At 42.5% G+C, this 109,877-nt stretch overlaps 5 protein-coding genes across 13 annotated transcripts; 2 read left to right on the top strand and 3 right to left on the bottom strand.

The window, feature by feature from the left end:
- Positions 1-2,386: 2,386 nt before the first annotated feature.
- LOC147258564 (C-Jun-amino-terminal kinase-interacting protein 1-like) lies at positions 2,387-19,703 on the bottom strand. Of its 3 annotated transcripts, none has more exons than XM_086208489.1 (12): positions 19,413-19,703; positions 13,428-13,503; positions 10,624-11,232; positions 8,977-9,558; positions 8,111-8,368; positions 7,651-7,726; positions 7,408-7,574; positions 7,214-7,317; positions 5,138-5,248; positions 4,855-4,925; positions 4,674-4,772; positions 2,387-4,004 (listed from the first exon to the last, which is right to left on the bottom strand). In XM_086208489.1, exons 1-12 carry the CDS (start codon positions 19,482-19,484, stop codon positions 3,932-3,934), a joined length of 2,298 nt encoding a protein of 765 aa, XP_086064615.1. In that variant the 5' UTR covers positions 19,485-19,703; the 3' UTR covers positions 2,387-3,931. The 3 variants fall into 3 exon arrangements, with proteins under 3 accessions (XP_086064615.1, XP_086064617.1, XP_086064616.1); XM_086208491.1 differs by having other exon boundaries at positions 9,334-9,558; positions 19,413-19,701; XM_086208490.1 differs by having other exon boundaries at positions 10,669-11,232; positions 19,413-19,699.
- A 565-nt stretch (positions 19,704-20,268) lies between these two features.
- LOC147258563 (uncharacterized) lies at positions 20,269-21,238 on the bottom strand. Its single transcript, XM_086208492.1, has 4 exons — positions 21,219-21,238; positions 21,094-21,152; positions 20,386-20,987; positions 20,269-20,318 (listed from the first exon to the last, which is right to left on the bottom strand). Exons 1-3 carry the CDS (start codon positions 21,221-21,223, stop codon positions 20,398-20,400), a joined length of 654 nt encoding a protein of 217 aa, XP_086064618.1. The 5' UTR covers positions 21,224-21,238; the 3' UTR covers positions 20,269-20,318; positions 20,386-20,397.
- Positions 21,239-30,292: 9,054 nt separating this feature from the next.
- Positions 30,293-90,228, top strand: hydin (HYDIN axonemal central pair apparatus protein). Of its 7 annotated transcripts, none has more exons than XM_086208486.1 (91): positions 30,293-30,401; positions 34,339-34,415; positions 35,270-35,386; positions 35,790-35,924; positions 36,733-36,932; positions 38,780-38,904; positions 41,319-41,520; positions 42,168-42,249; positions 43,027-43,126; positions 43,725-43,843; positions 44,301-44,524; positions 44,601-44,668; positions 44,848-45,089; positions 45,212-45,312; positions 46,703-46,838; positions 47,892-48,056; positions 48,177-48,329; positions 49,246-49,484; positions 49,595-49,862; positions 49,980-50,123; positions 50,320-50,463; positions 51,483-51,575; positions 52,142-52,362; positions 53,853-54,033; positions 55,400-55,609; positions 56,448-56,663; positions 56,751-56,925; positions 57,209-57,288; positions 57,663-57,775; positions 58,152-58,288; positions 58,676-58,803; positions 58,940-59,053; positions 59,357-59,437; positions 59,592-59,741; positions 59,895-60,134; positions 60,517-60,646; positions 60,733-60,861; positions 61,641-61,793; positions 61,926-62,099; positions 62,336-62,511; positions 62,700-62,774; positions 62,906-63,089; positions 64,218-64,347; positions 64,577-64,721; positions 65,118-65,199; positions 65,280-65,386; positions 65,562-65,717; positions 66,738-66,923; positions 67,016-67,162; positions 67,708-67,910; positions 68,066-68,248; positions 68,951-69,070; positions 69,153-69,312; positions 69,400-69,572; positions 69,681-69,879; positions 69,975-70,068; positions 70,154-70,247; positions 70,331-70,499; positions 70,896-70,978; positions 71,195-71,350; positions 71,916-72,012; positions 72,499-72,703; positions 73,514-73,746; positions 73,836-73,984; positions 74,123-74,318; positions 74,439-74,547; positions 76,136-76,375; positions 77,033-77,175; positions 77,354-77,581; positions 77,687-77,847; positions 78,012-78,106; positions 78,195-78,393; positions 78,900-79,100; positions 79,190-79,316; positions 79,729-79,894; positions 80,288-80,435; positions 80,534-80,741; positions 80,871-81,092; positions 81,484-81,653; positions 81,784-81,982; positions 82,125-82,277; positions 82,372-82,542; positions 82,773-82,882; positions 83,494-83,716; positions 84,193-84,402; positions 84,543-84,706; positions 84,931-85,081; positions 85,168-85,398; positions 85,488-85,712; positions 87,722-88,003; positions 88,889-90,228. In XM_086208486.1, the coding sequence occupies exons 2-91, from the start codon at positions 34,383-34,385 to the stop codon at positions 89,096-89,098; spliced, it is 14,370 nt and encodes a 4,789-aa protein (XP_086064612.1). In that variant the 5' UTR covers positions 30,293-30,401; positions 34,339-34,382; the 3' UTR covers positions 89,099-90,228. The 7 variants fall into 7 exon arrangements, with proteins under 7 accessions (XP_086064612.1, XP_086064609.1, XP_086064610.1 ...); XM_086208483.1 differs by having other exon boundaries at positions 35,267-35,386; XM_086208484.1 differs by lacking the exon at positions 30,293-30,401 and adding an exon at positions 34,183-34,245.
- Positions 89,824-95,477, bottom strand: klhl36 (kelch-like family member 36). The gene is made up of 9 exons (XM_086208488.1): positions 95,033-95,477; positions 94,859-94,942; positions 94,222-94,416; positions 93,985-94,107; positions 93,276-93,497; positions 92,886-93,191; positions 92,531-92,758; positions 92,290-92,447; positions 89,824-92,102 (listed from the first exon to the last, which is right to left on the bottom strand). Exons 2-9 carry the CDS (start codon positions 94,916-94,918, stop codon positions 91,529-91,531), a joined length of 1,866 nt encoding a protein of 621 aa, XP_086064614.1. The 5' UTR covers positions 94,919-94,942; positions 95,033-95,477; the 3' UTR covers positions 89,824-91,528.
- Positions 95,478-97,779: 2,302 nt separating this feature from the next.
- On the top strand, positions 97,780-109,676 carry cotl1 (coactosin-like F-actin binding protein 1). The gene is made up of 4 exons (XM_086208480.1): positions 97,780-98,223; positions 99,006-99,088; positions 104,125-104,282; positions 106,799-109,676. The coding sequence occupies exons 1-4, from the start codon at positions 98,147-98,149 to the stop codon at positions 106,907-106,909; spliced, it is 429 nt and encodes a 142-aa protein (XP_086064606.1). The 5' UTR covers positions 97,780-98,146; the 3' UTR covers positions 106,910-109,676.
- Positions 109,677-109,877: the final 201 nt, after the last annotated feature.

The raw sequence follows: 109,877 nt of genomic DNA, 5'->3' as shown, positions 1-109,877 counted from the left end.
AAACAATTCCTTCATTTAATCATTTGTGAAAAAGTCAGTGAATCTTGTGTTTTATAGATAAAAGGACATATTCTGTGTGCAGTTGTAAAGGTGATTTATTGACAAGAATAACCATCATCATCATCACCTCGTTTGTGTCTTCATTTTACATCAACGTCATGCGGCAGGTTTGGTCGAACTGACAGCAGAGAGTAATAACTCCTATACAAACATACATACAGTATCTATACAGGATGAATCTATACTGATAAATTATGTACAGTAGATCCCAATGGTGTTAAAATCACAGAAGTGGAATAGATAGAAAGGACACTTTCTGGTGGATCACAGCCTCCAGTGGTACATCTGGGATGGCTGCCATGGAAACGAACAGGTAATGGAATGGGAGGACTTTTTTTTTGTAATCTTTTATTTTCAGTGTTTTTCTGTCCCTCCTGATTTGGGTTGATTTGCATTCACATCTGTGGTGGGTTTTCTTCTGTTAAAATATATCTTGAACTTTACTTGAACTTGAAACTTGTAAGCCTTCAGAGTTAATACTTTTTTCTTTTTTTTTTTGCTTTTCACAAAACAGAATTTTACACACGCACTGGCTGAATGCAAGGAATTATATTTTTAAGTCAAAAAAAAAGGCGGCACAATGATGCTGTAGTTAGCAATGTGTGGATGGATGGATGGATGGTCCAAAATTTTTTTTTTTTAATTCCAGGAGTCAGATAGATAGTACATAAACACCAAATGGTACATACACACCTCATTGTCTCTCCATCTTTCACCAACTGTTGCATCCCTCATTCATAATTTGCAACTTCTTTCAGAAAAACTACAGTCATGGAGAAGCGCATTTTCACCACACTGAGATGGTGTATTTGGTGGTCTAGAATCACAAAAAACAAAAACTACAGAACTACAAAGAGGTCATTTTTCCTTAATATTGTCACACCTTACGTACTGTATTGTATTTAACCATATCAGAGTTGTCTTGTCTAAAAATGTATGTAGGCAGTCGGTCACTGTCAGTCTCCTGGTTTGAAGACCCGTTCATTTGTAGGAGGGTAGAGACATCAGGATCCTGGTCCTGGTTTAACCTCTATAAAGGGATCAATACCACTGTTACTGGGCAGAAGCTACATTTTTGCATAGATATTCAGTACAACTAAACATTTTCTTGGCCGAAATGTATTTAGCAATTTTTTTTCAGAGATTATGAGCTAATAAATTCTATATGCAAGAATTCCACCGCACTCTAATAACAATGTTGTTCTATAATGAAGTCAAGGAATTAAATTTGTGGATACGTATTTGAGCAATGCTCATCTAAATGTTGCAACAGAATCAGTACAGGTTTATGTCCTCCCATTCCACAGGTGTGATGCGGACCCCATGTCCAACCCTTATTACTTCCATGGTGGCCATCTTCAGTGTATCGTCATCTCCAGCTACAAGAATACTCATCTGAATGACACCAGCTAAAGATACTGAGCCCCTCATTGCTCCTGATGGCCCTGTGATGGACTGGTGACCCGTCCAGGGTGAACCCCGCCTCTCACCCAGTGTCAGCTGGGATAGGCTCCAGCCCCCCCGCGACCCTTAATGGATAAGCGGTATAGAAAATGGATGGATGGATGGATGAGACCAGCTATTGAATCTATTAAGATTCTGTGATTAGAGACAGTAAATACAGACAACAATCATCATCACTACACCAGAACAGAATAGGCACTGTTTTAGAACACAAAACTTTTTCATTTATTTTACCTGCTCAAATCTGATAATCTCCTGGAAACTGCTCATGCTGATGTTTTCTCATTGCCAGGAAAACCAAAAGGTCAAATCCTTGATTAAGCTGCATTTATAGATTTAGGCCACTGGGGGGCAGAAGAAGCTGAAAACAAGCTAGTGAATCTCTTCAAAAGCTTGCCAACAATGAGAGGTGAAAAGTATTTCCATGTTCAGTGTTGAGAAAGTGTCATGACTTGACCTCGATCCCAGATTTGAGCAGGCAAACAGAGTGAGCTGAGAGTGATGTGGACGTGACTGCACAGTGACCCGCCGTCCCAGCAGGCTTGCTCTCACACACACAATAGTAAATTGCACAGCGTCATCTGGGCCTTGTTGCTGTTACACAGAGTTCAACATCTTTGTAAGCAGGTTTGTTGGAAGAAAATGGAAAATGAAGCAGCAAAATGATAAAATTAGGCACCTCAACAGAAACTCCTCAACGTTAGATTGTCAGGTCTTGGGTTATAAATAAGAAATTTATCCTTTTAAATATATATATATATCTTTATCTATATCTATATCTTCTTTTTGGAAACATCAATCTATTCTCATATGTGCAAAAACACAAGCAGGTCCATTTGTGTGTCCCTTCAAAACATTAAACTAGTGGGGGGTTACTGGTAACACGACGCCCTTCATTTCTGTGGATGAAGCTAATATAATGACAGATATTTCTTCCGATTTTTTTTTTTTCAATCAGGCTTTAGCACAGCTGCCTCTCAACAAGTTGACCTGCCAATGCTTTGTGTTTCAAGTGTGTGTTTCATACAAAGGGTGAACTAACGCTGAATTTGGGCTCAAAACGTGGTTGGATGCAAACGTCATGCACTTTGTCTGCACTTCCTGAGCTCTTGACACTCAGTGGCGAGTGTCAAAGTGTCTGTATGTGACAAATCAAATGTCATTTCAGACAAACAGATAAATTAAAAAAGTGCTCTCACCGGTTTTCTACCATGTCATCGTTTAGACAAGTCAAAAAGATCCAACAAAGCTCCATGTTTTCATATCTTTACAGCCTTACCTATTAATTTATTTTTCTCCATTATCACATTTTCTGCATTTGTATACAATATATACATTTATAACAGTACAAACCGGGTATGCATGTCCATTTTTTTAGAGCGTACATCATCCAAAATATGAGTCGCGTACAGATCAGAACTGAGCGATGATGATGATGATGATGATGTCAATGATGTGTATGTTCTTTCAAATAGAGCATGTTATTTCCACTCAAGTGCATGATGCTTGTTTCCACTCATAGGACATCAGAACACTAAAACGTCTTAAAAGAAAAGAGATTACAACAATGATTCTGTTTTCTTTGAAGTAATCCAAACCCCCAAGCACATTCTGCCTACAATGTTGTGTACGATAAAGCAGTAAATCATCTCTTTGGACATGTTCATCAGTTTTGGGGTTTTTTGGTTTTGTTTTTTGTTTTTTTTTGGCTCTATTGATTATAGTGTTGATTTGTTCAAGACTGAAACATCTCTGAAAGATACAGAATTGATTGACATGACCTTTGTACAGACACCCCCCCCCCCCACACACACACTAACTTTAGTGATCCTTTCACATTTCATCAGCTAAAATAACTTAAAACCACATTTCTGCCACACTAATGACATTTCCCTCAGCTGTGATTTGTGTGTGATGCTAGTTAGCGCCTGTTAGCCGTTGGCTTTATAACATTACTGTCTATTCAGTGTCATCCTGTTAGAGCTAGCGTTTAGCTCAAAGCTCTCTGTGGCGAGTTACAGGGACCGCAGTCACAAATGTGACTAAACGCTGGCTTCAGGTTCCCATTCGGATGATAAACCCCCTGTCACTAAATTAACTTGAGCCGACTAGGTTTTTACATCCTGTTTATGTAGTGACACGTACAGAAGTAATTTTAGCCCCTCAGACATTTGTGTTCCGGTAAGGTTACATAACAACCTTTTTCATGGATCATGTCACAGGGCCCCCGACCATCTGTAAAGGTATTTATATGTGACATGGCCAAAGGAAGGAAAAAGCCTGATGCATCATGGGATGCAGCTATGAAAACAAATCTGCCATGCAAATCTTCTGACAAAGATAACACTCCCGTTTGTGGTGTAAGACTTGGCTTACAGACATAGTGACTATTTAGTATGTTGAAGGTTTATTCAATGAAAATGTCTTCAGTGGGACACGAGTAGCCAATATGTTCTTTGTAATACTGCTGGAAGGCTTTCCTGGAGAGGCAAGAGAAGACAGTTGTTTAGAGGAGTGTTAAATATATTTGAGCATCATCTACACAGTTCTCTGGTATGTTCGTGACCCTTAGACGTTAGTGTAATTAGAGGGGAATTGTTTGAAGCCTCTCTTCAGTCCAAAATAAAATGTCCTCATTTGAGGTTTTAATGAGAAGTTTTTGGATCTTTTCTATGTTGAGCTGTGCATCATTCAGGACTCGCGCAAACCGCGATGCATATGCATCTGAAATGATAACTTACTGATGAAAACAATCGTTGCTGTTTGTTTTATTTTTGTTCTGAAAGCTAGACTTTAGCACCACATTCGCTTTTGTGCCAGACTTCCAAACACTAATGTCCACCCGTGCACAGCAGAGGACATACTGAACTAGCCCAGATTGTACTGAAAACACATCAGCTACAGAAATAAATTTATGCTAAGAGGCTCCAGTAGAGTGAAAAAAGTGGCCAAGACCATAAGGGTAAAATCTGCAGAAAATAAATCATGTACTGGATATTAATTCACTAAATCATTTCAGTCAACTGCCCTTTATAACCAACAGTGTCTTTTAGTCAACAAGAAACTCTATTTTTTATTACAATTAGCATCAAGTAATTCTTTGTTTTTCAGCATGTCAGAAAACTTGAAAGCAAAATGGAGAGTCTTACCCTACTGACGTGGCCAGAGGATGTAGCGTTGTCTCTGCCATCATCACATGGCAGGCGAAGCGCTGTTGGTCCGGGTGTTTTGTGATGAAACCAAAATACCTGGAGTACAATTATCAGCGTTACTCAGACAACATAGAAATGTGGAGCCACTAAAGAGCCTGTGAGAAAAGGCACAACTTACTTGCTGTGTTTTGGATGACAGCCACAGAATGAGATGTTCTTCAAATGGAAGAAATGGAAACACTGTTCGCCCTGAGAGAAGGACAGAGACAGACAAGTGTGTGTGTGTTTGTGTGTGCATGCGTGTGTGTGTGTGTGTGTGTGTGTGTGTGTGTGTGTGTGTGTGTGTGTGTGTGTGTGTGTGTATGTGTGTGTGTGTGTGTGGCTGCTCAGAGTGGACCCTGGGATATCTGCAGAGTGCTGCACAGCTGCCTACAGGGAGGATGAAGAGGCAATGTACGTACCCTGTGAGCAGAGTGACACTGGTCCTGGACACTGATCTTCACACCCCTCACGCTGACCTCCAGCACACAGGTTGAAGGAGGCTGTCCTGCTTGCCGCCTGTTATATGCAACCTGTTGACACACAAGTTCAGTCGAACATCAGTGAACCTGCTCAAAATAATATTTAATCTTCCCTCTTTGCTGCCAATAATAATATCAAAGTTCTGTCTGAGGCTCTTGTGTGGCTGCATGTATTTGTGTGAGATGTGTATCTGTATGGAGCTGCTCTGAACTGGAACCCACAAGTGTGTTTCTTATATTCGTGCTGAACGTCAGAGCTGCTTAATCATGACGATGCTTCATGATGTGTCAACGCCATAAGGTCTGGCGTATTGCTGACTCATCCACCCACCATGTCCCTGAATGAATTTATTCCTTTACTCCTCTTATTTCAGTGGCCACTAGAGAGCATTTGTCTCATCGTGAGCAGATCCTTTTTTCTGGGGAGGGTTGTCTCAGATTTACAGAGCAGATGAAAAATAGATCTTTATTTTTTTGATCTTAAAACTATGAATGAATGCTGAAAAGCTGTGCAATGCCCAGTGCTTTGCAAAAAAAAAAAAAAAAAATCCTGATTAACCAAAATAAATCATCTTTATTATCACTAACCAACCCACTTAAGCTGTTATCTGTAATTTTGCAGGTTCAATAACAGTAATGCACTGATCACATTAACCTCACCTTAACAGTATTAATGACAAGATTTACATGATTGATCACAGTAAGTAAGGAGCAAAATGCTACATTCTGAAGAAAAACCACTGACTAAATGGCAAAACTTCTGACTAACTCAGTTTAAACCTATTCCAGGGGTGGGCAAGACTACCTTCCAAAGGTCCATACTATATTACATCAGTTAAGCTAAGGGCCACACATTAGACAACTGAATTTGCTTGTTCTGTTTGTTGAGCTTGCGTAACAGCATTAGCAACTTCTTGTTGCTGGAGCTGTGTTTTGCCCTTGTGTGGCCAAGTCAGTATTCTTCAAAACAGCTCAAAGCCAAAAGTATGTGTTTGTAATTATGTGTACAATCTAAACCATAGATTATTGTGGATGTTTTTACTCTTTCAGTTGTCCTTTACTCATATCATCAATACATTTCTCCAGCAAAAGCAACCAAACTCAATCTCCCCTCACAGAGAGAAAAGTCACGTTAGCCACAAGCAACAATGTCAAACCTACTGAAAGGAGAGAAAGCGTCTCTTTACAAGTCTGAAGATAAAGTAGCAGGCTCTGTTCTGTATTGTTCGTAATACGGATTTAGACTGGGGGGGGGGGGGGCACGGGGATTACAGCTGAGTCAGGTACAGCTCTCCACGTACACTCTAAACATGTGACATTTCACCCAAATCACCTAGTGGGTTTGTTTATTTTGATTTAGTGATTTTTTTTTCTCGCTCAAAGGAAATAACACCCAATTCAACCAATATAAAATGATCGATGTACTTTCCAGGCTCCAAACAGATGTCAGCCAAGTCTTACAACACCCTTTCCAGTTGTTTCTTCCCCCAAAGTTTCTACATGGCCTCTCTAGAAGTAGACAGAGAAACGTAACGATAGAGAATTTTAATCCTCACACAATGTAGAGCACCGTTAAGATGGCTGATTGGAAGGATATCAGGAGGGAACATATGCTAGATCTCCTTCTCAGGTGGACTACAATGATTTAAAGCTGCATCACTGATTGGGTTTGACTACTTGGGGGGGGGGGGGGGGGGTTAGACACAGGCCTGTTTCTGGGTTCATGAGGAAAGTTAAATATTTTCTTTCCTTTTAGCCACACCAACATCTAAGAAAATATCTCGTACTTAGCTGCTAAATGTGCCACTACGTTCATGAGGTTAGTGAATTACTAAATTTTGATAATATTCTGTGGGTTTGTGATTTTTTTTAAGACTGATACTGCAAGTATTGATTAAACATCCCTTTCATTTAGAGTGTTAATAATAGTATTGATTATATCACATATATTTGATTATAAAGCCATTTTTAAAATGATATTACTGATGATTGTGTTGTGTTGTTCAGTGTCTGTACCTTCTGCATTGCAGCACACAGCACATCATTGCCTTTGTGGATGGGGACCTGGACTGAACCCAGGAATCGCACCAAGAACTGCTCAATCCAACCATCTTGTTGGACTGAGAGAAGGATCAAGAACAAAGAACAATCTTAAACTCACCGTTGTTGAGTTTGTTGATAATGTGTTAATTCACATATTTGAAATGCACCTTTACTAGTTTCTTTGGCTACCCTGACAGCGTAGAAGGCAGGGAATATGCCCGTGGCTCCGGTCCTCATGTTGTAACCCTGACACCACAGATCCTCAGATTGATTCAGGATTAACACCGGATCGTCTGCCTCGAGGTTCAGCTCATCAGCATGACGAGGAACAAACCTAAAAACAGAGGAAAAACAAATTTCAGTCAACTGCCAAGATTAGCAAGATTGTGCACGTTCACAAATGTGCTAACCTGTACACAGCTCTGTGGCTCTGTTGTCGCTCCACTCCATCCAGAACACAGGAGAACACACCAAACGATCCTGCACCTGAAGGATAAGGGTCGATATGCTCAATAGCTGAAAGTTTCCCGCATAATCACCACAGAATCTAGTTGCTAACACTTGTGAACAAAGTGAACAAAACTGGTCATGATTATTAGGTCAATTTAATTCATGGACTGCTATCGAGAGGTAACTGAGGTGACCCCTTTTCTCAGGTCCTTTTCTCGGCTCTTACCGTTTCTTTGCCTTTTGCTTTGTTGTTTTAAATTAATATTTCAAGACATATATTACAAAAAAGAAATATTAACCTTCACATATATTATTAAATTAAACATGTTGTAGACATTTATATATTTATTTCATTTATACATTTATGTGGGAGGTGTAAAATGCTGCACTGTAGCATCTGGCTGGTGCTGCATCACTAACCAGTGGTACTGTAATGGCTGCTGTCCTTGGCAAACAGATTGAGGAACTTCTTGCTCCTGGGAACTGCGGCTCTTCCTCCATTAGAATCCTCCTCCTCTGAGGTCGCGGCAGGCGTGACCTTAGACTGCTTGCATACCCTCCCCACCACTTCCCTCCTCCTCTTCACCTCTTCCTCCCTTCGCCTCCTCAGATCTTCTTCCCGCCTCTTCTTCTTTTCCTCTTCATCCTTTCTTCTCTTTTCCTCCTCTTTCTTCCTCTCTTAGAGCACAAAACAACAAAACATTAGACTACTAGAGGAGATAAACAGATGTGTGAAAGGCTCAGTGACTCTCATCTGCTGAGGCTATACCTATACTCTCATTCAACACAGACACAATACTCTTGTTACCTGTTTAGTGGTGTTCCACAAGGCTCTGTACTGGATCCTTAACTCTTTTTTGTGCAAAATTAATAACAGAAGATATTAATATATGTTCTAAACAGCTGCGCCTTAGACACTACAGCTGCCTCAATAAGAAAAGTGAATTGCTTTAAAATCGTTACCTTTGCCTCTTCTATCAGACATAGCAGACCCACTAAAAAGAGTAGATATTTTCCAGTGTAGATATTAGAGTAGAGTAGATATTATTTTACATTTTGCACTTTTTTCCCAGTACATTATCAAGACCTCTCATCGTCTTTGTCTTCTTATACTGTATTAACCAGCATTTTATCTTTAATGTTATGATCTGCATTTTCTTATCATTTGCTGTAATGTGCCTGCTCTCAAAGGGATAAACCTTTTAGTGAACTTACCCATACACATCCCTCCAAGGACCACCCTAGGGATTCTAGTGGCATTTTTTAAAAACTGACTCTCTCATTACCTTGCCTCTTTGTTTCCTCTCTCCTCTTCCTCTCCTCCTCATACTCTGGGTCTTCCTCCTCATTGGCTGACTGATAGACCGTCTCTGCATCACTGTCATCATTGTGCCCAGTGTAGCTGTGTAAGCAGTCCTTGAGGCTGACCAGCTCCAACTGAGCGTGTTCATCGACCACCAGAGTGTATTTAACAGAGTCATAATTTAACCCTGCTGAAGCTTCACTCTTTGGCACAGTCTGAGCAGATGCAGGAGCTCCCTGAGTCACAGAGTTGGTGCTATCCACCTCAGTGTTATTTTCACATTTTCCTCCCCCTGGGTCCACCTCTGACTTGGTACAGTCCATCTCTGTTTTGTCATTACCTTCAAGGCAGTGGCTTGGACCATTCTGGACATTCACGCAGGGAGACGTAACCCCCTCCCCCTCTTCTTCGGTGATGTCAGGGTTGGTTCGAGATAAAGAGGGATGCAGGGGACCTGGTGGGGGGCCCTCTGTGTCCGAGCTCAGGGACATTCTGTTTGACCCCCCCTCGCTGCTGGACCGGGAAAGGACAGGTGGATTTTCCTGGGTCCTGTCATGATTTTGACCTAAAAAAAAAAAAAAAATTCAAACCAATGAATTTGATTAATCACAATTTGTTTGATATATGCTGCAAATATCATTCAGCTGATTAAAACCTTAGATCACTGGGGAAATAAAATTATTTTGTAGAAGAAAAACAAGATTATATGTTTGACATAAAGAAGACAGTGGTGATACTGAACAGAAGACAGTGAGAAATTCACTTGTTTTTGTGAAAGCAGATGTGACACTGATATTTTGATCACTACCAAACTGTGTCTGTTTACACTGACATCTTGTTATAAAACTGCAACAGGCCACACTCACAATAGTGAAAAATGCTTAAGTAAATCATAATAGCCCCAAGAGTGCAAAGCTTCCTAAATATAAACAATGGATCTAATGACTAACTGTGATGCGAAAAGTGTCCCCAATAAAGGCAAACTCTACTGTATATAACATTATCTTATATTTTGTTTGAGGTTTCTGCTCCATAAGTCCTGTTTGTCAATCTCTGTTACCAACAACAAATAGCAAAAGACATTCTATACTCATTAAATTGATAAACACTTAATGAATGTTCAAGTTACTCTGGATCAGACAAGCCAAGTAGAAGGGGATGATACTTTGCCTCAGCTCTGCTCCCAAGATGTGAGACACACTCAGTTCCTACTGCTTTAAATTTAAGTGACATATTAGCAGAATGTGTCATCGCCACACCATTTAGCAGCACATACATTTCTATTTCATCTCTTATCTGACAACTTTTCAATGTTAGCCATTGGTACACTGATTTGCAAAGCAATTTGGATATCTTACGAAATATAGCTTATTATGTTGTTGTATTTTCACGCTAAAAAAATACATTTAGAGAACTGGGTTGTTTTGTCAGGGTTTGTTTGCAGGTAAATTTTTATCTGATTTACAGATAATTTTGTTTCCAAGGGCCTTGCAACCACTTGAAATGTTGATTTAACTCAAAAAATGGTATAAATTCATATTTCTTTAGTTGGTTAAATGGCAAATGGCAAATTTATGGTTCAATTTAAAATGATAATGTCAAAAAACTTGTATTAGATGTCTTGCTTCACCAGAGTAGATACTGAAGCTTCTGGGCATAGAACCCCTTTGGTCACCTTGGTCTTGGTTCTTGTCCTGGGTTCTTGTTGCTACAGGTGTGCGTGGGACCACCATAGCTGTCAGAATAACTTCCTGGTTAGCAGGTGCGTTGTTCAGTTTGACTCTCCCTCCTTTGTTATCACCTTTCACACAAACTTTTCCTTTCCCATCCGTCCCGCAGCTTTTCAGTCCATTTGCGTCTCTTGGCCTTTGATGTCCGGTCCTTTCTTTCTCCTTACCCTTGGACTCCTCACACAGTCTTCCTCCTCTTCTGTCCTCCTTCCCTGCTGTCACTCCATCCTTCCCTCTGATATCCCCTGAGCTTCTCTCTCTCATCACTGTCACTCCTCTTCCTCCTCCTCGCCCTCTTCCTGCTCCCACTCCTCCTACTCTACGTTGATTCCTAGGTGCACTGGAGGACTGTGTCACCCCGGATGGTGGTCTTTCCCGGGGACGAGCTGCAGCTTGAGTGCTGGCTCTGTTAGCTCCATTGGCTGATGGTGGCTTAGGGGCCGGGCGGCGGGTGCAAAGACGGACTTTGTCCTCTACTTTTGGTTGGGTATCTGATGGTGTTAGATCCCCTTAACACACAAACACACACAAAAGTAGATTATGTATTAGTAAATCAGACATAGACAGACGGATTATTAAAGTATGCAGAGAGATTGACTGAGGAAAATGAACAGAGGACAAATCCAGATGTCTGCCGTCACAATTTAACTGTAAATAGAGGATTTCCAAGTGTGAGGTGGGCCTCCACAGTGGTACTACAGAATGTTTCAGGAGGGCTCAGTGAATAGAGGTGAAAGAATATCAATAATTATCAAAGGACATCATTTAGAGTAGGTTTTGGGGCAATTTGCTGTTTTTCTTACTTTCTAAAAGTCAGAATCTAACTGTTTTCATGTATTTGATGTACTCTGAGGTTATGCAAAATACCAATATTAGGCTAGCCTGGCCAAATAATTGACAGTCCATGGAGTTAAGTAACGTTAATGATCAAAAAGCCATCTAGAAACAAAACAATACATGATGTGTGTGTGTGTGTGTGTGTGTGGGGGGGGGGGGTATTCATCCAGGATTAGTTTTAGAGAGGCCCACAATCTCAGACTTTGAAAGCCCCTACTGTAAAGAGTTTGAACCACACCTCTGTAGTCCCAACATGTCCATAATGTGGCGTGCTCTTACTTGCGTGCTGGAGAAGGAGTCCCATTAAAAATTCATATATTTTCTAAAAGCTGGACATCACTATCCTACAGGGCCAAATATCCTGACTTTGAGTCTGTCATATACAGTAGCTTAAGATCCACACACAATGGATCCTGTATTTCCAATAATTATGGTCCGAGCTGAATTATTCTCCCAGATTCAACTGGAAGAGCAGTGCACAACAATGGTTTGCTTCTCCTATTCAGACAGACCTTGACCAGAGGTCACTGGGCCACTCCCATCAGTCAAATAAAACATATCACTTGGCTATTGTGCTGTGTTTAATTCACCTAGTCTCCATCTACAGGCAGCTTAAATCTTTCAAGCCTGCAATGAGTACAGAGAAAAGTGCATTTAGAGATCAACAGTCCTGCTCACTGCACCAACCGAAATGTCCTCAGTCAGTGTAGTACCTGAAGTAGATGAGGAGGCCTACACAATGGATCATCTTACATCAGCCTCCATGAGGGAAAATGTATCCAAGCCATCACTCAGTTCAAGTACAACAGCAAAACACCTCACTGAGCCCATACGTTAGTCCAACATAACCATTTATTCTGGTTTCAACTTCCCCAGCAGATTTTTTTTTTTGTCAAAAATCTGTAAAGGCAAAATTTAATTCACATTATTGTAAACATCCATCCATCCATTTTCTACCACTTATCCTGTTAAGGGTTACGGGGGGGCTGGAGTCTATCTCAGCAGCCTTCAGGTAAGAGGCGAGGTTCACCCTGGACAGGTCACCAGTCCATCACAGGACCAACACATAGAGACAGACAACCATTCACACTCACAGTCACACCTACAGTCAATTTAGAGTATCAATCAGCCTCGTCCCCTCTTGATGTCTTTGGACTGTGGGAGGAAGCTGAAGTACCAGAGAGAACCCACACAGGAACAGGGAGAACATGCAGACTCCACACAGAAAGACCCAGTGCCCCGGCTGGGACTCGAACCCTACACCTTCTTGCTGTGAGGTAACAGTGCTGACCACTGTACCACTCTGCTGCCCTTATTATAAACATGAGAAACATACTGTATTAATTAAATATGATGTTCGTGTTAATTAGATAAATTAGAGAATGAAAATGGCATTTTTACATTTTGCATCATCATGCTTATCAGCTAAGATGAAGCTACAAGCTGCTACCAAGAAGCTATTGGCTACTACCAGCTGACAGGAAGCTGCTAGCCACTAAGAAGAAGCTACTGGCCACTCACAAGAAGCTACTAGCCTCTAACAAGAAGCTACTAACTACTACCAGGTAACAAGACACCACTGTAGCTGCTAACAAGAAGCTATTGGCTACTACCAGCTTACAAGGCGCTAGCATCTAACAGGAAGCGCTAGCAGCTAAAAAGATGTTAGCTAACACCCTGTTCGTCAAGAAATGCTTCCAACTGCATTGTTTTTTAATGTCAACATGAATAATGTCTGTCAGCATTTAACACTGAAGTGAAGCCATTAATTTTAGGTCATAATTCACATGACCTTTCCCTTTATTTATGGGTGACCACTCATTAATTTGTATCTGAAACATTCCGTTTCATGTTTTTAGTGCCATACCTGTAATGTGTGGGGAGGAAGAGCGGGAGTCTTTCCAGCTGTCCTTCTTGCCAAGAGAGTTGTTGTTGATGGAGTCCTGGATGGGAACACAGAGCAATAGTATGAGAACAACATTTCATTCAGTTATAACACACTGACCAGTCCCTCCTGGATTCCATAGAATTTTGGAATTCTTGTGGTCCAAAAAGCTTGAAATGAGTCTTATAAATGCAACTTCATTTGCAAGATTTCTTTTGATTTTTTTTTGCAGAAAAATAGGCAGAATTTGTGATTTACTACTTAAATTGTGATTTGTTGAATTCTGTGGAGTTTGGCTGGTTTTGAATTAATCTATTTGTTCCAAGAATCGCAATTTGCGTTTGTGTGTCACCAGGTGGTGGGGAATAAACCTTGACTCCTTTGAGGTCTTTACTTGCTCCTGACTGATTCTGGACAAACAACCATTCACACCTACGGTCAATTTAGAGTATCAATCAGCCTCGTTCCCTCTTGATGTCTTTGGACGGTGGGAGGAAGCTGGAGAACCAGAGAGAACCCACACAGGAACAGGGAGAACATGCAGACTCACACAGAAAGATCCTGTGCCCGAGCCAGGGCTGGAACCCAGAACCCTGCTGTGAGACGACAGTGCTGACCACTGCACCACCGTGCCGCCCTCCTGCACCACTGTGCACATGATAATTTTTTGGGTGGTAGACCGACAAAATCATTGTTGTCTAATGTTAGTACGGCACAGAACATTATTATTATTATCATACAGAGCAGAACACATTCAGAGCTAAGATCTGCTTCTCACTGATATTCTTCAAACAAGTCTCTTTCTGTTATTGCAGGGTAATTGTGGTTACACCAGAATATTTGTAAAGCCCTGTTTTTGTAAGCAAAGAACCACCATAGAGATAAAAATCATACAAGCTACTGCCGCTGGACACTTCATGTTCAATTCTCAATAACCAACATTCAATTTTCTGAGCTTCAATCACTATAAAAAAAAAACCAAAACAAAACAAACACTGTAGCTCATATTTAAACTCCACAATTCAGAACCTGGATATCGGGGATACGCACTGACTCAGTTACCTTCTAGCATGCACCTCTCACATCCCTCTCTGATGGCATCTTTACCCTCCATCAGTGCCACGTGTGCCATTCACAGGAATGGTCTGTCTGTATTGAGACAAGAATAGCTGAGGTACCGTCAGAGAGCAGTCAAAGGTGTCTGAGGTCCAACGTTCTCCTCTTAAAATGATGACAGGAAAATCTTTTTGTCAACTATTCAATCCCAAAATTCAAATGGCAGCCGCAATTTAAGTGACTGAATTCTTTAAGTTGGCTAATTATTGAACCACTTCCTTAGTAAAGCACCCAGTTTCTGCTGGTTATTTTAAAGTTAGTGGCGGAATGATACTGGATTAGACTGAGAAGTGTAGTTACCCTGAATAAGTGTGCTGATATCAAAAAAGCATTTTAAAAGACAACTTCTAGAAACATGATGCAGGTTCTGAAATCAAGTCTACCAGGACATCTACAAATGGAACTAGTGGAGCAAAGCCCTGGTGGCAATAGTGCAGTGAGAGTATGAACTCACCATGGGTGTGTCACTATCATTCCCCTTAAACAAAATCTGGGTGATAAATCCATCTGGGACCCATTTTGTCACCTACCACCAGCCCTGTCCAGACACCAGACTCCTCCCACTGAAGAAAGATGAGTTTCAGACAGACATAACAGATCAATGAATCTGAATCTTGTTCTCCACAGCAGTAAACAGTGTGGAGGCAGCCTGTCACCCTGCAGCTGCTGGGTGCTGCTTTATTTATTTTTCATTAAATCACTGGCCCATCCCATCAGTTGTAGCCCCAGCCCCTTCCTCAAACCTGCTTCAAAAACTGTCAGGCACACTGGAGGGATGTGTCAGAAGGCATCACAGCACACTTTATTCAATTCACGGTCTCATTATTGCCACATCCACATTTGCTTACGTAAGCACCATTGTTCAAATGAGTCGGCACTATCTGCTTCACCACGAGGCTGAAGGAGATCATCTTGCTCAGGTATATTCATTTGAAACAAACAGAAACGAATGGATGCCTGTAATGTAGCTACATAGCCAATTGGAAAGACATTTATTCATGTGACACATGATGGAGACAACAAAAAATGGGTGGATCGAGAATAAATACATTCAAGACGACCTATATTGACAGGTGCCCTCTAGTGGCTGTACTTATTATGATTGCAGGAAAGTGGGAAATCAGAGGATGTCGATAAGGCAGTGTGTGTGAAGGTAGCAGGTTTGGGATGGTGGATGAGTCACACGGCTGCTGTCTGATCCAGACATGAGTCAGGACATTTTTATTGAACTAAATTAAACAAAAGAGCTTATGTGAATGGAAAACACAGTCTTGCCTTAAACTTAACCTGAACTTGCATCAGACAACCACAGCCAATTACTTTCATGGTAGTTTGGGCTAAGGACTGGTTGCATTTGTGCTGCTGATAATTAGCAATTGCCATAAATAGTATAATTAATGCAGTAGCTCCTAAAGTGGGAACACAGGCCATCTACATCTGAGGGGTTGGAACATAACTAATAAAGACAAACATAGTGGTATGTGGAATGTGCTGATGTTAGGATTTACTTCCTTTTCAGTCAGATATTGTAGTATTAGTGATTCAATTTTGTAGAGGAGGTATTTTGCCATAACCAAAGACATATTTATTCGGTCAACATCATTTTCAGTCGTCACAGAAACAATAACAGTTACTCAGAGCCATGGTTATAAACAGTCATATTTAGTTCTAGCTAATTAAGTGGTATCAATGCTGCAGCTATCAAAACTGTATCAATTCATTTTTCTGGTTCTGGCACAGGAAAATTTCTGGGACACTTAATGGAATGAATGCACAATCAACAATTTCTTAACTGCTAAAAATCCAACAAATAACGTGCATGTGAAATTTTATACACACGACAGACAGCGCTCATTGCTCAAATGTTACAGCTGTATGTAATGTGTTTTGTTCATCAACGAGTTAAGTGGAGTAACTGATGGAGCAAAAGATGCAGTTTAAGGAAACACAGCGCTTTCTTTGGAAGTACATCTCTTTCCCATTCTCCTCAGAGTCAGACAAGAACATAGATTCTCTTCTCTCCTCTGTGCTGCATTAGGAAGACCCAGCTCACTGCTAGTTAGCATAGCACAATGAATGGTAGTGAAGGGGAAGTGTTAGCATACCTCAATCAACAGTGGTAGTCATATATAGTCAGTCATATGTGATATTCGCTATGAAATAAGTTAAAATTAGTTACCGAACGTTAGAATCAGGTACATAGCTGAAACTTCTTTTCAGACAAGATGGAATGACTGCTGCTACTAATCACGGCCAGATTTATCCGAACCAGAGTACTGAGGAAGATTTTGGAAATGCAGGCAAGACGGAGGTATGCTAACCTGCCCGTGCACTACCAGCTGTCAGCTGGTCTCTGTAATTCTCAGTTCCCGAATGCACACACAGGGAAGAGAAGCGTTGCTATCTTCTACTCTGGGTCTGAGGAGGATGGCAAATAAGCAATTTTCCTGAAAAGTTAAAGCTAGTATTTTCCTTTGAAATAACTAGATATGGTTAGTTGCCTTGAGAACATTGTCACATTGATAATGAACTTGTAAAAAAAGGTTTTGCATTCTTGAATCTTCCCTTCAGTCTGTACTGATCAGATGATACAATAGTTAAACAAAACAAAATCACACAGGGTGCCAAAATGTTTTGGGAAAACTATCTAAAGACCTCTGCTGTGTGAAAGTGCAGCCAGAAATGCTGATGAGCAACAGGGGAGAGAACAGGATCTTTCTACTACAAGGACTGTAGATTTGAAAGATGGCTGATATGACTCATGCAGCAGGTTTCCACAAAACAAGCAGCAAGGTGCCTCATGGAGGAACGATTACAGCAAGAAAATCCTCTTTCAGTGTTCATAGTGGTAATTGACTTGAAAAATTGTGAACCCCTCAGCTTAACATGACTGGGGAAAGCGCTGCAGCTCTTTTAGTTTCGGTGACAGAGGCGTTGAGCTGTCTACACCATCAACTTTAATCCGTTTAAACTTCCTTTGATAATCGAAGAATTAAAAAAGCGTGGGGACTGTGGCAAGATAACAACAACAGAAACAGCAGCACACACAAACAGTTTTAATGTCACCACCCTGATGCACCTGGTAATTTTAAGACTCACAATTAGCTGATTAATTCACAGCTGAGAGCCAATATCTGCTCAGCCGCACGCACACACACACACACACACACACACACACACACACACACGTTGGTGCCCTCAGTCTCACTAAGAGTCAGGCTTACAGTCATTAATGTTAAGTGGTAGTGCATGTGATCTGGCTAATGCAGGGCCTGTGGTGAGTCCAGCTGGCGAGCAGGACAGGTTAGTGAGGTCACAGTTTACTGCAGCCAATCACACAGCTTATCACTTTAGAGGAAATTACTGTGTGCCTACATAAGCTATGTTTAAACCAATCGTATCGAGTCACTCGATTACACCAGAGCGAGAAAGGCTAAGCAACAGCATGTGGTGAATACTGGCAGTTGTCGACCGCGCTACCATAGTACGGTCAGCAGCAGCCCTCCTCAGAACACTGCTCGTGACATGAAAGACATCCCCGTGTATGTCTGCCTGTTAGCAGCTGTCAGCACATCATCCCACTGGTGCCTGTCAGGCTACAGTCAATTATCAGCTGCCGAATGATCGACAGTCAGAGACTTAAATTGTGTCTCACATTACATTACTGCTTTACAGGTGACCTGTGAGGAGCAGCCAGACTATTAAAATGTATGTCTTCACCTTCACTGTCCATCTATCTATGAAATACATGTACATAAAGAGACAGACAATTGATGCATATATAGATAAAGATTTAACTACAGATGTATATAAAGATAGAAATGCATGATATATAATAGAAAATGAGAGGAGGGAGATAGATAGATATATAGATAGATAGATGATAGATAGATAGATAGATAGATGATAGATAGATAGATAGATAGATAGATAGACAGACAGACAGAGATGCATCTATGGATGTGTATATAGATATAGATATATCTACATACATACATACATACATACAGATGCATCTATAGTTGGATGTATAGGCAGAAATGTGTTTTGGATGGATAGATATGCTAGTCAGTTAAGTGATGTGGATGCTGATGCTAAATGGGACCCCAGGTCCGGGTGAGATGACTCTGCTCTGACACAGTAAACAGGATGCAGCTCATTTAAAGGGACCACTGCTGCTGCTGGCTCCAGCCAGGCAGTTCTCATTACTGAGCACTAAGGAAGCAGCCAGGCCTGGCTCTTCCTCATCATCTGGCATTTCTATGTATTTGAATGGAAATGTGCAGCTTTTGACTTACATGATATTTTCTGTTTTATTTTGCACCTAAAGCATCTTGGTTGCATAAAAAAATACATTTGAAGACAAAGGGGAAAATGTAGTAACATACTCCATCCCAACAACACCCAGCGTGTCCTGACAAAGTGTCCTTGAGCAAGACACTGAAACCTCACAGCTGTTTGCCCACTGGAAAAAACGGGTCTAAATACAGAAGACAGATATCTAACTGTTCATGAATATTAGCACAAAAACACATTCTTAATTATGTAGGATTACAGTATACTGTAGAGACACAAGTGAAGTGTTTTATATAGCTGACCCACATACATATGCACACAAACACACACATATGGCTCACGGCATACACAAGCACGAATACACAGCTAGCTAATGCTGTCTCATGCTGAAGACAGACAGACTCACACACAGTAACCCATTTATTCAGCTAGATGCCACTGCTGCCTCACTCTACATACAGGACCCACCCTTACACACACACACACCCCACACACATACACAGTAACCTATTTCCTCAGCTCACTGGAAAAACTGGACCCTCCAGTCCTCCCTACCTGGGTGCCGGCTTGTGGTGGCTGTGGGAACAGAGCCAGGGTGGTGGGTCTCTTTGGTCGATACTTGTCCATGACAGCACAGGTTGATGCCCCTCTGAGAGGTGACAACTTCCTCCCTCCCTCCCTCCTCTCCTCCAGTAAACCAGCGTAAGCACTCCTCTGCTCCGGCAAGGCCTCCCCCACCCTCCTCTACCTCCCTCTCTTCCCCTTCTTCCTCCTCAGTCTCTTCAGCATCGATCAGCTGCAAGCTTGGATTCTGAACACGCCCATTACACTCCGTTCTTCCATGATCATTGGTCAGCTACTGTGTCACATCATCAGCATCATCTTACTGGCAGAGCACAGCAGAGGGATGAAGGGAGAGGTGGGAGGGTGGTGTTGGAGAGATGGGGTGAATGAGGATTGACAGTGAGAAGAAGCCAGGGAGGAGGGAAGAGGCAGAGGGGGGGAGGAGAGGAAGTCAAGGCTGGCCAATTAGAGCAGAGCATGAGATCATCAGCTCCTCTGCCTGTGGCATATTAAGAGTAAGGCTAATAAACACCAGTGTGCCTTTGTTGTAAGTGTTTCTGTAGTCAAAATGGGTTTATAGATTCCTAGACAAGGCAGTAGCCAGTCTAGTCAATAAGACGACATTTGACCACCTGGAATAGTGAAGCAACCTGGTCTGTTATCAATGTTGAACTCACACCTCAGGTTAGGCAGGAACATGTTTTAGCCTGTCATCAGGTATGTTGAAGCATTCATTGCTGCTCTAACAACTTGAGCCCACCCCCATTAGCTACATTTTTAGATCAGGATGGCCTTTGTGGAAAGTGAAATGCCCATTCCATTGGAAAATTACACTTCAGGACACGAGTCATGTTCTTAATTTTATTTCTCATCAGAAGCAGCTGTCTTGAATCAGACCTGTAAAACATGAGTCAGATTATTATAATTATGAAAAACTTCCGGCTTATTACAATGAATGTCTTACCACAGAGGTCTTTCAGTAGCGGCCTTTAGGGGGTGTTTTAGCAGGAGATGCAGCCTCTTCAGTGCTAATAGAGACTGGCACCACTTCAGGGTCCGGGACGTAGCGGGTTTGGCTAAACCTCTGCCTTGCACGCTGGTAGCTTGAGTGAGAGCTGAACAAGTAGATCGGGTCCAAGTCAGACACATCACTTAACACTGGCCTGTCCTCACCTTCAGGGACAGACCCTGAGGAGCCACCTCCTACAGAGCCACTAGCTGAGCTAGCATAGCCACCACCACTGGCAGAGCCACCATGTCCTCCCCCAAAACCACCATAGCCTCCAGCTTGTGCAGCATAGCCACCACCATAGCCTCCAGCACCACTGGCAGAGCCACCATTTCCTCCCCCAAAACCACCATAGCCTCCAGCTTGTGCAGCATAGCCACCACCATAGCCTCCTGCACCACTGGCATAGCCACCATGGCCTCCCCCAAAACCACCATAGCCTCCAGCTGGGGTGGCACTGGCATAGCCACCATGGCCTCTGTGACCCCCAGCCACATTGAACCCGCCAGAAGATGGCTGTCGCCAGAAGCTTGCTGCAGCAGGGTCAGAGCCATATTCTGGAAAGAAAACCCAGTTAGAGACCAGCATTCATTTTAGGTGTTGGCAGAGTGAACAGCTTCTGGGTTGATGATTTCACTTGTTATTGAATGTCACAGTGCTTACTTTTCCCAGCTGGGACACAGCTGATGCTTCCAAGCAGGAGACAAGAAATCCACAGCAACCTAACAACACATTTGTTTAGTTGCACAGACTTCATTCAACTGGTAAGAGTATGTAGTATTTCTTACATCATCCTGGCAGGCTCAAGCATCTCAATCCAGGGAGTATCAGTAGATGTGTTCACCAGGAGCTCCACTGTAGTGTCTTCACACACTCAGAGCTGCTTTTAACTGCTTCTCACTGCTGCTGGAGTTGATTGATCAGTGGTAACAGCTGCTGCTCCTCTGGATTAATTGAGGTCCTCATTAAGGAAACAACATTGTGCTTCTGTTTCTTCCTCTGACTCCTAAAACAAGTAAATATTGCCCCCTGATGGTAAGATTTCTCATTACTCCAACATCGTGAAATTACAATGCACATCAAAGCCTCCTTTTATTGATGAAATTTCAGATGATCAACAAAATTCTTAACAATCTGTTACTGGTCATTGATTAATCGTGCCCATCCCTAGCTTAGATGAAGTTTAGCAATCCTCAACCCCAGAAATATGTGTGCACTTCTCTGGAGAGAACTTACTGCTGCACTATTGTCAGGTTGAAGCCTCCTCCCTGATTTAAGGGGCCAGCATGATAACCTATGCTTCCTTCTCAGTCTTCCAGGTCTGCATCATGAGCATGTCCCCCTTCACTTGTCTTCATTTAGACAAGTGAGGATGAGGAAAATGTCTCTGTCAATGACTTGCATCCATTCATTCTGCTCGGTGGTTCATCTACATCCATATTAGGTGTTTACCTCCATCCTGACATGGTGAGATATCAAGCCGTTCTTCATCAGAAAATGAAACCAAGCATTTCTCATGAAAATTAACAGAGTACAGAGTTCAGTACTTTCATGAGAAACTTGAAAAAGCAATGGACTCTGGAATCTAGCCATTTCTTCATCAGCACAATTACTGAACTTGGAGGGTGTCCAAAGATACTCAGGTCAGATATTGGAACTGAAAATATCCAAGTTAAATGGCTGCAACACTTTCTGAAAATAGCGATTTCCAAACCCAGAAAAGTTTTACAATTTGTTTTTTGTTTACATTGATTTACTTTGTCAATGTACTGACATGTATTCTTAATGACACATACATTATGCAGCAGATTTTTATTTTTCATGTATAAGCAGGTTTTTTTTTTTTCCCCCCAGAAGGCAAATACTAACAGTGTACCTGCTACTTCAATTGACAAGTCATCTTAGTTATAACCAGGGGTGAAAGTGAGCCGGAACGGGCCGGAACGCGATTCCAGTAAAATATTCACGGCCAGAACGGAGTTCTGTTAGAAAAAAGGAGAAGGGAACTGTCAAAATCCCATATTGAATAAGGAAAACGACGTCTGAAGGCGGTTTCGCACTGAACGCGGCAGACGCTGCGCGCTGCGCGGGGTGGGGCGCAAGCACGCGCAGCGCTCCGGAGTTGCTGGGCTTGGTTTGCGCTCATGTGACGTCACAGCGCTCTCACATACACAATGAATGGACTTCCCCCGCGTAACCGGCGCCTTGCGCGTTCAGTGTGGAACCGCCTTGACACGGAGTCGTGCCCATGAGCGCATCGCCACATGCGAGGCGTTTCTGGTTGGCTGACAGACGGACACGTGGGTCACGTTACCAGCATTGTTAGTTTTGATTGGTTAAAACCACACGTGTTCCGCTTTCACGGAACGAAAAAAAGAGAGAAAACGAAACAGGGGGCAAAATCAAATTAGTGATTGTTCTTGAAATTGTCACTCACTGTAAAGTGTAAACTGATATTTTGCTAAATAAATCATTGAGTGATATTGATGATGTTTTTTTCTTGTATGCATGTCTGCCTGTTCCCTGTTGTTCCCAAAGGCCATGCGCACAGTTCCAGCAAGACTTTTAAGCAACCTTTTAAGCCACTTTCACCCCTGGTTCTATCTTGATGTTGAACAAAAATCCATAATGTTTTATTTCATTGTCCCAGCACGGTCAGGCTTCTTCTCTTCTTGTTTCTCTTGCTTGCATCCCCATGTAAGAGGAGGTAGTTCTTTTCTTCTCTGAACATTTTTTTCTCTCTAAAACAATTAAAAAAAACTCCCCCAAAAAGAAATCTGTTTTTCTGCAGAAATTAGTACCTCATCAAAAAGATAACTAAGTTGTAAATTCAGGAAAAACAAGGCCGTTTTTTTTATCCCCAAGGAGTACACTTCCCTCGGTCTTCACTTAAGAGATTTACAGCATTTTTAACTGTATTTAAACCAGCTGATACAAATGTTACTGAATGCATCTGATGCAGGCGGTGGTGCATATCAGTCCTAGCTTGTATCTCTCAGTTCACACCCTACAGTTCTTGTGCTCATGATCTTTTTCTGCTGCAGTGCCAGTGTTTTGCTCAGCCTCCTCACCGCTGCTGTGTGGCTGCAGGTGCATCTGTTTACGTGCAGGAGACGTTCCAGTCCACAGAGAAGCACCTGGCTGACACCAGCAGAAAAAAAACCCCACCCTACATCCTGGAGCGTTTGACAGGAGCAAGACTTATTATCAAAAAGTAAATGTCAGTAATTATTTTACCACCTCAGTGGCTTAATAACATGCTACAATTATTATTATCACTTGTAAAAAAAAAAAAAAAAAAAAAGGGGGGAGAAAGAAAAAGGAATTAAAAACTCTTGCACATTGCAATGTGTAAAGGGAAGCACATGCTAGAGGTTGGTCCACCACCGTGACTGATATGCAGTGACAGTGACAGCACGACTGCTCTCTGCAGATACTCTTCACCTGATAACCTTCATCGTTATGATAAAACCCCGGGGGTCCACCATCACATTTGAGTCTCAACATAAAATGAAACTGAACTGCGAGAACGCAGACAGAAATATGTCAACAAATGACACTTCACCAAGAACAATAAGGAAATTGTTCTAGGAAAACTTACATAGGTTCACTTAAATGAAGCTCTGACTCACAAACAGCCAATCCCATTCCTTAATAATGGAGTGCATGAAAACTGATCCACAAAGATTTGAATCACAGTCTACATGGGACACCAACACCAATGATAGAAACAGCATTAACTGGAGCTTTAAAACGGACAGATCAAAGTGCCAGCATGGCAGCTTTTGTCTTTTCCAAGTTGAACCGTCACTGAAATTCAGTCATCAGAAGCGATCAAGAAAGCGATGTCACAAATGTTATAGTGACAGATTTTTTAGTTGTATGTCCAAGATTCTATTCCACCCTTTTACCGACACCCAACTGTGCGATTTTACCTGAGTGATGCTGTGACCCAGTTGTTGGAACATAAAGAGGAATACACTCAGTTCGGAGTGATCCGCTACTTTGCTGAATAGTAGGTTGAACAAAGCCAGGGTTCGGTGTTTGGTCTGGAAAGGCTTTCTCATTTGATATTGATTAAAAAAACTCTTTTAAAATTCAGGCGGCACGGTGGTGCAGTGGTTAGCAGTGTCGCTTCACGGCAAGAAGGTTGCGGGTTCAAGTCCCAGCTCAGGCACTGGATCTTTCTGTGTGAGTCTGCATGTTCTCCCTGTTCCTGCGTGGGTTCTCTCTGGTACTCCAGCTTCCTCCCACAGTCCAAAGACATCAAGAGGGGACGAGGCTGATTGATACTCTAAATTGACCGTAGGTGTGACTGTGAGTGTGAATGGTTGTTTGTGGTTGTTCGTCCAGAATCAGTCAGGAGCAAGTAAAGACCTCCAAGGAGTCAAGGTTTATTCCCCACCACCAGGTGACACACAAAGGAGGAGAACCTCAACGAGTTGCTGCTGTCTGACCCAAACCTAGGTGCATCTCTCCTGTTGAGGTCTCTATTGAGGTCCATGTCACTCAGACACACTGTGCTGTAAGTCATGCCTCCTAGATAGCTCCCCTCCCACCATGAGGAACATTTATAGAGTATTGGCCAGCCAATATGACCCTGCATGGGTTCCTCACCCCATATACTACGAGGGCCAAAGTGCTTGTTCAGCAGCCAGTCAGTTGCATGTGTGTAACTCTTTATAACATTCACAATATCATAAAAAGACCCACATGCAAGCAGAAAAATTTAAAATCAGTGTCGCCATATTTATTGAACAGGTGATTCTTGATTGTCAGAATTCAAATATTTATGAAACTAAAATTTTAAAGCAAAGCATTGGTAAACAATGTCCCTGTCATCATTTAGCGGGTGATTCTGATCCACCATCTGTACTACTATTATTGGCGAATGAGGGCTTTTTCTCTTCCTCCTGTTGATTGAGGGAACCTCCATTGTTTGTGAGATGGGATTCTGGATAGAAAGAGAACAGTCAAAATGTCAGAGGCAAAGGCTTTTCTAAAACGTTCTGTTCTTCAGTGCAGTGAGCGCAGCTGACTGCTGTAGCTTGCTATTGGCCATAATGCCAGTCAGTCTGTGTACCCCTCTCCACCACAGGTTTTAGTGGATACAGTCTATTGCTCAGAACTGAGCCAGCTTGTCATCCCTGTTGGTCAAGCTGCCCCCCCAGCGCACTACCGCACAGAAAAGAACACTAGCCACCACAGGGTTATAAAACACGGCGAGCATTTCCACACACTCATCAAAAGACCTCAGTGTCCACAAGAAAAACAGACGGCTCCGCCCCTTCCTGTAGAGGGCATCTGTATTAGTGGCCTAGTCCAGCCTATCATGGAAGTGGGCTCCCAGGTATTTATATATGTACCACTTCAATATCCCCACAAAGTATGGAGACTGCTCGGTGGGGTGTCCTATTCCTCCGAAAATGAAAAAAAAACAAGTTTTCCTCTGCACCGGGACAATACCTGTCTTCAGGCTCTCGTTGAATATCCACTGAAGGGGCTGCACAAGCTGGGCTGTACAGTCCCTCAGGAGCCTTGGACATAGTCCATGTGGGCCTGCCGCCTTCCCCGTATGCAGTCTCCTTTGCTCCACCTGGAGGGGCCGTTGGGGAGGGGCTATCGACAGTAGACAGCAGAGCAGGAACAGCAGAAGCAGCTGATATTATTGGGCCGGGGGTGGATAGCTGGGTAGAGTAGGCATTGCCCCCTCCATCAAACCTACTGAAAAATTGGTTGAAATTGTTGGCTCTGTCCACATCACCATGAACAGCCTGGCTATTATTCTTGGCATTGCCAGTTATATATTATATATATAGTTATATATTCCTCATTCCCTTCCACACCTCTCTGATATTATTCTTTTTCATCTTACTCTTCACCTTCCTCTTGTAGTCCATCTTGGCCTGTCTGATTCCCCCCTCAACTCCTGCTGTATCTCAATCATCCTCTCCTTGCCCCCTGAATGCCCTCTTTTTCTGGTAAAGGAGTTGTTTGATGTCATTATTAACCCAAGGTTTATTGTTCGGGAAACAATGCACCATTTTTACAGGCATCACAGTGTCCCTTCAGAAATGTATGTATTCGGTGAGAATGTCCAACCTCCCATTCATGTCCATATCCGCATTATTGTCCCTTGGCTCTAACACAGTGATTCTCAAACTATTGGGCGCGCCTCCCCCCTAGGGGGGCTTGGTGACATGTCGGGGGGAGTGCGTGACCGCTCTGTGTGTGATTTTTTTTTTCTTTGGCAGCTGAAAAGGTAGCAGGCAGAACTACGTTTTGACATGAGACCAGCCAGACTCATTTGTGGGTGGTGCAACACACAAACGTAGTTGCTTAATAACCTGACATACAGAGAGAGAGAGGAAGACAGAGAGAGACGGTTTACAAATGGACAAATATGTAATAGGGAAGAAAAGAAAATTCTGGCCACTAAACCACTACTTCGACAAGTAACGTCCCATAACATTGGAACTACATAATGTGTCTTTTACAGTATGTTACATTGGCGTCGCCACCATTATAAGTGGGTGGGTCCAGACCCACCCACTTTTAGGGTCCAATAATACTCGACCCACCCACTTTTATCATAATTTGGGGAAATTTTCTGGTCAAAATTCAAGTTTTTTTCCTTTGTTCCATTTCGATTTGTGGGTGCCAAACGCAGGAAAAATATAGCCTTAGTGAAAGACAGCCATTGAAGGGGAAGAGAATCATGTCTGGGACATGTAGTAGTTTACACCATTTAATTTGATATTTCCTCTCTTGTTATAGCTCTGTAAAACCACCTTTAAAATGCACTAGAATGCAGGAAATTGCATAGTGGTAGTAGCAACTCTATACAGAAGAGTAAAAGGACATCCAGTCCACTCAAAGACACACAACCACTTCTTTAAAGAAAAAGAGCACATTTGTTCAGACGTCCTATTCCTTTTTTTAAAAAAATTACCTGTCCTGTTCAGCAGCTGGGGCAAGCAGTATCAATGTTCCTGGTGCCTTGTTGTACTGAAGCAGTTTTACTCTGCATAGGAGGAATCTGATAAACTCCTCCTATCGCCATTTGTGTTTAACTTTATAAGAAATGGTATTGGTTCATTGATAAAGCTAGGGAAGACGGGGGAGACACACACACACACACACACACACACACACACACACACAGAAAAACAACAACAATAGCAAAAAGAAAAACAAACAAAAAACAGTAACAATAACAACAGAAGAAAAAAAACATTGGTTGCAGAATTTCCAGTGCAAATTTACCATGTGGTTTAATATAATTTTAAAATAAATGTCTGAGTGTGTGATTATGGATCAATGTGCTCCGCATGTGTGTATGTGTGTGTGTGTGTGTGTGTGTGTGTATGTGTATGCTACGGTTTGTCTTGGATGATGTAGGGAGCTGACTGTAGCTGATGTGGGGGACAAGAACAACACGCCCCCAGTCCAGGATAGCAGGCAGGTCAGGACCAGGCCACCAGGGCACCCAGAAACCCCCCGAACACAGGGAGCCACAAGGAGCCACAGGGAGCCACAGGGAGCCAAAGTGTTGTTTTTGGCAGGCAATTTAGATTTAGTTTTCGTCTTCTGGACTAAATGCTTCTTAGTTTTAGTCACATTTTAGTCATTTCTATCCTTGATAGTTTTAATCTAATTTTAGTTGATGAAAACCCAAAGGTTTTAGTCAAATATCAAAGATACCTATAAAATAAAAGATATATGCGTATGTACTTAATAGGCCAATACAGGTGTTAGAATGAAGCACACTGAAACTGATCTAACTTTCAAAGGTGAGTTTTTCCACTTTTTCTTTCTCTACCTTTTACTTTTATTATTTTGTTGCAGATGCAGACAACACACTGGCACACAATATGAGTATTGTATCACAATAAAATATGATTAAACAAAAAATAAAAGCACACTTGACTTCCATATGAATGTCCTACATATTGGCTTTAGCTGCTATTATTGGTTAAAGCATCCATGTGTGTTGCTTAGATAGGGAACAGCAACAGGTCTGAAGACTACCGTGTTTCCCAGTCCCACAAACATGGGTCAAAGCATTTCACTTGCCACCCGTTCACAAATGGACAGGGGTTTTATTCAAAACATGCTAAATTAATAGAAGGGCTGGTTGAAACGAGCCAACATTAGCAGGGCCCCTGGCAGCCCCATTTATTCTAGCTTTAGCATGTAGCACTAGGAAGCGGTCTCTGCACCACGGGGGAGGAGGAACCACCACCACCACCACCATCACCACAAAACTTTAGGCTTCATACAAACAAGAAAAAGCATCACAGGGCTGGCCTAACATGGACTAAAGCTATGCTTTAATCATCCCTCTTTTTACGACCACCCGACACCGCTGCTGCTGCCGTGGTGTGTGTCCCGTCCGCTGCAGACAGGCCCAGACGTGTCTCTGTGTGTGCATGTGTGTGTGTGTGCGTGCGAGAGAGAGGCTTTTAGTGCGTGTGTACTGATGATGGGGGCGTGACCATTCGGACCAACAGCTACAGCTGGCTCCGTTCTGATGTTTGAGCTTGTGATTGACGTTGCACGCATGTTATACTTGGCGGGAAAAAAAACGCATGTTTTGAAACTTTGATCGTCCACCCACTCACAATTTAGTCTCGTCTTGTTCTTGTCAGATGAAAATGTATACGATTTCGTCACATTTTGGTCTTTACAGGGCTATGGTGACGTTTATCTTAGTCTCCTTATCGTCATGGAAAAAAGGGGTCTGACGTGGTCATTTTCGTTCAGCATGACGAAAACAACACTGATTGGCAGGTATCTGCTTAATGGGAGAAATCTTTAATTTGCCTGTTGCCATGTTTAATTTATTTTATTGTTTTCTCCCAGATATCTTTTAGTTGGAGTCTTGGAAATTGTTTGAATTTTGTTGTTTGAGCCTTGTGCAATTGCAATATGTAATATGTTAAAAATAAAAGCATATGTTGGATACAAATAACTGTTCAATTTCTTTATTCAATAGGCATAGGCTATTAAAAGTTTGTGGTCTATATAAACTGTAAGTATTAAAACAGAAAGATATGCTTTAATTTACTGTAGCTCTTATGTACCCTTTGATATTTCATAAAATATATATACATACACTTATCGCAGGTCATATCGTCGTCGCAATATTGAACAGTGTAATCGCACATCACATGTTTTCCTGATATCCCCGGCCCGACTTTGAACCTTCCATCCACATAAACAGTTAGCAGGTTGCACTTAGCTTAGCTTCCGGGCCGCTAGCCTTAGCAGCAAAACATAGGATCCGCCATTCTTCCGTCATGTTACACATCATATCCTGTTTTTTCTTCATTACACATCCTAATGCAAAACAATACACAACTCAACGATTTATAACAAAACACTAACCAGCTAATTTCGGGTCGCTAACTCACCTGGATATATTCGATGGAAACGCCCATTAGGGTTTCTCTTGAAGTTCACTTCGTCAGCTGATTCTGCCGCTTCCTCTGTGTGCCGCGTGAGACAGGCAGCTAACGTCCGTGCGCGAGGTGCGTTCACCGGCGGTATGAATCTTTAACGTTACAACGACACCAACGTTTGCGTGTATGGTGTTTAAGGATCGTAGGAAATTAAAGTGATAATAAAAAATAACCCAGGTTACAAATGTCTTTGTCGCTATATTTAGCAAGCCTTCAGACCCCTCTAGTGACTCTTCTTCAAACAAATCAAGTAGCTACATGTCTAGTAACTTTTTTTGGTGTTATGGGAGCCTTTAAGAGACTGGAACATGAAAGCACATATTGCCCCTCTATTCTCAATGAGCAGTGGATGTTCACCCCTCTGCGTCCAGAGTCAGTGACAAATATATCAACTTTTTCAGGTCTTGTGAGAACATCACTCCGTTCCAGCAAGGTGAGCAGCGGGGTCCATCAGAGTGTCCCTGGCCAACCCCCGCCCCGCTACCCCCCAACAGATAAAGTTCATTTGTAAGTCTAAACATATTTTTATTATTATTATTTTTTCACACATTTGTCTCCAATGATGAGAATCCTTTATCTGTCACATAAAGTCCATTATATATGAAATCAATATTATGCAAATTAATTGATGATGTCATCTAGCGACGTCTGGCTACTTTTCAGACAGCCAATAGCTGCTTTCTGGAATTGGAAAGAATTGTTCCCACTGCGTGAATACATTTTAGCCAAAGGTTTTTCAAAAACTTTGCATTGAATGTTCATAGCAAAATTAGCATCCAATGAACAGTGGGTAATAGAATAAATACTTGTGGTTTTATTGGAATAACTTTCAGCTTGCATGCAAAAAGAGAATCACAGTCAATTTAAATCCAGCAGACAGTTTTTATTTCAAATAAATCAGACAATTGCACAAATGAATATGAAAGGAAGAAATGGTTTAAAAAACATTCTACACTCTAAAGCATGTTAAAGTTTATTTTAAGGTTTTAAGGTGGTGGTAAGGAGGACACCCTGATCCTCCCTGTCGTCACTGCCATGATTTTCTTCTTTGGGTGCTGTGGTTCTTCTGATGAAGGGCAGCATGATGTTTGCTGTATTAGGCTCCATGAAATATCTTCTTTGGGATGCCACAATATCCTCCTCAGGACTCCATCTTCCCTGGCATTGGTGACACAAGGGTTTCTTCTTGTGCCTCATTACTTCAAGTAGAGAACCCTATCATCCTTCTACCGAATGGTGCAGCTATGTATTCCACAGAGGACGCTGTGACCCAGTAGTAGAAGTATTCAGGTTCAGGGGTTGTCCTCTGGATCTAATTCTGCCTGGTACCGCAGTTCTAGCCACGCCTGGCAAAATAATTATTTTGCAGTGAAACTTCGTTCCTCGGAGCAGGAATTGGCCTCCAGACACGGTCCTCCCTGGCACTCTAATTGCTGCAGTGCTGCCCAAATGGATTGTTGAGACTGTAATCGGTCCTTGGGGCAGGGGATGGCTCCCATATCATGTCCATCACTTCATTACTTGCACCTTTGTAACCACAAAAACCTCCTACCAAGCTTGGTAAAATAGTTGTCTTCATGAGCAACACTGGTGCTTGGGGCAGGGGTTGGCCTCCAGACCCTGTTCTCCCTGGCACCGCGGTTGATGGTGTGCCGATGTATCTCACAGAGGACGCTGTGATCCTTCCTTACATCAGCACCACAATTCTTCACATAAGGAACAGCACGATCAGTCCTGGACAACATACGGCAAACTGTCCTGTGGTAGCAAATTTCCAGTTCAGGAGTTGGCCTCCAGATCCTGTTCTCCCTGGCACCGCGGTTGATGGTGTGCCGATGTGACTGATGTGACAAACTGTGACCTTTACAGGAGATAACAAAGTGTCTTTGTTCTGAAACTATGTTGGGAACTCATTAAACTAGAAAAATATACATTTCCGTGTGCAAATTAGTGAGGGGCATGGGTGCATGTAGGGGTGTTTTGACACCAATACAGAATCCAAACGTTAGTCATGTGATGAGATGGCTACTCTGGTTATGAAGTTAACTGACAAAATGTGAATTGAAAGAATAACACAAATGTGTTTTTGAACCAAGTACACTTCATCAGTTGAGTTTGATCCAACATTTGAAGTTAGATTTCTGTGGGCTGCATTATGGTTGAGGAAAGCAGGCCGATATTGTAACGGTTACAGGGAAACTCATTTGCCTCTTCTGCTGCCAGTTCAACCCACCTTAGCAGAAGACACACTCATTCACATCAGGGGAGAGCAGCTTAGACTTTGTTTTGAACATAGCATTGTGGATGCATAGGAACGTGGATCAAATATCCTTTGTCAGAAGTGGGATTCAAACCCACACCTCCAGGAGAGACTGCTACCTGAATGCAGCGCCTTAGACCGCTCAGCTATCCTGACAGAAACTGAAAAATGTAGACTGCAATATGAACTGAATTAATTCATTGGTAAAGTAGAATCGTTCGCAAAGGCACTACTGGCTCCTGAGTTGTTGTATTTATTGTTCACATTAAATACACAGTCTGTGTACATGGCAGTAAAACATGAATTTCATTTTTCTGAAGGACAAGTAACGTACCATAACATTGGAACTACATAATGTCTCTTTTACAGTATGTTACATTGGCGTCGCCACCATTATAAGTGGGTGGGTCCAGACCCACCCACTTTTAGGGTCCAATAATATTGGACCCACCCACTTTTACCTTAATTTGGGGAAATTTTCCGGTCAAAATTCAATACATTAATGTATGTAGTAGATTGTTGACGTGCTTGATTTTTGAGAACCGATTATCAGCCTGTACCATTTATTTTGTAAGATAATTTCATCTGGACAACCCCCCCCCCCCCAGCTCCACTTGGTTTGCTCTGTGCGTGTGCATGCGAGAGATTGAGCAAGGTTTCGTTGCTGAAGTGCAGCAACAGTGTATCGCTGCAGTGAACCAGAGCAGAGACGATCAGTGGACAGGTGTGCGAGCGCTGTAAAGCCAACATATTTTCTATGCGATCATCCCCCACCCATAAAGGTAACGTTAAGGACTGTACTACGCTCGTAGGCTCCAATCCTGACATGTAGCATACCAAAATGATGGAGAGAGACTCAGCTACAAGCACATACAAAGCACTGCCAACCAAACGAAACACGGCTCACAACCCAAGCAAGTATGGCGGCATGTAACAAAAACACGAAAACGGCGTTTCTGCGTCTGCACATTTCACCACCTCATGCTACCCGATGCTAACCAAACAAATGACATATCATATGAAAGCATGATCCAACTGTAGGGGGAGAATCAGGTGAAGACAAGAGAGAGATAGGAGAGAGCATGGGAAAGAGAGATGGAGAGAGGGCACGAGAGGGAGAGAGGAGTTTGTCACCCAGCCTTGAGACACATTGATTTCTGAGAAATGTCAGTATTATGAGGAATTAGTAGTTTACCAAACACACCATTTAATTTGATATTTCCTCTCTTGTTATCGCTCTATAAAACCACTTTTAAAATGCACTAGAATGCAGGAAATTGCATAGTTTTTATTACACCCCCCCCCCAGTGGACCCACCCACTTTAATTTTCCTTGCAACGCCCCTGCCCCAGTGACCCCTAACAGGATAAGCAGAAGATGGATGGATGATATTTGATCCAAAAATTGTATTGTGTTGTAGTTGTGTTTTTCACAGCTGCGTCATTTCTTTGTTTTTCTAGAATGAAGAAAGATCCAGCAATGTTACAGAGAGTAAAAGTCGAGAAATATAAAATAAACTATGATCACGTATATGTGAAGATGCTGTTAAATTAAAAAAAAAAACAACCTATTTTCAAATTCATGACGTTTCCATTCCTTATTCTGTTGACGCTGCTCAAGATCCACTACGAGTATGACAATTTCTTGCAGGATTTTAGGGGAGTTTTATTTTTGGCCGACTGATTTTCTTCCCTTTTCAAATTTGCTCTCATGTATATGAAATATTGGTAAATTTACTAATGAAAAGATTTATAACATGGTATTATTTCTGTTCGGATCTGCTGGCATAAAAATCAAGCAGCACATCACTATACAGCAAAGGAAGTGAGCAGAAATGTCGATTCCGAAGTCATTCCAGGAACGAAGGTCCGTGTTCACATGGCGATTACAAAAGCTTTGTTCTTTCACTTTGGACTCTTGACTTGTGATTTTATTTTAATACGAAACTCGTTTACGCAAGGGGTTTTCGCAACAATTTTTAGACTGTCCCTAGATGCAGTGAACCTCGAACCAATCAGAAAGCACTTTCCTGGGCGCGTTGTCATAGCAACAAACCACAACGAGTCACCGACAAGCACTGGTTTATTAACGGTAAGTTAATTATATTCTTTAAAAAGCAGGGAGGCGTAACTTTTATCTGAAATTAACCATCATAGGCGCTGGCTTGTCTCTGCTCTTCTGTAGGAAAATTCGTCTGGGACTGAGAGCAGGTCGCGTGCGTCAAAGAGATGAACACCAAACCGGACAGCGGAGCTGGGCAGGTGAGGATCAGGAAGATGTCTGTGCCACCGATTTATGTCCGTTAATTCCGCTCGGTGGTTGATAAACATCTATATGAGGCATTCACCTCCTGACATGGTGAGGTATGTTGCCAGTCTTCATCAGAAAATGAAACCAAATATTTCTCAAAAAAAGAAAAGAAAAGAAAATTAACTGGACAGAGTTAAGTACTATCATGAAACGCCTGGAAAAGTAATGGAAATTGAAAATAGCAATTTCTCAGAGAAGTTTTAGAACATTTTTGGTTAATATGTGTAAAACAGTTTTTTTCTCCCCCAAAGGTAAATACGAACACTGTACCAGCTGCTAGCTTGTAGCTTCAAGTTGATGTGAGTGTTTAGCTCGGCCTCCTCACTGCTGCTGTGTTGCTGCAGGTGGACCTGTCTGTTTACACTCGTCTGTTCAGCCCAAAGTTTGCTGAACCCCTTTTTTATTTTCAAAAAAAGAATCAAATTACGATTATTTCGACCGCTATTGACCGAATTTCACAATTTCCAGCACAAATTCTCTCTCACCGTGTCGTTCTTCCCATTGTAATTGACACTGGTCTGTTGAATATTACAGGCTTGCTGGAATATCTCTGCAGCACCATAATTGGAATGATATTTTAACACCAAGTTTACCTTTATTATAATTCTCAGCTTTTCCTCAAGGTTCATCATTTTCATGAGTGACTGACTGATTCATTTCATAATGCACATGTACATTTTACACACACAGTAAGCTAAAAAAAAGATGAGTTGTATGTGGGTTTTTTTTTTTTACTTTGATGCACAGTTATTTCTTTGTGTATGTGTGTGTGTGTGTGTGTGTGTGTGTGTTTTGTTGTCAGAAGACCTTCGTGGATGCGGATCAGGCTCTTTTCCAGCCCCAGCCTTCAGAGCTGGTCTTCCACAACTTTACTCCTGGGGAGACCTACAAGTTACAGCTCACCCTCTACAATACTGACAAGGTGTGTGACTGACTACCTGTAATTTGTGGTGCGTACCTGTAATTTGTGGTGCACGGGGGCTCTGGGAGATCACTCTTTTTTAACGATTTTCACTGTACCCCCCAGTAAAGCGACAATAAATGTTGATTCTGATTCTGATTCTGACTGAGGCCAAACAGTTCGTTGTTGAACTGAAGAAGAGAAAGAAGTGTTTACACTAACCGTGTGTTTAATGAGTGTAGCATGATTTGAAAAGATCATGAGGGATTGGAAGCAATGTTCTGTTGTAGTCTGTAGATACAACCAAGTCATTATAAATAAATCACAATGAGCACGTGTCTCTGTCTCTTTGAGTGCATTTTAATAATTACAATAATAATAATAAGTGCAATTTATGAACTTCAGTGCTATTTTTTTTTTCAAGGTTCCACAGCAAGTGAAAATGGAGCCGCAGGAGTCACAGTATTTCAGTGTTGTCTGTTCCAAGAATGCGAGGGACCGTGTTGCACCGGGGCTGTCTGCTACCTTCCATGTCATCTTCTCTCCACAGGTGGCCAAGGTAGTTAGTCAGATCTATAAACACTACTACTGAAAAAATACAGGCAACAAAGTTGAAATTTTCAATTAATTCAGGTCATCAATTTTATTTGTGTAGCACCAAATCACAAGAGTTATCTCATGACACTTCAGAAGTTGAGTAGGTGTAAACTTATACTCTTTTAATTAATTTACACCCAACAATTCGCCATGAGAAAAAATCCTGCAACAGCGATGATGAAAACCTTCCTTTTAACAGGCAGGAACATCGAGCAGTTCCAGGCTCAGTGGGAACAGCCATCTGCTCGGACCAGGTGGAGGTGGAGAGAAATGGAAATCAGGGGCAAAGATCAATAAGGGAAAGAGCAAGAGGAGGGAGAGAAAGATGGGAAGGACAGAGGACAGAGAGAGTTAAAACACACAACAAACAAACAATAACAACAACAGTAAACTAGCTACCAATAAGAACATCTACCAGATACTTTAGTAATCAACTTCAGTGTCAAATGAGCATGAAAGTGCCTGTACTGATACTAATACAAACGCAATGCTGATGTCAATGTTTGGATTGTACAGTACTGAGAATACCTGTATGAATACTAGGTGGTGATGCTGGAGGCCAAGACGGTGCCATCTAGGGTTCCTATCTCATCAGATAATGTGTGTCTAAGATGTTTTGGACCCAACACGAAAACTTTAGTCCCATCAGAATTTAATAGGAAATTGCAGATCATCTATATTTTTACGTCCTTTAGACAGGCCTGAAGTTCTGTTACTTCATGGATTATTTGTGTGATGCACTTTTTTTTTTTTTTTTTTTTTCTGTCAAGGACTACCAACACAGACTGGTTTTTGTGACAGAGAGGGAAAAGTTTGAGGTACCAATCCGTGCCATTGGGCCGAGGGGCATTCTAGACATTCGTGGTGAGCTTCATTTACCCATCTGCCCAGTGAAAGCCTCGACAGAGAAGACTACGCTTGTCCGCAACATAGGAAACAGTAAAGCCATGTTCACCCTACACACACACAGGTGAGAGTCCACACAATGAGTGTGTGTCTGCCAAATTTGGGTGATCATATGTATTACAATTTATTCTCCAGCTACAGTTATTTGACACATTAATACTCACACCATAAATTCAATTCAACAGCATAGAACCTCTTTAAGTGATATCTTATGGACACATTTATTGAACATTTTCTGTAATCTCTATTGATTTTTGATCATTCAAAATACCCATCTGGAATGTTTTTACGGAACCACTGAAATGTCAGAAATGTCTGAAATATTTCAGAATAAATTTTGCTTCTCCTCAAAATATTTTTAGATTTTTCCTTGTAATATTTTTTGCACTCCCTTAAATCCATAGGTGAAGGCTGATCGATATTATGACATAGTACGAATAGTACTAAGTATTATGTGTCAGTTACACTTTCACTTGGGCCACAGAGCAGAAAAATATTTTTTTCTTTCTGTCATTTACCTTTTGTGATGAAGATCAGAGTTTTAAAAAGTCTGAATTTGAAGTAACATGGAAGGTGTTATAATCCTGGCTCAAAGGGAAGCAACACAAGGAGTTCACAACTGCTGGAGGAAGATTAATGAGAAAGTTGTATTAGTGAACAATGAAAAGTTAAAGGTTAAATGTCAGGGTACCCAGGGTTTTTTAAGGCAAGTCATCCAGTCACAGGTGATTACAGTCCAAGTTCAAGGTACCTTGGAGGAAAAATCTCACCAAGGATGTGACAGGCCTGTACCAGAGGTTATAGAGAAAGCTGTTTCAAAAGTCATCAAATACACTTTTCTCCCGAACAGTCCTTGCCTGCATTAAAAGAATGAGGTTTGTGTTTTGCATTTACAATAAAACCGAAACAGTTGGAAATTATGAGATTTTGTTATTTTATCAGATAGACGCCTGGAACTACTTTGACTGCTTGAGCCTCCTGTCCCGTTGTGTTCTGTCAGCTTCCAAAGCCTCTGCAGTTCCTCCTCTGTGTATAGTCTGGCTCTCACAGATAAGATGATTTGTTCTTTGGATTCCCATTAGCTGGGCTTCAGTCAAACTACAGGCACGCTGACTGAGCTGAGCCGTGTTTTAGCCTTCGTGTTGTTTCTTCTGGGGTGGCATGGTGGTGCAGTGGTTAGCACAGTCACCTCACAGCAAGAAGGTTCCAGGTTTGAGCCCCCAGGATCTTTCTGTGTGGAGTCTGCATGTTCTCCCTGTTCCTGTGTGGGTTCTCTCTGGTACTTCAGCTTCCTCCCACAGTCCAAAGACATCAAGAGGGGACGAGGCTGATTGATACTCTAAATTGACCGTAGGTGTGACTGAGTGTGAATGGTTGTCTGTCTATATGTGTTGACCCTGTGATGGATTGGTGACCTGTTCAGGGTGAACCCCGCCTCTCACCTGAAGGCTGCTGGGATAGGCTCTAGGCCCCCTGTAACCCTAAACAGGATAAGCGGTAGAAAATTGAAATGGATGGCTGTTTCCTCTGTTAATGTAAATAGGAGTAGCAGGCAGCCACAATCCAACTACTCTAGTCTAAACCTATGGCATCATAGTGAGCTTCCACCATGCCTCAACCCACTGCCCAGTAGAGCAGCTGCTGCAGTCACAGCTCGCAGCTTTATATTGTGCTGTTGGTGCTCTTCCCTTCTTCATGAGCTCCAAGTGACAGATTATATTTTGACTTTCTGTAATGTCTGCTGAGTATTATACCCGTATGTAGCCGTTTAATTCAGCTCTCTGGCACAACGCACTGTCTTTGGCCTGGATTTTGTAAATTGAAAAATTTAATGTGAGATAATGCAAAGAGCCTTTAGGGGGCTATGCTATTTATACCACCTTTTTAAACTCTCTTTTGGCTTTCTAACAGGCCTTTTTCAGTGTTGCCATCTTCAGGGACTCTTGATGTCGGTGAGAGCATGCAGGTGACTGTGTATTTCAACCCCATGAGCACTGGAGACCACCAGCAGGACTTGCTGCTGCACTACCACACTGGTGAGAGAAAAGTCTTCGTAGTTTCTGAAAAACTGTCACAATCTGCTACTATATATGTACTCTTAATCTGTCAATTTCCATGCGTTACACAAATATATTTCAATCAGAGCATGCACACACACACACACACACACACACATGTGCGCGGACACACATTTTTTGGGAACTACATCTAATTTCATTTCCTGGAAACTCACCAACCTTCCAATCTCCTCCAATCTTTCTTGGAAGTTGGTGTTTGTGTGTGTGTGTTTGTGTGTGTGTGTGTGTGTGTGTGTGTGTGTGTGTGTGTGTGTGTGTGTGTGTGTTCTTGTACTTGCTACATATTAAGGACTAGAATACGTATTTAACTAACAGAGTGAAGACATTTTTGGAAAGTGAGGACATTTTAGTTGTCCTCACATCTTCAAAGGGCCGTTTGAAGCTCAAGACTTGGTTTTAGGGTCGAGGTTAATATCAGGCAGTCAGTTGAGATGGTTAGGTTTAGGGTGAGGGGCTAGGGAATGTATTACGTCCATGAAAGTCCTCACAAAGATATCAGTAAGTAAATAAACGTCTACATTACTTCCGTATTTACCTGTGACAGTTTGTGTTTTACAAGTGTCACAAACTAGTATGATGATTAAAACCTGCAGACATGAAACAGAACAGTAGATCAACACATTGCATGCGGCAGCTGTTGTTCTCTCTCTCTCTCTCTCACTCTCTCTCTCATTCACTTGCTCTCTCACTTGCTCTTCCTCACTCACACTCTTTCTTTCTCCCCCTTTTTCTCTTTCTCTCTGCCTATTTCCAATAGGGAAATGTAACAATGAACCACTAAAATATGTCTTCATCACTCAAAGAATGTATCACATAAACAAACCAGGAATTTACATAAAGCCTTGTTATATCCAAAATGTACATTTTTATTTAAAGGTTATTTAAAGGTTTTCGCAGAGTGATAGAGACACCTTGTTACTTGCATGCAGACTGATTACAAATCCCATTAGCCATTAGGACTTTGTCTCTGGTGGAATGAGAACATTTCTCCAGGGAGTTGTGTTTGGGGCGGCATGGTGGTGCAGTGGTCAGCACTGTCGCCTCACAGCAAGAAGGTTCTGGGTTCAAGTCCCGGCTCCAGCACGGGATCTTTCTGTGTGAGTCTGCATGTTCTCCCTGTTCCTGTGTGGGTTCTCTCTGGTACTCCAGCTTCCTCCCACAGTCCAAAGACATCAAGAGGGGACGAGGCTGATTGATACTCTAAATTGACCGTAGGTGTGACTGTGAGTGTGGTTGTCTTTCTCTATGTGTTGGCCCTGCAATGGACTGGTGACCTGTCCAGGGTGAACCCCACCTCTGGCCCGAAAGCCGCTAGGATAGGCTCCAGCCCCCCTGCAACCCTTACCAGGATAATCAGAAGAAAATGGATGGATGGATGGATGGAGTTGTGTTTGTGATTTGCCTTATGTACAAGAGTGTATATTATAGATTTTTTGTATAATTTCAGCCAGACGGACTTTATAAAAATGCTCATATGGCAGTTGAATAGAGAAGTTTTGGATGGCAGGTTTCGAAGGACATTTTATCATCTTTGTGAGGTTCATCCAGTCTTTCAAAGCTTAGTTTGACCATATGTTAGTTAATGAGGTGTTATTTTACCTCGTCACGCTTTTGGAAAGACTTGATACTCTGAACTGTAGTGTGTTGTGAAAGTGACATTCACACTTGCATAACTTTCAGCGCCAACAAGATACATGATTGTGAATCTTCCTCTATGTGAATATCAATAGTATATTAAAATTGAGACCAGAACTAGATTGTTTTCGTTTTGCTGGTAATGTCATTCGATATTTGATTGTTTTACTTGTGTTTCTGTAGAAAATGTGAAGAAAACAAAATTGTGAGATTTAATCAAAGAAACATGGACTCATCATTCTTTTATGTGTGGAAATTGAGGGATATCCAGGGTGGCACTGGCTACCCCTGAATTGCACTCATTATGCCCTTTTAAATAATGCAATTAATTCTTTTTGGAATGAGCCTCTCATTGATTGGCTCTTTTTCAAGTCCACAAACCCCAGCATTGAGCTCAGTTTAATGGCTGAAAAAAATAGCATTGCGTGGTTTGACTGATTTGGTTCTGGTGTTTGTTTATGTAATGGCTTCATTTATTTTCTCACAATATTTTTGGAGGAGGGTGAAGAGGTGAGGATGATTGGGGGTGTGAGCTGGGAATCAGCTCTTAAAAGCCCTTGAAGTCATCTTGCTCGCCCCTGAAACTCTAATTCCACCACGGCTTTCTTTCTGAACCCTCATCTCACTACTCATGTAACTCAGCCCTTGCTCATAATCAGCTGTTAAAAAAACAAAACAAAAACAAAAAAACAGTTATCAATTGTGTGTGCTAGTGTGTATGATTTTCTTCTGCTCAGGTGAAGAAGTGGTCATCAGCCTGTGTGGAGCATGTGACGAACGGAACATCCATCTTGAGACTGACATAATCCTGTTAGAGAAGACTTATATCTCTCTTTGCAATGTCCGCACGGTGTGCCTCACCAACAGCAGTGACGTCCATCTCAAGTACTGCTGGACCAGGTGGAAAAGCAAGCAGGAAGAGGAGCAGTATTTGCTGAGGTACATATGTGTGCAGACAACACTAATTATCATGTTTATATGGAAATGCTCCAGAGTTATTCATCGGAGGACAAATCTACATGTAAATGTGTATTTGTGCACACATAGTGAATTAGATGAATGATAGCAAGGAGAGGGGCAGCACGGTGGTGCAGTGGTCAGCACTGTTGCCTCACAGCAAGAAGGTTTCGGGTTCGAGTCCTGGCTCGGGCACGGGATCTTTCTGTGTGAGTCTGCATGTTCTCCCTGTTCCTGTGTGGGTTCTCTCTGGTACTCCAGCTTCCTGCCACAATCCAAAGACATGTTAATGGGGACTAAGCTAATTGATACTCTAAATTGGTATGACTGAGTGTGAATGGTTGTCTGTCTATATGTGTTGGCCCTGTGATGGACTGGTGACCTGTCCAGGGTGAACCCCGCCTCTCACCCGAAGGCTGCTGGGGTAGGCTGTAACAGGATAAGTGGTAGAAAATGGATGGATGGATAGCAAGGAGAATTACCCATCCTTTACTCCTTCTCACAAAATGCATGTTGCCAAAAATAGCTCATGTGTCACTATCTTTCTGTTGGCAACTCTTTGTTCTTTTTTCTGACCCTCCTGTCTGTCTTTGCTTTGCCTTTCACCTTCCCACTTCCTGTCTCTCTAGGGAAAACTCAGTGCTCCAGCAGAAGGAGGAGGGGAAGGAGCGATTGATCCTCTCACACAACTGCATCACAGTAGAACCAGCGGTGTGTGTTCCTGCTTATCACTCGTGCACTAGCTGGTGATCAGTTAGTCAGAAGTAGTAGCAGTAGTCGGCCCATGAGCTTTAACCCTATGTTGAAAAGATATTTAGTAACTTATGTTATTTCCAAATGATTACTGTTTCTAAAAAATCCAAGGCAAACACTTATGAACTGAGGGATTTTATCAAAGAGCTGGTAACACTCTTGCAATGTCACGTGTTCTTCCTTGTGGCTCTGCAGGACAGAGATGAGAATGTGGAATATGTGAATATGTGAGAATATGATTAGAACTTAGATGAGATCTGTCTGAAAAGTTTAAGATTTAATTGCCTTCTAAATCCAGTCTGAGTCTTCCTTTTTTATTTTTCAATTTCATAGATGAATAGATAGACCTTGCCTAACTACAAAAGAAAGAAATAGGCATTCATAGAAAATTGATTTAAAAAGATTTTTTTAAAAAAGAGAGAGAGACAGAGAAAGTGTGTTCCACTCAAAACACATACTGTCAGAGGGTGTTTGAGCAAAGTGGTAAGCAGTCTACATTAACACCACACACATGCAAACACACAACAATTACTTGGTCAGAAATTATCTGATCCCATTGTGTCTTTTGCGAAGATAACCTAACAAGTTTTTGTTTATCCATTAAACCTTGTACAAAACCTAAAAAAAGAGCTACCCTTGCATCTTTCTTCTGTGAGAACACCATTACAACATGCTTGTCTGCTTTATGTCTTTTGAGTAAAGTGATGATTATTCCCCTTTCTTAACATGGCCCAGGAGGGAGAAATATGGCCCAGCACCACGACGTACTTCAGCATCATCTTCAAGCCTGAGGAGGCCAAACTCTACCAACAGACCATATATTGTGATGTCGCAGGTCAGTGTCTTTACAGCACAACTCTCACACAAATCTACTCATCTGTTGAATCTATATGTTTCTAATACAACTGGTTGTTTCTTTTTCAATGTGTCATTGGAGTGAAATAAAACCCCATTGTGAAAGCTGCTTAGATTTCCTTCTGCATCAGCTTTCAACAACCTCACTCTTATATACAGTCTCATTTAAATACAATCTGGATATTTTGATAAGCACCAGTTTTTGACATGTCAGAGGTATTGAAAAAAAGTCTGTGTGTGTGCGTGTGATGGGGTGATGTAAGTTAATGAGTTCGCTCATTTGTTTCCTAGGCTGAAAATCCGTCTCTCACTTAATATTGTGTTAATGAGAAGCTTGAGGTTATTGCGGTTTCACGGAGGGTCAGGTAACAAAATGGGTGTCATTTCTAGATAGTTACATTGTGGAAAGAATATAAATTTAGTCACCCTCTGGCAAAAAATTGTGAATGAAGCCTGAAAATTATGGCCTCATCTGCTGTCACCGTGAGGTCAGACACTTAAGCTTCGGTACATTCCATCCAAACATGCTCAACCTTTCCCTGTTAACAGAAGTTCCTGTTGTCTGTGTTTGCACTTAGGAAGTGAATCTCGCCTACCTCTGACAATCAAGGGGGAGGGCTTAGGACCTCAACTTCAGCTCAGCTATAGCTGTATGAATATGGAAAAGGTTTTCATCAGAGACAAAGATCAGTATGAGGTAAAAACAAGTTCTTGCCCAGGTGTTGTGGCTGTGTATATGGCTGTGCTTCTGTTCTCCACGAAGGCTGATGGCCAGATAAGGTGCATGTGGCCTGCTGCTGTTGAGTGGACAGCAACTAAAAGCACCGGGATCAGAAAAGAGAGGCTTCTGTTTTGAAGACTGCTACACTGTTATATGCTTCTCAGAATCTTAAATTTTGTTTTCTAATTTGTCTGGTTTTCATTTGCTTAATGTATGAATATACTGATTTTTTTTAAATAAATTGATTATTTAATAAATCTCAAGATTTTTGTCATTTTATGAGCCATCTAAGAGTGGGGTGTGCCAAATGGGGGTTGATCAAGGATTTAGAGAATATTTGCTTTTTGTTGGAGCCCCAACACAGGGAAATCACTTATCATGCTAATATTGTCCACAGCTATACATTTCTTACTAAATCTATGGATTTGTGCAGGTGCTGCTGTCCAACAAAGGGCCAATCGATGCCCCTTTCAGGCTATCAAGCCCCAACACCACTTTTGGTGGCTGTTTCTCCTTCAGTCCTGAGGAGGGTGTTGTTCCCTCCGGGGCCTGCCAGATTGTAACAGTCATCTTCCACAGTTGCATCTTGGGAACTTTCTCTGAGGATCTGCTGCTACATGTCACAGGGCAGCCTCAACCACTCACCTTGACCTTTAGGTGAAGTTATTATAACTCAGATTGTGAAATCATTCAGATTTAGCTGAAATCTGATCACATATTTGTTTTCTCTCAGGGGTCGTGTTATTGGTCCCACGTTCCACTTCAGTGTCGAAGAGCTTAATTTTGGAGATGTAGCATTTGGTGAGTTTCAGCATTTTGAGGCCTTGCTCATTTTGCTGTTTACGATTTTGTTAAATTTTTTTATACATATTCCACTGAATATATGAATGTATTAAAGTTTCCATTTATCTGTATTTCTCAACTTGTTTTTTTCTTCTCATCATTGGTCTGTTCCTCTCTGTCATTTTCTTACTATGCAGGTTTCCCTCAAACAACAACGTTTAAGCTCTTCAATACATCATTCATTCCTATGACCTTTGCTCTCCGTGTCCTGGGAGATGGGATGGGGTCTCCCAGTTTGTCCTCTGTCGAACAGGTCTCAAAGTTGAGTAGAAACAACTGGCAAGGCAGTGGTGCAGGAGAGCTCAATGCTCGGCCTGTGGAGTTCACTATCCGTCCTGCTGCAGGCTCTGTGCGTTGTATGTCAGATGTCACCATTAAGGTAGAGTGAATTCATTGAAATGATTATTATTCACCCTATTGCCACTAATTAAAAGCTCGTAGCCAAAATGCTTTCTTAGTTGTCTTCTGCAGCTTCTTTACATGTGTGTATTTTATCTACAGGTAACGCTGTGTTCCAACACAGTCAAGCAGTACAGGGTGGCTCTGGTAGTAGATGTTGAAGGTGTGGGGGAGGAGATCAAGGCTCTGCCAATAAATGCCAGGTCAGACATACACATGTGCAAGTATCCTCACACTGAATGAGGTTTTGAGTTTGACTTGCAAAACATGAAGTCCATTGAAATGATCAGTTCAGTTTGATTAGTGAAAGAATGAAAATGAATAAATCTGTGGTTCCCTGCTTCACTAAGATGGCTCTCAGTTCTTCAGAAATGAGTGCACAAAAAATGTAATAGAACGTTTTCATTTTGCATTTTACAGACTTCTGCTGATGTTGATGCTTGGCAATACGGTCCATTGAACTGGCATTTAGGTGTCAACAAATCAGTTGAGAATATGTTGAATATTTAGGATGTGATTACTATAAGTATGCCATACCAGTTCTCTGTAAGGTAAAAGTAATCTAATTAATTATGGATTGAGTTTATTGAATAAGGACAGTGCACATAATCAATGTATCAGCATTGGCGTCAGGGTAAATATTATGTAGTTCGGACAGTTGCTACATTTCATCTGTAGTTCAATAGCATAACAGTTATACAAGATCTCTCAATACACCCCACAGGACAACACACAACACTTGTAACAGAAAGTACACGACCAATGAACACATTAAACATGACATAAGCATCTCCAAAAGACTGGGAAAATTTGTAATACGCCCAAGAATCTTCTGGGGATGGGCATCAGAGATTAAGTAGGTATCACAGTCCCTCTGTGGTGGTAGTTTATTCCCCAAGTATGTACCTCTAGCAGAAACCACCATTTGACTACATTTAGTATGTTACAATGTTGGTATATTACAATGTCCCCCTGTCAGCACTCGTGTTTTTGTTTGTAGTGACGAGCTTGTATATCAGAAAAAATATAACTGCATGCATAACGGCTATCACCAGCTCTGATGTGAGAGATGATTATCAAATTTGACGATAATATTTGAGATTTATTTTTAAGATTTTATAAATATAAGATATTAATCAAACCAAGAATGGTAGACGCTGCCGCACCACATCCAGTCTCTCATTCCAGTGACTAATATTCAATGGTTGCTGGCCCTCTCTGGACTTTCGACCAAAAAACATGCATACTGTTTTGTTTGTTCTTTTTAGAAAGGAAGAAATGAGGAGGAAGATTGCTTTGATTTTGCATGTCTATAGAATATTGTTTCATTAGCTCGTAATCTCACTCTAACTTTCGGATTCGTAAATTATTGGCATAAAGGTAAGTAAGACATGTCCCAGTACTGAGGTTTGAGGTACTCTGACTTACTTGCAGCATTCCCCGTCATTGTAAATTTATGAATCTGTGAGAGTTAATTAGACTGGAATTTTCACACGTTCTAGTGCAATAACTGCATGATCCATCTGATCCATAAATAAGCATCCAAGTTTTTCCTCTTGTCCCCTGTCCCACCATCCTTTGTTCCTTGAGCAGATGCGTTGTTCCTGACATTGCGGTGGAGACTCCACTGTTGGATTTCCGAAGGTGTTTCATCAATCACCCCTTTGAACAGCATGTGCGGCTGATCAACAGCAGCCCTTTGCCTTCTTGCTATGGCATGCTGGACCAGGTGAAGTAGATCCCTGAAGTGTGTGTATATACGTGGCAGGTTTATGATAAAAATGTCCCAGAAGGGGCTTATTCTTATTTACTTTGAGACCATTTTGTCCAGCTCTGTACAGCACAATGTATGCAGAAAGACGCTGCTTTGATGTGAAGTTGAGCTGTAGAGAGCTCTAAAGACGGAAAACAACTTTGTTTTTGATTGTGAACAATTGAAACAAATTTGTCCTGCAGAGGCTGTAGGCAATGAAATGCACCCTGTAGCATCTGTGAAGCATGTTCATGTCACAGTCCTACGTGGAATGTCTGAATATTTAGTTAGTATTATTGACTCTCAAGGTTTGTAGTTCTCTTTTTAGTGGTGTTTCTTAGTGTTTCTTAGTGTGTTTGTGGTTTATTTTGCTCGTGTTTTCAAGTTGATCTAATCATTTTGTGTTTTATTTTGAAAGCATATCCCTCTTATGCTTTTGTTTACTGTATACTTCCTGTCTTTGTTTCCTGCCTTTTTTGAGTCTCTCACTTCTGTCTTGTCAGTTTGTTAGGCTTCATCAGTGACAGCCCTGGTCCTTGTGTCTCTTACACTGTCAACTCCTTCCCTGCCCTCATGTTCCTCCACTTGTTTCTTGTCGTGTCCTTAGCAACCAAACTCAGATACAATCTGAACTGAGTCAGTTCTTTGTGGGATTCTCATGTTCACACTACCATGTAGTTCACCTGCTTGTTTTGCTTTGCTTTGCTTTTTGTTTTTTGGGGTTTTTTTTTTTGTCTCCCGGTGTTTTTGCTGACCTGCTTTTGTGAGTTGTTTGGCAATAAAGTAATAAAACAAATAATCTGTATGAGGTTTTGGGAAGTTATTGTTTTTATTAATGGTCTGTATTAGATTTCCTGAATAGCTCCATTTGTCTGTCTTTTCTCTGATGAAAGCAAATTTACTCCAATACAATTGATCAATACTTCCAAATTTTATTGTGTGATGTTGACAAAACAAATGCTGAACTGATACTTGCATGATTACATAATAACCAAAAAGTGACACTCTTACCTGTTTCACCTTTTTAAGGAGTTTGAGGAGAGACCATCATTTGTTTTTGGCAGTTCCACACCCAGAGGATTGATTTCTCCTCACAGTTCAGTGGAACTTCCTGTGTTCCTGCTGGCAAAGACTGTTGGAAAGTTGCATCACACTCTACGCATTGCTGTGTTTGGCAGCATCCACCCGCCCCTGGTCAGTGTGTTTGCTATCACACATGTACTCTACTGTAACTGGAATGTGTTTTTTCAGGATAAATTTGTCAAAATAAGTTAAGTTGTCTTTACTCATACCCTCTGCTCTGATCTCTTCCAGGAAGTTGCCTTGTCATGTATCGGCCAAGGTCCAGTAGTTCAAGTGCAGAGTCGGCAACTGGATTTTGGCAGAATCCCAGTTCTGAAAGATGCTATTAGAACCCTGACCCTGACAAACCAAGCACCTATTCCAGCTCGATTTACAACTCGCATGGTACAAACATCCACCAACTCAGACTCACCTCTAAGCAGGCACATAGATTTATCTATGAATAAAACAACATAAAAATGAAAAATGAGTGTAACAGAAAAAAATATTGAATTCATCCTTCTACCAGATCTCTTGTACAAACCTTCTCGTTGTACCGTATTATGTACTTAGCTTTTGAAATAAGCCAGGTTGATACCAGTGCCATCCCTGGAGAACAAGCAGTTTTTCTTTGTTTTTCTTTGTACTGTAGCTCTTGGTGCTCCCATTATAAGCCCACTAAATGTGGACAGAAATTACATTGTGTAGCTGATCTGGGAAAGTAGACTGCTGCATGCGACTGGTATTTTTACTGTTCCATTCTTTATTGCTATATTCTGTCCAGTGACATTTCAAGTGCATTTATCTCATACTCCTCAAAATACCGTGAAACATCTTTGCTTTATGAAAAACAGTGGAACTCTGCATAACTGAGCATGCTTTTTTTTTTAGAAGAATCAGCCTTTTAAGGGCGCGTTTCCACTGGCTCACTTTGGCTCTGGTCGGGTGGGGTTGGGTTGGGTTGGGTGTGTTTGTAGCACTGGGTACCAAGTCAGTGTGGGTGGACTCTCCAGCCAGAGTTCCCCGGCGTAATTTGTGTGCGACACAACAACAACAACAACAACAACAACAATGGACTACATGGGAGGCAACGTTATGCCTGTTGCTTGGTCAGAGGTTTTTGCGTAAACTAAAAGTGAGGGACGACAGACAGGCAAGGCTTTGTTACGCTGTCTTTTACCTCAAGGATCTAATGCAACACCAAAATGTTGACATGGTCATGCTGCTGTATGATACACACATCTGTCTTTTCTGGTCCTCGTGAAAGGACAACGATATTATCACACATCGCATTTCAGTAACAACATCTCTGTTTCCTTAGAGCCAAAAAAAGTCTTTTTGGTGTGTTGAACCCATCGTTGGTGTAGTGCCAGCACAAGGCCAGCTGGAGCTCAGGGTGGTAGCACACCTAAAGGACACACTCCTCTTCCAGGACAAGGTGGAAGTATCCATCCAAGACAGTGACACATACACTGTTGCTGTCTCTGCGACTGGCATTGGGACAACAATTGTCAGTGACAAGCCTTTTGCTCCCAGTCTTGACCTCGGCACGCAATTCAGGTAGCAAGGAAGTGGTTATATTCTTAAATCAATGTGGTCTTATGAAATATTAACCATATGGTCATTGAAAACACATGTTTCTGACACTCGCCTCTTTTATGTCCTCTCAGCTATGGATCATACCAGTATAACTTCAAACTGATCAACCATGGACTACGAGTACATCGATTGTACTGGAAAACTGATGGTTGGAGGACTAACAAAAACTTGAAGGGTCAAACCTTCCTACCCCCGATCTCTGTGGCAAGGAAGAAAGACATGGCCAGATCATCTTTTACCACAGAGAGGCCACTGTTCAGCATTAGCCCTACTTATGTGGAGCTTTTTCCAGGCAGCTCTGTGGACATGGTGCTGCAAGGATCCTCAGACTCCCCCAGGGTGAGACAGCTATGCACACAACATATCCCTTCATCTCATTTGTTTATGGTTCTCAAAAGAATAAAATCAGACATTATTTAGGAATGTATGTAAATTACTTATCTCCTGTCAACCTAGGTTGTACGCGAGCGTCTAGTCTGCCTCGGCATCGTGGGTCGCCAGGGCTGTTACGAGCACATCATGTCTGTAGATGTGACCTGTCGCTTCCTGACTCCTGTGCTCAAACTTTCCTCCAAGCAGCTGAAATTCTACACAGAAAAGGTTCAGTCAAGGCTCATGAGAACAGTTTACGCCAAGAGATTTTACCAGTGCTACTTAGTATATCAAAATCAGGTCATTATAGTGTTAATGTAGTTGTTATGTAGGCAAATCAGTGGAGGAATATGTGTTTTAAGAGCTTTAATTTAAGATTTCTCACATCTTTCTATTCCTGAATAATTGTGTCTATGCTGTACAGGTCCCAGGAAAGAGTCTCGCTCCCTTGTATGAGAAGCTAATTTTAAAAAATATGTCAGATGTGACGCTATCCATGGAGATATCTCTCGCAGCTCCTTTCTCCCTGTGTGAGGCCTCTGGAGCCCATAGCACAGTTACTTCTAAGGTACTTGTACTTTCTCTTTTTGTTGATTCTAGTTGAGATGATTTGTTTAATCTGTGTACACATATCTATAAAAATCCCCAAGATGAACAAAGCTTGTTGAATTTGGGTGAAACTTTTGTGCTTATTTCAATCACCCAAGGTGGTGTGTGTTGGGTGCACAGACTGTAAGTTCATTACTTGTACTACTACCACTACAACTATTCAGATATTGAATGTACTATATGGGTAAAGTGCAAAAAAAGGTTGGGTCAAGTGAAATATCGGTGAGAAGGTGTGAAGAAAAATAAACACTCAAAGCCAGTTAGCTCTCTTGTTTCATAGCTCTAAAGCAGCTGTGCCAATCACAGAGGCAAAATGACAAAAAAAGGTTTTTTTTTCTCCACAAAATCATATTGTGGTTGGGAAGGTACAGAGCTGCACGGCACCACAATCCTGCAGCCAGATGTAATTAATGTTATGAATGATGATATCATTACCAGAATAACATATAAACCACTTGTTTTTTTGAGAAGTTGGAAACAAGGTTTGTTACAGGATGAGAGCCCTGGCGAGGTTCTGCTTAAGTATTTTTTCTCTTACCAACAAAATCATCAGTTTAGCAGGATATTAATGATACTAATTTATATTGTCACCACAAAGAAGAGTTGACCTCACACCTGCTGGCACTGCATCTTCAACCTGCACTCAACACCAGTTTCAGTGCTGTGTACGGCACCTCGCTTTTAGCACTACTGCAGCACTACTTTTAACTGAACTTTCAACTCATGTATGCTTTAGCCCTCAGATAATAAATATGATGTAATGCTTTTGTATTGCATTTTGGATGTATTTACTTTGGCATCAAGTACAGAGGACCAGACTCTCCTCAAAAAACAAACATCAACAATAAAAAAAAAACCCAACAAGAATTCAAAGAAGTGTTGGATTCTGCTTACCTAGAATTCTATGGTTGTTCATATTAAAATGACAGCATGATTCCCTTTGTACTTTAAGTGATCACTGATATTTTCTCTCCCCAGTGCATGGTTTTAGGTCATGAAAAGGAGGTTGACTTGTGGGTGTGTTTCAATCCATCTTATCGTCAGGATAAAGTTTCAGAAGTTCTGGATGAGGTAAAAAGGATGCATGTTTGTAGCAACTCTTAAGAAGTTGTTGTTTTGTAATTTATTTTTCATCTGAGGCTATGTTCTCCTTCTGGTTATAGCATAGTTTAGAGTACGGAGAGTCATGAGCACAAATGACAAAATGTATTTTGTCTGTCAAGTACTCACGTATTGGTGTCTTGAGCATAGGTGGACAAAGAGGACATGGGTTATAATGGATGATCCACTTGAGGGTTTGTAAGCAGACATTTTTAGACAGTTTTGCTGTTGTTAGCCATCAGTCAGTGTGGCTGGCTCTTTCTGCATTCTGGAGGACCACAAAAGAGATTATTTAATACTGGTTCATTAGCAACAGCGTTCACTTTGAATTCAATATCCCTAACTGAAACTTTAGCTTAACAACAAAAACAACATCATATCTTCTGATTTTATTTTTCTGACGAATTTGTTTGCACAGTGCAGGATCTGAACAGTAGCATTCTTTGTACTGGATATTCATTCTCACTTGCACCCACTGAATGTAATACCTGCACTGATTATTTTGGGTGTATTTGCTTCCTTGATGTACTTTCTAGTACCTTGAAATACTCTATGAGGGACACCCGCAGCAAGATTTGGTGGAGTTGCACTCTGAGGTGCACTTCCCCAACCTCTACTTCTCCTCCACCACAGTGGATTTTCAGTGTGTGCTCAAAGGCACCAAGACTCTCAGAGAACTGACAATCACCAACTGCTCGCCACTGCCTGTGTCCTACCGCTGGGCTTGTCTGGTGGAGCAGAAGCACTGCACTATCAGGTACATTTATGCTGAAACCTGCACACATCTTATGTCTTTACAGTTACACCTGACACCTTTTACACAGTCCAGGGTAGTAAGTGGTTTACAGTTAAAGTATTAACAGTTGAGCTTACCCTGGGCAGCTTTGCTCCTTATTTTCAAATTACCATGTTGCCAAGTCAACTGGACAGATTTGGCAAGCAAGATGAAGGTAGAAAATGGAACACATTTCCAAACCAAGTGTTGTGTGTTGTTGTTTTTTTATCATAAGAGGTCATTTAAATTGACTGCGCTTGTTTTTTTTATATAATGACAAAGTTATAAGTGGGGATATAAGCACAAATTTGGTCAGAAACAGATGTATATAAATAAAAACATTCCCACATCACCATTTTACTCAATGACGGTGTTCTGTGTTACAATATTGAATATGTACATTCACATTTCCTGTGTATTTCTAATACTATGCTATGCTTATTTTTTTGTTTTGAAATGAGTTACTCAGCAGTTTAGTAATATTTGAGAAAAATCACAGCTGCAAAGGGGTGTTATAGCCAATCAAGACAATCGTTAGCCTTCTCACTTACTATGAACTTCACTATAGTCAATCTAAAGAAAACTGCAGTTTCAGCTTTTGTGAACTACGTGGTCAAGGTAAATGGAAAGGGCTTCCCAAATCTACCAACACAACCACACACTTATGATGAAGGTATCCACAACATTCAGGGGTTTGATGTCAAAGTCACCTGAAAATCTACCTCAGAGGAGCAAAGATAAAATCTGGAGCGTTCTGCATGCTCGACAGCTTACTTTGATTCTGATTCACAGCCATCCCAAATTGTTATCTTAGCTTATTTCTTAAGAAAGTAAAGCTATTGTCACTGGTGTACAGGACTACAGAAGAACCTGAGCTGCCTTCCTATTCCTGTGTTTTAGAGGAGCAATAGGTTACAAATAGAAAGCAACAGGATGAAGAGGAGAATGTATCTCAGTTATTTTAAAAATGTTTGTTAAGATGAATTACTTTAGCACAGTAGCTATACATTCAACCTTCTCAACAGAATTAATATTCAATTAAAAAAAGGAAGATAAATCTACTGGTGCTACTTGAAAGTGCCAGCTTATATTTCTTTTAAGTCTTTACTTTGGCTCCTGTCCCATGAAATGAACTGAATACTCAAGCCATCTATCCATGGCTTTGAACAAACTGATACAGCCCTACAACATTTATCAACCTCTTCCGTCTCCTAATTATTGGTGTTATTCCCTGATGCTCCTCTCCTTGTCCTTATCCTAGGTTTTTACATCACCAATTTTTTCATCTGTCCTCTCATCCAGTTTTTCTTGCTGTCCTTTCTCTTCCACCTGTTGTCTGCTAATGCACGTCAATATTCCTGTCTCCCATCACCACTTCATGTTCCATCTATTGCCCTGTTTCCAGTTTTACTTTGTTCAAGGGTAAAACAAATGATTTACCTTCATGTTTTACAATCCATTTGCTCTCCCAGTGAGGCAGATGTGCCTAAACTCTTGCTGAAGGAAGAGGTGGAGCAGAAAGATCCAGTAAGTGACACTGAAGACGAGAGAGGATCCCCAAGTGTGCCTTCTCCTCCCTTTCCAGCTGTTCTCAGCCAAAGCCCTGCTGCACGTGAACACAACATCACACAGTGCTCCGTGTGTGTGGAAGAGGTAGGTCAGACACTTAATTGTCAACAAATCAGGGTTTGCCTGACAGGGTGACAGCCTGTTCATACGGTTGTAGTATGGAGCTCCATCCAGCCTGTGTATCTTTCTATTTTTTCATTGATTTTGAGAGTTTCCAGCTTCACAAAGCTTAGAAATTACATTAGTAACATTTCCCTTTCGCCCGAAGGCTAATGGGATAGGCTCCAGCCCCCCCGCGACCCTTAACAGGATAAGCAGTAGAAAATGGATGGATGGAACAACATTTCCCTTTTTAAAATGTCACAGCATCTGTTATGTAAATATGGTCACAACCAGAGATGGGAAGAAAAGAAGTACATATGCTTTGTTATTGTAATTAAGTAGATTTTGCAGCATGGTGGTGCAGTGGTTAGCACTGTTGCCTCACAGCAAGAAGGTTCCTGGTTTCTCTGTGTGGAGTCTGCATGTTCTCCCTATTCCTGTGTGGGTTCTCTCCGGTTCTCCAGCTTCCTCCCACAGTCCAAAGACATCAAGAGAGGACGAGGCTGATTGATACTCTAAATTGACTGTAGGTGTGACTGTGAGTGTGAATGGTTGTCTGTCTCTATGTGTTGGCCCTGTGATGGACTGGTGACCTGTCCAGGGCGGACCCCACCTCTCGCCTGAAAGCTGCTAGGATAGGCTCCAGCCCCCCACGACCCTTAACAGAAATAAGCGGAAGAAATGGATGGATGGATGCTCTCTCTCTCAACTTTTTACTTTCTACTCCTTACATCTTTCAAATGAGCTTGTTTCTTTAGTTTTTGACTGACAAATGATGTGAAACACATAAAAAGAGAAACTACTTTTTGTTTAAATAGATGGATAACTTGCTTGCTGTCCAACTTCAATGACAGTAATTTATGTAGATGTTGTCCACCACTTGTCAAAAATGATAAAGGTAGATAGGAAAAGATGTCCTCCAAACATTAAGAAGCTTAAAGAAGACATCTGCCATATTCACTGGATAAAGAGAAGGACAAAGACAAGTAAAAGACACTCGACCACTGAGAAATTCCACCTAGTGTAGTGAAGGACGTGATGTTTGTGCTGTTTGAAAATCAGTACAGAAAGTTTTTGAAAACATTACTTTTTTTTGTTATGAAATTATCTTCTATATAAGTAATGAATGTCTGTACTTTTGCCATCCGTTCACAACTAAGTTATTTTGTAAGGGATAACATTATCCTGCCATTATTCCAGAAATTAGTAATTAGTGATATTATAAACGTACAAAAGAGGAATTAATGGCAGAAATTATAGCGTAGATAGTTGCAGAATCACGTAAATTCATGTTGAGTTTGGACTCTTGCAGAGCATCAATTTGAATGTTTTGCTTTTGTGTTTGTAGATGTTCGATATCTTGCCCAGCTCTGGTTATTTGCAACCTGGGGAACAGCAGGTGGTCTCCATCTACTTCTATGGTCATGACTTTGTCAGCAGAGAGGTGATAGCACAGTGCCATGTGGAGGAGGGGCCTACATATGAAGTCCTACTCAAAGGAGAAGCATCAAATATCAGCTATGGCCTCGACTCATCCATTGTTGACTTTGGTCTGCAGGTACACATTTGTGTGGATTCATTCATGAGATTATCATGACAGATGGCTAGAAGGAAGGTTGAGGCCGTGGTTAGATTAGAGGATGCTTCATGGTGCAACGTAAGGGCAAAGCTTGCAGATATACCTGCCTCCCTGATGTCCTGTTTTCTTTGCCATGTATTTGCTCTTCCATGATATCTCTGTCAAAATGAATTTGATTCTGTTCAACACATTAAGTCATATAGCTTATTAACCAAACTTTGAACCGTTGGTGTCAGCTGATGCCTTAGTCCCAGGTGTTTGTATCGATAAATTGACTAAATTTTGAATTGGTACATCCCAAGTATTTTCAAAGAAAGTACTTTTTTCACAAATGAAAAGACTGGGGAAAGAAGGCACGCTGAGTTTTGATTGTCACTGCTGAGTTTTCTGTGATTTAGTCTTTTACAGCTCCACACCCCCTTATAGAAGCCTGATTCAGACCAGTAATCACTGATATTTAATTGAGGACATTGATTTTTGATTTAGTAGGAATGAGCAAACATTTCTCTGACCTTCTTTTCTGTTCAGCAGTTTCTTTCTCTTGCTTTCTTGTTTCACTCCTGTGATCAAACACAGTAAGACACACTGCGATTTGGAGGAATATTTTATGTTACTACTTTTCTTGTTTGTCACGCTCTAGCTCTGTCTTCCTCCCCTTTGTCAAACCTCTTACTGCAGTTGAAGTAAATGCCACAGGAAGTAACACCAATTTTAGCAACCCTGGTCACTGTAAATCTCCTTTACATTGTCTTCATTGATGAAAACATTTAAAACAGAAAACATCTGTCTTCTCCCAATCCCTCTCTTCCTGATTCAGAGGTTTGATCATGTAGGCGAGGCTCAGGTGACCCTGAGTAATACTGGCTCAGTGGGCTTCAAATTTATCATTGAACTGCCTCAAAAGGAGGAAGAGAAAGATGAGAAGGCAGAGGGAAAGAGGTCGGACCCAGAAGACAATGAGTGGCAAATAAATAATGAGCAAAATGAAGAGTGTCAGATCAAACCTGCTCATCCCATAGTCATCCCCGCCAGGGTGAGTTTGTTTTTAGAACATTTAAGATGCATTAGGGTCGTTTATAATGTAAGAGTTATTTTTTTAAACTGCTTTTATGTGTGACAGGGGTACATTGATGCAGGCATGAAGCAACGCCTGCGTGTGCTCTTCCTACCGGGCGTCCCTGACGTGTTTGAGCAGCAGATTAAATTGGTCGTGGCTCACCTGCCACCGCAGAACATCACACTGACTGGAGAGGGAATGTTCCCAAGGATCAGCCTGAATTTACCACGAAACCTGTGTATGTATAAACATGCGCAACATACACATCAAGGCAAAAGATGGGAGTTTACCATAATAAAGAGCTTCAAAATCATTTTGCCAAAATCCTTAACTGTATTGTCAACAGATTAACTGTTATATTAGTTAATCTTGTTCGCTCAAATTTAAGAAATTGTGTATATCAATTGTGTATTGTATAGAAGTTTTGATCCACCAAATAACCTTCATGCTGCAAAACAATAAACACAAACACAGTTTATATTCCTGGTGTGATTTGATGTCGTGATTCTCTCGCACTGCAGCAGAGGAGCGCTACAGAGATGTGGTGCAGAAGGCCAGAGCAGCTGTGGAGGCTGATAGCAATGAAGTCGACAACCTCACAGTCAGTGACTACAACACATTACTTTGTTCTGCACAACAGATACCCTCTAAATTTTGTTTTAAGAATCATCAGGCATGGACAGATGTTGCCATGTGAGCAGTATGGAAGTACATCTTCGCTGTGGGTAGCCAGCCTTTTTTAGCAGGGCTTTCCCTGTTTCTTATGTGTTGATTGATTTTCTGGGGAGCCCTGTTCACCAGACAGGACCCATTAAGTTAAAACAGAAATGTTCTTCTTGTCTGCTCAACATTTACTCACACTTAAGCTTGTTGTCCAAGCATCCATTACCATGCATATTTGTGATTGCTCTCTTTCAATACTGTTTTAGCAACTTTTGAGAGTTATTTACCTCATCCCACTTTTTCAATCTCCAGTACGAGGAGCAGCTTCACATGGAGATTGAGAGGACACTGGTCAAAGAAAATGCTCTTGCTTTGACCAAGAACCACCCAGTGCCCAGAGGCAGAAAATGGACCAAACTTAGCAAGTATGCACACACACACACACACACACACACACACTTGATTAAACAGATGGTCCAATGACTGGATTGAAGTGAGGGCTGTGGGAAACTGTTGTGAACCAAATGAATGACACCTGGCTGAGGGTTGGTACTTGGTCATGGTCAGTGTTAGGTTGTAGTTCACTTGATTGCTCAAGATCCACAATTTTGTCCTGCAGAATATGGCTGGGTGAATTTTTGAAAATTTTTATCACATTGAGACGGTGAACTAACTTTGCTTTAGCGGAAATGGGAAGGAAACTATGCTGCATTGTTCATGCATGACATCAGAAAACCCTCAACAGTCCAATTTTCACTAACTAACTTAATCCCCCACCCCACTACCTCTACCTCGTTCCAGGTGCCTGCTCCCAGAGTATGTTTTGGATTTTGGTCATGTCATTCCTGGCAAAGTTATCTGTCACACTGTGAACATCACCAATACTGGATCAGTTGATGTGTCCTTCCAGGCCAACTGCAATCCTCTCATTGGCACAGGTAACACACAAATAAAGGCAACACACCATTAAGACATTACTTATAGAGAATTTCCAGTAAATCTTTGCCTCTAGTTAAGATTCAGCATTTCTGTGGTCCTGTTTCTTCACCTCACCTGTATGTTTTACTGTCTGTTTTGTTTTTGCTCTTGAATTTGATTTTGTCTTCTTATTGTCTTTTTGTTCTCACTGACCCAAATTCCACATGTTTAAAAGTAATGCAGGGCTCATTGTTTGAAGGGCCATAGACCCTCAGACTCCATCGATAAATAGTTGAGATCATCACATCAAACTCAGGCACATACAGACAGACCAATCTATAGAGAAGTGATTTCTTGCTTTTATAGATTAAAAACAATATTGTGATGGTTTGGTTGCTCCTTCAAAGGTTTCACTGTAGAATATGATCGTGTGAAGGACCTGCCTTGTGGTGAGACACTGGCTTTCCCCATCAAATTTGACCCCCAAGGAGCCCAGCTGCAGCTGGGCCACATAAGTGTTGTTCTGGCAATACAGGTACACTCTCATGATTTCTGTACTTCCCATTTGGAGAGAAAAAAGTTACATTGTCAATATTTATTTATTTGTACTCTACTTTTTGTGATGAGCAGTGTTGTGATCTGTTATCGAGATCCTTCTGTTTGGGTTACAGTTGATAGGTGGTCCAGTGGTGCAGGTGCAGCTGTGTGCAGTGGTGGCAGTGCCAGGACTGTCTGTGTCGACAGATTCGCTGCAGTTTGACAAAGTGCAGTGTGGCATGTGTCAGGTGATACAGACTGTGATCAAAGGAGACAGCCAGGATGACTCCATAGATCGGATAATTGCGCACATTAAAAGCTAATGTACTTTTATTGCACATTGTATTGTCCTTCAGTGTAAAACTAGTGATGAGTCAAGTTTAGCATTTCCAACACTGTGCATTGAGACTTGGCTATTAAACATAAAATAATGTAATTGAATGATCTACTTATTTTGATTGTAGTTGAGTGTATGTGTTTGTTTTAGGTGGAATGACATCAAAATGCTGTCAAATTGTTGTTATTACATATCTAACCTAATATCCTACCAGATGAAGACGATACAGTTGATGAATGAGGGGTGTGTTCCCTGCGACTGGAGCATCACGGAGAAAATGAAGCCTTTTAAAAAGGTACAGTAGTACCTGCAAGTAAGTAAAGGAGCAAAGACACAGTTGGTTTTACTTTAGGAAAAGTCCAAGAAATTTCTACTGTGCTTGGATTAAAAAGCTCGTATATACAGTAGATGTCACACCTTTCAAGAGAGCCCTGTCCCTGTTCTTGCAGGTTGATAAGTTCCTGCCTCTCCATCAGCGCAAACTGATATTGCAGCAGCAGCGGCCGCCCCCAGTGGTCTTTGAGGCGGTTCCTTGCTCTGGCGTGCTGCCTCCTAATGAGTGGGTCTATGTCCAGATCAAGTTCAGTCCTGTTCAGGGGGTAAAGAGCTTTTCTGATTCTAAAGCCTGTAGGCACATACAGAGTAAACTGTAAGCATATATTATATACATTATGTAAAGGTAGTATGCACATACAGATTGTTACGGGTTACAAAATAAAACTGAAGTACAGTAAGACACTTTGTCTTTGCAGTGTGGTTATACCAGTGAGTTAATGGTCCACGTGGCTGAGAGCAGCCAGCAGTTGTCCATCACAGTGCAAGGCCAATGTGAGGAGCCTCAGCTGGAGCTCTGTACATCACAGTTGGAGCTGAAGCCATGCTTGCCTTTCAGTACTGAGGCTGAAGCCGATGTGACGGTCAGAAACCCCTGCTCGTTCCCCATTGAGTTCTACTCCCTGGAGCTCGACACTCAGTATCTTGAGGAAGAAAAGGTAGTGTCACTAGAATGTATTTTATTCTATAGTATACTGTTTTGAAAAGCTAAACAAAACCACAGACATGATTGGAATCTGTGAGGTTTACTGATGACCATCAAAGACCTCAGGAACTGTTTACTGTAGGACTGCAATGAGATCAGAGAGTGGGCGTGGGAGGTTGTTTACTAATCATACTATGAATATTCTTCCTCTGGTGAGGAAACTCTTGTTTTCTTGAATCAAATGTTATAAACAATTCATCCACCAGAGGGGAGCAGAGCTTTCAGTTACAAGAAATCTTATGCAGTCTAAACTTTGATAAGAGAAATATCTGCATATCATCATTACCTGCTCTTAAGTTTTACCCCCCCCCCCCCCCGAACATCACCCCATGCAGATCCTGCGTCTGATGCAGGATTTTGACAAGAACAATCAGTTACTGCTGCCTCCCAGAGCTGCTGGAGAAAGCCTTCCTAAAGAGCTTCTTGACTACTACAGGGATCACTGCACTCAGCTCAAAGATCATGGTAACATACAGAAGACCCCGGTGTTCATCTATGAAGAATGAATTCACAAACCTGTAAATGTGTTTTTGATCTTATCTATCTACTAGAGCTGGGAGAAGATGGTGAGACCAGTGAAACACCGGAAGAAGGAGGGGTTTTGAGACAAAACAGCTCCAAGCTATCTGACTACAAAGATGATGACAAACACTCCACAACTGTGATTGGAGCTGGACTGTGTGAGTACAACTGTTTTGGAGCAAAACGGCAAGATCATATAAGTTTGCTTTTGCCTTTCCAATACAATGTGCAGTACAAGAGAATTCAAATTTTTGGGTTTTGCCATGGTGCCTGAGTTCGGTAGCCTAGAGGCCACAAAGCCACGTTGTAAGATGACGTCTCTGGAGGAATTACTGAGATGACAGTCAGGATATTACCTGGATTACTTTGATTCTCTGTGGCATATCAGGGTGTCAGAACTCAAACAATGATTGAAGTCTGACCGAAGTCGGATCAAAATCCAAGATTTCAGTAAGAAACCCCAAAAGATTGAACCAGCAAACACCAATGTGAGAGATTAGTCACCCATGGCGCCTCAAAGTCCAGTAAACACACTGCCATCATTTAGTTGTTTTGTCCTCTCTCCAACAACGGTTACTGCTGGACACAATTTAATCAGGGGCCTTTACAGCACTGCACAACAGCACAACATTCTCCAAATTTGACAATGAACTCTGACTTAAATGTCACAACTCACGGCCCCTACACAGAGCACATTGGCTCTAATGCCCTGCCGCACATGGTAAACTAGACTGGTGGCTCAGGATGACACTCAGCTTAATAAAAAAACATTTCAACCTCATTGATTGTGTTATCACAAAGATAACCATAAAGTCCAGCCTTCTGTTCGAACAAAGTGCTAAATCAGGCTCTGTAGCGTTAAACTTGATTGATAACTACATGTTATAAAAGATAGACATTCACAAGTCATTCATTTCTCTTTGTTTTGTGTTTTCAGTTCTTTCTGAAATGGCAGAAAAAGGAATCGGTGAGCTGACCCCCGTATCCAGAGCAGTTGCCTGCTACATGGGTTTCGACTTGTCTCCTGAGGGTGTGGCTGCACGCAACCGCAGAGGCATCGCTGTTATTGTTTATGGAGCCCCACTGACAGGTGAAGCACTGATAATTAGAACAAAAGCATATAGCTAGGTATAGTCTATATGTAATCGTAGTTGAATTAGAAGAGCTGGTAGTAATGGATGTTGAGAATTACAAATGTTTTCTGCTCCTCCGCCTCTTCAAGTTAAAAGCACCACTGCAGCTGCTCTTGCTGCTCACTACGGAGGGGCCTGTTTAGGAGTTGATGCTGTGTTCACTGATGTGCTGATGAATGGCACCTCACCTGCAAGCCTGACCGCACGAAGGCTGTGTGCCCGTGCTGCTGCCCAGCGTGCTTCCAACAAGGCGAAAGAAGCTGGTACGCAAAATACACTGGGGGTTGAAAAGTGACATCTGCTACAGACAAATAACCTTTTGCGGTGCTTTCAGTGTACATTATCAAGGTGTCAAATTGCTACCCAGCAGAGCAGCTTACAAGATTGTGCAAGACTAATTCTTCAAAGCAGCACTGTGTATTTAGGGATCATGGATCCTCTGTAGTAAGACAGCATGGTAAAAATAACCATGTAAATAAAGATATCTGCGTGCCTCCAGCTCAGGTCTCAGAAGATATGAAAGCCTCAGAAAGGACTGCCACTGTTGGAGCCTCAGATCCAGCTCCAAATTCTGCGCCTGAGGGGGTTCTTGCGGGACCTAGCACAGGCAGCTCCAAGAGAGATGACTCCAAAGCACTTCAGGAGACTGACAGCACACACATTGCTGCTTGCCTGGTACAGCTTCTTGAAGTTTAATGTCATACAATGTGTTTTAGCTTCACTTGGCACTGTTGAAACTTTATAAGCCTGGTCTAAGACTTATATATATTTGTATAGAATTTTTGTTTGTAAAGTGAGAGTGTGACAGGCATATACTGGGGACGTCTTAATCTTTGCAAACAAATTTACTTTTTCTACTTCAGGGGGTAGAGAAGTCTGCACTCAGCAATCTCTTGCCTGCACAGCTACTGGTTGATATACTGGCGGAAAGATTGCAGGTAACAATTCATCCTCTTTTGATTCCAGCTATTTGCATTTGTAACCTGTTACATGTTGTGTCTAACCCTTGAATGTTAACTTTCTTTTTTCCTTTGCTGTCTTGTTATGGGTGCTGTCAACGTGATAATAGTTAAGTGATTGTTACCGTGGTGTTGTGATTGATGGCTTGGAGTCAGTGTTCACTCAGTCAGTGGCCAGCACGCTTCAAGTGGTTCTCAAGGCCCTTAATAAGAGAAAACACATTTATGTAGTCAACTTGTTGGACTCCTACACTGCCCTGAAAGATCGCGAAAGAGAACAGAGGGAAGCTGAGGGTAAAATACGCACACACACACACACACACACACACACACACACACACACACACACACACACACACACACACACACATTTATAAAATCATTGAAGTTAATCAAATGCACTGAAGATGTCATTCATCACTGAATATTGAACAATATTTTTTTCAATTTCAATACATTTTATCTTGCAGAGGTTATGGGAAATATCCCAGTCGAAAAATTGAGGTTTTTTTTTTTTTTTTTTTTTTTTTTGCTTTGTTCATTATTGTTTGGGGACTCATACACAAGCACATTTATGACTCAGTACACCTTCTTGCCAGTATTTTTACTCAAACACAGCAATACATTAACACATACATTAAATCTGTTAGTTAGTTAGTTAGTAATCTTTATTTTGAGCTTAAAAACAGATAATGATATCAGTAAAGGTGATATAAAAAAGGAAAAGAGAATATAAAGAAGAGAAAAAGAAACATGACAGTAACTTAAAAAAAAACAAGTTAGGACAGCTCAAAAAGGAGTAGGAAGAAGTTAAGAAACTTCTTCAATCCTACCCCCCATCTCTTTTTTATCTATTTATAATACAGTATCATACCATAATTACTATGAAACCGATATTATTATAGATTATATATACTTTCCGATTTCAATTTTAATATACCATAAATCAACTGTATTCAATGCTATTGTATTACACACATATTGCTATATCTAATATTATATCCATATACAACAGTCAATACAATTTCAGTTTCAATCTACCGATTTCAATTTCAACATACCATAAATCATCTGTATTCAGTACAATTATATTACACACATATTGTCATATGTAATATTATATCCATATACAACAGTCAATACACTACCATGTTACTATATCTCACACATCTCATCATACCCAAAGCCATATCAGTATACCACATTTATATAATACTAGATTTGTTTGTTTGTGTACTATTATACAATAATCAGAATAATCAATAATATACTATAATTGTGAGTACTTGAAAGGCAAAATACAATTTTTGGGTGAAGTATAAATTAAAATAAGTAGACTACTTATAAGAAAACACAGATGTAAATAACAGTGTTTCAACAAATTTCTAAAAATGGGTCTGCAAATTTGTGCTCGTCCTTCAGAGGCTTTAGAGGAGGAGAGAGCTCGCCAGGAAAAGCAGTGGCTGCAGGATATGGACGAGGAGGAGTATGATGCTCTTCTAGAAGATGAGAAGGAAAAAATTATTGAGCATCACAGACAGCAGAGACTCAGGTATCAGCTCACTGTTCGCTGTTATCAATGGCGAAACTTTACCATCGAACCTGAATTTGTCGTCACGTTGCATATCCACCATCTTTGTGCTTAGCAGGCAAGTGTGGTTAGAGGGCTGTTCAGTTTTGTATTCAACAGTAATAGAAAAAAAATGAAAGAGATTGATGAGAGATAGAGATGTGATTGTTTTTTTGAAACTGAATATTTTCGTGCATTTGTGTGTCTTAAGGGTGCTTGAGGAAAAAGCAAAAATCCTGGAAGAAAAGAAGCGTCAAGAAGACCTAGAGAGACAAAGAGAAGATGAGCTAAAGAAGAAGAGTAAAAAGGTTGGAAAGAAGGAGTCGAGGAGGCTGAGTTCCCTGGATGGAAGGCAGGTCTGTGTCCCGTTCCAATATTCCTCTACTCATAACAATATGCAAGCTCCTATAAGTGCTTTCTTTGTTTTGCAATATTCAATGGGCCTCATTCTACACAAATGTATTCTTACACATGAATGGACATTTAAAACCCTCAATTTAGGAGGACAAACCTGATATTTATTATGTATTTGTAACTATTGTGTGCTGTAGATGATCCTCCAAATCCACTGGGATGCTAAATCAGTGCAGGTGCTCCAGAAACAAATTGTGTGTCATTTTAAAATTTTGTTTGCCTTTTCATTGACTCTCAAAGTTGTGTATCAGTTTCAGCAGATTCACACACAGGTACAATAATATATACAGTCATGTATCATCCAATTTTGGAATTCTTCCATTTCATGTCATTTCCAGTCAACAGCTGCAGCGTTTACTTCCAAAGAATCCCTACTGGATACAAGTGAGCAATGTCATTTTAATGAAGGTGCCAGCATGAGTAAGTAATCCTGCCGTTGTAAATTCAGTGATATTCGCATTTGTATGAAGGCGTTTCATTGACCCTCTGTCCTCATGCAGCACATCAAAGCAAAGAAGCAGATCAATCACAGAGGAAGACAGAAGTGATCTCTGGAGACAAACAGGGAGCTCTTCCCCAGCCTACAGATGAGGTTGAGGAAGAAATGGTGCGTTTACAGAGGAGCCAAGTGTGTAAAAACTGTAGAAAGTAAATTCACTTCACTGGAGGGCAGGGCAGTTCATACTGAATTTGAATACAGTTTAACAGATGTAGCAGTGTAGTCACTTTCAGTTGTTTTGTATTAACTGAGTTATGTACTTAAGTACTCTTTCTTTATTTAGATTGTTGTAGATGAGCTGCAATGTCAGTTTCGCTCATATGAGCAGAGCCAGGCCAAGGTGGAGCACATCTGCCAGTACTGGGACAGGGCCCGGGGTTTATTACTGGTCCCACTGGAGGCCCCGCCAGTGTTAGAGGATGTCCGAACAGAGAGACCAGTGAGTCTTTTTTTTTCTTCTTTCTATAAAGTTTGTGTTATTGGAATATTCTATTTATAACAGGAAACATAAAGCAAACTGTTGAAGTGAAGCTATCTTGCTTCACCATCTCTAAAGTGCTGCCTATCATCAAACGTTTGCAGTGATGTAACCATGCTGTAAGGACACTTAATGATATTTAATAATTAGCTGTGTATTAACATAATAATACACACATCTAGTCTGTACAACAATCTGGTAATATTGTTGGACTGCTGGTTTACTGGGCCAAAAGGATGAACTGAAAAGATTTTGGTGGTCAAAGGTCAAGGCTAGCTGACAATTGTTTTAGAAGATATTCAAGCCAGGCATTCTTTTAGAGTTGAAATGCAATTAGTGCTTATTGCAAATGTGCATGTGGGTCTGATAACACTAACACACACAGGGTGGTCAGAGTAAAAGAGAAAGTGTCTATAATTCAAGGGGTCTTATCTCAGAGAGTTGACTGTGGGTGAGAACCTTGGGTCACCCTCATCTCCTCTGGTGCAGGACGACCAGAGCAAACCATTATCTTCTCACATTCCTCTTCCTCTGCACTGATAGTCCAATCTGAGCAAGTTCAGGAGCTTCTTGTACCTCTAATGGTAGAATTTAATGAGCAAGAATAAACAAAGGCCTCAGTTTACAAGATAGAGGACAGAAAGCTGTGATCACACTTATGACCTGGCTGCTTTGAGGAGTTCAACCCTTCAAAGGTTTCAGTGTAGACAATAGTAAATTGCTCTAAACAGGTCACATGCCAAAGAATAATATGTTTAATAGCAAGTGAGCCTACATGGTAGTAGACTTACATGGTTGTACCACAAATGTCTGTGAATAAATAAATATAGTAGATAGTAATTATTTCTCACACAGGCCCAGAGCAAGTTATGGGGCCCACCACCATGACAGTGTTTAAGTTTGGGAATCTTGTGCAGGCTAAAAAAGCTTCAGTGTTTTTATTTCAAAAATGTGTAACCCATTCACCTCACTGCTGTGCAGACCCCTGTTGGAAGAAGATCCAAGAAAGCCGCCAACAAGGTTCTATCTCCAATGCCTGGTCAGATGGCCCCACCGGCTCTGCCAAAAAAGGCTGGAGACATCATCCCTCATATTGATGTGAAACGAAGTGGCCAAGGCTTTCCGAGCGTGTCTGAGATCTGTGAAAGCCTGCCTCTACTGGAGGAGGTAAGGCCAGGAATTAATGTCTTTTTCTGTTTAAGGAAAATAATTTGAGCTTTTGCTTCCTTCTCACTCCCTCTCTGTTTCTTTGCCTGTAGATATTGGATGAGTTGGAACTGGGACCCAATGGGCCAGCCATCCCTCCTCCCATCATGTTCTCTTTGGTTCCTTTCCCCAAAAAGAGGGAGCAACCTGAACTCACTTATGAGTGCTTCACTATCCTGGGTTTCTGTAGCCAAGATGATGTATGCACACAAACTGCAAAATAACCATGTGAAACTTATTGTCCTGTCCCAAGGCACCACATCATTTGAAAGGTTTAGCTGGAGTTATCGGGGATGTGAGCGTAAAGTGACATTTTAGATTCATTGAACAGGGGTTGTGTGAGGCAGCCATGGGTCTTACCTTCAGTAGATGTGGGTCAGCAAATCCTCTGTGCCACCAAAAAAAGAGAGTTGTTTTCATGTCCTCTATATTTTTAACATTATTGCTTTCACTTTTGCCTTGAGACACCCCTTTCTTTTGAATCTGCTGAATTCAATTTCAGCACATCCTTATATTCACACACAGGCTGCACGTTACAGCAGCACTTTCCTTGTGTGTGAGTGTGTTTATTTGTTTGATAAAATTATAAAGGTAGAGGTAAGATCTATGTTACATATGGCAACCCCATACAACCCTACCTCAATAAATACCTTGAATGTGGACAAAATATATTGCTTGATGATCCTAATATCCCAAAAATTAGAATTTTAAAATCTAAATGGTGTTGTGGTTTTGTGTCCTCAAGGAAGAGGGCCGCAGTCGAAGCAAGGCCAGCTTCAGGCAGGCTTCATTTACAAAGGACAGAGATAAAAAGAGCAGAGAGAGTCAGAGAAGCAAGAAACGAACTTCAGCCAAGACAAAGGCAAAAGGCTCGGACCAGTCATCCACATCTGACAGCACAGAACACGTTCAAAACTTAACAAAAGCAGCACGGAGACAGAGCCAGAGGCAAGGAGAACACTGTATTCTCTTTCATAACGTTTTTGTCTTTCACCTCTGTGTTGTGCACCATTTGTCTCTTTGGTTGGAGAGACAATGATGAGATTCTAATGAAAAAAAAATGAGTTGTGTGACTAATCGTGTATCTCTGTGCTTTTGTGCAGCCAAACACCAAATCGCTGGATTGTACCAGCCAATGGTGAAGTGGTTTTGAAGGTTTGTTTCTACTCAGAATCTCCAGGGATATTTGAGCAGAGCTTCAACTTTGAGTTAGTGGCCACCAAGAAAAACTACCAGCTCCACTGTAGAGGAATTTGCACCTACCCCTCCATCTGCAAAGACTACAAGTCAGTCTGCTTTGTTCACCTTTAAAGATGTTAAGATCTGCTTGAGTAAAATAATCTCTAATATAATGGATTGAGTAACAGTTCAGTTCTAAGCCTGTGTGAAGTAAATATACATCTAATGTTTACATGCATTTACTGTATGACAACAAACTCATAGATGTGCAGTAAACTGTGAATGAACACAAACAAGCATGAGCGAGTTGATCCAATTGAAAATGCCAGCTGGTCCTGCACGATTCTGTTTACTTGAAGTGTTCTAATTTCTGTGTTTCTGGATTGTGGATATAGAATAAGAAGACATGGATTGTACCAGCTGAGACTCTTGAGAGTTCATAAATAGATGCTATCGAGCAGTTTTGATGTTTTGTTTCTGTATGAATTTTTAGCTATTAGTTTCCATGAGCTTCAAGCCAAGTTTACATGGCAGGCTCTGTATTTTGTTGTCGTTGATAAGTGACGTAGGAGGGAAATAAAACCCTTGTGAGCTCATGACAGGAAATGTGAAGCGATCACCTTAAACAATCATTTTTAAGGTTTGCTTTGCTGTAAAAAATGCAATCACTCTCTTTTGAACAACACTGAAATCATTACGCAAACATGCAAAAGTATTTCCAGTATTATATTCTTTTTTTCCCAAAAATTTGTATCCTATGTTGCAGTTTTTAACTCTATTGCGTTTTATTACTCATCATATTTCCACAGGACTATTTTTGCCCTCTGCAAAAAGGTGCCACAAGTGGTTGAAGGACTGCAGAAGACATTCGTAGTCAAGCCTAGGTTCTATGAGTTCGGACAAATACTCTGTAGCAAGACCAGAGACAGGTAAGAGGACCAATTGCTGGTTTACTGTGTTTGTGTTTGCCCCTGTTTATGCATTTATACATTCACATGTCTGTCTGTGCAGATATAAGGAAAAGAAGTACCCAGAGAACACAGAGAGACTGGTGATCAAAAACAGTTGTGGTCTGGAGACTGAGCTTCAGTTTAGTTTCCAGCAGGACACCCAGGGTAGCACATACCTGCTGGATCCCCCCACCATGACCCTCAAACCCCACCAGTCACAGGTACCACCTGGACTGTCTGTTTACACGAGCCATCAAATTAGTACACACAAACATAGTAACATTTAGGATATTCTTCCATCTTACTAGGAGCTGACTGTGTGGGCATACCCAACAAAAGTTGGACATATCACGGACAGCATTGTGTGCTCCATCAAGGACAATCCTGAGCCTGTCATCATCCAGCTGTCCTGCTGGGGAGTTCGACCAGAGCTGGAGCTGGACAGCAAGCATCTGAATTTTGGCAGGGTTTTGGTGGAAAGGTACCAGGGGGAGGGGCAATTCACTGTCAGCTTTAAAAGCAATTATTTAGTTTATTACCTATTAAACTGTCTTTCCTCTTGTCTATGAAATCTTATCCTTCTCTCAAGGTGGGACACTCGTAGTGTGAGGCTCCATAACAAAACAACCCTGCCAGTGTCCTGGAGACTGCAGGGTGTGGAGGAGCTGGGTGATGAGTTCAGTGTGCCTCAGAGTCAGGGCATCATCCCACCGAACTCTTCTTTCCCTCTGAACTTGAACTTCAGGTCTAAGAGGCCTCTCCATATTAGGAAGCTTTTACGTCTGGAGGTGAGCAGATAGAGAAGTAGATGGACAAGTCAGATGGAAGTGGAAGATCTGCGAAGTCACACTCTGTCATGTTTGTGCGGTGTTTTTGGTTTCAGATTTCTGATGTGGAAAATATACTTGGTATCGTACACACCGAAAACATACAGGTCACTGCAGAAGCCTACGATATAAGTCTGCATATATCACCAGGTAACAAACTGTTGAGTTTATAAACCTTTCATTTAAAGTTAAAATAAGACATAGAGACACACTGTATACAATTCGTCCTTGTCAGATGGCTGTCTGGACTTCAGAACCATAAAAGTCTTTGAGACGTCGGAGCTTTCTCTCAAAATGAAGAACCAAGGAAAATATGAATTTTCTTTTCGGTGAGTTCCAAAACCCATGTTAGGTAGATTCACATTACCATGCAACTGTTCCCATTTCACTTGCTCTCTTTTCATTGCTCAAGGTTTACACTTCGGCAGACGGACCGAACTCAGCCTAACCTACACTCCATTTTCACCGTGGTCCCTGAGAGTGGAACTCTTCTACCCCACAAAAAAGCTACACAAATCCAGATCATCTGCAAACCCAAGACAGAACTGTCTCTTAAAGAGCAGCCAGTCCTGCTCTGCCAGGTCTGACGAGTATTAGTTTCTATTGAAGTCATAGTGGAAGGGAAAAATGCTTCTTGTATCCTAAGATTTTTTTACTTTCTGTTATTAGTTTCATTACGGTTCCATTGATAATGGTGAGATGTTGCTTTGTTCTTAGGTCTCCTGTTATCCTAAAATTTAAATTTCTTTTTATATTCCATATGTTAGGCATTCTGTGGACAGCAAAGTAAGAATTTCATTGTACAGGGAAACACGTTTCCCGACTGTGCATATGACAATAAACACTTTGAGTCTTGAATCTTGAATTTGATGTTTTTCCAAATAAGATGGGAGAACAAAGAGATGACGAGACCATGTGAAGCTCTGGATGAGATGATTAGGAGATGAAGAGATAGTAAGTGAACTTCTCTCCTGCAGGTGTTTGAGCCCAACATCGAGGCAGACGGAGACGCCACTCCAAGTTTTGCCCTCATGGTTTCGGCCCAGGCTGTCTTCTCCAGGTCAGCTCAGTCAGTCAAGTAATCCTGATTTAGATTACATTGCACCTCTTTCTAGACTCATTTCTGAATAACATTGACTGATGATCCTTATGTTGTATTAGAGGTCACATTACGGGTTTTGCTTTTTTTTAATGTTTGCCACCTCATCCCAGTCTGCAGGTTTTATTTTGATTTGAGGCAGGTGTCATAGATTGTTTCTGTGCGGTCCCACTCCAGGTACGAGATCACACCTGCATGTGACATAAACTTTGGTCCACTAGTCTCCGGCTGCAGGAAAAGCCACAGTTTCACCATTGAGAACACTGGGATTTTTGAGACACGTTTCACCATCTTCTGTGCGAGCCCTGACCCTTCCTCACCAGGAAAGCTGAGGTACAACCCCTTCACTAAAGACAGGCACACTGAGGATAATCCTTTTCCAATTGCTGAGCATCGATTTAACTGTGATAAACTTGTTTTTTTTTGTTGTTGTTTTTTAACTATGTCAATTTAGCTGTTTAGCTCATGTGGTATTCGCACTCTTTATAATTTGATAATGCAAAAACCCCGGACTGATTTCCACAAAACATAATGGAGAGACTGAGCTTGGGTGATGAAGAGGCTGCAAAATTTCCTTGATCTGATTAAAATAACAGCTATCATAAAAAACCAACTACAAACTCAAATATCTTAAAAAAAAAAAAAAAGACTGCTTCCTTCAAACAATTGTTTCAAGTTGACATTGTTAGAACTGCTGCATAAATGAAAAACATCATATTGTGGGAAGTCCAAAAATGTAAACTTCACTTAAACTGCTTGCATACATTAAAATTCCAGGTAATTATATACTGGTTAATATACATAGACTTGAACCATCTTTGTCCTTCTCACTTAATTGGTCCGTTTGTATTACAGATTTTTTTCCTAACTTTTACTGTGGTTTGTGTCTCCATCCAAGTAGGAAGATACCTCACGAGAGCAATTTGGGGAAGCTAGCTAGTCTAACTAGCAGAGCGAGAGGGGAGTTCTCTATGAAAGAGCCGTACATCCTGCAGGTGAGAGACAACAAGTGGAGATTACAACCATTCTCTTGACCCCTTGTATGACTACGTACATACTTATTCAAGATCTTAATCTTTCTTGTTCTATTCTATTTGTTTGAAGGCTCTCAAATTATTATTTTTTTTAGCTGTTTAAGAACTTTGTCTGTTGCACTTTCAAATTCATTCCATATGTACTTTTAAAAATATGTTTTGCATTTGTTTTGGGGGTTTTTTTTCAATGGAAGTCAATGTATAAGATTTTGTCAGTTAATATTGAGCTAGACATTAGAAAAGAACCGTTCAATGATGAGCATGCAAATGTTTTGCATTTTAATGAAGCATGTTTAATCATGGATATGCTGAATTTTACCAGCCGTTGTTTTGTTGTACATTATTTTCTTTGAATGGCTAAACCAATACGAGATGCAGGCAGCAGCTCAGAGGTCTGGCACCTCACCAGAATGACTCCCATTCTGCACCTCTCATCATTCTCTCCAGAATCGCCTCAACGTGGGGGTGTTCACACTGCATCCGTCCTCAGGGACCCTGCAGCCAGGCTTTCAGCAGGTGGTGACCGTTGAGTGTACAGCTGAACAGGTGGGCAACTGGATCCAGGGTTTGCTTATTGACATCAGTGGCCGAGACCCCTCAATCCAGCCTGAGGGCATACCATACAAACTGATGGCTGACGTCTGCAAGCCAGGTGGGAATTTTCTGAGTTCATTAAAATTTGTATTTTGTGTTTTAGTAGAACAATGTAAGTATGAATACGTGCACAGTTGAGTCATTTCAAAATCACATTACCTTGGTCATAAATAAAGATACTAAATGGATACATGAATATGCTGAGAGAGGTGCCCAAACTCAAAATCAGCGATGGTCCACAGGGCAAAAGCAGTTTTAGACTTCTTATAATTGGGCCTGTCGTTATTAAAGGGAATGTTTATTCCTTTATTTATAAGAAGTCTTTATTGTCATGCAGTGTAGGGTATACAGCACGTGTCAGGACACACACACATGCACTATAGAGTCTCTGTCCGATGAAATTCTTTATCCCATCCAGATGTCCTTCCCCCATGGGCAGTCAGGACAAGTGAGCTGTAAAAGAACAACCCAAGTGCTCCTTTCCATCTTCGTCAGAGACGCAACAGAGTCAGTAATCTGTTGTGCATGTTTTTCCATTGGGTTATCTTTCTCAAGGGGAAAACCCTTGCGAACATGCAAACTCCACACAGAAAGGCCTAGGAGATATTCCGCCTGGCAACCTGCCGACCTGGTCCCCAAGTGGGAATCGAACCTGGGGACCTTCTTGCTGTGAGATGAGTGTATTCCACTGTGCCACCGTACCGCTTTATTACATCTGGTGGACCAAATTTGGCCCTTGTGCTCCACTTTTGGCAGCCCTGATTTAGAGGGACCATACATCAGAGATAGCAAAAAGGGGAAATGATGCCTTTCTTGTCTTATGTTTAAGTCTTCACCGTCATCTGATTGCCTTCTCTTTATCTCCCAGGCATAGTCTTAGACATGGCCTCCATCTTCGAGGAACACCACATCTGTAAGAACAGTAGTCAGCTTTCCTCTGAGCAGTTTCGCAATGCGGAGGGAATTTACATCTTGGATGAGGAGAAGTTTATTTTTCACGAAGTCCTGGTGGGCCAGACTTCTCAGGCTCGCTTCAAATTCACCAACAACAACAAGGTGCCCTGCACGCTTGGCTTTTCCATCAAATATGCTGGCACCAAGGTAGGTGGGATGTCTAGTACTGTGCAGGTAAACGTGTGGATGAATGAAACGATGCCATCAGGTATAAAATCTTTTTAATTTTATTCCAGGCATCCCGACAATTTGATGCCTTTGAATTGTCTGCATCAACACTGCCCATTCCCAGCCACTCATACTCCTTCGTTGTGGTCACCTTCACACCACAGGCCATGCAGCTCTTCACTGCTGTGTTTGAGGTCACCGTGGAGGGAACCAGCAGGTATACTGCTCATGATTACGTTTTTGTCCATTTAATTATACGAATGTGGCCGATGGGTTGGTTTACTAAAAGTAGGAAACACATGTTTTCATTTGTCATGTTGACCTTTGTCCTCCCCTCTTCTGCAACTTGCTGAAGATTGACACCTACATCCAAGAACAAGGTGCTAGAGTTTGACCTCGTGGGTAGAGGCTCTTTGCCAAGTGTGTGTGTGATTCGTCCAACCATGAGGGATGACATGGGAAACCCAGTGCTACGTTTCAGACGGGTTTTAGTGGGGCGGATACACAGCCTGCCCTTGGTGCTGCTAAATGATGGAAATGTTCCAGTTGAGGTTAGAGGAGACACTAAAAGCATCTTCATCTGCAATATCAAAAGAACAGTAGAAATGGTCCAGCTGGTTTTAAACAACATTTTAGAGTAAATGTCTGTTGTGGCTGTCTGTGATGTGCAGGTCCAGATTAGAATGCCTGATAAACATGGAGTGTTCTCTCTCAAAGCTGCTCCTGGCAGCTCTTGCAGCTCCATCCACTCCACTCGGCTAGAGGACACCAACGACTCAGGTAAGCGGGAACTACTTTTATATGCACACCATATTCAGATGCAGGTTCATGTTCTGGTTAGGGTAATATTATAAAATAAGGTGTTTATATGCGCTGCATCTGTTGCTGTCCCATTTACATGTTAGTTGGCATAACCTGTTCTTTGAACATAGGAAATGGCATGTCCAGTAAACCTGCTCCACTTCAGGTTCATCGCTAGGCAACCTCACTTATCAACCCGTTCACTAAATTGTATTAAACTAATTCATAGACAAGAATACAAAGGCCAATAAAATATAATCTGTTCTTGAGTGAACTGAATTGAATGTCTGGAAGAATAGTGTGCGTAATCCCTACTTGCAGGGTATGATTCCCTCCTCTTATGAGTGATGTTATTATTTTATTTATTTTATTTTCTTGGATGAAGGTTTTGACTATTTGCTCCTGATGAATCTCGTGAAGGGCTTACTCTGATGCTGAAATCTCCCTCTGCGATTACCACTCCTTGAGAGTTGACCATTACACAAAAAATGAATCTGTGAAATTCCGATTCATGCCAAGGGGGAGCATAAACATTTACTAATGTTATTTCCTTCCCTTCAATTTTCCCTGTGAATTTAACAAATCTTCCCCTGCCGTCTTTGGTTTCTGGAAAATGTTGATAGGAAACTGCATTTGGAATCAGTATAGCAACCCCTCTCTTATGACCCTTCTGGTATGAGGATGAATAAACATATCTAAAACCTAGCTTTTGAAGTTTCACATGTTCGGACCGATGTGTTTATGTTTCTTGGGGAAAAATAATCTGCGCCTTTTCTTTTTTCAGTTTTAAGAGATTCCTCTTCTCTTTATGGTTCAAAACAATGTTGATATTAAAGGAATTTGTTAAGTCCACCTTGCATTCGAATCTGGCGGGAATGGGACAATCATTCCCACTCTCCTAACAAATCATAAGCAAACCCTTTCAAACAGGGAAACACAACCAAAAAAATCTAACTTGAGTGTATGATATTTTGAATATCTCAACATCGACTTTGAACTTTTTTCTTATCTTGAATCAGTGAAGTTCTTTCACTGGCCTGCTTCACCTCTTGAGGGATAACCTCCTCGCTGTACTAGAGGGCCTCGGGTATCAACAGCCATGTTAATCACCTCTCTAGCACATCTCCACTATGCTACATTGTCAGTATTATGTCCAACAGCTTCTTTGATTGTAAACGTAAATTTTATCAATGTTTTGAACTGTTTTTCTTCATTGGTTTTTGGAAGGCATCCTCACCGCCCCTCTTTAATTGTACTTACAGACCACCTGTGCTTTGTTTTTTGTTTATTTTAACTTGGTCTTTCATTACACTGCCATCCTCCTGACCCAGAACGGGAAGTCCCCAGAATATTGTTAGATTCGAATTAATACAGGAGCATGGTGTGCATTTGATTGTGACCATAGTGTCTTTGGTGGACTGCATCTCCTCCTGACATGATGATGCACATGCACATACCCATATAGTTCTACTGTGATCATTACCAAACCCCTTCAGAACCCTCACAGACTTCAGTAAACTAGTCCAACATGTATTTATCATTACTGACACTGTCCCCTCTTCGACAGAGCGCCAGTTGGTACACAGAGCCACCGTGAAGTTGGAGATCAATCAGCCGATGCAGTTTGAGGTCACCTTCTCCTCTGACAGTCTCCTGAAGGTCAATACAGAGTTGTTGTTGTATGTGGAGGACAACCAGTACAGCAACACCGTCATAAAAGTGAGCGGCGAGACTTACCAGAGAACCGTCACGCTTGACAACATCAGCAGGTTCCTGCTGGAAATGGATGAGGAGAATGATGGGAAAGGTAAGAGAAAATAACTAGAACATTTGAGGTTGACAAGAAGACAAAGGAGGATGCAGAGAGTCTGACGTACTACAAGTAGAAATCTTCCACTGATAAGAATGCAGGGTTTCCCACAGAAAAGCAGGTGGGCCCAGTGGCATGTGTCTTATTTTTGGATCCGTCCAACCTCACAGGGAGGTCTTGGGGCATTGATCTGCTCCCCCATAAGAACATTCTGATCTCTTTGAAGTGGAATCCATCAATCTGGTGCACTTTGAGAACAAAATTAAGAGGCGTAATCGATTAAGAACTTTTGTTCTTATCAATTTTCTGGTCTCGTTAAAAATGTTGTGTTTAAAAGTAGAATAGATATAATTGGTGATTACACTCACAATGCATGACAAACGAGACAAAGATTAAATGGAGCTCACAAATGGTCAAAACCACGACTTAGGCCTCGACATTAAGACAATACAAAAAAAATGACTGGATTTTTAAAAATAAGACAATATAATGTGCTCTTATAATGAAGTCATTTATTCAACAACAAAATAAAAATATAAAATGATAATATGAATCAATCATTAAATGTAATTTAATAAAGCAATAAACTGCAGGAAGTCCTAGTATGGAGTGATGAATATCAAAGCTTGTCTCTTATCTTTGTGTGTGTCACAGGTTATTATGAAAAGCTGAATTTAGGTGAATGCCATGTAGGTCGTCCCTACCAACAGAGTTTCACTATGACCAACCACAGCAGTATACAGGTCATGAAGTTCGAGTGGCCCCCTGCAGGACCCCATGTCTCGTTTTCACCCCAGGTAAAACACTGGGCAGAAAATAGCTCAAATAAATCAGAAAACACTCATCCATACACATGATAACACCTTGGTTATATTGATTATGTGAAAGAGTATTTTTCTGGAACACCTACTCTGTGTTTTACTGTTGCCCTGGAGTGATAGCCTTGTGTGGTTAAAAGTGCATTCTTTGCTACAGGTGGGACATCTCCATGCTGGTTGCTCTAAGGAAGTGACTCTCACCTTCCTCTCCAGTCAGCCAGTGACTCTGACCTGGCAGTCAATAAGATGTAAAGTTTGGCAGGTGGAGTTCCAGCAGCCACTGGAGCAGGTGGTGGACTGGGACGACCAGCAGAGGACAGTTCAGTGGCTGAGTGCCTCAAATCAGGCTTCGGGGCCAAAGCCACAACAACCAGGGAGGAAAAAGGTACGTGTCATCAAGACATCAGGGTCATGTGTGATATCAATAGTCATGGTGTTAATGGCTTTGGAGGAGATATATTAACAACTGTGCGTCTATGTTCGCATGTAGGTGATAAAAGCAGAACCTGAGCCAAACTGCTTGGTGGTTGAGGGCTCACAGAGTGAGCTGGACCTGCGAATCAGTGCAGTTTGTGACTTTGCCAAGTTTAGCTGCAACACAGACACAGTCCACTTCAACGACACCATGCTTTACCAACGCACACATCAGCAGTAAGTCAGGCTGTTTATTCTTTAAACCAAACTTAAGTGACTATGCTAAAAATAATAAAAATAGTGGTCCCAACTCAACTTTTTTGGGCATGCAGCCACAGTGGAGTGCAATACTATGAATACAATGCATTATAACAAATGCAATCCATTTATTCTCGGTGCAGGGTGCAGATAGTCAATCAGAGCAATGTAAAACTGGAATTCTCCTGGCAAGTCCTCATAGATCCAAGCAGTGAATGTGTCAACCAACACCAAGGAGGTACCATGGAAACATCTGGGTCAACTTCCATGTATGAGCTTCAGATACATTTAAATGCCTTTAAAAACACATCATGCTTTGTCGATAGATGAGACCGCCAGCTCTCGGCCTGGCAGCAGGTCAGGAGCATTGACGGGAGAACGTCCCACCAGCGCTGTGGCGAGTACGATACCCTCCTTCTCTGTAGAACCCAGCACAGGTGCCATTGCTCCTGGTGCTACGCAGGATTTCACCATTTGCTTCTCACCTCTGGAGGTGGCCCACTTCCAGGGCAGGCTGCTCTGCAGGTAGATGAGGTGTCATATATATCGTGTATATATCGTTAATGTATTTTTAGTATTACTTTATTTATTGTAATTGCTGCATTGTATGAGTTTTATTCTGTACAGCACTTTGGTCAACCCCGGTTGTTTTAAATGTGCTCTAAAAATAAAGTTTGAGTTGAGTTGAGTTGAGTGTATGACAAGCCTTTTCAAACTGAGGTCAGTCAGAGGAAACATACGTGCGCTGAGCAATCGATGATGTAATCATTAACCCTTAGAGCTCTTAAGATTCTAAGTGAAATTGTAGTTTGACTAAAGTCCATGAAATAAATGATTCCTGATGCGTTTCCTTATTTGTTACACAAGACAGAACAAGCATGATGCCTCATAGAAAGTCTATCCTCTTCAGTCTTCAGTATATTGCACATGAAGACTGAGTGAGTGGTTCTTCCTGTGTGTGTGTGTGTGTGTGTGTGTGTGTGTGTGTGTGTGTGTGTGTGTGTGTGTGTGTGTGTGTGTGTGTGTTCCAGTATACCCAATATGCAGGATGGGGATCAGGCTCCCTGTATCTCAGTGTGTGGCCAGAGCCTACTGCCCAAATACCACTTTGACCTTGAAGACTCAGACTACATTTCTGCAAATCGCTGCAATCTTGAGTTCCGTGGCCCTCTGGACCCAAACACCAGGGTGATAGAGGTCAACGCCATCTGCCTCACTGCACCAACAACAAGGTAAGCTTTTGGACTCCAGTAGTTCAGATGCTTAAAAAAAAACTTGGATTAAACATTCGCTTTGCGTTTGTACTGTGTTCACTTTGCAGACGTTTTTGTGTGATGAACCCAACTCGTGAAGCGTACTACTTTAAGTGGAGGTGTGAAGACACTGGTTCCAGTCCCTTCTCCTGCCTCACTCCGTGTGGTACCATACCACCTGGGGAGAAGGTGGAGGTAAGGATGATGCTCACATTAAAGATTAGGTGGTGGTGTCTCCTGAAGTTCTTCTTTCTTTTCCACAGTTTGTCATGTAATCACATCTGTGTTTTTTGTTTTATGTCAAGTACTTTCTACCTTCATTTAATCTCAGTCCCAAACAATACATGGTATTTTTACTGCATCTCCCTCATTGAAATCAGATGTTTGTCCGATGCAAAACTTGCACTTGATTCTATGCTGGCTTCAAGTCATGTAAAGGTTTAGAAACAGTTCACTTTACTTGAAAGAAAAAGGTTAAGTACAGAAAAGTGGATTAGAGACAGATCTGATATCTGTCGTAAATAGTTTGCCTTCTTTCTCGTGTCTCCGTCGACATTTTTGACCTTCATTATCTATGGCCTTTCAGTCTGGCTGTGTTTGCTTGCAGGTGTCTTTTGAATATGTGGCCAAGCATCTGGATTTGGTGGAGTCCTCCTGGAGCTTTGTGATTGAGACTTTCTCCGTCTCAGTTCCCTTCCTTTGTGTGGGCACAGCTAGAGAACCGCTCATCTATCTTGACAAGCCTCACTTGGACTTGGGAGAACAGCTCATTGGTACGTAAGATAAACAAGCATACAGAGGCGTGATACATCATCTGTCACCAACTATTCTGCACTTAGTGTAGGATTTGTTTTCTGTTCCAGCAGGATACTTGAGACATGCTTAGATAGAGTATAATATTAAGAATTTCTGTTTATGAGTTTCAGTGTTTGCACATGCTTTAGCATGACTTGAGCTCTTGTAGAATTATGAGAATTTTAGGCTACTGAACCTCAGCAGGGAAATGATTGTTGTCATGGCTGAATTATTTTGTCATTAATAAACAAAGTGCCAATATGCCCACTAATGTTGACCATCTCTGCAGGAGCATTTGTGTGTATTGTTGTGGAGGTCCCCCTGAATGTGCTTCAAACACTGTGTGTGTATGGATGTGTTTTCATGGACAGATTGTAAAGTGGAGCGCTCAGTGGATCTAGTTAATGCGGAAGAGGAGCCTTTTCACTTCTCGGTCTCACAGGCGTCCCTTTTTTGTGAGGACCAGTTTTCTCGACTCAGTGTGCAGCCCATGATGGGCACAGTGGGCCCCAAAGACAGGTAAATGTCACTAAAGCATCCAGTCAATGCAACAAGGACTTGACATGACAAAATGATATGTGTAGATTTTGAGGTCAAATATGAGCTGTCTGCTGCAGGTTGCCATTGCTGGTGTCCTTCATTCCTTGCCAAGAGGACGACGTGAGCTTCAAGGTGGTCCTGGTGGTCAAGAGGAAGTCAGAGCCACTCACACTCTCTGTCAGGGCCAGTTGTTTCATCATGAACGCTTCTGTTCAAGTTGGAGCTCCAGATGGAGGCCTGAGAGAGATCAGCCCCGACCACCTCGACACTCTGGACTTTGGAATGGTCAGCACACATCCACAACCACACGTGTGAACTGAAGCATGAAGGAACCTGCATCTTCACTCTGATGATTGTAGAGATGTGATGTCTCATCCTCCTCTATGTGTCTGTGTGTACTCACACTCTTTGTAGGTGGGCATTTCAGAACAAGCCACCCTAAATATCCTGGTGTCCAACATGGCCAGATACAACATGGAAGTGGACTTTGACCTGGCAGGTCCCAGTGAGCTCCTACGAGACTTAAAGACAAAACCACAGACTCTTCACATCGATGTTGGGAAGCAGCAACAGTCATCTCTCTTATTTACTCCGCGGAATATTTGCAACCTCCAAGACATCAGACTTCATGTCAAGGTGAGACGATCTTCACAGATTATTCATTTCATGCCAGCAAGTTCATGCAGAACTCTCATCCACAATGATAGATTGTCCCTGTGAAGAGTGTGAATCTTTTCTTACATGTAAAGCAAGATCGTTCTCAAATTAATGGACAGCCATCAATGCGTAAAGGACAAAGGCTGGTCCTCTTAACGGTTCTCGTAACATCAAGAGGAGTTCTGCAAATGTTCTGTTCTAGTGTAAAGACCCAGAGCGAATGTTCTACAGTAAATAACAGTGCTTATCCCTTAACTGTTCCACAAACATCCTTAATTTTCCCAGCAAGTCCACTGAGTGTTGCCACATTTACACTGATGAATTTTGAAGTTGATTGGAGTGTAAGATCAGTGTTATGTCCTCCCTTCAGGTGAAACAGGGGCCCACATTTAGCCTCACTATTAAAGGCAGGGCTGTGGCCCTCAGCTTCGAATTCTCCTTCTCAAAATACAATTTTGGCAAGTGCTTCCTGTACAGTCCTGGCATGGTGCCAGCCTCCCATTCTCTAGTTATCAGTAACAAAGGAACAAGGGATATCAGGTGAGCTGTGTGTGTTGTGTATGTCTGTGTCCGTGTCTGTGTGTGTCTCTGTCAGTCACCCCACCTGCCAGTTAAAGGTAAAGACACAGAACTACATTTAGATTAAAAAAAACTGTGATTCATTCCTCAGTGTCCAGAGCCACTTCAAGAACAGCTCCTACCTGGAGATGGATTTCCAACCAGATGTTTTATCTCCTGGTGATGTGATGGAGGTCCCAGTCACCTTCTACCCCCGTGAGCCTCGTCATTACCACGAAAAGCTCACCTTCATCTTAAACAGTTGTGTTACTAAACAGGTGGACATCCTGGGCCAAGGCATTGAAATGAAGGTGAGAGTGTTTTGGGTCAGAGTTTTTTGGGGGATCTGAGACTAATGCCATATTTATGTGTTCCACAATGTTCCATTAGAGTTTACATCGCATGCCCTGATCTTGTCTCCTACTATGGTGTATATGTGTCATTCTTTCTCAGCTGGAGGTCGAGGATCCCAAGCAGCGGAAGCTGAAAATGGGGAGTCTCTCGTTGGGTCAGCAAGTTAAAAAACAGGTGGTTGTGGTCAACCGCAGCCCTTTGGACCTGTCCTTCACGTTACTGTTGAGCACAAACACACCGCTGAACCCCAAGGTAATACACACACACCCACACGCTGATAAACACTGAGGTACCATTGCACTATACTGCATAGTCTGTTTTCTTCTACCTTCTTCTGCATCTCCAGGATCTGTCGGTGAGTCCAGAAGGTGAGCTGAAACTGAAAGGCAGCGGTGGTTCTTGTACTGTGAGCATCCAGTTCTCACCCCAGCAGCACCTACCTCCTTTTACTGCTGAGCTTCAGGCCAAGTGTGCAGACCTTTTACTCCCCCTGCTGACCATCCAAGGCTGCTGCCAGGTAGGAAGTGAAGCAAATGTGCTTCCATCAAGTCACCAAGTCTGAGCTTTTTGCCTTGACATCCTCTTCTGACATTGGTTCAGTGGTCTTGTTATTATTTTTACAATCATTATCTTTAAACACAAATGTGACTTCAACGATAAACAGTTTGTCCTTATTACAACTTTTCCTGTGGTCTAATAACGAGCATGAATTCATGTTTAACACTTGTCCTAATTTCTAACTGACAGGGTGTGGTGGTCCAGCTGGACCAGAGCCACCTGGCTTTCGGAGCTGTGGTCCAGCACTGTCAGGACAGGAAGAAGGTTATCCTAACCAACTCTGGAAAGATAGGTGGCAAGTAAGTTTATTCTACACCCACACTGATATGGTTCATCGTAGAACACAGAAATTAAGTCATGTGTGTGACTCTCATCCCCACAACTCTGGCAATTTCAAGGCCTGAAAACACAAACCCTCAATGGTGCCTCTGTTTTTAGTTTTAAGAGATGTGAAACCACAGACCACTGAACATAACGATACAGTCACTGTAGATGCCATGTCACATGACTCCTTCTTTAAAAACAAAAACGTTTAATTGCAGTTGTTGCTCCAGAGGAATGGCGAGGAAACTTGGGCACAATTATGTGTGTTGATTTATTTTGTTTTTTTTAAACTATATAATCAAAATTGATGATGGCTTTCAAATCCTTGATAAAAAGATCGAGGTATGCCTTGAAAATGAATCTATGTGTTTCAACCATGTGTGCTGCAACTGCATGAATGTGTGGGTGTTCCAAGTACAGTTTATATACAGTATATAACATGAGCTAAGATTTATCAGACTTTTTTGTGTTCAATGCACATATTTTATTTTGATATATTGCTTTGTGGTGGGCATGATGATTTGATTTGTCACTCTTGTGGATTTATGATTTTTTTTCCTTTCATTTTTTAAAAACTCTTACTCAGGTTCCGCTGGAAGACGGAGAATTTTCCTCCATCTCTGTGCATCACACCAACTAAAGGCTACATGGCTGCAGGCATGAAGGTTCCTTTTGAAGTGACCTTTGCCCCTGTGGAACTGAGTCCTGACATCAGATATGAAAACCTGCTATGCTTTGTGGAGGGCTCCTCTAGCCCCGCGACCCTCACCGTGACTGGCTCCTGCATTGTAGCCTCCACTAGCAAAGAGGTTTGACTGATGAAACTTATTTCTAAAGTAAAACCAATGTGAGGTTTTGTACTTGATGCTGATAACTGTAGTAGGAGAAAGCTTGCACCACGGTTGAGTACATCTGTAAGACAACAAGTACGTAGATATGCAGTCATAAACTTTAAAATACGTGCGAGTGGAACGAGTGATTTTACAGTTTATCAGCCTTGAAATAAATTTCTAATCATCGGAATGAATTCAGAAGTATCACATTACTGCTTTCAATAAAAGGTTAGTTTTTGTACCCGTATAACTACCAAACCCGCAAATAATCAGTATCATTCAACATCAGACGATGTGAGACGTTGATGTGGCTCCACTGGCGTTGACAGTTTCAAAGAAATCCAGCAAAATCTGTTCAGTGTGAGCAAAGGCTTCAGAGAGGATGTATGAACTATGAATGAACTACTGTCCATTCCATAAACTCTTCCCTCCGTCTGTCCTGTCATATGTAGATGGTGAATTTTGTTTGCCCGGTACGCGGCTCTCACACCCAGACCATCACCCTGAACAACCCCACACACCAGCCCTGCAACATTCGACCTGTCATCAAGGGGCAGCATTGGAGAGCTGCGCCCTCCGTGGTCCTTGAACCCCTCCAGAACAAGACATATGACATCACCTACAGTCCAATGACCATGACTGGTGAAGGGAAAAGACACGAGGTAGAGGAGCATTAACATTTAAACATTTCAGATTCATCACCTCAGAAGTGCATGAGCTACATAGATCATGCCCCGCCCCCAATTCTGTTTTTCTCATCTGTAACATTAGAGCACTGAATATCTGTTTCTTCCTTGCTCAGGGATCAGTCTTACTATCCTTCCCTGATGGGACTGGAAAGCTGTACTCCCTGCAGGGAACTGCTGAGCCTCCCCAGGTGGAGAGCACAACTGTCCACGAAATCCCTGCCAAGACTCACCACACAGAACTGCTCCCTGTGAACAACTGGCTCTCCAAGCACCAGCGGTAAAACACATGAGACTGTGCCACAATGTGCAAAACCATCTAACCTTCAGTCCAATCCATGAACATGAGAATAAAGAATAACCCAGCTTTGTTTGGGTTTAAAAATCTTCCATGACTGAAAACCAAAATAGAGTGAAGGACATCTGACTTGAAAATAAGGAGAAAAACTTCAGCCCATTTGTGCAAATGTACAGTCGAGTCACAAACTTGTGTTGTTTGTCCAGGTTCCGTGTGACGATTGAGGTGATGAAGCCTGACAAAGTAGATGCCACCGTGTCCCTCAAGGGTCTCGACTACTTCGATGTTCCTGCTCAGGCTAAGAAAGATTACAAGATGTCTTTTTATACATACAAAGAGGGCCAGTACAACATTAAGGTTTGACTTCACATACTCTTTTTTTCGTCAGATTTGACTACACTTCTGTGCCTTTTCCTCACATCACCCTCAAACCTTCTCCTCAGGTGACATTTCGTAACGAGGTGTCAGGCGAGTACTTGTTCTACCACGTTAACTTCAAGGCCACACCTCCAGGAGTCGCGTCCACCATAGAACTAGAGACTACTGTCCGCCGGAAGACCTCAGCCACTATACATGTGGAGAACCCTTTGAAGACAGCTACCTGCCTCAGCTGGGAGTGTAAATGCCCCGACATCATCGTCCCTACTCAGCACACCTTGCAAGGGCAGTCGAAGGTGGATTACAACATGCCTCTAGTCCCATGCTGAAAAACCAGTTCTGTGGCTACAAACAAAGACTGTAGTAACTGTGTCTTCCTCTGCAGGGTACTCTGAGCTTTGTGTACCTGCCCCTGCGTGATGGCGAGTCTACTGCCCAGCTGTCTCTGTTCAGTCACGATCTGGGCTACTTTCACTACAATCTGCTTCTCCGAGCATTGCCTCCTCCTCCAGAGAAAACTGTCCACTTCAACACTTCTCTAGGCAGGAGCCATGCTGTCCTTGTTAAGTTCATCAGTTACTCCCGCTTCAAAGTCGAGTACATTTGCGAGGTAAGAAAATATAAATATAAAATTGAATGGTCCACTGACAGATTCACGCAGGAGTGACATAAACACAGCACCTAAACTGCGGTGATGCTTGCGATCAATTACAGAATTATTCTTGTCATTTAGATATTAACTGTTGTAGAAGCTCATCTGGAACAATCCTCTTATCATGGTGGAAAGATGTGTGTGCCCTGATGAACCTGGGAGCTGGGCTGTCTGGAGCTTTGTCCTCCTGGCAGGGTCTCCCTTGGTGAATTGGTATTAGATGAGGGGTCAGACTAAGAATGCCTCTAAAAGGATTCCATGAAAGACTAGAATAGAAGCAAGTGGAGCTCGGGCCAGAATGAGGGCCCGCATTTGGTGGCTGGGCTTGCCACAGAGCCTGGCTGAGCCCAGCTCAGAGAGGCGACGCAGATGCTTCCACTACCCAAAAAGCAGGGGGAGAACTGTTGGGGTCGAGTGCTCTATGTTGTAGTTTACCCTGGTGGATGAGAGAATCAACTCCCTTCACCATAGGGGTAAGAGGGGAAAACTGCTTGTAGTCTGTGTTCATGCACTAAACAGGATTTATTGTACTTCTGTGCGAGTTGTGGATTGTCCATAACAAACACATATTCAAGCACGAGGTTGCTACACTGAACTGAGGTATCGTTCCAGTGAACTGAAGATCAGTGATCGATTCACTATCAACTGGTTACGCTCAGCTCTAAACCAGGAGTGGTGTCGTCAGCTTGTTTTTAGCTCAAATCAAAGTGTTTGCGGATTACTGAGCATGCAGCTGGATGAAGAAAATGTGGATTATACAGGAAGATATGGATTATACAGGAAGATGTGGATTATGCAGGTAGATGTGGATTATACAGGAAGATGTGGATTATACAGGTAGATGTGGATTATACAGGTAGATGTGGATTATACAGGAAGATGTGGATTATACAGGTAGATGTGGATTATACAGGAAGATGTGGATTATACAGGTAGATGTGGATTATACAGGTAGATGTGGATTATACAGGTAGATGTGGATTATACAGGTAGATGTGGATTATACAGGAAGATGTGGATTATACAGGTAGATGTGGATTATACAGGTAGATGTGGATTATACAGGAAGATGTGGATTATACAGGTAGATGTGGATTATACAGGTAGATGTGGATTATACAGGTAGATGTGGATTATACAGGAAGATGTGGATTATACAGGAAGATGTGGATTATACAGGTAGATGTGGATTATACAGGAAGATGTGGATTATACAGGTAGATGTGGATTATACAGGAAGATGTGGATTATACAGGAAGATGTGGATTATACAGGTAGATGTGGATTATACAGGAAGATGTGGATTATACAGGTAGATGTGGATTATACAGGTAGATGTGGATTATACAGGAAGATGTGGATTATACAGGTAGATGTGGATTATACAGGAAGATGTGGATTATACAGGTAGATGTGGATTATACAGGTAGATGTGGATTATACAGGAAGATGTGGATTATACAGGAAGATGTGGATTATACAGGTAGATGTGGGACAATGTTTTGGGGCAATTTTGCTGTTGTTAGTCATCAGTCTCTATTAGCTCTAAACCAAATATATGTGTCTGGTTCTTTCTGCCTTCATATTTGTGAGTACTTGAAATGCAAAACAAATGTTTTGAGTGAGGGAAGCTTTACCATTTTTACATTTGAAAACAAAACGTGCATCTGATAAGTTCATCCTTCAATCTAAGGACAGTGATTTTGCTCAGCTGTAAGCTTCATATTGATGACATGATGCATTTTATGTTCTAGCAGAAGCCATCTGATGATCTCTGGGATTGAATCTGAATATTCTGGCATTTGTTTAGCTGTGAAGCTTTTTTCTGTCTAAACCCAGATTGTTTACATTAACATGGCACCTGAGAGATCAGAACGATCATCTTTGACACCAGAGATAAATTCAAAAAGAGCCTTTCACTTCTCAACCCGCTGAAAAAATGTTCCCTTATTCTCTCTTCCTTCCAGACTGATAACCCAGCATTCTCTGTGGAGAAGACTGTTGGCGCCTCACCAGGCTTTGAAGCAGGCTCGCAGGTCAGCATGGAGGTTTGTTTTGAGCCTCATCAGCTGGGGGAGGAGAGAGGCCAGCTCTGCCTGTCCTCCACCCACGGAGGAGACTACATCTTTCCATTACATGGGATCTGCCACCCTCCCAAAGCACAAGGACCATTCAGCATCAAGGCTACGCGTACCATCGCTATCCCCTTCACCAACGTGTTCCTGGAGACTGCAGCTTTGTCTTATATGGTAAAGTGTTGATGACCTCTCAGCAGGGAAAACTGCATCAAAACTTTGTTTAAAAAGTAAAAAAGTTATGTTGAATCAACATCTGGGACGCCCATGAGAATTTTAAAACGGCTATTAAGCAGGGAGACAGTAAATCTTGTTAAATCGAGAGAAAGTATTCTAACCCTGAAGTTCCGCCGGTCACGGCTGCGTCACGTTCCTGCCGTGACGCCGATCACGTCCGTCCTCTGCACAGATGCGATTTCCGTCAGCAGCATTTCAGCAGTGTGTTTTGCCCTTCCAGCTTCTTTTTTAAGTTGCTCAGATTTTGTTGATTTGGTCCTTGTCTCTTTGTTTATGTGTTGATCATAAACCAATATTTTCACATCATGTCCTTCTGTCTGATTTAGTGATCAGGAGTTTGCTCATGGGTGCCTTTTAAAATCTGACTAGAGTCACGCTGCCATTTATTGAGGACTTCCTTCCTGTCTGGCTTGATCTGCTCTGTGCAGATTGATGCTCTGTCCATCAAATATAGATTTGCCCCATATTTCTCTCACAGTGGCACCTGGAAACTTCTGAGACGCACCTGAGATGTGATGATTCTGGTGGAAATTGAATCAAGTAGAATGACGGACATCAGCTCTGGCTGCTGTGGTGCAGCTGTAACATGACGTATCAACGCCCGTAAATTTGAGCTGAGACATATTTTTTTTCACACTGGGGGCTTTTCCATCCAGATGCTTCAGATTTATCTTGGAACACTTATCTGCTCTCTTATAGTCTCATATTTTCTCCCCACTTTATTCTGAAAACAACCACGTTTACGCTCCAGCTGCAACAAAATGCTTGGGTTCTATTTGATATGTAAATGAGTGAAGCTACGTCTTGTTTACCTGCTCCTAGGTGGACAACAGCTGCTTCATTGTCAAAGGAGTGAACACCCTGCCTTCCAAAAAGACTGAGAACATCATGGTGACCTTCAAACCTCCTTCAGAAAGTCCTCCAGGGCCATGCCTCGGCAAACTGACCGTCTCCTGCAAGCTCTCAGCGCGTCCCAGCGAGCCTTTTTTTTGGGTTCATTTCTTAAGGGGCCTTGAGGTGCCAAAAAAGTGAAATAAAAAGATCTATCCTGATGTCAGTGCAGTCTCAGTGCCACAAGGGGGCAGTCACGTCAAGAGATTGCAGTCCAGGACTCTGGGAACGTACAAGGATGGCAAACATTACATAACTTGTTACCTTTTATCCTGAAAAACGAGGATTTAGTGAGTCAACTCTACACTTGGGTTTAGTAGTTGGAACCGTGTTGTGCTGCAAATTGCAGGTGAGTCTCAGATGAGAGGGCAGAACTGGATCTGACCCTGGACAGAAACACACCTCATGTTCATTCAGACAGCCAGATGGCATGGTTGTTGGTAGCCAGTTGTGTGTGTGTCATCTTTCAGCCTCTTGCAGTACCCAGGGGCAAACAGGTTTATTTAAAGGCTCACTATTGTTGGAGGAACATTCTTATAACCCTACTGTAATACACATCTAAAGATAAATGACGTTTTGTTTTCAGAACTACATTTAAAACATTTTTTAGCTGAACCTTGTCATGTCTTCCACTGCTATATTTCTCTTCAAAGACTGCTATTACTGAACCACTAGAGAAAACAGATGAACACAGAATGTCCAAGAGGTTACACACCAGTAGCACAGTGCAGATGGGCTCTTTTCAGCTCTGAGGTCAAAGGTGAAGCTAATACTGGGGGACATGCAGATGTGACCCAGCAGAGGGATCAGCTGAATGTACCACTGTACAGCTGACTCACCACCAAACTAAGCGATTGTAGCTGTGCTGATCGGATCAGCAGTGAAGCATCTGAGAGGAGCATCGAGACCTGAACAGTTTTAGTTTGGTAGTTTTAGCTGAAATCAAAATGTTGGTGCTGCTTTGAGCATATAAACAGACACTGCTGTCACTCCAGAGTCTTCAGAAATTTCTGACAAGTTTGAGGCTGAATTCAGGAGGTCACAGGAATACACCTGGGGATGAGTTACTGAGGAACACGTGATCATTACTGAGTGACGGATCACTTCAAAGTAGGCGGGGTACGTGTTACCTGAAAATGGTTTTAATGTAACAGCCCACAGTGGTGCAGTGGTCAGCACTGTCGCCTCACAGCAAGAAGGTTCCAGGTTCAAGTCCCAGCTCCAGCTCAGGATCTTTCTGTGTGAGTCTGCATGTTCTCCCTGTTCCTGTGTGGGTTCTCTCTGGTACTCCAGCTTCCTCCCACAGTCCAAAGACATCAAGAGAGGATGAGGCTGATTGATACTCTAAATTGACCATCGGTGTGACTGTGAGTGTGAATGGTTGTCTGTCTCTATGTGTTGGTCCTGTGATGGACTGGTGACCTGTCCCAGCCCAAAGGCTGCTGGGATAGACTGCAGCCCCCCCACAACCCTTAACAGGATAAGAGGAAGAAAATGGATGGATGGATGGTAACAGCCCACACGTTTTGTAACTAAAAGTAAACACAACTTTGCTTAATAAAGGTGCCATGCAAAGATGATTCTACATGTTGGTAGTTCAAACATGGTGCATGTTAGCATGCTGAAGTTAGCATCTAGAATAGCCGCTCACATGGTTGTAAACACTCCTGGTCAAAAAGAAGTCAACATTAATTCAAGCCAGTCAACGTGTCACTTTATGTCATTCATTTCAATATCTAAAGACATTTTCTGGAGAAATAAAAAAACAACAACAAAGCTCTAGGGTTGGTAACACTGCAACATTTCAGAAAAAAACAAAACAAAAAAATAAGACTTTAAAGAATGGCAGTAGCGAGTATCAGCCATCAGTGAAGAGAGTGAACTGTTGGTTGTTCAAGCGGTCGGCTTGCTAACATCATGCTAGCGTGTCAGGCTATGTTTACGCTGAAGACTGGGGCAGGAGTCCCCCTGCAGAGGTTGGCTGTCACCACCTCTAAATGACCCCACACCAGTTTTCCTCTTGGACATATTTAATCACCATCCAGTGAGTGCAGTATAGCCGTCCATGAGTGACCTACAGACTAGATAGTTGCTGCTTGGTGAGGAGGTTTTTCCTGCGATCAGCCGACTGATCAACAAGATTCTTGCCATCAATCAACATCTGACCCAAACAGAAGGGACCCCTTTAACTGTCTTCTTTAGAGGGATGTATATCCCTCGTGCTAGCCTGTCTCAGCTGGGCTGCCTGGTGCTTCCCCCTCTAGCTTACGAGCCACATGTGCTTCGGCCTTGGTGTGCCAGCGGACACGTATGAGTGAAGCTTTGCACAAAAACGTGCTTCACCTGCTGTGCAACAACTCCATCCCAGGGGAAACACTGATTCACACTCTCCAGTCGGGGCAACGGTCAGCATTCCTGCCGCTCCCCTCCAGAACTGAGGAGATGTGGTGTCTCCGGGCTACAGAGAAAAGAGTTGGTTGCTCACAGTGAGGATTTCATTCCTATTAAGAGTCTGTCTGTAGGTCAGGTCTTGTATTTTTGGATGAGATAAAAAAAAAGTCAATGCCAGTGCTATGTAGGGTCTGATCTTCTTTTCACCTTGTGCCCCAGTTTGTTTCTCTCTGGAGAGGGTGATGTCGGGGAGGGCTTCACCGTGCACACACATGCTGAGGCCCCAGCGATACGTTTTGGCAAGTCAGGTCCTCTGCTCCATGTGCCTTTGTCTGGGTCGTAGACCTGACTGGCTCTGGAGAAGGCCATGCTCTCCCAGCTGTAGCCACCAAGCACGTAGATCCTCCCCCCCCACACTGACATCCCTGCCTCGCTGTTGGGCAGCAGCAGTGGGACCACCTTGGTCCACTGCCCGCTGCAGGGATCATAGGACTCCACATGCAGGATGTCAAAACGCTCGGTGGTATACTCGTGGTCGTCACTGCCCCCGATGGCGTAGATAAGGTGGTTGAGGGAGGCCATGCAGTGCCAGCGCCGAGCTAATGACATGGGCTGGTGCTCCACCCACACGTCACCATCCCGTGACGGATCGTAGCTTAGGACATCTTTACGGTACGGTCCAATCTGATAATCATGGCCACCTGAGATGTACACCACGCCACGGTGGACTGTCCCAGCATGGCCATAAGTAAACCTAAAACGACAGTTGAACACCTTTTGAAACCTTTAGTGATTAAAGATACCGGCAACAACTATGATGCAAAATGCAGGAGCAACAATGTACATATACTCATGATGTACAACAATAAAACTGAGCCATGCTGGCAGCGTCACATTACACACGACTAAACACAGACCAGTGACTTGTGTTCCCAAGCTACCTCGGCAGCTCCGCCACGTAGGACCAGCAGTCCTCGGCAGGACAGTACAGCTCCACAGACGACAAAGCTCCAGTGTCATTCCGTCCTCCTACGGCAATCAAGCAGGCTCCCACTGCCCCCAGGTAGAAATCCACTCGCTGCTGGTTCATCGGAGCACCCTGGAAGAACAGCCCAATGTCACTAGTTGCTAGAAGGATAACCGTACTTCACTGGAAGGTGAAAGCGTTACGAGGAACGGCACCGTAGTCCACTGGTTGTGGCGAGGATCATATCTGTACAGAAGGTTACAGGCACTGTCTCCGCCGTTGTCCCTGGACGAGCTTCCCCCGGCTGCAAAGATAAAACCCCCCAGCACTGCCAGGCAGTGGTGGCTGCGCTGGGCTGGCAGCTCTGTTTCCACCTCCCAGTTTCCTGTTTCACCATCTAGCCGGCAAACATTGGCGCTCAGCGCCTCGCCACGTTCTGACACCTGAGGACAGAAGAGGTTCCTCTTAACACAACAGCTGGTCACAAGTTGAGACACACGTCTATCAGTAGAAAGCCTCAAATATTTACAGGTACAACACAGACGGACAACTACAGCTGCTCCAGGCTACCTCTCCTCCAATCAGCAGCAGTCGTTCTACTCCTCCCCTCAGCATGGTGCGTCCGGTTTGTAGGAGCGGCTGACCACTGGGGTTGGCGTGGTAATCCAGCGCTTCCTCCACCAGGGCTTCACAGCCGGCACTGGCCAGGTGAAGGTGCTGCACGGCCGGCAGCACCCGGTCCACCAGGTCCCCCACCGGTATCAAAGGGAAGTGGATGTGGGAGAGGAGCTGTCTAGCATGGCTGGTCCGCTCAGGAGTCTGGCTGAGCCACTGCAGGGCAGCTTGGAGCAGAGCCTGCTCACTGTCATGCTGGACCTGAGGATGAGGGGAGCTCTCACCGTGGCTGCTCAACCACTGCAGTGATTTATCCATCTGAATATGAACAACCTGGCGTCTTACCTGGCCGCTGGAGAGGTAGGAGGCTAGCTTGTGCAAAGGAATGTCACGAAGAAAGTCTGTGGTGAAAGAGAGTGTGGCAAAGCGTGTGAGGATGAAGTCATCGATGAAGGCGTCCAAGCGCTCCAGACTGTAGAGCAGAGCCAGCTCCTGGAGGTTCAGGTAGTTGTCCTCACTCACTTCCTGCTCCAGGTACTGGCAGCAGAAATCCACCACGCGCCACACCTGCACCACAGCGGTATTTTGACAGAATACACACCAACCAGCCTTCACATCAAACCACTGAGAGGTTACGCTTGAGGAACAATGTTGGAAACATGCAGAATCAGGCTATTATTAATCTGGACACAAGGGATCATGGAGAGTTCTCTCTCTCTTTCCTTTCTTTCTCTCTCTCTTTCCTTTCTTTCTCTCTCTCTTCGTCTCTGACCCTCTCTCCTCTCATCCATCTCTTTCCCTTATCCGTCTTTGTCTCTGCCCCTGTTTTCCATCTCTCTCTACCTCCACCTGGTCAAAGCAGATGGCCGTTCCCACCGAGCTCGACCTCCCTGCCTGTTGAAAGTCCACTAATAACCCAGGACTTCTTGTTGTCTTTCACAGACTCTAATCCTGTTGGTAGTTTTACCTCTTATTAATTACTCATTTTCAGAAGGATTTCTTTTCACGTGTTTGTCCTCCAGCAACCCAATCTGATCGCCTGCTCTGCTCTTACCTGAAGAAGGTGGGCAGTTTCCAGCACACAGTCAATATTTCCACCATCCAAAGGCAACTCTCCGCTGTACAGGAAGTCCACTACAGCCTTCAGACCGATGAAGGAAATCCCAACAAGCTCCACCTGCAGGCAGTAAGAAGATAACATCAACATATCTATGAAAATGTTTGTGTACTTATCAAGCAATTCTTATTATTAAAGGTAAAGGAAACGCACCCTTCATCTCATGTACAGTACCTCAGCTTGACGTTCCTCCCTCATGCCCACGGTGAACATAGCGTGGAAGTATGGGCTGGAGATGGCCAGCAAGGCTCGATGAGCGGGGATGCGCTGGTCGTCGGCTACCAGTACCACGTCACAGAACTGGCCGTGATGCCGCTGGTCATTGAAGCCCTGCAAGACCTCTGCAGCTTGATCCCCCCAGCGGAACACCTGACAAACACACACAGATGCCATGACTGTGAGCGGCTATCTGTTAGAAAGACAGTCTGATCCAGTCTGGAACCCTGATCTGGAACCCTCTACCCGGGTGGCTGAAAGCGCCTTAGTTTCGATTGGTCTTTTGAGGCAGTGATAACAATAGAGGTGACTGTGGATGATGCAGCCTGTGGTTTTTCCACCTGCCCAGTCCTGAGGCGAGGTCGGGGGTATCACTGAGATAACCCATTCATGCCCAATCCCAATCTACCATTGGTTCACCCTTTAGATTTGATGAGTACCTCAGAAATAGTTTTTCCTCATACGAACCAGACTTTAGTCTCCATGACAACAGATCCTGATAAGGTTTGTGTTTATATTAGAAAAGGTCTCCAACAGGTCACAAAAAGAACAAATTAAGGCACGTGTACACACACACGCACACACACACACGCACCTTGGACGATTGAGTGATCCGGTGGGGCCAACGTACACGGCTCGATTTGTCATTGTCCATGGTGTCCCATTAGGCTGGTACAACCTTGAAGACACACATTCGTCGTAACTCTAGTGTTCAGCGGTCAATTAACGCCGGCCGTTACAATGCTAACATCCGATGCTAAGGAGTTACCTCCGGCATCTTTGACACGGTCGGCGTCTCAATGCCTCACTGTCAAGGGCTGTCACTCAATGGCTTGAAGCCCAGAAAGCTCCCGTTGTTGTGGTCGGCGAATGTTCACGCTTGCTGTCCTGGACCTGAGCGGCGACAGAAGCGCTGTCTAACAGAAGCAGCTGCTGCTTTGGAAGAATGTCGAACATGCGACAATTTTTCAACGACATAACAAGGCGGACAGCTGTCGGTAGACTCCTCTTCTAACAACCTCAGCTCATCCCTTCCACATAGTCATGTCAAAACTCTTGTTTCCTCGACCGCAGGGATTGAGAACCAACCGTACACTAGCCTGTGGAACAACCGAACTTCCCGTTAGGATTTTCAAAATAGTGTCTTATGTTGAGATTCCGGGGGGGAAATGCGTTTATTTTAAGGTAGTTAATGAAGCAGTGATTAAAAAACTTATTTTCATCACAAAAAGTTTAACTAACTTGTCCGGGTATGTTGATACCACATTACCTTACCTGCAAGTTCTCTTTTTATTTTTTATTTTGAAATCTTAACCTTAACCGGTTAAACCCCGGAACAAGCAGGGACGTTCAAGATTGGCAATGTCGCCAAACGTTTTTAAAAGTGAACTATTTTGCTCTATTTAAATATTTGAATACCATCTCTCTTCTCTAGTCATGATGCCAGACACACTGGAGATGCTGTGTAATATCACCGGCGCTTCACGGTCAATAAAACCACTTAGAAAGTGTAACTCGGAGAATCTTAATCTTAAACATGACCCCATTATTCATAAACCTTCTTTAAAAAACAAAACTTGTGTCTTTTAACAAATGAACGGTTAATTATTTGCTCCAAATTCACGTAGAATAGAATATGTCTGGAAGTAACCGGGACAGCGAGCCTCATGGACCATGTCCAAGCGGGTCAGAGGGGCTGATGAGCCAGCAGGTGGCGGGATGTATCAACACACATGCCGGTCGGAGCCAGGGAACTCTGCGGTGGTGCTATTGGTCCTCTCTGGTCTGCACAATCCAAAGGTCCGTTGCTCCGTGGACAGCTTTGAGCTCCAGTGTTTGTCGAGATTATCCTCGGGACTCCCAGGAGAGGAGGACCGTGACCTGTGGGCTGTCTGTAGCCTACTGAACTTTAGCGCCCTCGTCATCACCATGAAGCCTACATACATCCTACGAAGCCGGGTTACGGTTAAACTATTTCATCGTGCAGTTTTGTGGAGTTGCAGTGTTACAAGAGTAATAATGAGGTGTATCTCAGTGGTGTAATAACACTTTAATTACTGTTATTTTAAGCGCCAACTCCAAGTTGGTAACGGGATGGTTGTACATATTTTAATATTATAACCCACCTTATTTATTCTCGGACACGTTTTTTGAATTGAAACGAAAAGAAGCTAAATTGGTCATTTCTTTCTAACTGCTCTGTGTCAAATCACGCAATTTAGTAGAAGTGAAACCGGAAAGCGATTGTTTCAGTATAAAGCCCTTATCGCTACAATTTATGTTGGCTTTGTTTTGTGTGTGGAAAAATAATTTGAAAACATTTGTCATTGTTGACAATGATTGACATGAGTATTTTTTGTTACACATTTGGACACCATTAAATGGTTGTGATTTTATAAATTTGTCCTTAGTTGCAGTTAATTCATTTTGTATTTGTATTAAGATCCTAATGATTTTTGCTTCTATGTAGCACAAGGAAGCTTCCTGGGGCCCACACGCATTTCATCTGCAACAAGACAAGAATACACATTCAGACTACCTACCCCTATTTTGCAACAAGTTCAACAATATAAATTAATATAATTTAAATGACCAAAAAATAAATCGAAATAAATCTAACGAGTAAATGTCCTTTAACAAAGAAAGCTCTGTGCCCTTTTACATTTGGTAGAAAAAAAACTTATCTGATAAATTATCAAAGTTCATTCTTAAACCACTGATTCTTGCCTTTACTAAATACACTGTGGAATCATCAGCAAACATTTTGATGTGGACATTTTTCAATGACTGAGGGAAATCATGAGTGAAAGTGGCATAGTGGTCCAAGATAACTTCCCTGGGGAATGCCATTTTTCATATGTTCAGCCTAAATATTTCCATTATATTTCAGAATTTCTATCACTCAAATAATTGTAAATATGATATGGTACAATCGAATTAAAGCCATCACATTTTTTTAAGCAGTGACCGGTTGTATCGGAAGTTGCCGAAAAATAAACAAGCAAACCCACTTGGGGGATTTTCCTCTCCTATTTCCTTAAGCTCGTCATCCACCCTTTGAACGAAGGTGCAAGATAACACATATTTGTCTGTATGCATGTTGGTTTTGTGCGGTTCAACAGTCACTCGAAACAAGCAAATGGGACTGGGTGGATTTTTTTTTTAAAGGAATTAGACTACATTCTAACACTCTAATCTCTATGTGATTATTGAAATAATTAACATAAACAAATGGTTTGATTAATTTCAGAGTGCTGTACCACTTCCAATGCTGTAAAATTGTAGAGGTCCAAAGCTTGACATGAGAAAATGAAATACACCACAAATATTTCATGGCTTATTGGTCATTTAAAATAATAATAATTGAAATACAGTAATAATGTACGTTTGATAAATCTACCTTCATCTGTTTACCGAGTCTGATTAGAAACAGTAACTTTACGATATGTCTGTCAAGTCGCTTTAATTGTGCTAGCGCTTTTATTTTGAAATCGCCACCGGAAGCTGTAGGGGTCAGTCGTAGCAGCCTTGAAACAGCCGGGCCTCACACCGATTACTATTCACAGGAGGAGGTGAATCCAGCGTCTAGGGACTTCTCTGTCTGTCTGCTGGCAACCTGATTGACTAACATCACCACCGCCCATAAAAGTGGCGATATACAGGAAATGAGCCGAGCTGCTGGGAGAAGAGCCGTCTTTCCCCGTTAAGTCCGACCGGTTCATCAGTTCCTGCGCGGTGGTCGTGATTTTCGCTTATTCCTCCTTCTCTGATGCGTCGCATCAACTGTGTAATTTAGCCCTTTCATTATCGTGTAGTTTAGCTCTCCCCGCTTAGGGCAACGTTTACCTCGACTGTCTCACTTCTGTCCATCCGGGGAAAAAAAATGGCAACCCAGATCGATAAAGACGCTTGCAGAGAGGCTTACAACCAAGTCAGAGACGATAACACCGACACCAATTGGTGAGTGAGCCGACACTTCATACCTAAACTCTCTTGGTTTTATTTCTACTTTTGCTAAATGTATATGTGAGACGTGTATTGAGAACGAATTGTTACCGCTCAGTAATTTGAGACTCCCTGTATTTGGGCAAAAAATGTATTTTTCTCCATCTTATCGCCGTTATTAAACCAACGGCTCGGTACCGCCCACACCACGTCTGCTCTTTTGCTGGCTGGCGTAGCGGCTCGTACGAAAATAAAACCTGTAAAAGTGTGCGCCTTTTGCTCCAAGCCGAATAAAGGAGAGGTCTCTTGAGAGCTCAAAAATGTTTTAAGATTGGTTTTTATCTGATGCTTGGTAATAATAATAATGATAATGATAATAAAAACGGCTCTATTTTTGAGGGAAGTTAAACCAGGTTTTTCCTCTGACGAGGCAGAATTGCGCACATCCGTAGACTTTCATTTCATATCTAAAGAGCGGATTCCCTGCGCGTGTTTACGGGAATAGCGGCTATAATTCCTGCGGTGCTCAGGGTCCCGCTCCTCCGGTCCTCCACCGCGCTGTTATCAGGCCCAGCGGGGCAGAAGTAATTTCCTTTGTCCTGTATTCAGAGAGGACAACGTTACACTAGTGACACTTGCACATGGCTGACACGCAGCTGCTCCGTGCATGGGCGTCTGATGCAGTTGTGCGCTGCCTCCCGATGCCATGCTGGACGGATGTGCAGACAACGCCGCTGTGCTGTTGTGTATCAACAGATGAGCAGCAGGGATTGATGAGTGTATTCTGCGTCCTCCAGGGCCGTCTTCAAATATGAGGGCTCCAAGATTGTGCCTGCGGGACAAGGGACTGATTATGAGGACTTCAAGAAGATGTGCACAGGTGAGATGGGTACTGAATGTATCGAACTTCTTTTTTAATTGTACGTGTGTGTGTGTGTGTGTGTGTGTGTGTGTGTGTGTGTGTGTGTGTGCGCCTGTGTATGCGTGCGTGCATGCGCGCGCGCGCGCGTGTGTGTGTTCGGGGACCTGTTCGCCCATCACTGGACCTGTTAAACAGCCTATGGCAAACAGCTTGACTTGTCAGGACACTAATCTTTTAAGACTCTGTGCTCTGTCATCCATTGGCCTTGAGCCCTGAAACTCTGCTGTTCCAGCGCTCAACGCCGGACCATTACGTCACATAATCAGGTCAACCATTGTCCGGCGCCGGTTTTTAGAAAGTGTAGTTTATCAGCGGTTAGCATCACTGAATGATCGTGGAAATCTTGTTAACCCGTTAGATTTACTGCAGATTTACAGTATTTTTGCTGGAGCGTCTCTTGCCTGAAGTGTGTGTGTGTGTGTGTGTGTGTGTGTGTGTGTGTGTGCGTGCGTGTGCGTGTTTTAATGAAGGGTTAGGTCTGCACCGTGATGAGTAGTATTTATGTCACCGAAGGGAAAAAAAGAAAAGAACATCACAATAAAATAAAAGTAACAGAAATTTAAGTTGCTTGACAGCAGAGAGAACAAAAATAACCAAAGGCTGCAAGCTGCATCCATCCTGACACACACACACACACACACACACACACACACACACACAAATGTGAGATCATCTAGAGCATCTGCTCCGATGTTGGGTGTGGCTGATGCTTGCTGTTGTCTTTAAAGCCTCAGGGTTCGACTTTTTCCCTTCCTGATATTTCACAGCTTACATTCCTGTGTTGAAAAAAAAAACCCCAACTGCTGTGGCTCTGCGGCAGCTCAGCGGGGGCTCTGTTTGACGCCGCAAACACCATCAGATATCCTTCTTTCTGTGGGATTGTTGATTTATTTAGCCCTGACGTTGGAACTCCCTCTGAGAGTGGGAGGGGCCGGTGCACCACATCACCTGTGATGTCAGCAGTCAGCTTGGATCTGCTTGCTGGGGTTGTTTGAGATTATAATCCACGTCAAACTGCGGCTGATTTCATCTCAATTTTGCTCAGCAAACAAGCATTTTAAAAGTGTTGGGATAAAACATAAAAGTAGAAAGAACTCGGTGACGTCCTGCTCTAGGCAGAAGTCTCCATGCGTGATTGTACAGAAGTACAGAGGAGTGAAGTATTTGATGGAGTACTTATAGTAGAAATACGTATTTGTGCATTCCAGCGGTTGGGAGCCTTCAGTCCTCAAAGCGACGATGAGACACAATGAAGTTTAGATTTCTGACGGGACTTTTCACCGTGAGAGGACAGTCGCGATAGATGGCGCTGAGAAGCAGCTGGTAGATGCGTTCCACCTGGGAGTTGCGCTCGGCTGATACTCCCGAGGTGTGGAGGTTCTGCTGAGAAAGGGCGACGACTGGACCAGAACTAGAGGGAGAGTCGTGTTCTGTCTCTGGCTCTTGATGGAATGTTGAATTTAGATATGTTGTTCAGTGGGGCTCATTTGTGCCTCTCAGTAGGAAGGAACCATCAGGCTGTTGTGTAATTGCTCATTTATATCTGACAACACATCAAAGGAAACGCTTTTATGCAGAACTACACATTTTTTGCTGTGTCATCATTGCAGTAGTTTTCAGTGCAGTCGACTCTGCAGCAGAGTCAGCATCGCTTTCAAGGGAAGACAAACCAGGAAGAGTCTGGCAGAGGGCGTGTGTGTGTGTGTGTGTGTGGTTGATCTGAACAGTGCTGTTTCTTCTCAAGAACCGTTCCTCAAATCAAAGGACTGTCATTAATATACCCCTATTAAATGTTGTTTTAGTGCTGAGTTGATTCACCTTGACTTTATTAGGTGTGTGTGCACGCGCGTGTGTGTGTGTGTGTGCGCGCCGTGCTCAAGAAGGGTGTTAGAAGTGGCCTTTGTGGCCCCTCTGATAAGGCTTTAGAGTGGCGGCCCCTGTTAATGTTTGCAGCAGCGGTGGTTTTGCCAGGAGTGTCTTTATCAGCTGCTGCGGCTGCGACAGCTACCTAAAGATTATCCAGGACAAGTCGCACTTGTAAACTACCCATGGACTTTTGAAAACTCAACTTCCTCCTTCTTCAGTTCACGCCACCCTTCAAAAGGACCAATCAGCCAACGTTGTTATCATTCCCCTGCAGGAGGACCTTCTTCTAATGTGACTTTCTACTGTCACAACGTTTTCATCTGTTTTTTTTTTTTCCCCTGTCCATCTGCAGCAGAATTATGCTAAAAGTACCAGGCTGATTCCTTCCAAACTCTGGCTGCGGTGCACACAGGAACAGGAAGAAGACATTTCATTTTGAAGCAAAACACAGACTTTTTATGGCACCGATCCTGACAGATCTACACGCTCTATGACAGTGACACCAGGACAAGAATATACAGTCATTCATTCTTGTATATTTAGCCATTATGCAGCACCTCGGTTCCAAGCCTTCCCATCAACTTTCAGCCTCAGCACCTTGTATATGAGGTCAGTTTCTTTGTGCGGCCCCCTTGTGGTACTTCACACAGCAGGCTTGTGGTTGGGGACCTCAAATATGATACGAATATGTGTCTGTCTGGGTGGTTTGGGGGACGTGGACTCGTGCTCCCTTGGGCCTTGGGGCGGTGGAATGGCAAGCTAACTCTAGCTTGGAAACAGCTTTAAATCCGCAGTGGAATTTCTGTCGTTTTTCATGAGCGCCCTTAGCGCTCCGTCAAGTGCCCGTTCTTGTTACTAAATATCGTGCTTGTTATTTCAGATTTTATCGTTCCAGCGTTTCCCATCCGTGGGTTCTACTTTGGCAGGTCGCTTGCAGCCAAATGAGACAACAAGCTCGTGTGAATCGTAACTTTCCTGTCCAAGAAGTTAGACATGAACAGTAATATCTGTGTCGGAAGGTATCGCTCATTTTACAAAGCTTTATGAATATCGGTCCGATGGCCGATATTTAAATCAGCCCACTTTCTCTCAGGTCCCCTCTTACTTGCTCGTCATCGGTCGTATTTGACGAAGAAAAAAATGCCCTTAATATGGAATTCATGGGCTTTACCACACGTTTTGGAAAAAAAAAACATTTGAACATGGGCAATGTTTATTTGTGTTTTTCAGTATGTTAATATCACATGGACTCATTTCTAGACAGGTAATATCAGTAGTGGTCAACATAAGCGGTCAGTTGTCAAGATATTTGCGTGTTGGATTTTGGAGGGGGATTTAAAAACCTTAGAAGTTCATGACATTGACACACACACACACACACACACACCCTCACTGAGTGTACACTTTCAACAAACAAGTAAAAAACATCATTAAAAGACTTTTTTTTTTTTAACGGGTTTTGACGGACGACTCACAAACTGTTCCTCCAGCCGTGTGATCGATCATCAGATTGACCCCGACAATACCTCGATCAGCGTTACATAACTTTACATAACAGCACCCCACAAACACTCAGCTGACACACTTACAGAGGGGAGGCTGGGTTCCACCTCCCAGCTTCTGAATGGAGCTTATCGCTCTTTTGAAGGATGTATTAGATTATTACAGATTATTAAGTGATCCTTTGTAACATAATTTTGTCCGTCGGAATACTTTCTAGGTCACTTCATCGTTTGTGACGAACCCATTGCTGTGCGTAAGAATGCATGTAAACGCGCACACACACACACACACACACACACACACTGTTGAGTGATACTCTTGTTTCATTTGAGTAAGCTTTAGAGTTCTCAAGGGGTAGAAGAGAGGAAAAGATAGCAGCAGCCAATTTTTCTTGTTTTGTTTTGTTTTTTCTGTATTATTTATGTTCACCTTGTCAGCTTGGTTGTGTGCATTCAGACGGTTGTGTGAGAGGGTGGTTGTGCGTATGCGGTGGTTGTGTCAGGCCGGCGGTGGGCCACCATGGCAGTGACGGGCGTGGTCACTGAAAGTTTAGTGACACAGCGGCGAGGCTCACAAAAGATTTGAGTCATTTAGTCTATTGACCTGAATACTTCCTCTTGGATTCCCCCTTCATACACACACACACACACACACACACACACACACACGCATGTGCGACCTGGAAGCAGGGCTTTTCCAGTGGCAGCTGAGGTGGTGGGGCTGCTATTTTTGAGGGCCAGCACTATTAACAGGTTTGTCACTAAGTGGCTGTGTGATAGAGGTGCGTCATTGGTGCGGTGGTCGAGTGTTGGACTGTACCACGGAGTGCTGCTCTCTCAAAAATGATGACTCAGCACAATGGGAGTGCGAGTGAAGCCCGAGGCAGGCTGGAGGTTCTGCGTACACCTGTCCACAACAAGGGAGCGGACGTGAAGTGAAGAGATTTTATCATTTTAAGACAAACTACTGTTTACAAATGATGCAGTCTGCTTCCTTTGATTCATCAGTGGTGGTAAACACCCTCTAGACTACAGATTCTGAACGTTTCGATTCATTTATGTTTGATAAGACTCGGTCGTGGTAATTGGTCTTAATCTTTACTAGGGCCAGCGGTTCTGTCCAAGATCAAATAAAATTCTAATAAGCATTTGATTCCTTTCATATGTAATGACTGATTGATACTCTAAATTGACCGTAGGTGTGACTGTGAGTGTGAATGTTTGTCTGTCTCTATGTGTTGGTCCTGTGATGGACTGGTGACCCATCCAGGGTGAACCCTGCCTCTCACCTGAAGGCTGCTGGGATAGGCTGCAGCCCCCCTGTGACCCTTAACAGGATAAGTAGAAGAAATGGATGGATGGATGGATGGATGGATGGATGGATGGATGGATGGATGGATGGATGGATGGATGGATGGATGTGTCAAACTGTTGTGTCTAACTCCTCGTTATGCTTCAAGCTGTTTCCCTGACAACTGCCCCTGTAGTGATCCGTTTGACCCAGTGGACTTGTGTGTGCAGTTTTTAGATCATGACTTTTATTGTACATGTCAGGAGATCAGTCCTGACTTGTTCAGCAACAAAGATTCACAGCTCTAAAGTCACACTCTGCCTCTTCCTCCTCAGACGATGCTCGTCTGTTCGGCTTCATACGGATCACCACGGGAGACGCCATGAGCAAACGAGCCAAGTTCACCCTCATCACCTGGATCGGTGACAACATCAGTGGGCTGCAGCGTGCTAAGATCAGCACTGACAAGACACTGGTCAAGGAGGTCGTGCAGGTCAGTGTGTGTGTGTGTGTGTGTGTGTGTGTGTGTGTGTGTGTGTGTGTGTGTGTGTGTGTGTGTGAGCAAGTGAGATAGAGAGAGATAGCAATTCGATTGTCATCATGCCAGTTTGGGAAGGTTGAATGGCGGATCTAGCAGCACTCAGGTTAGAACACACGGTGGTTATGGGATGATTAAGCAAATGAAGTACAAAGGTTGCAAGTACAAATACTTTGAGAAGTCACATGGTGGCAAATATCAGGATGATTTATCAAAGTAGAGCCCTTGTTGTCAGTGGAATGTAGGGAAGTACACTTGTAATGTTTAACCCCTCTGGGGTATCCACAGCCGACGGTGAATCGGCCTTCTGGGGGTGGGCGGTCAGGTGTCTCCGTACCGCCTGACTAAACGCCCTCTGTATGTATTCTTAGTGTTACTGTTACCAGAACCTCGTGTCTCCTACGACATCCCGTGTTTAAACTTTACACCAACATCCTAACATGATGCGCCCTCACGGTTGGGACCACCAGTGACTACCAGCCGTTACCTCGGTAACCTTTAGTGGTTTTCTGCCCTGCATCGGAAAATAATCCCGAAATTCGCCGCGAGCTCAGACGTCTCTGCAGTGGAGATACACGGCCATTTGTTTGGACCCTCAATAACTTTCAGTTTAATTCCTCAAAGTTGGGCTGTAGTAAGCAAAATGTTCCTCGCCTTCCCCAAACTCAGTGAGTGAGCGACTCACACTCTCACTGTGGTCGAAAGCAACAACAGCAAAAAAAGGTGATCAGAAGGAAACGGAAGCTAAGTGTGCAATGGAGAACACAAGAATGCAGATACCTGCTGTGTCATCACTCAGCAGTGTCACGCAAATTAATCCTCCCATATCTAAGATTTACTGTCTGGAGTGTGAAGAGGGCCCCTGCTCAGCTCGACGCAACATTTTAGCATCTTTCAGTTCATTGCTCTGGTTTTAGCACTATTTTTCTCACTCTCACCCTTCACACCAACACTGTTTGTCTCAATAAATAGAAAAGCTGCGACAAACTGTGAGCTAACGAGGGAAACTAATGGACCTAAGTAGGTGCTCTTAAACATGCAGTGCATCGGCTGAATGTTTATATCAATAGTTTGATAGAAGGACGCAGCGCTACAGATCGTTCTTCCTTCCTCTGGTGTTTTCAGCTCATTCCATGGCTGCCAACTGAAGCAGTGCCACTTCAGAGGTACCCTGTGGAGACTTCTGATCAACAAAAACAGTTGTACCTTCAGGTTTTTTCCGCCCCTCACTGACATGCGTGTTGCGTGTATTCTCGAGGCCTGACAAACACGTTCAATGCATGTTGCTGAAAGCCGCTCTTCGGTAGCAATCTGATTTGCATCAGACATGAGCGAGTTTTAGGGGCCTCCCTGGTCCAAACATTGCTCTCCAGGGTGGAAGCCTCCAGCTGGTACCACGTGGATCTGCTGACCAGCTCCAGTATTGACTGAAACATCTTACATGTTCTTGTTCTGCAAGTCTTAAGAGTTTAATATGAGAAGACTATTAGTTACTGTAACCGGGACACCAGCTGTGTCTATAGCTGTGCGTGCTTCACCGATCCAAAAATCTCTTCTCATTTTATACTGGCCCTTTTATGCTGGCCTTTAGTTAATCCCCCCTCTGTGGCAAGCTTTTTAAGACCCCCCCCCCCCCCCCCCCGCTTCTCAAAAGCCTACTTTTCACCAAAGGGGGACAAAAAATGTGGGAAGTTCTGAGTTTAGAGCTTTTTATTCACAGGGATTATTTTTATCTGCATTTGGTTCATTCTCTTAAAGTCACGCTACCACACGGAACATAAATAAAGCAGAACAGGTTGCACTAAAAGATGGTGTCATTTAAAGAAGGTTTTTTTCTTCCAGGTTCACTCTGTACCCAAGAATCGCAATTGCACTGTGTTGTGTTTTTGTTTTTGTTTTTTTCTTTTTTTTCTTTTGGCAGTGGCACAAATGCAGTTGGACACACTTCCATTCACACTCACTTGTTTTTTGTTTGGACTGACCCGTTTGATTTGGTACGTTTGAGAGCGTGAGCTCACGACTTTGAGTTACACTTATAGTCTTATTGGATTATGTTGCTTTCCCCATGAAGTGAATCCAGTCAGCTTTATTTAAGGGAGATAGTTTTTCTCTTCTTTCTTTCTTGTGTTCTTGCACTTTTACAGCTTTTTCCGAAGAAAATATGCACGATCAGTATATTCCCAGTTCAGCATTAACAGTTACTTTCACGGTTTAATGAATAACCACACAAATGGCCTGGTGTCAAAACCTAATGACAGCTGCCTAAATGATTTTGGTAGTACAGAGCGTTGACTGTTGGCCTTTCGATGTCCAGTGAGCTTTATCGATAGTCCCTCAAAAACTTGAGACTCATCAGGTCCTGTTTAGACTGGTGCTCTGGGAGCGCTGTCACAGTGTGCTGAGTTGTTTATTTCTTGAAAAACACATTGATATCATTTACATTGTCCTCTTCGCTCCTTTTGTCTCTGCAGAACTTCGCCAAGGAGTTCATGGTCAGTGACCCGAGGGAAGTGGAAGAGGACTACATCCGCACGGAGCTGAAGAAGGCAGGCGGCGCCAACTATGACGCTCAGGCTGAGTAGAAAAGTGCCACGGTCCACTGGAAGGAGGCGGGTTTGAGGATGGGGAGGGTGGGGTGGTGTAAATGGGGGTGGGGAGTGTTGGGGAAAGACTGCTGCCTCTTGGGGAGAGGAGGAGGAGGTGAGATGAAGAGGGTGCTTGACAAAAGCATGCATACACAAAACACACACACACACACACACACACACATATTTTTACTTTCAATGTGAGGCCCAGAGAAGAAGCCTGGTGGTGAAGAATTGGTTGACTGGGGAGGAACACAGGTACATGTAAATCAAGAGGAGGTGCACCAGGTGCACTTTGTTCCAAGTACAAACCAAACAGTGGTCTTGCTGCCAAAGAGCGGCTTAATAAAATCAATAGCGTCTCCTTTTGTCACCAGTTTTTGCAACTCATTAACAGACTGTACGACACCTTGCTCAGAGAAACTGATGGGAGATACCCGGGATGCTGATTGACAGATCTTGGTGCACCTCAGATCGACTCATTTGGGCGCTTATATACTTGGCTGGAACTTAGTGAAGCTGCACCACTGGCACACGAGCGTCTGTCGGTGTATCCTGAATATTAAAACCACTAGGATCTCCTATGATAGATGCACCACTTTGTCATTCCTCTTATAAGCATGTGCTTATAAGCTTATATGCTGTGTGAAGGCTGAAGAAAATGCCCACCAGCAGCTCCAAAGCCCCATAATGAACACGTCAGGACTCGTTTGTTTAGTCCATAGAAAAATACGCAAGAGAAGAAAACACACCTGGATTTTTAGGGTCCCGGCGCTCTTCAAAGGCGGAGACAGTTGCCAGGCAGCAAGCATTAGTTGGGGAAATAACCTGTGAAGTTCTGAGTCATTTTTACACTCAGTTTTTTAATTGTGAAATTAGGGAAATCCCAAAACATCCATGTCTTACGCCAAAAATGATTACGTTGACATGGACTCAAGTAACCCGGCTATGCGTCACCTCTCAGTGTTGGTCATGTTCAGGATGTGGTGTTTACATGCACACACTGAAACCATTTTTAAATCCGGAAACATGAGACCACAGTGGGATAATAATGTACTTGGCGCTATTAAATGCCAACATCACGTAGCAGTTACGGCGTATTGACCTAATTACGCGCATCGGGAGAAGAGGGTTACAACAGATATTGAACATGGCCTCACCTCTCGTAGCTGCAACAGTTTTTGATTTGCTGATGCGTCACTTGTTTAGGCCGGCGGTATCCGGGGTAAGGTGCTTACATGCTACACTATTCCATTTTCTTCTTCAGTTAGCAAAACCGGGTTTGTCAAAACCAGGATAAGGGCTTATCACGGTTTCTCTAATGACGATGAGATGTTTTCATGCACAAACAAACACATGGGACTCTTAAAAACCAGATCATAACTGGGATACTCAAGCCCATGTAAACACAATCAGCAAAGGCCTGCTAGAGACGCACACACGGCTGTATACTGGGCGTCTGCATGTTTGTGGCTGCATGTGGACAGACAGCTAAGATTTCTTGAAATAGGCAAAACCAGTTTAAGGTAAAACACATGCGCGCGCACACACACGCACACACGTACAAATGCCAGTATATAAGCGCTCGAAGGGTCCGAGCCAGCCTGACAGCCTCCTCCTGCCCTCTCCCCTCTCCCTTGTCAGCTCATGGTTGGTTATTTACTGTGCTGTGCATTGTCATCTCGTCGTCATCCTAATGAAGTTACTGTACATCAAGGCTTCAGCACTGTTTCCTCAGAATACTTCTACGAAATGAGGACGGAAAAACAAAAAACAAAAAAAAGGAAGGAGTTTCATTGCAAAATGATGCGTTGTGGTCATGTTTGATGTCTCATTTTGAAATGAAAGACTTGCCTTCGACTCCAGAACATGCTTGTAGTCATGATACACTGTACCTCCAGGAGTAAAAGATCTCCATTTTCTAAGTAGTAAGTAAGCTTTAGTCACACCACTAATTGCACATTTAGAAACGTCTTCATCTCGAAGCAGACAGCTGTGTTTGGATCACAGCTTCGGAGTCGGCCGTCACATCGTGTTCTGAGACTCTTAGTCATCCTTCTGACATCATACTTTTGGATTCATTTTTACTTGAAACCAAATGTGTTTTCGGTAAGTTCCATTATCTGGGTTTCCAGAGCTGAGACAAAAATCTGAGGAAAACTAACCTCAGCCTTCCAGGATGCCTCAGAAAAGCACAGATGCAACTAACAGCAGCTCATGAATGTTCTACTGAATCTGATTTTGAAAATGGAGGTCTTTTCATCTGGTGTCTCATCTCATTATTTGCCACTTAAAAAGGTATCCATGCATACTGTAACCTACTGTGTTTGACTGCCTTAGTCTCCCATGGAGAGAGGGGCATCATGGGAGCTTGTGGACACTACACTGTGATTGGCGACCCTCCTCGCATGGGTGGCAGGACTTCGATCAGCTCATGGCTTCTTGTCCCAAAACTGGGAGGAGCCACTTCTCGGTTGTAGCATCTCTTTTTATTTGGTTCCAACCTCCTGTTACCCCTCCCCCCCTCCCCCCTTGCAAAAAAAAGAAAAGAAAAAGGGACTATTTGTTTTTCTTGTACTATTTTGTTTTATTTTCTCTTAAAAGTTTTACCTTTTTAATTTTATTTTTAAGAGCATTGCAATCTTGAGACATTGGTGAAAGAGATTTTCAAGAAAATAATGTAAAAAAAAAAAAGAAAAAGAAAGAAAACTTAATGGGCACATGATCAGTCATTTCAAAATAAAAATTGATGTTTTTTCCAAAACGTATTTCTTGACGAGTCTCTTGTGTGTCTCTGGCTCATGTGAATATTAACCTGTTGTCCATTTGAAATACTCCACTGCAGGACTGCAAGAGATTGTCACCGTCTTTTCACACAGACATCTTTCAGTATTTACATATTTTATAATGAGTGAAGAAAGAGGGGCGAGAGGTCAAAATTTTTAAGTATGATCATATTTACAGG

Source organism: Aulostomus chinensis, chromosome 7, assembly GCF_037954235.1.
Source record: "Aulostomus chinensis isolate RoL2024-O1b breed Wild chromosome 7, RoL_Achi_v1.0, whole genome shotgun sequence".
In the NCBI taxonomy this organism is placed as follows: domain Eukaryota; kingdom Metazoa; phylum Chordata; class Actinopteri; order Syngnathiformes; family Aulostomidae; genus Aulostomus; species Aulostomus chinensis.
Note: the sequence above shows the minus strand (reverse complement) of the source record. Positions and strands in the feature narration are given on the sequence as shown.

What these genes read in the sequence shown, in the direction of transcription:
- LOC147258564 (XM_086208489.1), bottom strand. Translation starts at nt 19,484, where the DNA reads ATGGACAAGTATCGACCAAAGAGACCCACCACCCTGGCTCTGTTCCCA. An exon ending in AGCCACAGAGCTGTGTACAG is followed by an intron (nt 7,575 to 7,650) that starts GTTAGCACATTT and finishes CTCTGTTTTTAG; the next exon opens with GTTTGTTCCTCGTCATGCTG. An exon ending in AGCCAAAGAAACTAGTAAAG is followed by an intron (nt 7,318 to 7,407) that starts GTGCATTTCAAA and finishes TCCTTCTCTCAG; the next exon opens with TCCAACAAGATGGTTGGATT.
- LOC147258563 (XM_086208492.1), bottom strand. An exon ending in CTGTGTCCCAGCTGGGAAAA is followed by an intron (nt 20,988 to 21,093) that starts GTAAGCACTGTG and finishes TTTTCTTTCCAG; the next exon opens with AATATGGCTCTGACCCTGCT.
- hydin (XM_086208483.1), top strand. Translation starts at nt 34,383, where the DNA reads ATGAACACCAAACCGGACAGCGGAGCTGGGCAG. An exon ending in GCAGCATCCACCCGCCCCTG is followed by an intron (nt 48,057 to 48,176) that starts GTCAGTGTGTTT and finishes GATCTCTTCCAG; the next exon opens with GAAGTTGCCTTGTCATGTAT. An exon ending in TCAAATATGCTGGCACCAAG is followed by an intron (nt 73,747 to 73,835) that starts GTAGGTGGGATG and finishes ATTTTATTCCAG; the next exon opens with GCATCCCGACAATTTGATGC.
- klhl36 (XM_086208488.1), bottom strand. Translation starts at nt 94,918, where the DNA reads ATGGACAATGACAAATCGAGCCGTGTACGTTGGCCCCACCGGATCACT. An exon ending in GGATCACTCAATCGTCCAAG is followed by an intron (nt 94,417 to 94,858) that starts GTGCGTGTGTGT and finishes TGTGTTTGTCAG; the next exon opens with GTGTTCCGCTGGGGGGATCA. An exon ending in CCTACCTCTCCAGCGGCCAG is followed by an intron (nt 93,192 to 93,275) that starts GTAAGACGCCAG and finishes CCTCATCCTCAG; the next exon opens with GTCCAGCATGACAGTGAGCA.
- cotl1 (XM_086208480.1), top strand. Translation starts at nt 98,147, where the DNA reads ATGGCAACCCAGATCGATAAAGACGCTTGCAGAGAGGCTTACAACCAA. An exon ending in GATAACACCGACACCAATTG is followed by an intron (nt 98,224 to 99,005) that starts GTGAGTGAGCCG and finishes TGCGTCCTCCAG; the next exon opens with GGCCGTCTTCAAATATGAGG. An exon ending in TGGTCAAGGAGGTCGTGCAG is followed by an intron (nt 104,283 to 106,798) that starts GTCAGTGTGTGT and finishes TTGTCTCTGCAG; the next exon opens with AACTTCGCCAAGGAGTTCAT.